Source organism: Euwallacea similis, chromosome 2, assembly GCF_039881205.1.
Source record: "Euwallacea similis isolate ESF13 chromosome 2, ESF131.1, whole genome shotgun sequence".
Classification (NCBI taxonomy): Eukaryota; Metazoa; Arthropoda; class Insecta; order Coleoptera; family Curculionidae; genus Euwallacea; species Euwallacea similis.
Window position 1 is genome coordinate 7,438,981 of NC_089610.1, and position 111,741 is coordinate 7,550,721.

General features: G+C 37.4%; 15 protein-coding genes and 1 long non-coding RNA gene across 26 annotated transcripts; 7 read left to right on the plus strand and 9 right to left on the minus strand.

Annotated features, from left to right (window-relative positions):
- The first annotated feature begins 918 nt into the window (after positions 1–918).
- LOC136417811 (uncharacterized) lies at positions 919–1,476 on the plus strand. Its single transcript, XR_010752857.1, has 3 exons — positions 919–961; positions 1,013–1,338; positions 1,396–1,476. It is a non-coding gene; the product is annotated as an uncharacterized lncRNA (long non-coding RNA).
- A 1,249-nt stretch (positions 1,477–2,725) lies between these two features.
- On the minus strand, positions 2,726–6,967 carry LOC136417777 (RE1-silencing transcription factor A-like). Of its 3 annotated transcripts, none has more exons than XM_066403586.1 (5): positions 6,610–6,967; positions 5,564–6,536; positions 5,354–5,515; positions 5,048–5,298; positions 2,726–3,653 (listed from the first exon to the last, which is right to left on the minus strand). In XM_066403586.1, exons 1-5 carry the CDS (start codon positions 6,775–6,777, stop codon positions 3,534–3,536), a joined length of 1,674 nt encoding a protein of 557 aa, XP_066259683.1. In that variant the 5' UTR covers positions 6,778–6,967; the 3' UTR covers positions 2,726–3,533. The 3 variants fall into 3 exon arrangements, with proteins under 3 accessions (XP_066259683.1, XP_066259690.1, XP_066259696.1); XM_066403593.1 differs by having other exon boundaries at positions 2,726–3,663; XM_066403599.1 differs by having other exon boundaries at positions 3,523–3,659.
- Positions 6,968–8,716: 1,749 nt separating this feature from the next.
- On the plus strand, positions 8,717–13,316 carry GlyS (glycogen [starch] synthase). Of its 2 annotated transcripts, XM_066401533.1 has the most exons (15): positions 8,717–8,939; positions 9,305–9,468; positions 9,526–9,707; positions 9,756–9,947; positions 10,000–10,200; positions 10,245–10,353; positions 10,408–10,561; positions 10,616–10,736; positions 10,788–10,954; positions 11,009–11,127; positions 11,635–11,708; positions 11,767–11,989; positions 12,043–12,206; positions 12,259–12,459; positions 12,509–13,316. In XM_066401533.1, the coding sequence occupies exons 2-15, from the start codon at positions 9,327–9,329 to the stop codon at positions 12,533–12,535; spliced, it is 2,076 nt and encodes a 691-aa protein (XP_066257630.1). In that variant the 5' UTR covers positions 8,717–8,939; positions 9,305–9,326; the 3' UTR covers positions 12,536–13,316. The 2 variants fall into 2 exon arrangements, with proteins under 2 accessions (XP_066257630.1, XP_066257638.1); XM_066401541.1 differs by lacking the exon at positions 8,717–8,939 and having other exon boundaries at positions 9,271–9,468.
- A 1,025-nt stretch (positions 13,317–14,341) lies between these two features.
- nwk (nervous wreck) lies at positions 14,342–22,140 on the minus strand. Of its 2 annotated transcripts, XM_066405334.1 has the most exons (21): positions 22,075–22,140; positions 20,509–20,652; positions 20,223–20,308; positions 20,022–20,166; positions 19,830–19,966; positions 19,614–19,772; positions 19,474–19,559; positions 19,278–19,426; positions 19,041–19,214; positions 18,781–18,987; positions 18,591–18,729; positions 18,225–18,406; positions 17,457–17,720; positions 17,022–17,214; positions 16,796–16,971; positions 16,560–16,740; positions 16,410–16,444; positions 16,088–16,328; positions 15,837–16,031; positions 15,558–15,737; positions 14,342–15,508 (listed from the first exon to the last, which is right to left on the minus strand). In XM_066405334.1, the coding sequence occupies exons 1-20, from the start codon at positions 22,138–22,140 to the stop codon at positions 15,571–15,573; spliced, it is 3,126 nt and encodes a 1,041-aa protein (XP_066261431.1). In that variant the 3' UTR covers positions 14,342–15,508; positions 15,558–15,570. The 2 variants fall into 2 exon arrangements, with proteins under 2 accessions (XP_066261431.1, XP_066261430.1); XM_066405333.1 differs by lacking the exons at positions 20,223–20,308; positions 20,509–20,652; positions 22,075–22,140 and having other exon boundaries at positions 18,582–18,729; positions 20,022–20,161.
- A 912-nt stretch (positions 22,141–23,052) lies between these two features.
- On the plus strand, positions 23,053–23,815 carry LOC136419519 (active regulator of SIRT1-like). Its single transcript, XM_066405920.1, has 4 exons — positions 23,053–23,213; positions 23,281–23,361; positions 23,433–23,602; positions 23,649–23,815. The coding sequence occupies exons 1-4, from the start codon at positions 23,150–23,152 to the stop codon at positions 23,775–23,777; spliced, it is 444 nt and encodes a 147-aa protein (XP_066262017.1). The 5' UTR covers positions 23,053–23,149; the 3' UTR covers positions 23,778–23,815.
- A 215-nt stretch (positions 23,816–24,030) lies between these two features.
- vir (VIR_N domain-containing protein) lies at positions 24,031–30,510 on the minus strand. Its single transcript, XM_066405918.1, has 17 exons — positions 30,360–30,510; positions 30,015–30,306; positions 29,764–29,955; positions 29,506–29,711; positions 29,304–29,443; positions 29,144–29,251; positions 28,876–29,092; positions 28,659–28,824; positions 28,395–28,606; positions 27,995–28,203; positions 25,114–27,940; positions 24,896–25,065; positions 24,756–24,840; positions 24,538–24,700; positions 24,320–24,475; positions 24,162–24,270; positions 24,031–24,110 (listed from the first exon to the last, which is right to left on the minus strand). Exons 1-17 carry the CDS (start codon positions 30,417–30,419, stop codon positions 24,068–24,070), a joined length of 5,355 nt encoding a protein of 1,784 aa, XP_066262015.1. The 5' UTR covers positions 30,420–30,510; the 3' UTR covers positions 24,031–24,067.
- A 179-nt stretch (positions 30,511–30,689) lies between these two features.
- On the plus strand, positions 30,690–31,718 carry CHOp24 (transmembrane p24 trafficking protein CHOp24). The gene is made up of 3 exons (XM_066405486.1): positions 30,690–30,903; positions 31,027–31,311; positions 31,363–31,718. Exons 1-3 carry the CDS (start codon positions 30,753–30,755, stop codon positions 31,551–31,553), a joined length of 627 nt encoding a protein of 208 aa, XP_066261583.1. The 5' UTR covers positions 30,690–30,752; the 3' UTR covers positions 31,554–31,718.
- A 644-nt stretch (positions 31,719–32,362) lies between these two features.
- Positions 32,363–34,167, plus strand: LOC136419240 (WSCD family member CG9164). 2 transcript variants are annotated; one of them, XM_066405448.1, is made up of 5 exons: positions 32,641–32,686; positions 32,830–33,027; positions 33,081–33,564; positions 33,614–33,827; positions 33,877–34,167. In XM_066405448.1, the coding sequence occupies exons 2-5, from the start codon at positions 32,896–32,898 to the stop codon at positions 33,998–34,000; spliced, it is 954 nt and encodes a 317-aa protein (XP_066261545.1). In that variant the 5' UTR covers positions 32,641–32,686; positions 32,830–32,895; the 3' UTR covers positions 34,001–34,167. The 2 variants fall into 2 exon arrangements, with proteins under 2 accessions (XP_066261544.1, XP_066261545.1); XM_066405447.1 differs by having other exon boundaries at positions 32,363–33,027.
- Positions 34,168–38,461: 4,294 nt separating this feature from the next.
- On the minus strand, positions 38,462–42,941 carry LOC136419199 (uncharacterized protein CG3556). 2 transcript variants are annotated; one of them, XM_066405402.1, is made up of 11 exons: positions 42,815–42,941; positions 41,656–41,790; positions 41,332–41,449; positions 41,111–41,272; positions 40,915–41,054; positions 40,629–40,736; positions 40,370–40,524; positions 40,068–40,269; positions 39,855–40,018; positions 39,438–39,621; positions 38,462–39,363 (listed from the first exon to the last, which is right to left on the minus strand). In XM_066405402.1, exons 2-11 carry the CDS (start codon positions 41,747–41,749, stop codon positions 39,302–39,304), a joined length of 1,389 nt encoding a protein of 462 aa, XP_066261499.1. In that variant the 5' UTR covers positions 41,750–41,790; positions 42,815–42,941; the 3' UTR covers positions 38,462–39,301. The 2 variants fall into 2 exon arrangements, with proteins under 2 accessions (XP_066261499.1, XP_066261498.1); XM_066405401.1 differs by having other exon boundaries at positions 40,370–40,530; positions 42,815–42,940.
- Positions 42,942–44,603: 1,662 nt separating this feature from the next.
- Positions 44,604–50,884, minus strand: LOC136419235 (facilitated trehalose transporter Tret1-like). The gene is made up of 7 exons (XM_066405439.1): positions 50,807–50,884; positions 50,685–50,745; positions 48,359–48,491; positions 46,099–46,284; positions 45,865–46,046; positions 45,567–45,717; positions 44,604–45,512 (listed from the first exon to the last, which is right to left on the minus strand). The coding sequence occupies exons 2-7, from the start codon at positions 50,739–50,741 to the stop codon at positions 44,740–44,742; spliced, it is 1,482 nt and encodes a 493-aa protein (XP_066261536.1). The 5' UTR covers positions 50,742–50,745; positions 50,807–50,884; the 3' UTR covers positions 44,604–44,739.
- Positions 50,885–52,588: 1,704 nt separating this feature from the next.
- Positions 52,589–56,211, minus strand: LOC136419401 (cytochrome P450 307a1-like). The gene is made up of 6 exons (XM_066405684.1): positions 56,082–56,211; positions 54,586–55,017; positions 54,162–54,523; positions 53,501–53,708; positions 53,210–53,446; positions 52,589–53,151 (listed from the first exon to the last, which is right to left on the minus strand). Exons 1-6 carry the CDS (start codon positions 56,209–56,211, stop codon positions 52,808–52,810), a joined length of 1,713 nt encoding a protein of 570 aa, XP_066261781.1. The 3' UTR covers positions 52,589–52,807.
- A 4,574-nt stretch (positions 56,212–60,785) lies between these two features.
- On the minus strand, positions 60,786–62,625 carry Phb2 (prohibitin 2). The gene is made up of 6 exons (XM_066405071.1): positions 62,375–62,625; positions 62,191–62,311; positions 61,676–62,135; positions 61,519–61,596; positions 61,339–61,435; positions 60,786–61,000 (listed from the first exon to the last, which is right to left on the minus strand). Exons 1-6 carry the CDS (start codon positions 62,505–62,507, stop codon positions 60,882–60,884), a joined length of 1,008 nt encoding a protein of 335 aa, XP_066261168.1. The 5' UTR covers positions 62,508–62,625; the 3' UTR covers positions 60,786–60,881.
- A 261-nt stretch (positions 62,626–62,886) lies between these two features.
- egg (eggless) lies at positions 62,887–69,214 on the plus strand. The gene is made up of 22 exons (XM_066405771.1): positions 62,887–63,154; positions 63,510–63,709; positions 63,782–63,914; positions 63,966–64,063; positions 64,117–64,350; positions 64,401–64,562; positions 64,619–64,816; positions 64,868–65,044; positions 65,100–65,238; positions 65,295–65,491; positions 65,583–65,770; positions 65,825–66,043; positions 66,094–66,321; positions 66,539–66,665; positions 66,732–66,886; positions 66,941–67,083; positions 67,130–67,307; positions 67,362–67,537; positions 67,588–67,674; positions 67,730–67,920; positions 67,971–68,128; positions 68,628–69,214. Exons 1-22 carry the CDS (start codon positions 63,081–63,083, stop codon positions 68,832–68,834), a joined length of 3,669 nt encoding a protein of 1,222 aa, XP_066261868.1. The 5' UTR covers positions 62,887–63,080; the 3' UTR covers positions 68,835–69,214.
- LOC136419453 (serine/threonine-protein kinase SIK3-like) lies at positions 68,927–79,048 on the minus strand. 4 transcript variants are annotated; one of them, XM_066405767.1, is made up of 18 exons: positions 78,773–79,048; positions 75,542–75,722; positions 75,332–75,486; positions 74,973–75,228; positions 74,755–74,921; positions 74,527–74,697; positions 74,117–74,304; positions 73,824–74,061; positions 73,621–73,770; positions 73,382–73,568; positions 72,901–73,057; positions 72,706–72,842; positions 72,410–72,535; positions 72,150–72,311; positions 71,856–72,100; positions 71,264–71,732; positions 70,328–70,726; positions 68,927–70,275 (listed from the first exon to the last, which is right to left on the minus strand). In XM_066405767.1, the coding sequence occupies exons 1-18, from the start codon at positions 78,896–78,898 to the stop codon at positions 69,902–69,904; spliced, it is 3,888 nt and encodes a 1,295-aa protein (XP_066261864.1). In that variant the 5' UTR covers positions 78,899–79,048; the 3' UTR covers positions 68,927–69,901. The 4 variants fall into 4 exon arrangements, with proteins under 4 accessions (XP_066261864.1, XP_066261863.1, XP_066261866.1 ...); XM_066405766.1 differs by having other exon boundaries at positions 68,927–70,284; XM_066405769.1 differs by lacking the exon at positions 72,410–72,535 and having other exon boundaries at positions 68,927–70,284.
- A 332-nt stretch (positions 79,049–79,380) lies between these two features.
- On the plus strand, positions 79,381–82,591 carry LOC136419558 (BRCA1-associated protein). Of its 2 annotated transcripts, none has more exons than XM_066406003.1 (11): positions 79,381–79,547; positions 79,596–79,881; positions 80,856–81,008; positions 81,065–81,240; positions 81,298–81,403; positions 81,459–81,569; positions 81,624–81,715; positions 81,768–81,951; positions 82,007–82,156; positions 82,204–82,399; positions 82,449–82,591. In XM_066406003.1, the coding sequence occupies exons 1-11, from the start codon at positions 79,484–79,486 to the stop codon at positions 82,554–82,556; spliced, it is 1,626 nt and encodes a 541-aa protein (XP_066262100.1). In that variant the 5' UTR covers positions 79,381–79,483; the 3' UTR covers positions 82,557–82,591. The 2 variants fall into 2 exon arrangements, with proteins under 2 accessions (XP_066262100.1, XP_066262099.1); XM_066406002.1 differs by having other exon boundaries at positions 79,382–79,547; positions 80,844–81,008.
- Positions 82,592–86,991: 4,400 nt separating this feature from the next.
- myo (myoglianin) lies at positions 86,992–99,510 on the minus strand. The gene is made up of 3 exons (XM_066406019.1): positions 98,593–99,510; positions 89,286–89,668; positions 86,992–88,784 (listed from the first exon to the last, which is right to left on the minus strand). Exons 1-3 carry the CDS (start codon positions 99,053–99,055, stop codon positions 88,407–88,409), a joined length of 1,224 nt encoding a protein of 407 aa, XP_066262116.1. The 5' UTR covers positions 99,056–99,510; the 3' UTR covers positions 86,992–88,406.
- Between the last annotated feature and the right edge of the window lie 12,231 nt (positions 99,511–111,741).

Genomic DNA, 111,741 nt, shown 5'->3' on the forward strand with positions numbered 1-111,741 from the left:
CGAGACGGCGTTCACGAGGTGAACAGGCACCTGAAAAATTTATATACAATTTAAATGATAAATATAAAAATGGTAATTTAACCAGAAAACAAATTGAGGAAATAATTAAAAATTGTTAGGGAGGTTTTATTTAATTAAACGCACGCACGTGTTCTGAACAACTTTATTGCGTCCTTTTCGGGAATCGAATGACCCACCGTACCAAAGATGCATCAGGGCCACCCCCGAGTGCATCTGTTTATCTTTAAAAAGAATTAACACGCCATTCCACCTTCTTCGCACGCTCGCAACCCTCAATCATTCTCTTCACACTTATGTTAGAACAAACTGATAGGTGAATCGTTTTCTGCATTTTATGTTCCGGCCAAGATGAAACAGATTCTCTATCTTTTACGACAAATGATTTATTCTAATTTAATACAGGGCTTAACAATAAGGGGTATATATGTACTTAATTATGGGAACTAGTTATAATAAAATTTAAAAACCAAACCACAAATGTGTTTGTACGTAACTAAAACATTAAATATGCACAATAAATGGGAGATAAAAAAATTTTTAATGTTTTCTACATTACACATAACATTAAAAGATCACATAATATAATTATGTAACTAATGTGTTTTTGGAAGAACGCTAATAAAACGATAATAACTAACACTCAAATATATTTTTAATGAATAATACATTATTTAAAAATAAATAAAATCACAGATAATTATGTGATAATATACAGATGGCGAAGACGATTAGTGTCGACATCTATATTTACATATAACATGTACTACATAGCAGTAACTTGTCGGTATTATAGTTTCCTTCCGACCACGCGCGCTACAATCGATATTGCGGTATATAAGTAAACTGTAATATAACCAATGAACTCGCCATAGAAAACCAACTCGCCTAACCTGTGGTATAGTGTTTATCTGGTCGTAGTGTATTACAATGTTGATGGATTGTACGTAAAAAACTTTAACTTAATCTAACGTATAAAATATTTTATTTTCAGTTGAAAACTTGCTGCAGACGTGGAAATTATATCAACGTTTTAACCTGAAAATGGCCAACAGTTATCCCTGCACCTTAAGTTTTTCCTTTTGCAGAAGTATAATACTAGGAAATCTTTCATTCACAGAAAAACAAGGCCAACGACGAATGGAAGTTTCTAATAATACTACTAATGTCACATGGAACGTATTATTAAGTGACATATTAGGTTTTACCCCGGAAGGGTCAGTCATTTGATTTACCTTGCCCGAAGAAAGATTTGTAACATTGGAACTTCCTAATTAAAGAACACGGGAAGTAGTAGAGTGAATTTGAAAATATCGAAAGGTAATAAGCAAGAAATTTGCAGTTTATTGTGTACTACTTATTTAAATTTTAATTCAGGAAGGAATACATTCCAACACCACTTACGAGTAGCGATAGTGATTAATTTTTTACTTGTATTTTTACTGAATAAATTTCTGCAACATCACTATAACTCAGCGTTTCGCTTTATCGTATAAATTAAAAGAGATTAATACCCTTCTTTATGCATTTTTCTAGACTTGAGACTAGCATTGGTTTTTTAAAAAATAGATAACTTGGAAATGTAAAGATCACTTATTAGATTCTTTCCGAATACAATTATTTAAATTTTGAATTATCTCAACTATCAATTTGCTACAATAGTAATAAGCGAGTACAGAGTGAGTAAGAATATGCGAATGTAAGAATGATAAATTTGTTTATTATAAGCAGCTTATATACTATTACAAAAATATTAATCGCAGAACGGATACTTCGCATCCTATTAGGACTAAAACTAGTGATGAGTTGCTTACATCAGAGTAATAACTTTTCCACGGATGCCAAAGGCATCCTATTAGGACTCTTCAAGTCCATATTAACAAATGGTGCACCTAAACGTCTTCCTCCAACTCGTCATGTGTTGTGCAAAGTAACTTTTTTGGGGAAATAAAAAAAAATTCGGAATAAATTTCTTTAATTTTCTTGTTGATTTGAGAAGATTTTTGGATGCCTTTGCTTAAAAGTTTTTCCAATGATTTGGGTGAGACAAAAAGATAGTGCGGTAGATTTTTTGGCGGTGTTTGGGGCTAGGTAGGTACCTGTGAGTAAACGGAATATGGGTTGGGAATAGGTGCTAAATGGGGCATTTTTGGGTGTGGAGTATAACAGCCCACCTAGTAGTGATAGGACTTAACCATATTTTTAATTGAAATTTACGAAATTTGAACTTGGTCATTCTCCTGCATACCAACGATATTAATTATTTTTCAGGCTGACTTTTCCATGATACTTCGAGTTGTTGCACTACTTCTATAGGGGTGAGCTCAGCCCCAAAATCAACCTCCTTGCCGTTAGGATATTTTCTTGTAATTTTCGGTTTAGGGACTTCGTTTAAGGCGTCGAGGACTACCCCATCGGCCTTTAGTTTCTGATAAAGTGAGTGCTATAGGTTTAGTGATTAAACCACTTTAAATGACTTACCCGAGACATGTCTGCTATTGAAGTCATTTGGCAGAGTAAAATATTTCATCGCACAAAGCTTTTAAAGTGCCCCTTATCAGAGCATATTTGTTTTTAACGTACTACAAGAATTCCTTATTTTGATCATGTTATAAAAATAAAATTGATACTAAATTATATCCCCACAATTTTCCTCGTATAGATATGGCTGAGATTTACAGGGCTGGAAAGTAATGATCTCAGCATGTACTTGTTGTATTTTTATTTGAAAAAAAAGGTGCTACAATAAAATATCACAGAATAAACTAAATATTTGGAACTCAAAAATGGCACTCAATCAAGGGTATAATCAAATGTGTCGGTTTGAATGCTTAAATCAAAGGTTTGCGTAGTAAAATGTAATGTACAATACATAACAGAAATTTGTTTTCAAATACAGAAATTAAGCATTCAGCAGTAGTTCAAGAACACAGATTTATGTTCATGTATAAACGACGCATGCAACTAATACAATTTAAAATTACATTTACACTCATTTAAGGTCTTGCACTCATTTATATTATACATTTAAAAAATGGGAAATTCAACTTAAAATTACTTCAACCCAGGTTGGTCTTATGAAGTTTCTGTTAATTAAACTTTGATTTAGTGAAAACTTAAACACAATAATGGATTGCACTCTTTGCTTATACTCCTACAAATAAAAACTAAAAACTGTTTTGGTCTATAATCACAAAATTAATGTGTAGCATTTTGGTAAATATATGGTAACTGGAATTGGCCTTTTCCGTGATTTGTTCTGGTAACAGGCACAGAGAGCATTTTTTCAATTTTGCCTGCTTCATCGCCCTAAAACTCCGAAAAAAATTACTATATAATACTACACTTTGCACACGTCCTGATATTTAAATTAAATGAGAGAGTCTATTTGGTTACAACCTAATGGAAACCTATTGCAATGACTAGAACTTCCTTAAACCTAATATAAATACAGTCACTTGCACTCTGGCACTCGGAAAATCACACTAAAGCTAAATCGTTATACTACAGGATTTCTAGGCATTAATTTCCTTATCCAGCTCCCGTTTTATATTGTCCAAGGTTACTTTGAAGGTGTCCATGGCCTCATCATTTTCCTTTTTGAAGTCCGGAAGCTTGTAGGGTTGGTTGCGTGACTAAAACTTTCTTCATTATTATTTTCGAATTAAGTTAGTTAAATCGAATTAAGCTTTCGAGTTAAGATGAAATGTGGGACTAGGTGGATACTTCGGATGGTCTTTTTCTAAGTTAATTGTGGCATTACTAGAGACGACTTAGTGATATCCTAACGTGAATTACCCAACTAAATTCTGTATTAAATATTCTACAACCATAGCTTCTGGCATTTCGACTCTCACTTGAGGTTTTTTCTAACAAACGCCCTTTACTTTGAAATTGCAACTTTTATCGTTAAAACCTTATTTACCACCAATATGCCAATTTGCGGGCAGTAGACACGTATGTTATATCTTTTCTCTTCATTTAAGAGTGTATAATTGTAAAAGGTATTTTTGCTTTGACTCATACATAGACGCGAACAGTGGTAGCAATAAGTTTCTGTAGACAAAATTCACATTTTTAGAGCTTGATACCAAATATTTTTTAATCATTTTTATTAAAGAGTTATATTTATGGTTTTTGATGATCTGTTAATTCAACGCTGCTGAATTTTGATTCAGCGGCAGCTCTAGGAGAAAAATTTCAGATCAATTTGCTTAAAAACAATGGCACCTACCCACAGTAACTTTCCCAACAACTGGAATTGAAATTAAAGTGTCACAATGTTAAAAACCTTACAGCTTTGAATCTGCTAATCTTACGCCACCGATTCTTCATTCGATCTTTAAGAATTATTACCAGCACTCTTTCTAGCAAAAATATTTCAGTTCAATATCCAAAGTCTCTCTATTTTTATTGCAAATTCCTGATATTTACTTTTATTATTATTATTATTATGTTGAGGTACTTCTTAGCATTCACATGGTATTCCAGCCTGGTATTTTTCTTTGAGTAGCCACGTCTAGCCACGCTTACTGGAAGTTTATTTTTTCTTTAAGGCATCCACTAGAAGCACCTGCAGATCTACAGAAGCGATTCTTACAGCACCTGTAGTTGTTAGTAAGAATGAATATAATTATTATAGAATTACCCAGAAGTCAATCTGTCCTATTGGGTGCTTTAATGTGAGTGAACGTCACAGGGACCTGCATTGTGAAGGGAAAAAAGTCAAATGTCCTTGGCACAATCCATTTTTTTTTTCATGGCTAAATACCTTCTATTCCCTTGATCCTCTTTCATATGAACCATTCTGTGGTGCGACTAATTAACAGAACAAAATCGTTGATACTAGCAATCAAATGGTGCTATTCGGTGGCACGACGAAGTAGCACGTTTGTGGGAGTCTTTCCATTTTCTTTATGTTTTTTTTTTCAATTGACATAAATATAGTAATTTTTATTGCAAATGAGCAATAAAGGCAACTTCCAAGTATCCACCTTTCAAATACCACCAAAACACAACTACTCCTTACCCTAGGATCGCATAATTTGGCATGTTTCTGCTTCTGATGCCGCCTCAATTGATAAGGTGAAACGCACTTGTACGAGCAATGATCGCATTTCAAGGGCTTTGTCCCATGCGTAAATAGATGCTTTCTCAAATTCGACTTGTCTTTAGTTGAATAAGGACATATATCGCAGGTGTACTCTAATCTCTTAAGGATTTTTGGCTGCACCCGATTAACCATGTTACCAAATGCAGCATTTAGTACTATTGGGGTTGCTAATAAAGAGACGATTAAATCAAAAAAGAAATCAAATTGATTAGAAGTGTATACCTCCATCAGGTATTCTGTGGGCAGATAAATGATGCGATCTTAATAGATCAATGGTTTTAACACTAAATGGACACAAAGTACAGGCGTAGTTTTCCGTAACTTTGAAGTTTGCAGTCTTTTTTTGTATCATGTTTTGTGGATGCACCATTGTCATGTGTTTCCCTGAAACACTGCATTAACAAAAACCCATAAAATGTAAAAGCAAATTACCTAAAAGCTCAACTTTCGAAGTACTAAATGGGCAATACTGACAAGTATAATCAAAATTATGGGTAGATCTATTGTGGTCATACATTTTAATTACATCATCAGTGACAAAATTGCATTTATTACATGTGTAACTATTATTAGTTTCAGCCTCTGTATCAGCAACACTCTCAACTGCCACAATTTGAGGTGAATTCTCTACACCCTCAGACGTACTCAGAATGTTACTTCCTGAGTTTTCATGCACAATACTTGCATTTGCAGTATCTGCTAAAGGCTGACTTAATGTGGGAACCACAGTTAATGGTTCCAAATTTTTCCTATCAATCTTTATAATAATTTTGCCATTTGTATTTAAAATTTGGCTGTTCAGTAGTAAGCTATGTTGGTTTATTTCTGGTGGTGAAGGTTCAAAGAGGTCTTTCCGCACTGCCACAATGCTGCCAGGTTTCTCGCCTTCCAAGCTTATTTCTCCCTCTAAATCATCACCATTAATAGAACTGTCATCTTCGGATGAGTCACAAGATTCAGTTTCCCTGAGACTTTCAAATTTTAAATCTATATCTGACTCATCCAATTGAATATCCATTTTGCTATCATTTTCCCATTGCTGAGTATCTTCAGTGACAATATCTACGGCAGGTTTGGTTAATAACAAATTATAGCCCAATACTTCTTTCTCAGGTTCAGGACTTTTAATTGGTTTAGAGTCAATTTTTTCACTATTTTCTGGGAGTTCTTTCAGCATCATATCTTTGATTCGATTCTCAATTTGAATTGATTGGCTTTTCATCTTTAGATCGTCCATAAGGACACAGTTAAGATTAACGTGGTTGTACTCTTGCAGATTATTCCTTGCTATGTAGCTTTTTATAGTGTTTTCCACATTCAGGCATTTAATTTTGAAATTGTACACTTGGACTAGGATTTTTAAACACTGATAGCAGATTACTGGTTGAGATGAGACATAGAGGTCCTAAGGATATTCGAAAGATGTAATATATAAGTGTTGTACCTGGGAACTCAAGTCAACACACACATTTACTTACCAATTCAGGTATACAAAACTGCAGCATTTCCCTTACATTACCTACATTGTTAACATAGCCGTTCTCGTCGTCTATAAATGCGAAACTAGCGGAGCCCCGCGTTTCCAGTACTTTCAAACAAGTCCTACAAACTATACTTTGCTCATTCAATGTGAGGGAGCTGCTCATTTTAACAAGGCTTGCATTCACTTATGGGTACGAAATTGCGGAAAAACATGCATTGCCCCTTAGCTGGTCAAACAAGCCCTGAAGTGAGCATTCATTTTATGCATGGAATTTGGGAAATTTTAGGGAAATAACTTAAATTTGTATCAATTTTGGTTCCCAGTGTACGATTTTTGTGGGTTTGTTTGTTTTGACTTTGACAAATGTCAGTAATATGTCCAATTTTAGCCAATCATATTCAATATGATTGTGACTTCACTCAGTATGCGATCAAAAGGGATAAAGAAACAATTTCTCACCGGTAATTAGCTGATGCCAATAGTGTTAGACAAAACTAGATTAAAGCACTGTATTAAAAACATAAATTTATTACTATATTAAATAATAGATTCGATTTTTTTTATGAATTTCTTCACATAATGGTGAATAAACGTTTTTAAAATTTAACATTACAGAAACATCGAAATTATGAATTTTTTTATTTTTTCTTCTTGTAAGTCTTCAGATAAGGCTCGCAGAACATTCGACCTTTTTGTCAACGTTATGCTTTAGTACATGTCTTTCCAAGTTAGATTTAACCCTAGTGGAATATGGACACGAGGTGCAACGAAACTCTGGTATTTTCACGACTATTTTGAATTTGTTATACACAAACATTTTTATTCAATACACAGATGTCATTAGAATCAACAGATTTCTCAAAATTCTATCCTCTGGCTCAATTTCTGCATTCAAGTTCTGCCCAATAACAACCTCCTTTATATCTGCATAAGTATATAAAACTTCATTGTCTAAAATAGTATAACTATCATCCAAAGTTTCAACTTTAACCTCAGAGAGAAGATCATTTTGCCTATTAAAGTTGGATATATTTGAGTCAATTTTTGGGATGCCTTTTAAAACACCAACCAGATGGTTGAAGTGTTACATATTATTCCTTGAAAGGTAATTTTTAATGCTGTTTTTAATGGTCAAGCATTGCTTTTTGAAATTATACATCTAAACTAAACTTTTCAGACAGTCCGTGCAAATTACCGAATTTGCTGAAACATATATGTCCTGAAATGAAAGAAACATTAAGATTTGGTTTTGTGGGTCAGTTAAATTGCAAATGTTTTAATCTTTACTTATGATTTCAAGCATTGAAGACTAAAGCACTAACCCTATATTGCCATATTCATATTCGGCTTCTATTGATACAAACTGCTGATTGTCTTGTATATTCAAGTAAGTCCTACTAGTGCAAACTATGCTATTTTTATTCAAAGTGGGTAAAATACTAATTTTCAAGTCAGATTAAGGACTCAACAGAATAATCGGATTAGGCGTAATTATACACCAATGAAATATTTTTGTTTTTTTATTTAATTATCGTTAAATAATTCTTATGCCTTAATAATTAACAATTACATATTTTAAAAAACTAAAAACCTGATTTTTGAATATTGTTTATTTTGTTTTAAAACGACACATATATTCTTTTTGGTGTGAAATTTATCCGACTAATATTCCTGTCCTTGTCTTAAGACTGAAGCATTGTATAATCTATCTCTTTTAATACATAGGAAACGTCAAAAACCGTACCGAAAAACTGTCTTATGCATTTACTTCTTAGTGACGTATAATGTATGGCATCATCAAGTATGCAATTTCTTCAAGTCTCTTATTAAGAAACGAATTTCGTTTTTATATAAAACAATTTCATAGCTATAAATTAATAAAATTATAGACATAATATAGGACTAAAATAAATGGTTAGATAAATACTTAAGGAATAAGGCCGTTTAAAGTTGAAGGTCACCTTCAATTTTGATCTCTTTCAGTACAGTATAGTTGCCTGTACAACGTCTATGCTCTTTCTCTATTTCATAAATGTTGAGGATGGCAACTTTTATGTTACATCTCTCTCAGCCTCTTGACGGGCTGAAAAATTCTTATTGTTGTTAAAGAAAATCGTCGGGCTCATTCATCTCGGTGAAAATTAAAAAAAAAAATTGAATTGAAAGTCTTTGTCATTCCTCCAGGTTGAAAATATCCAAGTTTTGTTCATTTTCTTTAAATTTTTGACTGAAAACTTTCTCCAAGTTCACTCTTGCAGACACAAATTGGTCCAGGACAGTAAAGTTTACGTGAGAAATAAACAATTTGCAGGCTGAAGTCAACAGGTAAAAATTTTCATTAACTTAAAAAAAATGTGTTCCTTTGAAAAAGCTCATTTTTGTCGTACTTGGCACAATGCCCATTGGGGTATTGAATAATTGAGTTCACCCATTTAGTCATTGAGTCACATTGAAGGTCCATAGAGTTATTCCTGGTCACAGGCAGATATGTTACAAATGTTTTGAAAAATGTGAAGCAATATGGATAATTTCAGTAATAATCGTAATCTGTATCGTAAAATTATCGTTTGTTTATAGAGCAAAATATGTGTCACAAATTTATCTGTATTGAGAAACATTATTCAAAGATTGTAGTCGCACAGACAAGTTTTTCAGATTTTGACTTTTATACTGCACCTTTCTCAAACTAGACAACACCCAACTTCCCCCACAATGTCGCGTGAGAGATCCAGCAGTAGGCGCTTCTACCGAGGAGAATCCTACTCCAACCTTTTAACGTGTATGGACAGAGGAATGACTGCTGAAGAGCAGAATAGGTGGACTTTTGAAGTAGCATGGGAGGCTGCAAACAAAGGTCTATATTTCCTTAAAAACTTATTCCTCTCTTTGACCCATTAACATGCGTATATAGTTGGAGGCATCTATACTGTAATCCGCTCTAAAGCCTATGTTTCCACTGAAGAAATGGGAGATCAATATTGTCTGATTGGCCCCTACAAGGAACAGTGTGCTAGAACTGAAGTAGAGGAAGGACCCCTTTCTTCAAACTCTTTAAACCAGGCAGTGGAAGCTTGTAGGAATAAGGGCTTTAAGGTAGTAAAAGATTAGATGGTTATGTGAAGGTTGAGTGGGGTTTTTTAGGTTGTAACAGGGAGGTGGTTAGTTGATGGCAACCCACAGATTATTCTCTTTGATGTGGGAAGTGGTGCTTGGAAACTGGATGAGTTTAAGCAAGAGTTATGGGATAAAACTAATATTGGAGTGCCCCACTTAGATATTGAGGCTAATGATGCCATTATACTTGGGTATATGGTGGCTGATTTTATTGGAGAGGTAAGTACTATCTGTATATGATTTAGTTTTATTTCAGTTTCTTAAAATTTAGTTTAGAAAAGTATCTGAGCAAGACAGCGATCATTCCCCTCCTAAAATAGTAGTTCATTTCCATGAGTGGCAAGCTGGAGTAGGTCTTATAGCCATTAAAACCAAACATATAAATGTAGCCACAGTATTCACAACCCATGCCACTCTTTTGGGGAGATATCTATGTGCTGGAAACACCGATTTTTATAACAATTTGAGCAAAGTAAGAATTTGTCTTTATCATAAAAAGGTTATTTGTGGGTGAAGTTTGTAGTGGATGAAGAGGCTGGAAAAAGACAGATTTATCATAGATATTGCATGGAAAGGGCTGCTTCTCATCTAGCAGATACTTTCACTACAGTTTCAGATATTACTGGTAATAATAGCTGTTCAGTATATTAATATTTAAGGAATATTTTGATATTTTTAGGATATGAGGCGGAGCATCTGCTGAAACGGAAACCAGATGTTATCACCCCCAATGGGCTTAATGTTAAAAAATTTTCTGCTTTACATGAATTCCAGAACTTACATGCGTTGTCTAAAGAGAAAATTCACGAATTTGTGCGCGGACACTTTTACGGGTATTACTGTTGTTAAACTCATTATTTTAATAATATTTCATCCCTTTTTTTCAGCCACTATGATTTCGATCTAGACAAAACTTTATATTTCTTTATTGCCGGTCGATACGAATTCGGCAATAAAGGGGCGGATATCTTCATAGAAGCCCTAGCCAGATTAAACCACTATTTAAAGGTAAATAAAGTTAAAAACACACGACTTTTCTTCAGTTCTCACACATTCCAGACGTCTCATCCGGACATAACCGTGGTCGCCTTTATGATTTTCCCAGCCAAAACTAATAATTTCAACGTTGAATCTCTGAGGGGCCATGCAGTCACCAAGAGTTTGAGGGACTCGATACATGACATACAAAATAAAATCGGAAAGAGAATGTATGAAATTTGCTTGAGGTGAGTGCGAACATTGTGGAAAAATCGTGGGATATAGTTTTTTGATGAGTGTAGTGGAAGGCTGCCTTCAGGAAATGAATTGATGATGAAGGAAGAGATGGTTAGGTTAAAAAGGTGTATATTTTCACTGCAGCGTGATGGGCTGCCGCCTGTAACAACCCATAATATTATCGGTAAGAAATATATTTTACATTAAAATGTACAAGGTTTAATATTGGTTAAAATACCGACAGATGTGAATCAGCAGAGGCAATATACAGGTATCACCAGTTCAAGTGAAAACATAAGGATTGTATAAACGGGAGAAGGATCATACAAGATTTAATATGCCTCCGACAAAGGCCAACGAAGTTCCGTGAAGGCAGTGAAATTGATACTAATCTAAGCTTAGATATGGAGATGCCGGCCGGACTGGCTCTACTCCCTTCGTTGGTCTTTCTGGGAGGCATATTAAATCCACATCCCACTTGCACAATTCCTATGTTTCAACTTGAACTGATAATACCGGTATATCTGACTTGTTAATCCTGGATAATAGTGATAATTTCTAGGAAAATTTCTAACAATTTTCCATCACAACTGTTCATCAAAATAATAATACAATTATCTGCATTTAAATCATAAATAGAGCAGTCATGTACTTCATTTAATCCTAAAATTTAATTTCTAATGTTTTTTAGACGATTGGAACGATCCTGTTTTATGTCACGTCCGTAGATGCAATTTATTCAACACCACCCACGATAGAGTGAAGGTAGTATCTCCTCTGAAAGTACCCAAAAACATTTCTCAAAATTTTCCCTATTATTTAGATGGTCTTCCATCCTGAGTTCCTTAGTTCGACCAACCCCCTCTTCGGCCTGGACTACGAGGAATTCGTGCGTGGTTGCCATTTGGGTGTCTTCCCCAGCTACTACGAACCCTGGGGTTACACTCCCGCCGAATGTACTGTAATGGGTATCCCCAGTATCACCACCAATTTAAGCGGTTTCGGATGCTTTATGCAGGAACATATTGCCGATCCGCAAAGCTACGGTAAGGAATTAAAACCTTGCAATCACAGCTATAAATTTCCTAAATATTTATAGGTATCTATATTGTCGATAGGCGGTATATAGGTTTGGAAGATTCAGTACGACAGCTGGCCAATTACATGTATGATTTCGCGAGATTGAGTCGAAGACAGAGGATTATCCAGAGGAATAGAACGGAGAGGCTGAGCGACATGTTAGATTGGCGAAGTTTGGGAGTGGTAAGAATTCACTAACTTTGGATTTTTCGTGTCTGAAATGAGGTGAGTTTAGTATTATCGCCAAGCCCGTTTGCAAGCCCTTCATAAACTGTTCCCTGATTATGTGGAAGAGATCGAAAACTCTATTGGAACTTTGAAGTATCCAAGACCTATTTCTGAGCCTCCCAGCCCCAGCTCGAGTCGAGTTACTACACCCGCGGCTTCAGTGCATGGGAGTGATGATGAGGGTGATTCTGTGGATAGCGAAGCAGAGGTAATAGTCCTTTTTTAAGTTGTTATTATATAGTAAATGATTGTTTTAGCTTGAGGAGCTCCGCAATCATCACTAATGAACATTGCAGTAGAACTAGAAAGAATCTTTATCATCAATTAAGTAGAAGGGTATAGGTGAACCCAAACTCTGCCATATATATATTTTTAGCAATCTGAAGGTTAGTTGTAACATTAAGTTAATAATTTAGCCCTTACTTATTTAGCCCTTACCTTACGTTTATAGCTTCCTTGTTTCTTTTGGTTAAAAATTGTAATTTTTAGCCAATAAAATTAGTTCACGTTTGGAATGTTTAATGTTGATTCAAAAGTAGATACAAGGAATATGAAATAAAAAATAACATTACAAAAATTTTAAACTTTGTTCTATATCCATCTAAAATAATCAATAGCAAATGATGGAACAACCACCAAGCAAATTTACTTGCAAATTTCCAGTGGGTAATTTTATTACTTCATATTTATTGTTCCTACTTTTGGGTGAATGCTAAGAATTACAAACTTAAACGATTTCTCGCAGAAAGTAAATCTATTAGAATTAGTTATCAGGTCAACTATCATTTTAAACCCAGTAGATTGTTTTATGTGTAATTTTCTCTTCTTCGTAAGGGCTTTTAAGTTGGTTGAGGTTTTCTTAAAAAGTTCCTGTAAATACTCAAGGCCAAAAAATTAGCAAAGGACAAAATTTTAATCAGATTTACGAAGTTTAGGAGAAATTCTAATTGAACAAGTTGACTTTAGAAGTATAGTTGAATGTTTTCGTGCAATATTGCCTTTACTTTCAGGCCTATAAGGAGTGAAATTGCAATAAACTGATATATTATATAAAAGAAAATATAATTGAGTGCTTTTAATGACGCTGTGACTGTGAGTCTTTGTCGTTGATGAAGGCTATAAAAAGTGTAATACACATGAGTATGGGTCTCAATTAAAGGTAACATCATTTTCGTTCACCTTTGTGTCAAGATAAAAAATATTGGAAAAGAATATAACACAAACTTTAGCTTATTTGATAGTTTTCGAATATTATTATTAACATTATAATTTATTATTAATTAGATAAAGTAACAAAAAAATCCCTTAAATGAATCAAATCTCCAGAGATGCAGGATCACAATTTCCCGAATTTTCTCACAAACACGGGCAACATTTCTCTAGTGTGCCATGGACGAACAAATGGTCAGCCGCGCAGCTCGCAAATTCAATTGTTTTTGTCAGCTATAATTGCTTTCGGTGACATTTCCAATTTTGGTTTCGCTAAACACTTAACTTTAGGCGAGAGTTCTTCACGTGAAATTCTATTTTCCAGAATGTCCAAAGTTGCTTAGATGCATAAAAGTATTGCATATGAAGAATTTCGAGTATTATCTACTGAAATCCCGGTATACGTGTGCAATTTTTTCTGGAATCGCGTATATTTTATTCACCGATTTAAGTGAAACTGTGTTTCAAAAACAGAATTTGCTTAGAGCGTGCATGAAATTTGGAATCTTAGTGAGATATATCTGGTGAATTCTGGTAAGTTTTCAGCGATATTTTCAATTATTTCAGCAAAATTCCGTGAATGTGTATGTGCATATGCAAGTGCAGATGTGTTTTCTGTCTACTATTTTAATATATCTGATATTTTACTATCTTAAATACTACTTAAATATAGAGAAAACTCGAAGAGAAGGGCAGTTTTGTCGTGGATTAGTAAAAAAGTGCGTCAAACAGTTATTTACTTGACTACCTGCGTCTTTACAAAATAACTCATTTCTTTTCGTTTGTCGCATGAGGAAGTAGGAGTTTTCGCACCGCATGGTTCCCGATGTTAAAACATAAAGTTAGAACTGTTGCTGACGAGAATAAGTAAAACACATTGGCTACATAAATGATTTATTATTATTTGATGTATTTATTGATGGTACTGGGAACAATACAAATAAGAAAACCTTTATTTCTAAGGCAATGTCTTTGACCGGGGGCATAAGATTGCTTAAATTGTCTACATTGGCGACTGACTATACTGACTAACGGTAACGTAGCTTTATAGCCCAAAATGAGGAGATTTAAGACGAATTTAGAACATTTATTCGATTCGTTTTGGTTTACTATTTCATAAATTCTTATCAGTTAGGTACAATTTTAAGGGATTAGTGAACACATTGAAATAGTGCCCTCAGTGGTGGGTAAGGAAATTTATGTTACAAAAGAAGGAAGTTTACACTTTATACATCGAATTAAACGAAGAGATCACCTTGATTGATTTCTCTTAGTTATTGCTGAATTCTGCTATGCAAACTACAGATGTAGTTAACTAAAATTGCGCATTAAGTGTAAGCCTATGCGCTTCAATTCATACAGGTTCTTCTCGCAACTTATACAATAATAAAATAGGAACAATAACGTGAGATTCATGAAAATCTGCTTACAGATGAGGTTAGATACTTGTAGAAGGCACCGCTGAAAGAAGACAGGGATTTACAATAATGACATTTTATGCGGATGCCATTAGCTTTATAGCGACACTGACCTCTTTGAATTGCAATATAATATTAATGCCTCAAATTAATTCTCCTAATTTACATATGCATCGTTATTAATAATAATAAAAATGCTCTTTTTCTTATTTTGTTTATTTATAAGGCTTGCCAATAAGCTTTGTCCAACGCGGAGCCCCATTACGCACATTCAAGCCGAAACCTTGTTATTTGCGAATCTACTAGATCAATAAGTATTAGTCTAATAAACGATTTTTGTGATTCTTCAAGGATGGAAGTAGGTAACAAATAAATAATCTACCAACATCGACCAAATAACACTTTTTAACTCACTTTTAAAACGCAATAACTTGAAAGTTTTCATAAAACTTCAGTGGCGCAATAACGGTGATAATAATCAAATCGAATATCCCTATTCGTACTTCAGTCAATTCTCTATCAAATTGCTATTGAATTTCTACATATTTGTCTTTTTCTATACGAGCATCCATTCTTAGCCCCTCCTGCAATTGCTTTAGATGGGAGGGAGAAGGGGGAAGACCGTGAAACCTAAAGATAAACTTACAGTTTAGGAGGCTTTTACGTCGATCCATATTACCTAATATAGGCATTTAGGCATTCGACTCCTTTAAATCTTGCAGTCTGGCCAATTGATGGGGCTCTAGTTCGTCCGGTATGCTGGCTCGACCTCCCACTACTTGTTTGGGGGTGTCGGGATCGACCGGCAAGGGCGCTTGGCTTACGGAGTTTTCTGCAGTGCTAGGTCCCGTTGTTTCTCCTTAAAATACAGATAGAAAGCGTGATTTACGGTAAAATTTAAACTGAAGCAAGTAGAAGTTTCCTTCTAGCTTCGTCAATGGATACATTGAGTACTTACCATCACTGCCAGTGCTACTGCTAATCACCAGCTGTCCCGAAGTCGAATCGGCAGGTGGATCTGTCTCCTCAACTTCCTCTACCTCTATATCACAATCCTTATGTACAACTGTTTCGTGTTCTTTACCCAAATCGTCCACTTCTTCGATTATGGGCTCAGAATCTGGATCTTTAGGAGTATTTTCAACGGGGTTTTCTATTGAAGCCTCTATTCTTTAAAAATAAATCTTCTTTCTAGACGTATTCTACTACCTTTACATTTCCTAGTATCTCTAGGTTCTTCTCCATTCTCCGCCTCAATGTCCTCCTCAGTTTCCTCCTCTATAACGTCATTTTGATGGTTCACCACCACAACCTCCTCTTCGTTTTCGGGAGGTGGGAACGGCTGTTCCGGTTCCTCCATCATAGGCGTTGCTGCTGTGATCACAATTTGGGCCACGCCTAGCGAATCGGCGCCGTTCTTGTCGTCAGACTCGACAATTTCGTTGCCATCCTGCACAAGAGAAAAACCTCGTAATTTGACAATGAATAAACAGTGATGTTGCAGAAAGAAAAAATTACAGAGTGGACATACCTCATCGCTTATTTCTAAACTTGGGACTCCAATGGCTAAAGCGAGCAATAAAGAAAAAGGGAAATTAGAAATTGCCAAAAATACGGTAGTATGACCAAGGGAATGCTATAATAAGAATAACCTAAGAATATATTTTAAAGATTTTTTTACCTGGAATCGTGGGCTTAGTTCCTTGGAACTGCGACCCATACTGGTTGTGCTGATTCTTAGTCAATTCCATCGAAAACTCTTTATTTGTACTAGCTGCAGTTTTGGGTGAGACCATTTGAGGCATCTCTTCATCTGTTTCATTAAGATTTAGGACTGGAGCCGGCTGCTGAGGGTGGTCAACCTGCGCAAAGTCCAAAATACTCAGTTTGTCTTGTGCATGCTTTCATTCCACTTACAGATTGAAGGTATTCGCAATTATCATCAGCCGGCTCCTTTAGAAAATCCGGAATTTCTGGAGGGGTGAACACTGGGGGTGCGGATGGAGGCGGCGTTTCGTCCCATTGATTCGTCAAGGGTTCTCCATATTCATCGCATTCTTCCACCACCAATGAAGGGAAGTTTCCTATCGCACCTAAAACTCTTGTGTCACATAAATGCATTTCCGTGATGAAGGCATTCTACCTTCAAGCTCTCCTTGCCACCAGCCATCGTCTATGCTATGCGCACATTTACTGAGTATTTTAATAATCTGTCCCTCCTCGAAAGTGAGCTCCTCTCCTCCTTCGCCATCATAATCATAAAGGGCGATGCAGTAAGATACAGGAGCGTCGCTGCCGCTTGTAGTTTTTTGAATGGGCATTGATATCACGGAAATCTACGTTTATTCAAGAATGTGATTATCAATGTATCATATGTTGATGAGAAATTTCGAGAAATTGGTGAAAATTCAGGATTCCATCCTCTCAACGAGACGATCACAAATAGAAAACTGAGCTATCACCATTCCATTTGAAAAATTTTCAAAAGGTGATCCTCCAGCTTAAGAGAATAAAGTTTGAGCTTCTTGGGAGGTTTCAGGGCGTATTCAATACATACCCAATGGGAACAATAATGTACCTGTTCTGGTGACTGCGTGGTCTCAGTTTGCGGCTGGTTCTCCTCTTCATTATCCACTGTGTAGTCTACCGAAGAAAAGGAAATTTGTGCCTGTAGACCTGGAGTGGTAGCTGTCTGTTCCCTCTCTATGTCTAGGTAATTGTGGGGTACATATCCCTCCTCTCCTCTGTAATTCCTCGCTCTGAGCCAGCCGTCACCGTCTCCCTCGCCCACCACCTCCAGTTGTTCATTTTCAACTATGGTCAGTTCATCTGGATTTTGTGCCTACAAAGGCGGTTTAGTGAAGTTTAATGCCTATAAAATCGCTCGAGATATTTGAAGAAAATTTCGTACTTGTTAGTAGCTACAAGGGGCACGTAATTTGACGTAAAAAATTATTCTCAGATTTATGAGTGGTGCGCGTATCAGCAGGTTGACTTTAACCCATTGAAAACACAATTGAACACCATGAAAAGCTTGCAACGAGTATAGTGGAAGAAAATTCCAAAAAAGCCCCGTCAGATAATTGCCTAAAAAAAGGTTCAATTCATATTATTTACTATTCAGCAGGACCATGAAGTTTCCTTTGTGAGAAACCAACGCTGGTCATAAAAAACCTGGAAATTTGATATTATTCTCTTAGTTATTTTGCAACTATTGTCCTAGAAATTTGCCATTTCCTCCCATAGTGCATATTTTGCCGACTTCAAGAATGAATGAGTCGCTTTTTGCTAGTCTACCATTAGCAACCAGTTGTATATCAATGTTGCAAAATTCTATTTGCCTTACCGTATATGTATACAATGCTGTGCACTTCAATAAAGGCCCACTGGAAGGTGCTGATCCCGTGTCATATCCATCTGTAATAACAACTGATGCCTCCTCGGCCTCGGCTCCCCAATCAACCTGAGTGGGGTCATCCCACCCTGCAGTTAGCTGCTCTATTCTCTGTCTTTCTTGCTCCAGGACAGCTGTGAAACTTTCAGAAATTAACATACACATTCTCTGGAACGCCTATGGATCTAAGCGCCATCGCCCAACTCACACAACAATCACTAATAAAGCTCAAAATCTACTCATATAATAAGTGCAACACTAGCGCTGATACAAGGGTGAGAGAGAGAGTTGGAGGAAATCGTGGCCTACCCCACTCACCGTCCACCTCTTGGCTCTCAAATTGGTCTTGTTGGGTTTCCTCTTGTTCCATTTCCACTTTGACCGACTCAATTGGGGCCGTCACTTGTTCTCCATCTGCGAAATCGCTGTCGTAGAAGGAGTCTGAGCTAGGATGATCCTAGAAGATGCTGTTATGTGAGTGGTTCAATAAGGCGGTTTACAAACGCACTGAGAGCGAGCTTGCAGATCTCTGAATGTCCTGCACGTTCAACGATTCTGCCTCCTGCAGCCATTCATCGACATTCACTCCTCCTTTTCTGAGACACTCAATCCTAGCCTCAGCTTTCGCTTTTGAAGTTTCTGCTCTTCTAATATTTTGCTTGGTTTCATCTATCTTGGTTTCCAGGTCTGGACCATTAGGGTCATTCGGATCAGTCTATGTGTCCAGGAATAATGTAATGTAAGACTTGTCAGAACTGAGTCAACTACCTTTTGTCCAGCTTCTCTCATGGCATTAAACAGTTGTAGCTTCCTCACGTTTTCTTTAATATTGTTGTTCTCCCTGGCGATTTTAGTAGCCCATCTGCGGGCTTCTTTGCTGAGAGTTGCAGCTGCAGTTTCCTGGTCTGTAGTTATTCGGTCCAAGGGATCGTCATCGCACGGCTAAAGGGAAAGTTCATTCAATACCTATATTTGGAATGCTACATTTGGAGTGAATTTTCTTGCCTCAAATTCGTATTGAATGTGCTGCTTTAAGACCGGGTAATAAAGGTAACAGCATTGCAAATTGTATTCTCTAGTCAGCTGCTTGGCCTGATCCCTTATGGTGCTGAAGGAGTTCTCCATCGCCTTGCAAGTGAGCAATTCAGTCCTACCTGAAATGCGGGTTAATGATTTGGATAATTAGGTTTGCTTCGCTTACCCATTAAAGTTAGATATTCAGCTACTTTATCGTACACTCCACTCTCCATCGTAGTCATGCCGAGTTGTAAATCAATTACGAAGTATCTGTAAGTGTCATGTAATTGATTAAACAGTTTCACTATATCAAGTGTGTAATACCTAGTTTGGTGCGCATTAGCAGCTGCAAGGCAGAGAAGATAATCGTTTCTGGCACCTGTGGATTTTTCTTCTAACTGATCCCTTTTAGTGGAGAACTTTTGGCTATTTTTCTGGAGAGATGTGATGGACTGGAAAAACGACCCTTTCTTCTTCTTTAATCTGCAAATAAATCTTCAATTAAATTGGTATAATTGTGATGGTGATTGATGAGCTTACTTTTCTTCTATATCCCTAGCCTTGTCTCTCACGTCATGAGCACTATGCTCCTCATCAAAATAGAGTTTCTTGGTCTTGTCCACGTCCACCACGCAGGTCTGCACCTCTTTTTGTACCAGAGCGATTTGATCTACTACCTAAAACAAACCAGTTTTTCGTCATTCTTTGCTGTAGAAAAATAATAAAAGAAACCTTTTTAGCCATTTGCATCTTATGGGCCTTTAAAATCTTCGCATCATCAGCAATTTGCTGCTGAAATACTTCGACCGCTGCTAACCGGGCTCGGGCCAACTTCTCATTTTCTTCCAACACTGTTCTCCACACACTCCACATGTTCCTGGGGAGAATTCATATAAAAAACAACACTTAATACCCATGAAAAAATAATCTTGCCATTTTTCGTCCCCTCCTTCTAACTTTATGTCTGGAATGTTTGGAATTTTCTTGTTTAGGTAAGCTGAGGAGATCTTCAGCAAGGCCTGAAATATATTTTTTTAATCAAGGAGTACTTAATATGATGTAAACCTAGTCAATTTTTCTGCGAGGTAAACACAGTTAAGGAAAATGACTCTTATACAGGCCTCCAGAGAGCGCGCTAGGATATAGAGTTTGTTCAATTGTCTATGTGAACCATGAGCACGTTTCCACAGCGTACTTGATTTATTTTAACTATTCTTACCTCAGAGTATGATTTCTCTATTGCGGATCTCTTAATGGTAAACGATCTGATGTCTTCCAAAAGGTCACATTCGTGTTGATTTTTCATTACCAGTTTGTTGAGTTGTTCCGAGTGGAGGTTTTTCAGGAACTTCACATAGTTTCCCTATAAAAATTTGATGTCTTGAGGTGTCCTGCGGATTACAGTCGTTTTCGTTGAAAATACGATGTATTGATAATATCCTAATGAGTCTTTAGCTACTTGAAATAATATCTCTAGCATCACTTAAATATTTCAATTTTTTGTGCGTAAATGCAGCTAGAACGTATATCCCTCACCGGTTTATCCTTCACTATCTAAAATTCTATAAATAGTTTATTCAAAGTTTTAAACTAAGTGTTACGATAATTAAGCAAAGGCCGACTTATGTGCGTTATCAACTGAAAAATGAGAGCAACATACTGATCAGTTGATTTAAATTTTTTTTATCTTACTACTAGCAGATCATAATTATCGTAAATGTCTATCAAGTTCTATGGATTGTTGTATAATTTAGAAGTACATTTGGGTAGTTATCTATTATCTTTTATTGACTCAGAATTGTGCCAAAAAGATTGTACTTACTATAAATCATTGATCGATATCTGAGTAATAATTAATCTGTATTGAAACAGTCAACACAAGAAACACATAGGCCCCAATATAAGAAAATAAAATTATCCAGAAACCCGATAAAAGCAATTTTAATTAATTTAATCGAATATCTTCACGTAGCCGAAACTTAATTGAACTTGAGGAATTCCTGCGGCCTTTACATTTTCAGCTGCAAATGTAAATACTTCTGCCTTCGTGATAATAAGTGAAGATAATCCTTTGGTTGAAAGGGAAACAGCGCTTCCGTGTAATCAAAAATAGCTCGTTTCATGCGAGGTTACGAAACCCTAAAATTTTATTCGGGATTCGTGCCCATTTATTTCTGATCTCATGCCTCAGGAACTTTATCAGGATAAGAAACTCAAAATCAATTTGATTGCCCCCTAAAATCACCTTTAATGAATTTTCAAAAAGAAACTGGGTTAAATATTGACTACTGGATTCAAAGCGCATTATGAAATTCCTATATCAATCATAAGAACATCGTATTTACACTCGTATTATACATAAGAAAAGGAACATCTACATAATTATTCTAAATGAGGGCGCAAAAATCTATCCCCCACCTTCCTCGGTGGTGGCTGCATGGTGTCCTAACGGTAAAAGGGGGCACCCTTTGGGGAATGGTTTCATACACACTGGATCGCGTCGCACTGCAGTAACACCGAAACTATACCAATCCCGACGTGTTACATCACCCCGAATACCGATCACAGAAGTTGATGGGACATGGTATCGATTTGGCGGTCGTTGATATGGAGGCGGCAGATTTGTGGCGGCCGCGGAGTCGGCGCGAGGGACTATTGATGTTTTTGCGCCCTAAAACGGGGGATGCGTGGACGCAGTATACGTGTTTATGCTCCAAAACAGGTGTCCAAGGAATTGCTTATGGCATGCTTATAGTGATAATAGTAATAAGAAGTTGAAAGGTACCTTTCGAGTGTATTTAGAACTGGAGAATCGTTGAGCCAGCCGCCTGGTTTTGTAATATTCGATCATTTGAGTGGGTAGATGAGGAGCAAGCATGATTTAATTTTAGGTGTTATTCAAAGATGTGAATAATTCAAACTTGAAATGAAATTGTCATAGTTTGACAGTGGAGATGCATTTTATTACTAGCTTATCAATATCTTCTCCAAAATGAATACATTTTTCAATTCACACCTTTATCCAAGAGATTTATTGCGGTGTTAACGTAGTCACATAATAGTTTATTTCAGTATTTTGTACCGCCAAGGAGCGCTATTGCAACGGTCTTTATATGGGCATGAATTTCTGGCGTCTACCCCAGAACAACTGAGTCAATTTACATCGTAGATATTTGAAAATAATTAAAATGGTTATTTATTAAATAGATAATTAGAAAAAAACTTTCAGAATATAAACTCCTACTACACTGCATACATAAACACTTCCAAAAATCTCTCAACTATTGAAAAAATAATATATACAGAGAGATCATTTAAATTTCATGTCTAGTCAGCTGTGAAGTTTGATGAAGAAAAGAACGTACGTCGATAAAAGTAAGTAAAGCAACCTCACTCGACTCCTTTATCAAAAATTAATTTTAACGTAATTTTGCGGCATATGATCAAGCTACGACCTACTTTTTATCTTCTTTTTCTCTTGTGTAAAATTCCATAGCTGACTAGATATGAAATTTAAATGATCTCTGTATATATCAGAAAAGCGCATAGTGATGATGTCATAGACTAACAACTCCAAATAATCATCTTGCGTGATCAGCCATGATTTTATAGGAGCATATAAAGTAAAAGTATGATTTCTCTTAATGATGATTGGTTAAAAAATACTCAATTATATTGGATAAAAATTTCCATTCTTTCTCTTCCATATTCTTATACGACCCCTGACATCTGTCATATTAGTCTTATTTAACCTCAATTTATCCTTATATTTCTTGGTCGTGTTAACATGGTTTTAAATTTGCTTTTAATGTAATAATACATTCTAAAATTATTATAAAAATCGATCAGTTTGCAGTAGAATGAGTGCCGCAATTGTGAGAAAAGCACTAGAGCTCGTAGATCCAGAATTCTGCGAACAAAAAGGTATCAAAATAGCCCTTTTTAATTCTTTTAATATCACACATTTCTACATTAAAATATATTTCTCCAGCCCGCAAAAGAAAAAACAAAACTATAAGTAGCTCCAGCCTATTCCCTGAAAAATACAAGATTGAAAAATTGGCAGCTGAAGGTAAGTAAGGTAGTTTTAAGTAAAACATGTGGTAACTTGTAACTTCTGTGTTTACATTCTTGTTATTCAAGCCAACAGTTTCAACTTACACCCTCATAATTCGAAGAAATACACAATTCAGGAGGCCAAAAGGGAACTCGTATATAAATCACGATCAGAGATATTGAAGCGAAACCTAAAGAAACTGGAAAAGATTCACAGACACAGTAAAGTAGTCCTTGATGAGACTACAACAAAAAATGTGGGTATTGTAAATTTTGTTTATGAGTATTAAGTATTTTTTTTAGATAGTTGAGCGTGCAGTAACAAGAAGACCAATTACAACAAAACCCAAGAAATCAAACCAGGTAAACTCCACATTTACAGAGAAGGACTTCAAGCAATTTGAAGAGGAATATATGAATTCTGAAGACTAGCAATGTTACTTTCAGATAAGGTTTGTGGAATTGTGAAATTGTCTTTATGTGTTTTAGTACTATTGTATTTATTTTTTCTTTTAATGATAGTCCCAGTTTTGCCGGTTAACATCTCCTTCATCACAATGTTAACCCCATCTTCGTATGTTTTATTATTTGGCGGCATTTTTGGACTGATTTTCATTAGTTCCTTATCCATATTTACCTTGATTGTTATGTATAAATCTTAGCATAATTAAAACTTTATTAACTTTATAAGTTATTTTATTATGTTTAAAACTAACATAAATTTAAAAATAAGGACTTCTCCCCATGGCAGCTCCCCACCACAATCTGTAACAAAATACATCTCCATGTTATGCATGGAGTTAAAAGAAAACTTACATCTGTCTGTTATACTGCATGCTCCTTTCAGAGGTAACAAAAGCCCTTCCTCGTGCTCCTCTCGCCATTCTCGTGGAAGCCAGAATCTCCCTGCTCAATTTATTGTAACCTGAAAATTAAATTCACTTTCTCTGTCGTAAACATGATGAATTTCAAACCAGTCGGTCCTGTAGGTTGAGCTCCACAGGTCTCCAAAGCTACAAAATCATCCACATGCAATGAGGGAGGCCTAGAGGTGTTAGGGGGTCTTGATCGAAACAAATCTGGCCTTTGAGGGGCTGATCTTGGGAATCCTCGGGGGCGCATTGGGGTAACTACACAAGGTTTTAAAATAAGAAAAGGATGTTGTGAATTAGATCAAGAGAAATCAACTCACTAAATGGTTTTCTCGATTTGCTGCGTTGTTCCTCGTCGTGTTTGATCGCTTTATCCAAATTGGAAGGATCAGTTCTGGAAATGCGACACAATTTCTCCACTTCCTTGATTAAATTGAATTCTGGTGGCAGCTGACGACAAATCTCGAAGAGATCGCACTGGACCTTTGGAAAGAAGATTTTATTGCTTTTCTAACATGAATTTTATTAAAATCTCTACCGTTTCCAATTCCACCTCTCCCTCCTCATTAGGAATTACCAGCCAATATCGATCTGTAAGCCTCTCATCACAGGCATCTGATGAGCTGCAATTCCAAAACCATAAATATGACATTCTCTTTATAGTTTCATTTTTTGAACCTAAAAACTATCCTGCAAGAATACTGTGTTAGCAGCACTTCCGGAACAGGTAAAACCACTTCTTGAGGAAGTTTTGGAGCGCCCACTCTATCAATGCCCTTCAGCTGCTTCAGAAACAACGTCAGACCTTCCAAAATCGACTCAAATCTGTTGTCCTCTTCAGTCTCGCTCTGGAATTGACATTTAACTTCAACAATATAAGCGCCTTCTCTCATTACCTTTAAGGTATCTTCAAGCAACTTGAAGGGGTGCTGATCCTGCTCCTCAGGCTTCCAGCCAACCAGACCTTTCACTTCCTCAACGCTCATAGTAATAGATCTGGGAGAGTACAAAAGATTTCCGTCGCTCTCTTCGGTTGTTAAACATACCCTCAAAAACTCTATTAAGGTGTTTAACGTGGATAACAACTCGGGACTGGTCTTGGCGAACTTTCTGGACAATTGATTGAGCATCGTCAAGAACAGTTTTTCCTTTTTCAGCAAACTTTCCCTTAGGTGATAAAAGCCATAATCATGCTCTGTGAGAAGCAGCAAAGTACGCACTATGGGCAAATATGTCACAAATGAGTTTTCAGAACCTAAATGGTCGAGGATCACGCCGATAAATGTCTGCAAGTGCTCTTTTAAAGGTAAAGCATTCGCTAGATAAGTTTCTGAAGACAATTTTGAAGTACCATCTAATGGGGCTTGAAGCAGGCTCAATTCCGCATCACAAAAACTTTGTATTATACTCAAGATACACTCCTGCGATTGAATGTGGCTGGTAAGAAGATCATTTAGCTTCAAAATTTGCGAGAATGCCGGTATTAAACTGGAATACTTTTCATCGGTTTTTCCAGTCACATTAGAATTGGACTGAATCATATGGAGAATTGCACATTTAACGGTGCTGTGCGTCACCAGACAGGCTAAGAAATTCAACAACCTGGCGATGTGGCTCGTACAGGGTTTTTGTTCGTTGGCCATTAATGCGTTATACACAGTGTCCAAAAAACCGCGAGCAATCATTAATGCAGAGTTGGCCGCCAAGTCGGAAATTTGCACACAAATTCTTCTCAGTAAATTTAACAACTGAGGCTGAGTAGAGATACACAGTTTGTTCACTGTGTCTTGAATAATACCGCTGTGCGGGTGTAAATGGGCAGACCACAGTTTCCTCAAGTTAATAGTCCATGAAATTTCCTCTTTAGAAAGATCATCTCTGGTATGCACCGGCAAGGGCAGAGGCAGTAATTCGGAGAGAATTAAAAGTCCCGACACAAAAGTGCATGGAGCTGTTGTGATGAACTTGATGACTTCCCCTACCATTTGAGACCATAAAGTCTTGTTCAGAGAGTCCTTCTCATGCATTTCATCCGCTACTGGTTGAGTGTAGACCATCAAAGTTTCAATAATAATTATCCGACACTTTTGGGCTAAAGCACTAGCGCTGGAACTCGAGGGGAAACTATTGAGCAAATTATACGTCCTCAGCAAGATTGGAACTGCAGTCAAGTCTTTAAATTGCGTGTTTCTGCACTGAATCACATAGCCCTGCATTTTCTTGAGTAGCAGCAGTAGGGGATGGATAAGGTTAACCAAAACGATTCCCTGATTAGAGACGAAAATCGAGCTGTGCACTCCAGGCTGCTCAAAGTGGTTGCAAAGCTTTTGCAGTAATTTTACGAAAACTGTGACTGTGTCTAGTGAATACAGCTGCAAGATTACGTGCTTGTATTTCAGTTCCGTGTAATTGTACAACGGATTTTCCGAATTTTTGTTGTCGTGATTTGAAATTCCCAAATGCTGAAGAATTCTTAGGCTTGTCACCGAGGGACCGGGGTTTGAAATTACCCCCTCAATGTGGTTTTCTATTGTGTTGAGTAGAGGGGAGATGTTGTCGTAATTGAGATTGTCAAGGTTTTCCAGTGGAGACAAGTAGGAGTTTATTTCGATTGCTTTGGCTTCACCCCAACTCACCACTTCCCGGATTTTTCCTAAATACTTCTCCAGGAATTTAATGTTGGAAACTGTGACTATGGGGATATAAAGGAGATCGATGATATAGCCAATTCCTGGTGACTGTTTCAACGATTTACGATCCTCAGAAAATTGCAGCAAACACATGATATTGTCCCCCATTCCCAACACTTCTCCAACCGCAAACTTTCCGACTGAATTAAACGTCAGACAAAACATATTGTGCAACTCGTCTATCACCTCACTAGAATCGCAATCAAAACCAGCCTTAGATCCCACGTCCAATAAACACTCCACGTGATACAAACATTGGATTTTATAGGCAATTTTCAGGCCTAAATTGTGCGAATGCAACTCAATGTTTTCATTGATGCTATACTGCATCTCCTCATCTGTTCTCAAGAGACACTTCAAGAGCACATTAAGAGCTTCAGCATTGTTTGAGAGATACTCCAAACCCTCAGGAGTTTCCAAGAGAACAGAGACAATTTCGAAAATTGGGGTTTTTATTGCGGGTAGATTTAAAGTGCTGGGACAAGTCAATAACAGAATAAAGCACTGCAAGAGGTGGAATATTTTAAAGTAATGTACTAGGAGGTTTTGAGTGTCTGCGCGCATTATTTCAAACTGGGAAGCTACGGGTAGAAATCTCTTGGGCTGAGACATGACAAAAGGATCGCTATTGCAGTAATTGAGAATTTGATTCAGAGATTTAGTTATTAGGTTAATTTCTTCAGCGAACACATCATGAGACACATTAGTGAGTTTGCTTAAAATGCTGTGCATTTTGGAGAGAATCTCATACAAATTGAGTTTCTTTAAAATCGAGGTTAACGAGAACTTCTCGCGTACCAAAGGATTTTTCTGAAGAGCCTCAATAATGATTTTATACCCGCAATCCATGAAAAATTGCTCTACTGAGAACTTATGAAGAAGGTATGTATCCAAGGCTTTGAGGATCATCAATTTGATGGAAAGGGCCATGAAATCTCGATGGTATAAATCGAGTAATTCACTGTGAATAATGATATTTTTGCTGTGAAGATATTCAATGAAGTCCTGGCTGTTACTCAGCAGTTCTGCAAGTCTAAGAAAGTCCAACAGTAGAATAATCTGAAAATTAAATAAAGACAACTTTTACCTGACTCCGCACTTAATGTGGCGTATTTTATATGCAGGTTGGTCCTGGCAGTTTGCCATGTCATAATTTAAAGCTATCCGAGCCCAATCGCAAATAGTTTCAATGATAAATGTGGTTTGATTGGACAGATCTGCATTTTCTTCCCGTGGAGATGATTGTAATGTGTCATAGACTTTAATTAAATTAAGAATTGTTGCTGCATCTCCGATCTAAAATAAAAATCATTTGGCTAATAATTAAGTATTGAATAAATATTGTATAGTTTTCAGAATGCTGCCAGCAAGTGACTGCTTTAAATTAATTCTGAAAAGATAAATAAAAAGTGAGCATCCACTAGGAGGAACTGGACATCTCCACTTGCTTGCTGCTTAGTTTGTTATGAGAGAAATTTAATACTTACTGTTCCAATAAACTTTTCACACAAATGCACAAATTCTTCTTTTATCTCTGTGTTAAGTTGACTAAAGCTATCTAACTGATATTTGGTTATGCTGGACCTGAAATAATCTTCAACAATGCCAATGGTGGTTTTAAGATTTTCTTCTATTTTGATACAACCATCTGTGACCAAAATGGTCTCTTTTGGAGCATATTTCTTTAACTGACTCACACCTAGAACCACAAAGCACTCTTCAGGCTTCAAACCAAAAAGTTTGAAACATACCTGGATTAAACTGCCGCACTATATCATCATTATTAGTATAGGCAGTATAGTCATACTCAGTTTCTTGGTAATGATCATTGTCATCCAATATGTCTTCATCACTTAAAATCGGCTCAAACTCCTCTACATCCATCAGAGATGTTTCTTCAACTGGAGGGGTTTCAACCTAAAAATAACAGTTTTGAAAAGAGAAAAAATCTCTAAAATAGCATTTCACATCTTTTGCTGGCTCATCTTCATCAACTTTCTTTACTGGCTTTTCTTCCTTAGATTCTCTCCGGGATTTTTCAGAAGTTTCCTCATTCGGTTCCACCTGAGTAGTGGCAGAACCATCTTTATTGGTTTCAGAAATTCCAGGAGAATGTGGTTGTTTAGGGCTTTGATGTGTTGGTGGTGATCTTGGGCGTTTTCGGTCCTCACGATCATCCCGATATCTTGTTATAAATCTCACTCAGTTAGCAATTTTAAAACAATCAAATACTAACCTTGCAGATCTCCTATAACCATCATCATGTCTTCTATCCCTCCCCCTTTCCCTGTCATGCTGCCTATCCCTGTCCCTGTCTTCCCAGTCACTCCTATCCCTCTCGCTCCTAAACAACACAAAGATTGAAGTGGAATTTTCTAACATTAACATTTACTAACCTGTAATCTCCTCTATCATGGTCTCTATCATAATTTTCTCTATCTCTGCTGCTCTCATGATAATCTTTAGAAGTTCTCTCTCTATCTCGACTATCTGATTGAGAATACCTCCTATCTCGCCTGTCATTATGTTCCCTTTCCTTTTTAATTGTACATGAAATATGAAATTCTTATATTTATTCTGACTAAACACAGAACTCACTTGATACACATCCCTGCTGCCTCTCTCTCTATCACTCTCCCTGCTTCTTGACTTATCCCATTCTGGTTCTGAGCTGTGATGATAGCTTCTAGGATCCTTAGGAGTATCAGCATAATACTCTGTATATTCCGGCTGGGACTGTGTGTAAGTTTCAGGATTGTGCCCATATGATTGGAAATTTGTGGTTGCCTGACTGGTAAAATCAGCTAAAATCACCAGAAAAATTATACCTAAAACAGTGTTATATTAAAAGAATACCTATTTGCTGCTGTGGTACACATTCCTGTGGCCATTCTGGCTCTACAGTGTTACCTAGAACAATTTGCTGTGAATCAGCAATTGTATTTGGCTGGCTAGGAATTGTGGGGTTTACTATAGGTTGAATTAATTGGTCAGACAGATTCTTAGTTAATGTCCCATAAACAGCTAAAGTGATTGTTGTATAGAGCCCTAAACAAATAATTCTTAATAGAGAAGTCTTAACCAAACTAAATTAGCCACAACTTTACCCTTTAATACCAAGCCATCAGTAGGAATCTTTCTATTGGATACTTCAGCAGTACACTCCAAATTAATTTTGCCATTCTGATCATACTCAAATGAACCCAAAGTTTCAAATGTACTAGCCCCAGGCTTTCCTAAGTCATTAACAAAGAATTCAATTTGAAACTGACTGGGGTTTGTGGCACCTAATCGCACTCCCCCTGGAAAATCTGCTTGCACTCTCGCCCCCAGAGGGATAATGCGGACCTCAGTTACGTACACCGGCTTAGGGAATTGGACCAAATCTAAGTTGATTTCCTGTAAAATTCATTTACTTAGCTGATGTTTGGGGCACGAAAGGGGGCACCTACTTCAGTGCTATCATGGGCAAATGTATCGAAGAAGAGGAGCTCTACTACAGTCTCAGACATGTCGTGTTTTTTTTATTTGTTGTTACGTTTTAATTCATTATAATTGGAAATTAAAACTAATGCATTTTACTAAAAAAATATTGACAATTAATGTAAGGTTAGGTATATTTTTATTTCGCATTAGCGCGTCCTCTATCATCGAGTGTGGCAACTAAAAAATTGTTATGTTAAGGTCATCATGTCTTTGTTTAATGTTAGGAGGTAGAAAAAGATAATTATTGACAAAATTGTTGTACGTGTATGTAGGAGTTGACTTTAACGTCTTTTCTTCATCAATTTTGAGGTTAAGAATTACGTGGCTGATGAACATTTCTAATTTTTTTAAGTTTAAAAATGTTTAAAAATTCCATAAATATGCCCTATTTACCTTTATTATCCGGCTTATTTATCTTATTTATATCACAAGTTCAAGCCTATATCGTTACAGTAGACGCTCATGCTGAAGAATGTTTCTTTGAAAAAGTGGAAGCTGGCACCAAACTTGGTATGTACACCATACTTTTGCTTTTAAACACTTAACAAATCCTAAATTTACCCACTTTAGTGCTACTTTAAGTCTAAAAATTCGTTTGCAGCAAGTATCTGAACCACTTTTAACTTATCTTAGGTCTAAGCTTTCAAATAGCCGAAGGGGGTTTCCTGGACATTGACGTCAGAATTCTTGGCCCTGATGCTAAGGTCATATACGAAGAAGAGCGCCAGACCTCTGGAAAATACTCATTCGCCGCCCACTTCCCCGGAATCTACACTTTCTGCTTCTCAAACAAAATGTCAACTATGACTCCAAAAGTGGTCATGTTTGATGTTTCTGTGGGTGAGCCCCCGAAACAAGTAGCTCAAGAAGAGGGCCAATCAGCCAATAAGCTTGAGGAGATGATTAAAGAGTTGTCATGTTAGTAATTTTTTTATTGATGTATTTTTAGCATTAACATTGTTTTTACAGCATCTCTAACTGGAGTAAAACAAGAACAAGAGTATATGCAAGTTAGAGATAGGATTCATAGAGCGATAAACGAGAGCACCAATTCCCGGGTAGTGGCCTGGTCTTTCTTTGAGGCAGTTATTTTGGTGTCAATGACGGTTGCACAAGTTTGGTACTTAAAAAGGTTCTTTGAAGTAAGGCGGGTTGTGTGATTAGGTTTCGTGTTTAACAAATGTGTTTTTGTGGTGATTCTGTAATGAGTGGAAGTGTTTAATGATGTATATATTCCTCTCGATTATTATCTTGACTGTTTTTAGGTTATTAAAGTATTGCTTGAGAGATTGTAGTTTTCTAATAAATAAACGCACAAAGTTTTATTTTGTTTTAATCGAAACATATGTCATAGTGCAGGGAAGCAATATGGAGGAGTGTGGTGGTGCACAAAGTGTTAATTTCGAAGGTTGAGCATTGGAGAAGGCCTCTCCAGTTAGAGGTATGTCTAGATAAGAAACTTGATTAGGAAAAATCAATAAACTTGCTGGAGATGTAGCAAGGTAACCAGGAGATGTGAAGTAACATACAATTTGCTGTTTACAGCTATTACGACTCTCTACAATTAGGAAAGTATTAGTTTAGGTCACAGCTTGAAGCCTATTGAATATAAACATTATAATATTCTTCTGGGATTTCGATTGACTTAATTGCGTTAATAAGAGTCCGAATTAAGCAAAGTGTTACAAAACCCAATTTATTTCCGCAATTTTATAAATAGAAAACTTCGATTATTTAAACCATTAAAACGTAAACAAACCGACAGATGGCAGTATCAAGAGGCGACATCTTTTGGAACACGCTGGTTATTAGTTTTTGCCAAGGATCTTGTTCAAATTTCCACATTTTACGTTTATAACCGGCAAATTGCGACGTTAACGATAAATTGCCCCAAAAAACGTTTATATTAAATTTACGGTCAATAAGCAGGTCTAACTGGAGATTATTCTTCTTCAAACAAACAAGTACTTTCGATTAAATTTAGCACTAGTTTGTTTATAAATTTACACTCTAAAACGAAGCGTGCGCCACTGCACAACGACGCCCGGCATCCAGAGAGTCGACGCCGTCCGATCACCGTTGGCGACGTCCCGGTCTAACCCAGATAGGATAGGACAAAGTTCATTCAAGTCTGGAACAGCAAATCGGTCTAAGTTTATCAGGCAAATTAGCATTTAATATCGAGAAATTTGCTCGGTTTTTTGAGTCTTTATTCGAATTTTTGTACATGGAAATGTGCGAGGCGAATGGAAGTTGAATGGTGAGGGTCTGGGGATTAAGTCATAAACAAACGGTGAGTTAAAGAATGTGAAGGCTTTTTGGGAGTAACAGACACAAACACGCGAAGCTACAAAGTAAATACAATCCAAAATTGCGTGAGCAAGCGTGGCAAAACTCTCCGAAATGAACGCGATCCGTTCAGTTGTAAAACTACAGGGTGTTTGATGCACTGAAAACACATCATCACAGTGGGACCATTTATACCAAAAAAAAAATGGCCAAATGCCAGTCCTTAGCAGATTCAAATTTTGCCTGTTTGCCCTCCTAATCGTAAGCTATATCGTGGGAGTGGTGGTGCTTTCTGCATTCTCCTTACATGGGCTCAAGAAGGCTAACATCCCCTTAGGTTCTAAGGTAAGCCGAGTTACCTATTGACGTGGAATCCTTAAAAATTCCTTTTGCAACAGAACAAAGCCGTGAGCTTCCAAAGGCCCCAAATACCGAGAAGACTGAAAACCAACTACGACTACAGCTCTGGGGCTCTGAGGCCCGTGTTGAAGAGATCCCGAATTCAGTGGTGTTCTGACTTGAAATTTGTGCCCTCAGAGGAAGATTTGGGGCCTCAAAAACCGGTGGCTCTGGTCAGCTTTCCGGGCAGCGGGAACACTTGGCTGAGGTACCTGCTTCAGCAAGCTACGGGGTATTACACAGGGTCAGTGTACAAGGACTATGGACTATTGAAAAACGGTTTTCCCGCTGAGAGTATTGTGAATTCTTCAGTGCTGGCTGTGAAAACTCATGAGTGGGGCAACAACGCTAGGAGCATGTTTTCAAAGGCGGTTTTGCTGGTGCGAGCCCCAGATAAGGCTATTCATGCCGAGTTCAATAGGCAAAGTGGTGGCCACATTGGATTCGCTTCTCCTGACAGATATAGAAGATCTAACGGGAAATGTACTCGAATTAATCTTGTGCTTAAAGTAAGCTAAATTCTTTTTTTTAGACTGGAAGCAGTTCGTGACGGATAACCTCCGAGGATGGCAACAGCTGAGCATGGACTGGTTGCACAATTTCACAGGCCCTTTACACGTAATCTTCTATGAGCAGTTGGTAGCCAACACTGAATATACTCTCAAATCTGTGATACATTTCCTAGGCGTTTACGTGCCTGCCAAGAAGTTCGATTGCGCCATTGAGCGCAAAGAGGGCATTTACAGGTGAGTTTGGGTGATCGATCTTCGCTATAAAAAGAGCTCTTGCTTGCAGAAGAAAGAAGAGATTGCTGCGTTTTGACCCTTTTAATAGTGAGATGAAAGAGAGGATCAAGGAGGTGCAGGAGAAGGTTTATAGTGCCATTTACAAAATTGCCTCCCCCGAGGGGAAGAGGTGATAAAACCCTTTGAATTTTACTGCATATATTTTGGCTTAATTTGGTGGTGTATCCAAGACCAATAAAATTTTATCTTGTAATAGGTTCAGCTAATTATTGTCGAGCTTGTCTTTCATTATAATTATCATTAGTTAGGTAATTAAATTTAACGATACTTTTCCAAGCAACTGATATGAATTGACTACTTTCTTCAGCTCAGAGGTTGTGGTACTTATGTAGTCCTTTTTAGACGTATATAAACAACGTAATGAATCATTATACAAGCTCAATTTCTAGTCATTTTTAGCTGTAACGTAATAATCATATTATACTATAGAGGTATGTAATACATATAGCTACCTTTAATGTGATATAACTTCACTGATACGAAGATATACGTAGATGCGTGTGGTGGTTCTTATTGCGAGATTCGTGATGTTTACTTCTCGGTTTTATATAATAATATTAATTATTATGTTAGGTAGTATTGTAATATAATGTAAGGAATACATTTTTATGTACGATGAACGGGTTTTAAATTGATTTTTGTTGGTAAAATCTGTTTACTTAAGTGTTTTGTTCGACAACAAAGCATTAATAACTAGATCTTCTAATAATCTTAAACTGACTGAACAACGCCCCATATTTACGATTCATCACCCACCTGTTCTCCTACAAGGTAAAATCTCTCAACACACCCGGTCTGGTCTTCTGGTGAGCGGGAATTTACCCCAGGCAGTCTCCTCCACAATATGTGGCCCTGGCCAGAAGCGTCGTAGGCAAGAGTCGCCTCAGACACCTACTCACCAAAACTCCTCAGGTGTTCCAGTTCTCTTATCCTCTCGTTTTCTCCCCATAATCCAACACGCCTATTATGACGTTAAAGTGCTTCTCCTTAGTCAATACTTCTTCTATGTTGTTCATTGCGATATGCCCTTTTACATATGATACTTACCTTGGATTTGGAGCCCAAACATCTTGCGGAGCACTGTCTCTCCCTTAGGGCAAAACCTGCGAGTTTTGGACTCCCTCTTGTCGAACCGATTCAGACAGACACTGGAATGTCTCATGATCCGCTGGAGGTTATGTCGCGACTTTGACGTTGGGAATAAACGATTTCGTTCATTCATTATACTGCCGTCATCTTTCTTCCGCAAGTTTCTCAATTGCCTCCGTCTTGCCAACAAATTTTCACCTTTTCCCGCACTGTAAGGTGTAGTGGTGGCAGTCCAGCGATCACCAGCACTCCGTCGACGCCCCTCTGTCAACAATATCACTAATACTGCTTGCTCACCATCTGAATTTTCTCAACACAGCTTCCATATTTCAGTGCACCTCACCACGTCAGTGTCGCACGCAACGCCGCCGACGTCACCGCTCTAATTCCAAGTAGGTTTTGCGAAAAAACAATTGCGCGTGGGTTGGCAAATGGTATGTACGCTTCTCCGCGTCGCTGATTCAAAATATAAAATTTCGGCAAAAACTTCGGGAAAAAACCACAAAATTGTATGCGAATTAATACTTAATTTCATAGAGATGTAGTGAGTGTTCGCGAAAGATTGTGCCGGTCTGAAAGTGGGTAAAAATCGAAGTGTTAAAAGTCGGTTTGTTATGGTTTGACGCTTTGACGTCGTGTATGCTCGGGACGCCCGAAGGGTCAGGAGGACTTATGATGTGAACGAAGCTGATCCTTAACGTGAGTAGCAATAGTTTGTATGACAGTTGGTATAATAATAACGAGTTAATTAAATGTTTGTTTAAAATTGCGAGGGACAATCAATACTCCATTTGCTCTCCCGTAGCCCTATAGATGAAGGGCCTTTGTGAGTTAGTGTGTCAAGTAAAATTTATTTTATTATTGCTTTAACATACATGTCATGTTGCGCATTCACAGTAATTATAGAGTGGATCAAAAAAGGATTTGCACAGTTATTATTTTAAATAGTACATAAATATATGAATACTAAGCAAACTTATCGTCATTTTAAGTATTTTAACATACAGGGTGTGTCAGAAATAAGTACATTAATTTAAACCAGTGAGAAATCTCGTTGAGAGCAATTTTTTTTCTCTGTACCATTTTTTTCTAAAACCACTTTTTTATTTTAACGTTTCGCTTCTTAAAATTCATGTTGTGCCAATTACTCTTGTTGCAGAATTAAAACTATTTTCCAAATTGGGAGTTAAAGATTAAACTGCTGCTACGCCTACCTCGTCAACAAATCAAATTTATTTTGTATCGCTTTATATCGTTCGATGTTTCGACAAGTGAATTAATTTAAATCTGTTAAAAATGGTTCATTTTTCAAATAGTGAATACATAGATATGGTTTTGGCATTTGGTGCAAAACACCATTGTAGTTTGCATGATCTACTTACAAAAGTTTCCGAGTCGTCAAACTCCTAACGAACGAACTTTTGTGCATGTGATTGAAAATCTTCGGAAAATTATATAAGTAAACCTTACATTACAATTTAAAAAATAAATTAACAATAATCATAACACATTTTAGACGTTAAGAATTCAGTATAAGTACAGAAACCTGCCAGCTTTTTTTGCAGCTGTTTTTGGTATGTATTTATCGCTTAGTTGAACAGCTCAGTACCGGGTAATGAATTTTGTTCAAAACTATTTTAAATTTTATCTTGATAATGAAGAATGATTGAAAAAAAAGTATTAAAGAAATTTATTATCCTTGAAAAGTTCTACCATCAGTTAAAATTAATGTACTTATTTCTGATGCACCTTGTATACATTTAGACGAAACAACATATTAATAACAAAAACTTTTTCCTAAATTAAGTCATAAATGCTATAAAAAATAAATATACACATTTTGATTCAAATAAGTATTTGCACAATATGAAACTGACTTAGTTAAACCACGATAAGTTAGCAAAAATAGTTTCTAATATTTCGCATGCATCCTATTCGCATCAATAATGGCCTTTAGTATTCCAGGGATGGAATGAATAACAGTTTGTATGAATTCTAAAGGGATATTTGACCACTCTTCAGGCAGCACTTTCTTTAAATCATCTTTGTTGGAAATGTGCCGTTTTCTAATTTGTATGTCCAGAGTATTATGTAAATTTTCTAAGTCATCCAAAGATTGTGATGGAGTCAAAAATCTATGGGGAAGGTTGTACAATAATCACTCCTTCGTCAACTTGACTCAATGTTAGGAGTCATTGTCTTGTTGAAAATAAAAACTATTTTCTTTATTTAATTTAACAGGACTTGTTATTAAATTATCGCTCAACATGTGCATTTAACTCCTGGCTGTCATTATTCTATTAATAAAGGCCAGATTTCATACTTCGTTGTATGCCATACATCTCCAAACTAAGACGCTTCCCCTCAAGGTGCTTCACCGTCACCGAAATTCTTCAGCTCTGTGTTTGGTTTCCTCCACACAAAACGTTTACCTTCAGAACCGAAAAAATTTAAACATTTATTTTTACCAGAAAAAACGATGTCTCGAACACTTCAAATGATTTTATCTATGCAAGTTTTGGCAAACTGTAAACATCTCTGACGATTCTTTTCAGAAATGAAAGGTTTTTTCCTTACTGTTCTCCAAGAGAAGCCGAATGGTGAACATTTCTGATGGTTTGGGGACGGACATTTCTTCCGCATGTGGTTACCATATTAGACGCTAAAGCTTGAGCTCTAACGTATGGATTTTTTGAGCTTCTTTAATTATAGATCGCTTTTCTCGTGCGTTCAGTTTGCTAGGTCTCTCGAAGTGAGGCTTAGTTTTTGTCTTTTGATGACAACAAACTGCCAAAAATATCACTTTAACACTGTTTACCGTTATTCAGTAACTTATCACTCTCATGAAGGCAGATTATCCTTGCACGTTTGGATAGTTCTATTTTTTTTCGGACTTATCTTTATACTGATAAATTTTAAATTGGCCGAATTTGTGCAGATATAGCACTAAGATTCTTATTTTGATAAAAAAAAACAATTGTGGTTCATGCAAAAAATATATAAACAAAATTTTTGCCAGTAAATGTCAAAGTGTGCAAATACTTACTTGGGATACATTTTTCGTTTATAATGTTTTTATACACGTGGTTACAAGATATTTTGATGAATTGTCTCTAATTTACGTAAATCTTATGTAACATGATATTAGAAATGACGATAGGTTTCCTCAGTTTTCATATATTTTAAAAAGTAGGGGTGTGCAAATACTTTTTTGATTCACTGTATGTGCTAAAATCCGAATGGCTGCGTATGTTCCTACTCTTGTCCTGAAAATCATAGCTAGTCTTAGCTACTGTTTTTATACAATATTTTCTAGCCACTTAGGAATATAGTCGAACCTATTTTCATATTTCAACTTTTTTTCCATCTCTAATAATAAACTACTAAGAAGCAGTCTAAATATAAGGAAACGCTGTTTCCGACGTTTCTATGGCTATTTTGGCTTCTTCTAGCCATTGAACTTTTAACTAAATGAGACTCTCCCCTTAGAGAACCGAATACTTTATTGTTATTAGCACTGCAATGATCACACATGTTGTATATTACACAAGAAGCTCTTATAGATTGATATAAACACATAGAAAAAATAATCGAACAAATTTTGCCTTTGATTAACAATTGCCACTTTAAGCTACATCTCTTCCTATATTATTCCAACGTAGAAATAATCGTTTGAAAAGGGTATTGTCAGCCAAACTCGCTTTTATTATACGTACACAATCTTACGCATAAAATGTACCAGCAAGATTTGTAAGAGAAATAGGGCCTTATTTTTAAATACATATATGAAAGTGAGTGAGGAATAATATACTTTTTTTACATGTACTTGGTATTAAGCTTTTACAGAGGGTCGAAAAATGTGGGATATCGTTATTGCCTCAAAAATTGGTTAACGTCATTTAATGATATTTGGGGGATTGTCACAAGTAAGTATATTGAACCTAATGAAAAATCGATGTTTATGCCCTTCCTTGCACAAAAATTCGAACTGTTGCTTTTTCACAAGGTCCTACGAGTTTTGATGAATCCAATCCACCTAATTTTAATGAATCGCGTTACAAAATTTTTGAGATATTCCTGCCTTTTTTGACCCACTGTAGAAGAGTAAAGCTATATAAGTATAAATATATCGACATAACTCTTAAATAATGACTAATAAAGACTGAAAAGTTGCATTTTACATGAATCTTAATACTACGAAGATAACTATTAACTCTTTGAAAGAAAATATAATTAAAGCAGGACAAGACACTAACAATTAAACATATTTCAAGACACTCAAATCGAACCTCTGATTGTTTTTTAATAGCGTTTCTGCTCCAAATTTACAATTTCTTATACCAGAACAGATAATGATCTCCCTCTTCTATTAGCAAATCATCCACCCCTAAAATAATCACATTAATCAATGATCACTACATAGAGGGATTAGGGGCAGGAGTTTTCCAACACGAAACTTACCCACAGGAGCTACCAACTGATTGGCAGGAGGTACTGATGGGTCTGGAATTTCGGGCAATCTATACAATAACCAATAATTGTACCCCATGGGTTCTTCCTTGTATCCAGCTAAAGAATGTACGTAATGACCGTTGGGCCATTCTGTAGCCTCAAATGTAAAATGAGAATCGATTTCCATAGCAATCTGAAAAATTTGCGTCAGAATGTGGCTGTCTGCTGGTTCTTATTTTTGTCTGACGTATTAGTGTTACGAATAAGGAAACATATATTCGAAATTTCGGCCACATTTGCTCTCTCCCTAAATATTTTTATGCCTTCATATTTTTATTTTAGATTGAAATTTCATTTCCTTACTTAATGCCTCTAACCACTTTTAACAATTTATAGTAAATTTACAAGAAATTCTTCACTTATTACCTGCATGACAGAATAAAATGAAGTATTCCTAGGCGCCGTAATGGAAATGGTGAAATTTTCGGTAACATTCGACCCAATCCAGAGCGTGTAGGTAATTGTAACATTCCTGATTTCGCTGTCGTTGCCGTGAGATGATAGAGATTTGGTCAGGCCCTCAATTTCCACTGCAAAACCTAGTGTTAACCAGCAAACCTTGAAGTCTCATTTTATCACCATTGTTTTCGTAGTCTGCATCATGTCTTCCACACTCCAAAAGCCGAATTTCCCCTAGCCCCTTGTCGATAAGGGCTAAGAGCACATCAGAGGTGAGCCCCGCGTCTGTATATGCCCCATCAGGGTCTTGCCGGGACTCCAAATAGGATCTGGCAGCCGTTTTGTTCCAATACGATTTTAGCTCTGTTAAGTCATCTAAAGCCTAAAGAAGAAAGGAACGTTGAAATTTGATTTCGTATTTAATAGATAAAGTTCGGTTGGCATCGAAATGAGCTGAAGCGGCAGTGAAACAAAGCCGATACCTGCATGACCAAGGCCGTATTATATAAATTCCCGAATCCTCCATCGGGTTGCTGTTGTCTGGCCAATCCAATGCTGGGCCTCCTGAGGGAGTGCTGCAGATTCCTGTGGCGATGGTCCATTACGATGCACCTTAAGGCCAAAATGGTCATGGCGACTGTATCTAAAAGCCGTGAAGAACAATACTTGTGGAGAAGTCGAGGGGAACTGGGGTGATTATGGGCGATGGGGGTGAATTTATGGCTTTGCGGACAATCTTACCGATGTTGTGGTCTTTGGCTGTGTTGGCAATGTCCAGCAATCTTCGGATTTGCTTTTTCCGGACGTGTGCCCTGGCAGTGCAGGCTGCTAACGTAGAGTAGGCGAAATCTAGTTGAGAAAGTAGAGGAAAAATTGCATCTTATTTGGCGTTAAAATGTGATCTCAATAGCGCGAATTTTGAACGCAGCTACCAAGATCAATTGACATCTCCTCTATACTACTGCTAATGTAAAAAATCTTACAACAACGTTCTAACTCAACTAAATGCATAAAATACTTTACAAACCAAGATCCATTGGAGCTTCATGGTGCTGCAAAGTCCCAATTAAATCATGCCCATGGAATTGTCTGGGGTCGTAGCAAAGGGCGCTCAATGAGAGGCAGTATTCAGCCAGTTGCACTGGAGAAATTGGGACTTCATGATGTCTTTAAAATACGTCTTAAATCAGTTTTATTCGGATTAAAGATTAAACTAACCAGACCTCCACAACATGATTACAATTTCAACTTCCATCTGCTTGCTTGATAGCTGTAATTCCAAGGCACTTGGCAACAACCCTTTCAAAAGGTCTCCGTATGATTGCATAAGTTTCAACGCTGTTAGGACCTTTGGGGTATCATTGCGCCAACCCCAATCACTCTCTCTATTTTACAAACATATTATAAATATTTTACTTTATGTTGAAGAATTAAGAATGAGTACCTTTGAGATATGAGAAAATTTAGAGCGTTTCTAAAGCTGTTAGCAATGAGCTTTTCGCTGGTCTTATCGGAAACTATCTCGGTTACAGGGGTGGCAATTCTGGGTGACTCTGTGGTATCTGTTTAAAAATAGATTAAATGTTATGGCAAAGAGCGGAAATAGTAAAATGTCAAAAGAGTGAACTTTAAAAGCAATATATCATAAAATCAGTGATCCGGTTAATTCCTCTTATGGATTGAACTTTGACCTACAAAGAGGTCAGAACCTAGATCCCGTCATTAAAAATAGGGGTTTATTAGATTTTTTGAGCTATATGAAACTTACCTCTATAATCAAGGTTAAGGGATGTTTGGAGTTCCAAGTTTTGTGTACAGCCAAAGGCCACCAGGGAGAGCCCCATAATCCATGAGTATACCATGGCGAATTTCTTTTTATTACATTAAAATTGCTGATCTTTGTCTAGAAAGGAAATTCAATAATCCACAATCGGCTATAACTGTGGTAAATTTAATTTATTGCAGCGAAGGGAGGAAAGAGCTTTCTCTGCTTACTTGTCCGCGACAATTTGATATTGATACTGATAGAGGTTCCTATAATGAAACCATTCGCATGTAAAAAGTCAAACGCGTTTTATTGAGATTATTAATGACTCACGCACCTTAATATAAGGGTTGAAACATTAGGGTAAATATACACCTGTACTCCTAGAAATTCCCCCCTCCCTGTGTGTGAATATGAGTCATTAAATTGGGGTGAAAGCATTTGTTTGAAAAAAAGTGCCATCTTGATATCAAATGTAATAATTCTATGGTAGCGAAATATATAATACAGGGTGTCAATTTTTATAGTTTCACTATAAGGAATGGTTTCACTGAAAACGTAAAGCAAGACAAAAGTTCCACAGTAAAAAATTCTTTCGAAGTCCAAAAAATGGCAACGCAGCCCCCATCTTTTGTTTTTAGAAAAAGCATGTTTCTTTACGGCAACTCGTGATTTTAGTATGCTATCAGAGAGACCACCAGTGATGCCAAGCTTATCAAGAATGTTAAACTGTTTAGAAAGTTTTTTAATTTTATCCAAAACTTCGAAATTTACTTTCAATATCGTACTTCAAACTACATTGTTTCCAAGACTTTCATAAGCCTGAATGGCATCTCCAGGATTATCCAATCCTCACTTATTTTTCCTAACACGAATAGACAAGTAATTCTGAAAAATGCTACGATTTTACCTTTATTAATAAAGATATTATAACAGACACAAAACAAAACTTGCAATATCTAAAAATAAATCACCTCACATTTAACCTCGAGCACAACCTTGAACAACAAAAAATAAAAACCTAGTATCGACAGCCCTTATTCACTTCCCAGTACAAGACAATACAAACATTTATTCTTTAAACTGCATATTTCTTTTGAAAAAAACACTTTCCAACTCCCAAAAATCGTTAAATCACCCATTTTGACCCATATAAACTTACCTCAGCCTCCACGGATGGATCTCCCGATCGCGAAACAAAAGAACGTCTCGATTTCCTGGAACGCAGGAATCGGGTCTCGGATGACTCGGGAGCCGGAAAACAAATGCGGATCGTCTGTGCCCGTGACGTCACCGAGTTCGTGGCCGGCGCAGAAAATCGATTCGCCCCTCATTCAGTCGCTTCTGATGGAGACTACATGGCTACATGGGGCTGGAGGGGAGATCGAGGGATCTGGTTTGTGATAATTGGTAATGATGATTATGATTCATTTTTATTAAGTTGAAAAACTAAGAGTATAATATGTTATTCGAAGTTATTACAGATTATTTTATTTCTACAGGAAGGCCCTAGTTTAATGAGCCAAGCTTCGTGCACATCCTATTGGAAAAATCAGTCCTCGACTCGAGCACGAAACCCCAATACATGTTCATTTTAGAGGTGGCATCAGTATGCGGAATGTTTCAACAGAATTGGGAATTAGCAAGAACCCCATTTTTCTGGCGAAGAAAAACGTCCTGTGCTATCAAATAGAAAAGAATAGCAAATGATTTCAGAGATCATCTACTTCATATAGCTATAAAAGTCAAAGAGAGAACTAGTTTTTCAGGTTCTACGAACAGGACAAGAACTAGACTTGGAAATTCAAATAGCAGAAATCGATGTGGTGCTAGCAATATATTTTTCCCTCCATTAGCTTTAAAAGACACCATTATTCTGTGTCGGACTGTAAAATACATTTTTTCATTTCTTTTCTAAAATATCTGAGTAACAGGTCAACAATCACACGCATATGACTCATTATTCACCTAGTTTGATGTCAAATGAAACGTCGCAGATGTAACGATTCAAGATTTTATCTTATGTGTTTTGGATCTAATTCATGCTTAATTTAGGTAAGTTTATCGTAATTTTATAAAATTTAGTTAATGTTACAAATAGAAAAAACTATATAATACACAGGGATTACTTAATTGCTTATGACTCTCACGTCTTAAATCTCTCAACTCAGTGCTTCGGGATTTAAATTTGACGTTCCAGTCATAATAATGTAGTTCACAACCTTGGTATATAATATTTTATTTTATGTATGAAAATAAATGAAGAAGGTGAGATATGCTCATGAATAAGTAAACCAGATTAATTTATGGAGTTTTATCATGTTTTCTGATGAGAAAATAATTTCAATCACGCAGTACTAGAATAATCTATGTATCCTGAGTCTTCCACAAGATATCAAGATTCGATGATACTATGCGTGATTCATGTATAAAATGTATCAACTTCTTTTTATATTTCTTTAATTTAAAAAACTTGATTTTAAGGATTGGATGTTTAAAGGGCTCAATGGTTTTTCGAGCGGTAGGAGGTGTGGCTGAACACCATTGTGATTTATTGAAAAAATAATTAACAAACTGTAAGTTATCTATTTCTCATGCAGCAAGTGTATGATTTTATGCTTAATATTCGGCCATATTTATTGGCAAAATGTCTTACGAAATAAAAAGATGATATGTTGGAATACTTTATTCAAAGTAATAATAACTCCGACATTGTGTCCAAAACATATTTCGATGGGTATCCTGAAAGGAGACAGCTTCATAAATCAATTTTTCGATATTGAAGGATAAATTTTGGCTGAACGGAAAATAATTTATCTAATCTTGAATATACCTGTTTACAGAAATAACGTGATCGATTCGTAAGAAAAGTTCAATTTCCATTTTCGAATTTCTCTTTAACCGTATAAAAACGTAGCAATCAACTGAATTACAAAATTGCTTTAAATTCTTAATAAACCAACGTCAGTACTACTATATACACAATCTTTATGAAAGATCTAACACTTATTATTAATCTAGCAGTCTCCATACAACAATTCAACACAATGTAACTCATTCATGCCCTGTAACAAACAACAGCCAGTATCACCGCACTACTACGGACATATTCTCCGAACTAACACTAAAACCTCTATTGCTAACTCCACTAATTTTTCTCCCACTATCCCTAGAGTCCCTAAAGTAGGCCTCGATTTCATCGAGGGTCTTCCCTTTCGTCTCTGGTAGTACATACTTAGAATACATCATTGCCAAAGCTGACGCTGCGAAGAAACTAAAGATAGTCCCACTAAATCCTAAGAAATCCACCATACTAGTGTACATTTTAACACAAACGAAGATGAAGGTCTGAGCGATGCATATCACCACACCCGCCATGATAGGTCGCACTCTAAGGGGGAACATTTCGCCTACTAGAACCCAAGGTATGGGCAGCATTCCCATCATGGAAAAAAACACGTTAAATATGATGCAAACAAGAGGGAGTAAAGTTAAGATTCTTGTTTTCGTGCTGTTAATTTCGTAGTATTTCACGTAAAGTCCGAGTACTAATACTGATATAGTCATTCCTAAGCTGGAAAAAGTGCAGAGGGTCTTGCGGCCTATTTTCTGGATGAGCAAAGCGCACACTATAGACATGACGAACCGAATTATTCCCACGAAAATACTCGATAAATAATCGTTGATTTTCAAGTGCGTTTCCTCGATGAATTGAACAGCGTAGTAGAGGATGGTGTAAATTCCACTTAACTCTTGCAGCAAGAACAACACCACTAGGATGAAGAAAGGCTTCACAGTTTCTGGGCTCAAATATAGTTCTCTAAGAGATTTTTGCTGGACCTTTTCAGAACTGTTTATTCCTAAAATCCAAATCGAACATAAAAAGTATTAAGGTAATAAGTACGTCTACCCACGTGTAGTGAGTTCCCTAATTTCTTGCTCAGCAGTGGCCACATTTCTGTTGAAGTAAACGTAGGATTTGTACGCTTTGCAGTTGCGTGTTATTGGGCCAGCATGGGATTTTATTAGATGGGCGGGGCTGTCAGGCAATAGCTGCATTGAAATCTGAAAAAATAATGATTAGAATTAAAATTGAAGTCTATTTAATTGGGGAAAGTGATTCTTGATAAGATGGTGAAGGAAAAGTGACGCCTTAATACTTACTAAAGAATTCTACAAATATTAGAATAAGCTTATAGACATTTCACTTACCAAAGTCAAAATGGCGAAAACAACGCTAATAAAGGCAATAGTCCTCCAGGAAGTCAAATACCCCAATACGTAGGTGAGTAATATACCCAAACTGGCGAAAATAGGACTCAAAGTCTGCAGAAACCCTCTGGTATCTGGCGTGGCAATTTCTCCTACGTACGTGAAACTTGCAGTAGACATTCCTGAATCAAACACCATATTTTCATTTAATTTTGATTGTGTTCGTGCGCCTACCCGCTGCAATTCCTGTGATCAGTCTGCCAACATAGAGCCAAGGAACGTCTCTACTCAGTCCTATAAGCATCCATCCAGCGATAAAGGGAACACTGCTGATTTGTATAGAATGTTTTCTGCCCCACACTTCGGCTAGCACTCCTGAAGCAATGCTGCCTATTGGGTTAGTCACTGCTCCTAAACTTGCTGCAAATATTCGTATTTGAGGTGTGAAAATGTTCATCATTTTTTTAAAGAATAAAAAATAGAATTAAATATTTCATAAGTAAAGGAAATAAATTATATATATATAATAGGAAATACTTATTGACTGTTGTAAATCATATTTAATTGCTGTATTGTAAAGGCGATTTTTTTCCTATAGAAATCCTCAGCGCGAAATAATATCGGCTAGACTTAGGGCAACGGACCTTGAATTTCACATACATATAAGCCTGATTTTTCATGTTATTGTGGTATTAAATGTAAACCTGATTTTTAACTTGTCTCCTTCCGATATGTGGAGGTTTTACTCAATGAAATTTTCGCAAATTAATTAGGTACTTACATCAGGATATATTCACTGCGTTGACAGAGTGTAAGTGGTTTAATGCAATTAACAAATTTGATGAATGATAAAGCAGTAATTTTAGAGACGTCAAATTTGCAAGGGAAAATTATTATAGTAGCTTATATAGCGTGAAATCATTATTTAAAACTTGCTTAATGAACTGTGCATAATAAAAATTGTAAATTTTCGTAAATCGGGCATTTTTGTCAATATTCCCTTATCAAAAAAATAGCATAATTTGTCATATCCTCCTGTTATTAGATGATAAAGCAATATTATTGCAGCGGTCCCTAGCAACAAATTTTCAATCCTGACGAGCTTATAAATTTTGATTTTTAATTGGTAATTACAGCGTCTATGTTTGTTGGCCATTAACCGCACGAAAAGTCAACATAACAATAACGTGTTAAACATGGATTTTTAGCAAATTTAATCCTGCAATTTTGAATGATCGGAGGTAGGCGGCCATGTAATTAGTACAAAATTTTAATTTCCTTTTTATTGCGTGTGCATTGTGCACTCGGAAACCTTCAACTTGAACTCTAATGCATTTAGCACGATTTGCAAATAGACCACCAGCAATTCACTTCCATGGCAGCTCTGACGTTTTAATCTTTCTTCGAACAAAAGAAGGTCAGGTGTTGTATTGTGCTTCTCCCGTTTTTTAATTAAATTTTTTTGTTAATTTTTAGTTATAAAGTAGTTGTTGAGGTGAAAGGTTGGTTCAGTTAAAAGGACTCCCAATTTATTGTTGAACCCACGATTATTCCGGATTAAGGGACTAGAAACACGTATGAAGCTTCTCGAAGGCTGGATAATCACGTTCGAATCATCCTGAATGCATAGTCTCAGTGGCATAATTTCGTGCAAAAGTAACAAACAACCTTTGTGACTATAGCTAAGGTTTATTGGTAAAAACTTATGATTTATGTGGTAAAGAAGTATCGACAAAAACTCTCAGAAATGTGGTACCACTAAGTGCCTAAAAAAGACTTGAATAACACGTAACAGTAGATACATATATTATACAAAAATTGTTTATATCGGAAGGCACGGTTGGTCGCATTAACTTGGGTTTAATAAGACACAGGTCTTAACAGCGACAATCTATTTAAATGATACAGAATGTCCCAAATTCGGTGCCTTACCTCTGCTATCTCTGCAACCATAAGAGGTAGAAAGTTGAAGGAAAAAATAATACGGTTTTTCCAAAATTTCAGTTTTTTTCAAATACCTCTGAATTTTCCAAAATTTTGAAACGACACATTCTTGAACTTCAAATTACGCGACTTTACTCCAGTTCAACTGACCTCATATCTTTTATGGTTATCGAGGTTCCCATAGTTGGGCTCAAAAAGCGGACACCTTGTATGAGAGGATCATACGCCATCGGCCGTCAGAGTTGGATTGAATATTAGGCAAGACCTAAGACAAGCAAAAGTACTTGTAAAAGTAGTTTAAAGCGCTGCTTAAGTAATTTACGTGTTATGTATCGTTGCATTTCGGTTGAAATAAATTTTGTCGAGCCCCGAGAAGTTTGAGATGTCTTTCGTATCGTCGAACCCGCGAGAAATGTAGCAATATTAATGTTATTTCTCCAACAAAGTTGTTACTTCGTAATGTATTTTACTCTCTCCTTTACTAACGCATACTTATTCTCTTCTTCATTAGGAATTGCAAGATTGTAAACCTGACTTCGAACCAACTTACCCAACCAGCTTCTCTGATCTGCAGTCAAATTAAACTCCTGCGAAGTATTGAGTTGGGGCAACCATATTGCACTATATCCCTGCGTAATACCTATGGAAATCCCTACGGAATGAGCGCAGAATGCTGCGATAACCTGTAAGAGGAAGAGAGACGAAAAAAGTAATTTGGTATGCAATATTGTGTTGCAAACGTGTATACATAGAGGAAGTAACTATGAACTGAAACAAATTAATTCGAGGATGTTAGACAATATCTGAAGTTGCAAAAGTTTACCTGTCAGGATGGCTATGAATAATGGATTGAAAAAATTCACAAGTGCCGGTTTTTGTATGGGCAACCAGGGATCTGCATAAAAACAGAAATAAGGAAGCTTTCTATTATTTTGTAGCGAAGTCGCAATCTTAGGATTTAGGTAATAGTGGTTTCTAATTACTGTTAGGTACTCTTCGCACTTGGCACATCAACCACGAGTCTCTTAGTCTACAGTTGATGGTGCTTATGAAGAATTTTTACGAATACTTGTTGCTAATGAGAATGTTATCTTCCTAGATGGTGCTGGTATGTAATTTGTACTCCTTGTACATTACTTTATAAACATAAGTTTTGAGGGAAAATGTACTTACTATACTAGTAATATGTACTTACGCATACAAATATCCTTGCGTATGGTACCACTTACTGACTTGTACTTGACATGTTTTGTAGTTGTACTGGTGCTGATTGAGTAGTTTATAGAATACTGATAAAAATCATCAGACAACAATTCATGTGCATTATTCTTATACATGATGACAATTTGTTTTTGATATTCTTGAAGATTTTAAATAGGGATATTAATCTCAACATTAAGTACATTTTTTTACCAAATATCTATTTATGGAGTGACACTTGTATTTCATTCAAGGTTTGATGAAAACTGAATTTACGTGCAAAATGTAACTAATTTTATTCTATTCAAAAAGTGCTCACTTAGTGCGACAAAATGGCCAACTTTTATCACCGTCTTTGTCAGTGTGTCGGACTGACTCAGGTGCTTTTAGGCGATAATTTGGCGCCACTTTGTGAGCCGCTTTTGATGTGTAAGTGAGGTACCTTACGCATCTGTGAATTTTACATAGATATTTTAAATATATTTTAACAACATATACTTAAAAACACATCATCTACCTACTTCCGCTGACTTAAAGTGTCAATTCTTCCTCAATTCCGACATGTCCCGCATTAATTAGGAAAACAACATTACATTAAACTACCTTCGGACAATAAATCCCATTTACATATGAGAGCGCGTATTATCTCGGAAACTGTAAGCGGAAACAGCACAGCTAGGCATGTCCACCTTCATTTTAAGTCAAGATCAAGGTTTCATTTTCGCTTTTTCCAAGGCTATCGAACATTTCAATTTACCAGAAATTACGAAATTGGATCAAATAGCTTGGGTGCAACCGTTCGGAAACACCTATATGTGCTGGGTGTAAAGTCTTGTGCCAAAATCGCGCCTCATCAGGCATTGGATCTATAAAGATGTGCTCTTGAACTAATGTTCCCAATTTTCGTATAAACTGCTTTAAACTATATCTAATCTGTATATCCTCTCGGTGTTGTTAAAATTCAATTAAGTTTCAAATATTTGACGGTTTGGGTCACTCAAACAGGCTGCAATAAGCAGATAATGGACTTCGGAAACTTTCTACTATTATATTAGACCAAACAGGAAAAGCATACTTTGATCAATGGTACCTAATTCGTTAAATAAACAGGCATTTTACTAAAATTCACACGTGCTTTCTAATTATCAAATATTATATATAGCGACGCGCATTTAACCATAACAATTTTTCAGATAATACCGCGTTAATTATTGCAATTTGCCAAATGACTCCGAGGAATTATTATGAACTCATTCGAGGCATTTAATTTATGTGTTGGGTAATAATAATTAGAGTCTTCGACAAATCAAAACATTTTGTTGCTGCAAGTCTTAATTTTAAGGTAATTCCCAGTTTTAGATATTTCTCGTTTTAACTGCTGTGAATTGTAAAAGTAAGGATGAATTTGCAGGTTCCCAGTTAACCATGCACGATCATATTTGTTCGGAAACAGTCGAAGAAGTAGTTGCCAATGGCAAGACGTTTTGGGTTAGAACGAATGGCAGGGACACTCGTAAACTGGTATAGGCTTTTAAAAGCCGGCTTACTGCAGTTATTCCACGAATGAAGAATTTAAAAAGTTGCTTTCACGAGCTAACATTTTGGCTTTGAAGTTTTTAATAGCATCTTTATGAATCGCATGTTGTTCAACATCAAATATACTCAAAGCAACTTACCATTCGTCCACCACCAAATTCCCAGAATTTTCCAATTTTGTTAAACAAGGGAACCATGATTCTAGAAAAAAAGATAAAACAATATATTTGGAACGCTAAAATAGTACTTTCACAAAACTTACCTTCTGCTCCTTCTTAATTTTAAAACATATCTCAAGAACCGAGGCGTGCGGGAACCGAAATCCAGGATTTTTTTAGCTCCAATTGATGATCATGCACTGATAGAACTTGAGTACTTTCCTAATGATGTGGTACCTACGTTTGCACCCACCTTGTGCTACGAGTACCGCCGCGGTGGTAATTTGCGGACTGTTATTGCAGGACCGCGGCGAGCGCGTTTTGTAATCCCGTCGAAACAAAAGCACTCACACTTCTGGAATTTCGTCACCATATCAGTCACCCACTTATAATTAATTATACGTCAATCAAGGTGATAAGATCCATAAAATGGGGCTTAAGGGCTGTGGCAACTCTCGGAAAGCCTTTCAGTTGCTTTCCTAACTGAAAAGCTTTGCAAGAGCTGAAAGACCAGTGGCGGCGATATAATTTGCCCTAGATCGACTGCCGACGGTAAGACACGATTTGAAAAACAACTACTTGAAACCAATAAATATTGAATTTTAAAAATTACAATTTTCTTCAGGTAAGAAGATTTCTTCAGCTCGCGATGATTTTGCTTAAGCGGCAGAGAAGCAAACGGCTTTGGAACCATCAGATAAGGCGTACTCCATAGTTAACTTTTACCTAGTAGCTGAGAAACGACATCAGACCACTTAGAGCTAAAATACGAATGTCTTGTTAACTTTGCCAGGGACATGATTTCGTACAGAAAAATTTAAATCATTGTTGCATATTAATGCAGGTTTCTTTTTTTTGGCCCTTCTCAGACGCTCAAATAAAATGCCAATCAGATAACCATCAATAATAAGCAAAGAAAAGAAATCATTTCGATTAAGTATACGATGCGTGGGTTTTAAGTGTATCAGTCACCTTTGTCAAAATACGGCCACGGTCGTATCTCATTCGTCGCTTTGTTGGCGAATTATCCATTACGATTCATGGTACTGTCCGCGGTACATGGTCAATGTTAAGGTTTGCAAGATCATTGGAATACCCCTCCAAATAATACTTAATTATCTATTACTTAGGGAATTTGCATTCACGTTCTGGTGCATAAAAACTTATTTAATTGTTTGTTTATGTACGGAGAAATTTAATATATTGCTTTAGTTCGCATTAAAAGGCCTTCAAAAAACGTCCAGGAACTTTGTGTTGCTCGTGTCCTCAATAATGGCCATAAACGACATATCGCTTTAAACAAAATTCGGTACCTGGTTCCCGCTTTTAAATGTTTAAGAATCGCGTCTTGAGAGAATCGCTTTTGGGTCTGTTTGTTATATTAACCTCAAATGATTTTTTCTACGTGTAAAACTGAGACCCTATTTCGCTTGATTCTAAAGCACATAGATGTCTTTAAGCATATGTTAAGGCTCAGGGAAAAAATTTCAATATCTTGAAGGAAATTTCTCAGCTAAGTGACCTTATCGTCACATAAATAATTGCCTGATCTATGATAACCCGCTAAAGTGTTATTACTCTAATTGAAAATGTTTTAGAAGGGTCCTTCAGTAAAAATCGCAACAGTTTCACAAATATTGACTCTAATGAAGGCGGCCACTGGATTTTTATTGTTAGATTTGAAAAATGATTGTCATTCACCATGTTATCTTCAATTATTTTATTGTACAAATTCCCTCCACCACTTAATCAAGAAGACATCCAGCATCTTTTAAATTAAGTTTGGTTTAAATTGAATTGATGTGCTCGAATATAGGGACCAATAAAAGAATGTTACTACAGTAAGTATTTAATATTTAAGCAGCTTAACACCTTATATTAAAAATCTTACATCAGTTCTTATCATTCATCACTTACAAAGAAATTTGTAAAAGCCTTGAAAACATTTATATCTCGCGAAATATAATACTGCAGTATTTTTGACAAACTTTGTGCATATACTAAAGTTGAAATATGCAAATTACCAGAAACATCCCTCTGCGTTATTTGCACACTTACACCTATTTTAATACTTTTCGCGGTACGAAACACGTGGATTAAGTACTTCATTGCTGCTCCGTTGATCGTTGTTCCAACTTAAAACTAAATGTTTTCTTCTTTATAGCCAGCGACCCCCCTGGAATGCGGTAGTTCTCGCATTCTAAAGGTTTTAAATTGAAGTTTTGCATAACAGCTGCTAAAATGCCGAAAGAGATCAACTGCACTAGTTTGTACCCCATGCAGCTCCTGCGCCCTCCTCCGAATGGCAAAAAATGCTCCGGTTTAAATAATTTCTCCTGCCGGATAAATCGCTCTGGGACAAACTTTTCTGGCGATTCCCAGAGTTGTTCGGACATGTTCAAATGGTAATTGTTCAGGAATAGCACTGTGCCCTTTTCAATTTTGTATCCTTGAAGAAATTTATAAAATGTAATAACATAAGTTACGTGTGTAAATGTGTAAAATACCTCCAATAGAACTAGTTTGGTTTGCCACCCTTGGGACAATGGGTGAAGAAATCAGTCTGATGGCCTCGTAAATAACAGCCTCAGTATACACTAGCTGATTCCGGTCTGAAATGCTTACAGCACGTTCTGAGCCTATGAAAGTATCTATTTCTTTTTGGATTTTCTGCTGCACCTGCGGCTCGTGCACCAAAAAGGCGAAGAGCCTTGTCAGAAAGTTGCCCACGGCGCAATGACCCCCTAAAACGTTAAAAAATATCTTCGAAAGTTACGGGATTAAGTAATAAAACGAACCAATAATATCCTCAAGAGCAAATAAAGCAGTCTCCCAATCCATAGAAGAGTGCTTTTGGTCATCATTGTTGTTCTGCATTTTAACGTATCGGATGAGGCTTTCTAGGTAATCAGATGGCTCCAAGTCGACGTCGTAAGTCTCAAATTTGTTCTTAATTACCTCAGTGTTGACAAAGTTCCTTATTTCGTGGGTTAGAGCGTTCATCCTCTGGACAAAAAGGTGGAGCAGATTAGATATTCAAATGCATATTTAGTGATACCTCAAATTGACTTTTTTAGGTGAATTTACAAGTCACTTTCATCATAATATCAAAATTGTTTATTGTAATCTCAATTTCATACTCTTTCATGATGTTTTAGTTATTATTTTCCTTCCTCATATAAAAGATCCTAGTCGAAATTGCTATAAGGTACATGTTCAGGACTCGTTTAAGAAATCCTACTACTCTGTTCCTAAGCGACAACTCTATTAACATACATATGCCAATCAAACTGGGTGACGCACAACCGCGCAGCACATGCTTAACCAGAATCCACCATCAAGTGCAAATGTATAATAAAAAAGAAAATCCCGACGCTACATTTCCTGTTTTCACTCGTTCCTCATTAATACTTCTCGTTGTTTTGAAAGTCAAATATAAGTACGGGAAGCGAATCTTACCTGCATTTTGCGTTGATGTAAGGGCAGCAAAAAGGGTAGAAAATCCGCGGCGTAGCCCTGATTGACTTCGTAAAAAACCTCGTCGAAGTCCTCCACCATTTTCCCGAAATTTGAATCAACCCATGTGAAGCTCTTGGAGCAGAAATGCGTCAGGAAAATATCGGCGCAAGCCCTCATGAGCAAGGGCTTCAACTCCACTGATAATCCATCATTTTGAATTTGGTAAACTAATCTCTGAGAGGTGCTGCTAATTAGATTGTCCAATGAAATGAATTTGTTAGTAAAAGCCCTGGGGAAAGTGTAGGCTTTCAGCATGTCTCTGCGAGTCTTCTGAGTCGTCGACCAATCGCAGAAAGCTAAAGCTGTATCACCAAATAAACCAACGCATGTAAAGTCTCCCTTAAAAACTCAAAATTGGACTTACAATTCTCTTTATTCCCAGAGAACAACCGCTGGTACCTCTCAAAATTGGGCCTGCAATCGAAGTGGTGTCCCCGTGTGACCAAAACCTCCCTAATTTTCTTCTGCTCGTTGACCACCACACATTTCACAGACCCCAACTGCAGCTTGACCACATCTCCGAACTTATTTCGCAGGTCCGTGAACGCCTGATAGGGCACTTCGTAGCCTCCCAAGAGGTGCAAATGCCCAATTAGGGGCAATTTAGCTGGGGATGGTGGCTCGCGGGGGAGGTCTGCCGAAATAACTTCTTGCTTCTTTTGGTTAAAAATCGCCGTGACAACTAATACCATCAGGATGCAGGCGATGAGGCCGAGAGTGAGGAAGGAAATCATGGTGGTAAGGATGCTTGGAGACAACCGGTTGGTGATGGTTGTTGTGTGAGGCACTGTGTTGTCTGGAGGTCTCGATCATTTGCATGGTTTATATAGATGGTCGAGATTAGCATTTGATGATGTTTACGCGCGTTAACATGGATTTATTCGGCTTATTTAAATGCTATATGGGCCCTAAGCGATTAATATTTAGGGAATCTTGCAGCGTTAAAAGAGATGAATTTTGGGAAAATATGGTATATCCATATATAGAAAAAGTTGGGTAAAGAACTGGACTGGGAGCAAGTGTTTACATGAAGGGAAAATCCTCGAATTTCTTGAGAGAGAACTCAGGCTACGGTATTCAGCATCACATCAATTTTGTTCTATATACATACATGCATATAAATCTGCTTTAAGAAGTTCGCTAATAAACATATTCGAGGCCGATAGAACTGTTCCAGAAGCTTGACTATGTATGCAAAGTCGGTGAATTTATTATCATATAATTGTTATCATTCCCAAATATTTTTTTAAATTATGCCATCATCGAATTCCTATTTTTATGGCCTAAATCCGCACGTAGAAAATCATCTGAACTAATCCATTTTTCCCTTTGGGAAGTGAAATCTTCCTAAGGCACCCAGTTTGGTTTTCTCTCGTTAGGGTAGTGTGGGACTTTCCCCGGGCCCTCTTCCTCCTTCGGCCGTATTGTGGCTAGTTGTGACGTATGCAACAGTCGCTCTATGTACCTACCCTATTAAGGGGTTTCCCCACTCAAGTTTCCCTTTTCTCTCACCGGGGGCCTCCCCTTGCATAACTTTAAAAGGGAGAGCGGCGCAAATCTTCCAGTCGCTTATCTTACTATAGTACTACACTGGTTCTTCTACGGTTTTCGTCGTTTATCTTTTTTTCTCATTATAGTGACCCTCGAACTCTGAGCGTTTCAACTTACTGTGTTCCACTGTATTGCTTTTTCACATTACCAACATTTGTCTGAATGAGACTTCCCTATCTTCAAATAGAATGCAAAACATCAGTGTTCCGTTATGATTTTGGTCATGTAAAACTATGGTACCCCACTCTGTGTTTCCTCAGCTTCTTACGGCGAAGCACTTCGTCCAGCCCTTGTACAGCACCCATCTACCTGGCCATTCATTCTCCATCATTTTTCTTTCATCCTGTTCATACACCTCTCCTCCACCATTCTCTGCATTCACTCTCTCTTTTACTTTTAAGTCTATGAGAGGTAGGCCAGCTATCACCTCCACGGCCATCGTCGATATATTTTTTATATTTTAGAACTCTATTCAAGCTCGATACAGGACAGATGACAGGATAGTGCATACAATAAGCCTCTTTTTCTGCCCATCGGCCTTCCCACTTTAAGGGTAATCGTACTTCGAGAATTTATCCCCCCCCCCCCCCCCCCGAACTAACCTGGATTAACCTAAACTAACGTGGGTCTCAGTGCCACTACGCTATCTAAAGTTCTGGTTATGGCGAACCAAAAACGGTGCTTTGTCGCCATTTTAGAGAGGGAGAATTTAAACGAAAAATATTCAACCAAGAATCGCTTAATAAAAAAACATCTGTATTGGTAGAGGGGCACTTCTGATGGTTCTTCATTACCTCTTCTTTGAATTCCTTATTATTTAGATATGAAATCGTCTGAACTCCTCTATTGACTCAAAGATCAGGTTTGGTCCAGTGCCGGCTGAAGAAAAACGTTACAAAGCTTTGCAAAAAAAAGATAAACGCGAATGGGACAGTTTTTTCCGGCGCCCCTGGATGCACCCACGAAAAAGCCCATTCGCATCGTTTCAGGCGATTTCGATTTGCAAGAATTTGAATCGGATTGAATCCGATGCCAAATCAGTGTCGCGTGTGCAGGGTCAAGGAACAAATAATCGGGCTCCTGATGGTTGTTTCGGGAATTGGAAATGCAATCCAGATTGATGATATATCATGGGTCCTGGGATAGTTCCAGCAATTGTTCAGTGTGGGCGCGAATTTGATATTTAAATGCGACGATGTTATGGGTTATTTATGAGTCTATTATAAGTAATTATGCTGAGGGATCTATATGTTTTTTGAGGATTGGGGTATATACAGAGTTAGAAAAAAGTTCTCGCATTTTCGTTCTGAAAAATTTTTAACGTTGATATTGTCAAGTCTGGTTAGTTTTGATGTTTTTATTGAGCGCTATGTATAATTTTAGACTATGATATACATATGCTAATTATGTAGCTTTAGCGTGAGAGTTCTAGCGTTAGCTCTAGTGTCAGAAATTCTAGTGTCACGCCTCGTGAAAATAAACGTATCACTGTAGTTAATTTACACAAGAAGGAAATGAGGACAGCCACCATTATTCGCACGACTGGTCTCAAAAAACAAGCAGTCTACGTCGTGGTGAAAAATCACGAAGAGACGGATGGAAGAGCAGATTGTTCTCGTAGCAGTCGTTCAACTACCACTCCGACTCCAGAAAACCACCTTTTAGGTTCGTTGAAATTCCGAACAATGAAGGTGCAAAATGGTGAAGGAGCTTGGTATCAGTCGAATGGCGTCCACCCCATTGTCAAGAAAATCCTGACATCGAAAAGTTACAAAATCGCTCGCGTCTATTTTGTCTACGATTCAACGAAGGCGAAGCGACTAACGTATTCTCGCCGAATCAGCGCAAGAGAAAGTACTCTTCACCTACCAGAAGATTTTCACGATTGAACAGCCAAAAACCTTTGCCAGCTCCTACAGAAAGGCCAAAAGAAGACCCTTGCAGAGATAATCGGTCGCAGCCATTTTCCAGCTTCGGTGGAATGGTCTGGGCCGGCACACACATCACTGGGAACAGATATTTTTTTATTTATATTTGCACTACTTTTTAGTGCTTAATACTACTGATCGTTAATTGTGTGAATTTATGCAGTATTTTGGTGCTGTTTATATACCGAGTGTCCGGAAATTAGAGGTAAACATTTCAAGGGGTGATTGTATGACAAAAATAGGCAAAAAACCTCATATAAACATAGGTCGGCAAATGGACCCTAAGGGAGTTAGATCCTTTTAAAAGGTGAACCCTGAAGGTGGTTTTTTTTATCGATATATTCGAAACGGTTAAAGATAAAGTCATGAAATTTTTTACTGTTAACTGAGACTTTTATGGTAAATTAGAAATTTTAAACGAAATTTAAAAATCTTGTTTAGACGTGTGTTAAACAGGGCCGTCTTAGGCTATCCTAGGCCCTAACTTTGTAACTTTTCTTATATTTTGACTACATGAATTGAAAAAGCATGGTTTTCTAAATTGAAATTAACTGAAATTAATTTTTAAAAAGTGCGGGAACTTTTCTGTCACCCTGTATATGCTCATACCTATTTGGAACTTCTTTATTTTTCTCCTTCTCAAGCTTGCGATTACTAAAGCAGTGTATCAAATGATGGAGGCAATCGATCGTTTTCTGCAGATACATAAAATGCCAAGGTAAAAGAACGAGGTGTGTCACCGTGAATCTTCGCTTAATGTCATGAATTCATCTCAGTTTTTATTAGCCACATACGTTTTTCCATATCGTATAGCTGCGGGTCAAATGCAATATTCAACAGAGACTTCCAATTCAGAGCCTCTAATTTTAATTTGACGAGCAAGATCACTCGACAGGCAAATTACTGCGCGCTTTCATTTTCTGCGGAAATGACTGACATTTTGCAATTTCAAGCAGGGCGCATAATGCATACGTTCAAATCCCCGAAATTATTCATGACGGGATCCATTTATACATTGTGCATCGTATTTTAAATCATTTTAGGTTCTGGGTCTCTTGTTAACTGCAAAACCTTTTCCACGGTCAAACTAGAAGCACATTTGAATAGATGGTAGGTCCAAAGGCGAAGCCGACCTTAGCAAGTCTAGTGCCCCGGACGAAATTTTCAATCACCGCCCACCTGCTCCCAAGAAAACCTACTAACCAGGAAAATCCACCGCCCTGGACCGTCCTCACCCCCCTTAAGGCCGGTACTGCTTACAGTATGGTATGTTGGAACCGAAAGTATCATGTTGCTGAAGGAAGGATTTTTAAAGGTCTGTAAATTGTGACCTGAAGTTTTGTAATTTCACACTTAAAACTGGGTGAAATAACAGTGAAGTTGTAATAGCGGTAAGGCGGAGGGAAGCCCTGTGGGTAGACCCACCTGGGTCCCCTCCTCTACCGCAAAATGGCCCATCCTTTGCTCATTGCCGCTCACTTCTTAGCAGCCACACAGAAAAAAAACGAATACTCAATATGATACATTAATATTAAATTCAAGCATTTAGTTTATACAGAGCGTGAGCCGTGGATCGGGGTCGAATAAGGCATTCTTGACTCGTCTACATCCCATTGACTGTATCCAGTTTGTCTTTCTTTTTTTTCCACGGCCATGTATTCGACGATTGTGAGACGTACGTTTTGCTTATCTTTCAGGTTTGTTGAAGCGCCCGATAGGGGACCCCGCTTGGCCAACTCACCTTTCGTTTTCCTCGACGCCCCTGAAGAAACTTGCTACTTTTTTTAAACGTTCTACTTCTCAGAGTACAGAGTCGGACCTCTGCTAGGGCATCTCGGGCTCTAAGGGCAACGAAACTGTTGTCGGTCCTTGCTTTATCGAATGCTTCTTAGAGAACGCTTTATCAGGCAGAAAGGTGGTGCCTTTCAGAGCCTCAACAAAAAGCCGCCTCTGTCGAGAGTATTAATGCATGTCACTTTTGCTGATGGGTTGTCGCCCCAGTGTTCCTCTGTTATGTACCTATCTACAAATGTTTTAACGTTTTCAATTAGAAATAATGTGTATATTGGAATGAAGGCTTTGGCAATGCTGTAGTTGCTTTTTCCCGCATACTCCAACGGCATGCTAGTCGTAAACACCTTCTTTAACTGAGATGCTCTGACACCTTCTGCAGATATTGACTTCATTCACCGCTCAATTGATGGCTTCGTTATTTATCACTTCTCTAGCCTGCCTCCAGTCTTGCTACCCTGGGTCACCCTCAGGAAGGACGACCTCGCCTATTTCTACAGGAAAATCAGGAGTTGGGAGAAACTGGAAGGTATCTAATATGAATAACTAATTTGTTTTTTCGGTTTAACAATTTGACACGCTACGGGGAGTCCAGAACAGATTCTATTTCCAACTGGCCCTTTAATTCTCTCTATTAATTTCTCCGCACTCACGTTCAGTATAGCCGTGCCACAATACCTAATAACAATGTAAGGAGGAATTAATTAAAATCACGTGTGACCACAGTCCAGGCATTTGCCTAATTAGAAACCAGATCATAGAAATGCCATGATATGTAGGCGTAGTTTTGAATTTAAGAAAGCATGTACTTCGTATTCGTATAATAAAAAAAATGCACATTACCCGTTAATGATCATCACAGAATGTCCCCGTTAACTAACGCCACATCTCAGTTATTTACATTTCGAAATAGTCCAAAATATACTATGGGTATATGCCTATTAAAAATTCGTCTGGACCCGGCTATTACCTCGAAAAAGGGTAATTTAAAATCCAAATTTCGGACCAAGGCCAAGGGCAGTCGAAGGTGATTTTTCGGCTTTCTATATTTGAATTTTTTAGTCATATTTTGATCTTAGATGTGCATGAATTACGCATTTTATGTCGTCTGAGGCGGAAGATTCCAATTGATAGTGACTGATGATAGGAACACAGTTGGTTTTATTTTTCACTCCGAACCGAATTTTAAGTGCCAGATAAGTGTGTCGATGGACGAAGTTCCGTTAGTTTAATGGTGACAACGATTTTCTGCTCTTTTCCATCATTGAAGGAATTTAAATTAATAGACGAGTACTTAGATTCAAAATTAATATATAAAAACAGTCAATATATGTATAAAATGCTATTAAACATAAAGAGGCATTAAAATGCAGTCAGATCTAGGTATATTTTATTTGAAATTTTTAGGCGATATACGGTCAGCAGCAAATTGGGACAAACTCAACATAGACATATTGGTCCCCTCAGAGTTATCCAGCAGTTTATCGAAATTTTTAGGTCCGTCACTACCTACAACATAATAACTGCGTTACCCAATTCCCCAAGACTAAAAAACGAAATGAGACAAAAAAATATATTGAGAATCCAGGGTCTTAATTAACAGCATTTATTGAATATTTACAACAGACAATAACAAATTGCAATATTCAGTATAACCCGCTTCCTAGCGGAGGTAAAAAAACTATTCCCACTTTACGGCCGTAATTAAAAAAACTAGAAATTAACGACATAATTATAAATCGCATTGTATCTGCATTAATTTCTCCGGGAGAATGCTCTACAGAGCGATTAGTTATATCCCCCTTATATAACCTCTATAAGCACAGCTTAAAGAGTTTAGCTCTTACTTTTTAGTTTATTACTTTGATCGTCGAATTCCTTATCAGAAATGTTCAACATCAGACTGTTGCCGCTGAGATAGACTCGGTTTTGTGAATTGGCAATCTGGAAAATCATAGAAAATATTACTCTAAAACCTATGGGATTTGAAGGAACTATAAAACAGTGGGTGTAGTGAGATCACTTACCGTTCTTGAAATATTCTGAGCTGCTCTAATTTTCCGCAGTTTCAGGTATCCAGGATTTCTAGATATAGCTTCTCCTAAGTAAGTATCAGTTAAGAAACATAAGTTCTACTCATAGACCTATTACTGGATATTATTCAGAGTCTGACAAAAAGGATATCATTTTGGCAGCCTCAGCTTCACCCTCAGCTTGCACAATCTTCTGTTGCCTCTCTTGCTTAGCCCTTTCAACCACAAAAGCAGCTCTTTGAGCTTCTTGTTGCGCCACCTGTTTAGCTTCCACAGCAGCTGTGTACTCCTTACCAAAAGACAACTCAGTAATGGAAACATCATCAAGAATTATATTGAAGTCTTGGGCTCGCTCTGTAAGCTCTCTGCGTACTAATAAAGAGACTTGTTGTCTCTGAGTGATGAGTTGGGCAGCATTGAATTTGGCAACTACTGATTTGAGGACTTCATTGCAGATTGATGGTAGGACTTTTTCATCATAGTCCAAGCCTAGTTGTCTGTATATTACAGGGAGAGAGATGGCATTTGGCCGGGATAAAACCCTAAGAGAAATGTTGACCATTTGGAGGTCTTTAGAACCAGTGGGTGATGAAATTTTCCTGGGTCGTGATCTATATTAAAATTTCAGGTTATTACTATTTTAATTCCAAGATAAGCTTTATTAACCTAATATCATAAATAATAGGATACTGAAACCATGGGATTCGGAAATGTAATCCTTCAGTGTAAATCTCTTTCTGCACACCTCCTATCCTGTTAAACATGATTGCCCTATGCCCACCTTCAACTGAAATTAAAGGCTTATAACATCTCTGCATAACTGTTAACAATTAATTCAAATTGTAGGTACCTGTGTACATCGACTGTGAAACTCCATAAGCAGCCACCCCTCCGAGGGCCAACAATTTCATACCTAAACCCAGTCCCGGAGGGCCCCCTTTGCCGAACTTCCCAGCCAGATCGTTTAGTTTGCCTTGAGCCATTTTACGGTTTCCTTAATTTTCCGGCGTAAACTGCATACAGTGTTCTAGAAATTGGGCTTTTTTTTCGTTTTTTTTAAGATTTTGGAGCTCAAAGTTATAGGAAGCAAATCAGAAAACGTGATAGTATCTTTTTTGATAACCGGAAAATACAGAATGGATGGAAGTGACAGTGACAGATTGTCGCTTGGTGGGTGAAAAAAAGGTGTTTTTGTTTGAATCGAATTAACTAAAACCACCAAGTAATAGATTTTTTATCTTTATTTATTAGTATATAAACAAGGAAAGAAACATTCAGAAGAACGCATATTCCTACTCTAAGTACCCCGAAATAGTTAGGACCATTTACCGCTGGCGGTTAGTGGCGTTACAGTGCTTATTTTTCCAAAATGGCTTGAACCGGCTCAATCGTTTGTTTACAAAAATAATTTCAGTTATGTGATGGTTAGTTTCATTTTATTTATTTATTTATAACTTATAACTAAAAACTTGAATAGGAATTTATTGTGTAGTGTATTAATGTAGATTTTAACACAATTTACTATAACTGGTTAAAAGTGAGTGAAATTTATAAAAATGGATTCAGAAAACGTCGACGATCCAATGGAAATTGATGAGCCCCTGCCTGTTACCCCAATAATAGAAAGAAGGTAGTTCTTTCTGCAATTTTAGCCTCTATTATTTGTTTACGTCAATGATCATTAAGATTATTAAGTCAATTCATCCATCATTTAAAAACCCTATTGAAATGCTTCACTCACATAATTTTCTTTAAACTTAGTTCATATTCATGTATTTACTCAATTTCAAAATTTGTATACTTCTCAACCTTACAGCAGCTTCATCTGCATTCATTTAAGATAGATTTGAGGCCATAGGGCTCTCTTCTCTTTTAAATATGTTATTTAAATCATTATAAGTATATTATCATTTCCTGTAGATATAATTGAATCTGCTTTTTAACTTTTTTTTAAATTTCATCTTTTTCTATGTTCTCTTTCTTAGAATGCCCCTAACTTCTCCATCACCAGCACCTTCTGAACAAAGTAGAATATCATTGAGCTCTGTTAATGCTGCTCCTAGTATTGTCATCCTTGATGATGATGATGACGACGAACAGCCAGCTTCAGTTGCTTCTGAGACCAATCCTATTGTAAATAATGTCCCTAAAGGTTCTCCTATAAAATCAACTGAATCAGTACCAGGTAAGTATCAGTTTACATATTGCTGTGATTCTTAAGATGAAGGTGGTTATCAAGGCAGATTTTTTAATGTAGTTTTAGAAGAACCTGTAAAGGAAATAATAAACCTTGTTGATAAGCCTACAAATAGCAGATGTATTAATACAGGTTGTGAAGGAAAATCCTCAGAGTATATATTCGCTCCAGATTTTTGTTTGTCTTCTTTCAGGTAAAGAGTACTTATATATATGTTAAAACTTTAAATCATCCTCTCTTCTAGAGTCAAGAAATCTTCAAGTAATAAAGAAGAAATTTGTATGAATTGCTACTATAAATCAGTTGAGGATAATGATAAATTAGCCACAACCTTAAAAGAAGGTATTAAGTGGTTGAAGCTCTTAAAGCAACTCTTTTAAATGGAAAATTTATAGGAAAATTGCTCTCTGAGGTCGATTTACCATTGGTAAATGAAACCTTGCAAATTGATGATTCAGATGAAGAAGAAAATGACACTGGTGATGTGGAGTATATTGTAGATGAGAATTTTAAATTTATTTCTGAGAACATTGAGGATATTTTAATGGAGACCATTGAACAGCTTGACTTAAAGAATCATGTGGAGCGTGAGTGGGACTGCTTGAAGAAAAAGGCAATGAGAATAGAGGGTTAGTTGCCCGACTAATTAAGGAAAAAAATTCAATTTATTTGTCTTTAGAAAGTTTGGAGGAGTTGATGGAAAAACCTAAAAATGTAAGAAGCGTTCTTGATAGAATACAAATTGATCTGTACAATCAATTCAGACCTGAACTCAGGCAGTTAAAAGGTATAATGATTTTGGATGATTATTCATTAAGCCCTACTCTACAAATTCGCCCAGGTGTGTCTTTCCTGACACAAGGCAAATAAATCACTTAACATGATTTATTTTAATAGAAAATATTCCTGCACATCTTGAAACATCAAACCGAAGAAATTTAAGAATCCCCGCAAAGACTAATACAGTGACTCAGACCCAACAAAGCCAAAGCACTCCTTTGACTTCAGCAGAAAGCAATCGAGTTTTTGCTGGATCTTTGATTCCCAAAGACTTACCAGTGACTTTGACATTAGATAAACCAGAGCCAAAATTAGGTAAGAACGAACTGTGTTGAGGAAGCAGAAGGTGTTAATTATGGTTTCTAGATGATATTTACTATATTGCAAAAGACAACAACCCTCAGGGCTGCTGGGTAAAGGCCCGATTGCAGCAAATAATCGCAGCAAACACTACATTTAGGGGAAAAACCTATGAAAGCACCCATTATAGGCTTGTGGAGCTCAAGAAGCAGACTGAAAGGATTGTTAATGGAACTATTATTGGTACTTGATATTATAGTAATATAAAGATTAGTGTTTAATTTAAATAAAATTTAAGCTTATTTCAACTCTTGTAAGTCTCGATTGTCTGTGGGGAGTAGGGTTTTGTCCCAGTTTAGGGATACTAATCTGCGGAAGCAATATCCCTATTACGCGGGGGTTGTGGGGGAAAATCCCGTGGAATCTAACAAATACAGGCAAGTTTCCTTGAAAGAAAATGATCTCAAGCTATAAACAGGTTTTCTCATCATAGGTATTTGATATTCTTTGACATCGGCTATGCTCAATACGTGGAACATTCCGGCATTAATTTGATATTCAAGGCGAGCAAAAACATCTGGGAGGACATGCCCGAGGATACGAGGCCATTTATAAGAAAATATTTGGAAAGCCAAGATCGGCCGATGGTCAAATTAACAGCAAATCAGACGGTCAGAGTCGAATACATGGGTAAGACTTTTTTGAGCTTTTAACCGGCATTGAGTGCTATTTTACTCATTGTACTTGGTTTGACATTGAAATGACACATTATATAAATTAGGAAAATGGTGGTTGTGCACTGTTAAGGCAGTGGATTGTTCATTGGTACAAGTGTATTTCGACCAAATAAACAGATGGGAAATGATCTATAGGGGATCGACAAGGTTGAGTCCAATGTTTAGAGAAGAGTTGGCGGCCACTACTAGACAAACCGGTTTAAGAACTCCTAGGAAATTAAGCGTGATCAGCGTAAGGATTTTTCGCTAAAAAACGTTTTTCAAGGTCGTAATAAATGTTTATTAGAATGAGTCTGTGGCTGTTGTGCAATATACCAGAAACGACGACTACGTTCAACCACCGCCAACTGAAGCCGCCACCCCTCCAGGGGTGGCAAGAGCCGTTGCCCGAAAAAGCACCACCAAACCCAATGCTACGACACCTCCAGCTCCAAAATGTGTGCCATTTTTACCCCCTGTTAATAATTCTGAGGGCAGTAGCACTGGGCCTACCAGCAAGATTATGGTATTGAAATTAATTTCCTAGTTGCTGAGCAATTATTTTTGTATTTTTAGTATTTCACTCCGCGAGATCAACAAGTGACTAAACGGGAGTATAAGCCACACGAATGCGGCCCCTCATGTAAGTCGTTCCTCACTCACAATTTCACCAAGCTGCGAGGGCATAATCCCTTATCCAAACCATTATTGTGCGGATGGGCGCGCATGTCTTTTAAAGATAGGGGACGTAAGGAAATAGTGTATAAAGCGCCGTGTGGTCGGATGATTAGGAACATCAGCGAGGTATGTTTTCTTAAGTTGGCTTTGAATAGTATAAAATTGTTGGCGTAACATCAACGTATATAGAATGTAACGTAATATACTGTATATTCAAATGCAACGTTGCCTCCCTAGATTTTTCTTTCATAAAAGATTTTTGAAACATCTTTTGATGGGACAAAAGCAAATTTGTGATTTTTACCTCTAGTTATGTACCTCTTAATTTTTGATCGTTTTACAGATTCATTACTATCTCCGAGTGACTGAAAGCGAAATGACCGTAGATCTGTTTGACTTCAATCACATGGTCAGATGTTTGGCTGAGTTTAGTGTTGAATGTCAGCCGGATCCTCGAGATTTATCTAAAGGTTCGTAATCAACAAATCTATCCGCAAAAGTAAGAAATAAAAAATCATTTACCACTTTTTTTTCAGGTTTGGAGCAGGTTCCCATACCCGTTATCAACGGTTTTAACAACGACATGCTGGATTTCTGCAATTATTCGAATAAACGAGTCCCAATGGAGGGAGTTCATTTGAATTTAGACGAGGAGTTTTTGTGCGGATGCGATTGCGAAGACGATTGTGTGGTGAGATTTAGGTAAACTTAGAGAAAGGATGAATTCAAATGATAATAATTACAGGATAAACTAAAATGTTCTTGTTGGAAACTTACCCTGGGAGGTCTCAAGTATTTGGGCAAAGATGTAGACCCGATTTCCGTGGGCTACATTTATAAGAGGCTGCAAGAGCAGGTTATTACCGGGATATACGAATGCAATTCAAGGTGATTTTGCCCTTCTATTAATTAAATTCAAACTGAAGTTTTATAGGTGCAAGTGTTCATCGACTTGTCTAAATCGCGTCGCTCAAAATCCCATGTCCTTGAAATTGCAAGTATTCAAGACCCATAATCGCGGATGGGGCATTCGCTGCTTGAACGACATTCCGCAAGGAACGTTCATTTGCATTTATGCGGGCACGCTGCATACGGAACAAACGGCCAATGAAGTGAGTTTTTGCTAGATAATCCTAAATGATAATGATACCTTACTTTCCCTTTAGGATGGTATGCAATATGGAGATGAATACTTCGCGGAGCTGGATTATATTGAAACGGTGGAGAAATTTAAAGAAGATTATGAGGAGGATGTCATGGAGGATGAAGAGTTTGAGAAGGAGAAAACACCTCCTCCTGTTGAGGAGCCTAAGCTTCAAAAAATACCTTCAACTAAGAAGAGGTAGAGTATTATTGTTTGTTTAACAGTTTTACGAGTTATGATTTTTCCAGAAACGCCTACATGGATGACAATGATTTCACACCAAATAGACCGGTATTTGCAAAACCTGCTAATCTAGAAGCGGATCAAGGAATTCGGTATTTATGATTTATCATTTTTTCCTATTAAATTTTCATTATAAAACTCCATTAGATCGCGACTAAGAAAAAGAAAAGAGGAAGATGATAAGAAACCTATCAAAGATGAAAAGAAAGAGGAAAACGGGGATTCTAAAAAAACAGAAATTGAGACTAAAGTCAAGCAGGAACCGCTGGAAACGCGAAGCGCAGTAGACGGAGTCAGAGAGAGTATGGATACGGTGACTATAAGTGACGATGAAGATGGTAAGATGAGGTGTGATATTTTCGTTGGTGAGTTATTGGGGGTTTCGCAGATGGTCGTGAAGTGCTCAGTTTCAATCCGAAAGCCAAAGACGTGGACGAGGCTACCTCGAAATATTTGTCTGTAAGGGAGTTGTTTGGGCCTGAAGAGAGTGACAATATTTATATTATGGACGCTAAAAATGCGGGAAACATTGGGAGATTTTTAAATGTAAGTGTTAGTCTTATTCTGTTAGCCGCTGTCACTGTGGCCCATTAAGATCATATCATTCATTTTTTAAAACGTAAATATAACTCAAAAATTGATTTTTAAAAATTTTTGTGCTATTGAATTATCGGGTTTATGACCAGATGTTATACATTTCCTTTTTCTTGATATCACATTTTTTTAAAAAACCACGTTGAAGAATTATTCTGGTCTCGGTACATCTATCAAATATATAAATTATGCCGAAAGTTGATGTATGTGAACAAGTTTAGTTAAAGAATGGCTCCTTCACCAATTGATTAATGTATGTGGTAACGTTGTGCAAAAATTGACGCAGACCATTTTCTTTACCATATTGTAAAGAAATATACTTGTTTTTAATCAATATTTTATGTTTTTTGTCTTTGTGGTCCACCCACCATTTTTAAATCAGTTTATAGTCTGTTCGTTTTGCACAAGTTGGTAATACATAATATGCACCAGCCCTAATGTTTTTTTTCAGCACTCTTGTTCTCCGAATGTGTTCGTGCAAAACGTCTTCGTAGACACGCATGATGTCAGGTTTCCTTGGGTGGCCTTTTTCTCCTCCCAATTCATAAGGGCGGGCACAGAACTTACCTGGAACTACAACTACGACATAGGCAGTGTTCCAGGGCGCGTTCTTTATTGCCACTGCGCGTCATTGGAGTGCAAAGGCAGACTTTTGTAAAGTATTTTTTTAATTCTATTTAAAATGATCAATTTTAACATTTTTAAAGTGTTTTTTTTACCATAAGGGAGCTGAGAAATAAAACAGCAAACTCAAGACTTCTCAATCAATTATCTACTCTTCTACGTTTACATCCTAGAATATGTACACAAGAAAATGAAGGTCTCAATTTAGCACAATTAAACTGATATCTTCACTGACTATCACAATATAAAATAGTTTATACAAGACCCGTTTCAACGGGCTGATCACGGCATTGCATATAATCCAGAGCATTGGGCACTGGAATTTGCCTAACTGTGAAGATTCGAATTGAAATGCGAAAAAGTTCAGGAAAGATGGGAAACAACGACTGTACGAGTTGTTTGTTACAAAATAAAGGTAAGTAAGTAATGTAAATATTGAATTTGTGTCATACCATGTAAACATAGTTCATCTTGTCTAATTAGACAACCACATATACACGCCCATATAGCTGAGGGTTACCTTCCTCCCTTCCTCCTTAGTCAATCCGATAATAGTGCTTCAGCGACTTTTTAAATCTCGTTAAAATATTGTTTATACAGGAATTTAGGAAAGAAACTCTGCCTTTCAGAGTCCCAGTCGTTATTCCCACTCGTAGAAAATCACGTATCAAAACAACTACTGAATATTTCTCCAATGCTCTCTTAGTTTCATGAAATTTAGCCTAAGTAAAATGTACATTAAACGAAGTGTTCGTTCAAAAACAAGGTGAAACGCTTTGCATAACATTATTGCTCAAATAAAACGTCAAATAATAATCGAGTACGCTCGAACGAAATTGGAATGTAAAACTTGTCACGTTTGGTAAAACGCAAATTCAGAAGTTTGTCTCTATAATTTTAATCCTCACATACCATTGCAAGAACAGAACATTTTTTGGGAATATCTCTAACATATCTGAGCGATAAAATCTGCATTAATCCGGCTCAAATGATGTCTGTGGAACACCACGTTTCCAAGGCTAACGTTGAATGATTTTCTCAATTCCATTCAACAATACCTTTATATACAACTGTACAAATCTAATAAGGTTCCTTTAAATGCTAGGAAACGGTCATGCAGGAGATCAGCTGCTGACACAACTGGTTGTAGACCAAATAGTCCCCGGAAATGCGCCTCATCTTTAAACCTTTAGATTCTCTCGGCCGGTCGATTATCTTCAGCTCGATCTGAATGCCGCCCTCGTATTCTAAACTCAAGCGGTCTGTAACTTCATTAGAGCTGACCAGTTGCTTCGGAGGAATCTGGTCGTTGATGGTCTTTTTGACGATTTCCAAAATGTCATTCGAGTGCAATTTCGAACACACTTCGCTCAGCTCGAACTCAAACGATCCGGAATTCTTGTGAAGTTGCGTGGGAGACTCCGACGCTGTTTTGGAATATTTTTGAAATATTTGGAAATTCTCCGCTTGGCCTCCTGCAACGGCTACTTGAATTATTTGAAGTTGTGAAATTAAAGAGATACTTACCGGCATTACTCAGTTCTCTATTTAATTGCATAGCGTCGATAGCTCTGCTCCTATAATCGCTCTCAAATGCGTGACTAGACTGTGTATTCGAACTACTGCTCGGACTCTGATTGCCTATACTGACGCTGTCATTGGATAAGGAGTCATCCGAGTAGCACGAGCTCCTATCCGAGTTGCGCCTCAGAACAATCTCATCGGAATGTTGCGGTTGCGATTCTTCAGCAGGTCGAATCTCGTTTTCTTGACTGGTTTTTCTCCCTATTCCCCTGGTAATGCTCGGTGTGTTTTCCGAGGGTTCGGAAATAATAAATGAGGGAATTTTTGAGATTTTTTGGTTGTCCAAGCTATCCATCGAATCCTCTGACGTGTCCGAACCGGCAACAAGAGTCACTTCGCTGCCTGCAAGTTAATAAGTCAAGGTATTATAGATTTAAATCTCACATTTACCATACAAAAAATAGATCATCCCTATAGGGGAATCATCAACGATTTAGAAGTGGATGTAGCATTGTTTTTTATAGTTTTGTCTCCTTTTTTGGTAAAGAAGGTTCATAGCTGCGAAACCGAAGGAAGTGACTTCACCAGGACATCTCATCTCTTATATGTGCGCCAATTACGCAGACGTATGACACATCTCGGTCCTCATAATGGCCAAGTAAGGACACTAATAAATGGTGACCTTCCATTCAAACAGTACCACCAATTTTGGTGAAATGTCGATAACTGTTTGCTCAATCCAGTCTTTCTAAATCGTTGGTTTTAATCAAACACAAAAATGTCTTTAATGCAACCTACATCTATTCTAGAGAGATTTTATTATATGTGAGAGATCGAAAATGTGAGGCAAACTGAACTTTTAATTAGTATATTGTTTAGAAGATTTAATCGTGTTTTCGAAAATCTGGGCAATTTTTAAGAATTAATTTTCCAACTTACCCAAAACATCAGTCACGGAGATTTGCGGATGTCCCTGGCCCTCCCCCTTGCTTTGAAACGGCGACACGTGTAGCGACGCTTCCTCTTGGATCATATCCAGTCCTGGACTCCCCGGATTACTTATGGGGGAATTCGTCAGGCTTCTATGACTATGCACATTTAACACGTGCATATGATGGGACATGAATGGTGGCCCCGCGCTTATATATGACGACATAGCGTGCGGGGTGGTGTCCATTTTGGAATCGTCCATTGAACTGCCCATTTGCAGACTGACAGAAGGGGTGCCTTGCGTGATGGAGCCGCTGCCAGTAGTGTTTAAGCCGCTCAAACCCTGAGTAATTGACGAGACGCTGTTGCCGCTACCTCCGGTGGGGGAAGTGTATCCTCCGAAGACGGGAGAGGCACTGGGAGTTAGGAGGGGATTTAGCATCGGAGCGGTGCCCATGAACATGTTTAAACCGGGAACCTGCAATTGACGTTAAATTACTTGGAATATCCTTACTTAGGATCTTTAAATATAGTATTAATTATTTAAAAAGAGTCGATCATTAGTGCAAAATTATCAATTTTAATATCGATTTTCTTATACCTGTCCAAAACTTTGTGAGTTCGCAGCTCCATAAGAAGATGCACCAGTACAATGATTCCTATCATATCCCCCCAAAGCACCTGACACCAAGTTTTCAGGGGGCAAACCGAGGGTTGGTTCGCGTATGGCTGTGGGAAACTGATCGTGCGCAGCTGTGGTGTAAAATTGATGAACAGGTGATGCATTTTCTGAGGGCAATTGGTGGCGCATCGAAGGGTCCGTCACTATTTGATGAATGGGAGAACCTATAGAGCAAAGATAAAGCTTTCACAGAGCTTAAGAGTGGCAGCAAACCTGGAATGGATCTCGGTGGACTGGATCTGTTTTGGAGACCTCGTTGCAAACGCTGACATTCTTGTTGTGGAGTGGAGGGGCTGAGAGTGCGAGAACCACCGGCGGAACCCTCGCTACCTCTTCGAACCGGCGAGAACCTTTCTGCCGATTTCTGTTCGCGCCCTGTATTGATCAATTTACATTATTGTATCTTGATAAAATATTTCTAAATATTGGTTCAATGTACAACTGAAGCAAAAGCATAAAACCATTGAACCCACCTAATTCCTGGACAGTCGGCAATTGTGGCCTAACGTGTCTGCTATGTTTACGCTGTGGTATAATTGAGGGCATGTAATTACGATTCATGCGCGCTTCGACCTCCATCACGACTTCCGGCGGGATTACTAATTAAAACAAAGTGCATGCAAAAAAAAAATAACTAACAAAAAAACTAACTAAATGAGGAAAAATAAGCTATTTTAGAGTAGAGTGCTGGAACACACAGATTTGTTAGGCGTGTTGTAAAGCGGCCATTCAACTCAACACTGAAAAAAATTGTCAAACTAAAGCCTACCGGGCGGTCTTTCCATGACAGTCAAAAGACCTGTTCTACGGGTGCGACTTCCCGACCCCGAACTCGACTGTATCGAGTGGACGTCTTCGGGATTTGCCATCGTGTGTCGTTTCGCATTTCCCCGTCCTTGCAAATACCTACCAATTCAGCATAAAAGATTGCAAAAAAGACAATAACGTTATAGGCATTTTTTACCTTGCTAAATCATCGAACTGTTGAGTGTGATCGCCAGGTTGAATCCCGGTGCCGCTGCTTAGACTGCTCGGATTGCCGCTCGAACTAGTAGACATCACAGAAAGTTGCTCGTGCGACCCCGGAGCCCCCCAAGTCATGTGTAAATTAGCTCCGCCGTCTATAAACATTAATTTTTAAAAAATCTAAAAATAAGTCATAAGTGGAGGTAGCCTTTCCAACGTCCTCAATCGGACAAATCAAAATAAAGTATTTCGCTCCGCCACTGCAGGTATTTTAAGTAACATTTTTCCAAATACCCCTTTACTGCCTATTAAACGATAGCTGGCATTGCCGTAGATAGACTTTTTCCATTTTTTCAATTATTTTTTCTGTTTCGTTTCACATAAAAAAAAACGCTCATACGCTCTATATTCTACTACAAATTCCATTGGAGTAGAGTAAATGGGAGATTTTTTAAAATGTTAAATATATCACAAGTTACCTGATGCTCGTCGCCCAAAGCCGCCCATGCTTAGTACCGTGGGCGGCTTCAATAAATGAGGATCCTTGCCGCCGAAATAGTGTGGATTGTGCTCATTCAACATGGGGAGATTCAGGTTAAAGCTGGGAAGCATTTTCGTGCCGTTGATCGAGTCTTGCATTTGCCCCATGTAGTGCTTCTCCAAGACCTAGAATTTGTTTCTAAATTCTCTGGAAAGGGAAAGTTGTATTGACACTGACCTGTTCGTGAGCGGAATCCCCAGGACCCACCGTATGCCGCCTCACAGTCAAATACTTATCCCCACTGGAACAACTGCCATAACCAGTAGAATATGATGGGATGGTTAAGGAACACGTGTCGTCGCTTTGATCCAAATCCATCTCTCCATACTAATATTTATTCATAGAAAATTAATATGCTACAAGTTTGCAAGAACACTGACCTTTTCCAGGGGTTGTCCCTCAGCGTCTCCGGCCAAATACACTGCTGGAATGGCGGGCATGGAGACAAAAGGCGATCCAGCATCTTCGCCTTCTTGAAGGGACATTCTGCGTTCTTGTTCTTGAAGTCCACCCCCCGTAGGTGTATTCCTGCCTCCCCCTCTCAGGTAGTCTTCGTTGAAACTCTCTCGTCGCCAATTGTATGGAACGGGGTCTGTGTTCGTGTATGATTCGTGGAAACTAAGAAACAATCTTACTGAAACCATCGAGCTGGAACAGAAGGGTAAAAGTTAACCTCTCTCTTCTCCAGTTGTTTCGAGCGTTTTCGTTCTCTGAAGAGAAGCCAAGACGATCTTCCGATGAAACTGGGGAAGCTGTGGAACTGGTGCTTAATTGGGTGGTCAACTGTTGCTCGTTGAAGGACTCGCTGCGTTCGGTGAATTTCGGGTTGCGGGCTTGAAGGAAACATTCTGAACTGGGTGACTGGAAACATTAGGAAATAACTTTACTATTTGTTTTGCGTTCAGTAGCAACCAATCTGAGAGTTTACAGCCTTCTCAGTCAAAAATTGTCACAAAAACCAACAAAATTGTAGAAATAGACCACCGCAAACTCGTTCCACCAATTTGTTAAGAAAACTTTTTGACGTTTTTTAACTTAAAGTAATTCAAACTATTAAAAATTTTGAGAGTGAATAAAACCCACATTCAGGTCCGTATTCTCCATAGTCCGCTGCCGCTGCCTGGCTACTTTGCTCTGAAAATTCATCGTCCTTCTCTTCAATTTATCCAGCAGCAGATGATAGATGGCGTAAATGTGATCGAAGGAGTCTTGTTCTAAAGATCTGGCTATAGCTGCCCTGTCCAACCCCGGCAGCTAAAAGTAAAATTACTCATAACACCGATGCACTATAACACTTGAATTAGATCGTACTTGAAGCATATGGTCGATAACAGTGTTATTCAGTTTCTGGTCTTCTTCTACATCAAGTGGCAAAGCGGGCTCGGCATCACTTAACCAACGGTGTTTCATGACCTGTTGCGTGGTATAGCGTTTGTCCGCGTCAACAACTAGCATGTGTCTTATTAGATGCTCGCAATCTATCAAATTAACAATTAAACGATTGTTCACCCTGTTTAAGATAGAAATACCTTGGGACATAAAAAAGGGTATTCTAAATTTGCCCTCAATGACCACATTCCTAAGGCCCTGCAAAGTGTTGCCGTCGAACGGTAAGTAGCCGCATACTAAAACGTACACAACTACTCCCAAACTCCATATGTCGGCCTTAGGCCCATCGTACTTTAAGCCTTGGAACAATTCGGGGGCTGCGTAAGGGGGAGAGCCACAAAATGTAGTTAGCAAATTGTCCTCTGTAAACTGATTGCTGAACCCGAAGTCTGCCAGCTGTGACGAACGATTAGAATTCGATCAAAACAATTAATTAAATAAACTAGTTTGACCGCCTACTTAAATTTATTGAAAATGTTAATTGCAGTTCCTGTCTCACCTTAATGTTCATATTGTGATCTAGCAACAAATTTTCAGCCTTCAAATCTCTGTGCACCACGCCGCTCGAATGGCAATAACCGACAGCCGACACGATCTGCCTGAATATCCGTTTCGCTTCCGGCTCAGACATTCGTCCTTTGGCCACCAAGTGGTCTTTGGAAATGCACCTCACTCAAAAACCTTCATAATCCCATTAGAGAGGCCTTACCAAATATTTCACCATTGCTGACGTACTCGGTGACCATATAAATCGTCTGTTTAGTCTCCATCAGCTGGTATAATCTAGTTATGTGTGGGTGTCTTAGTTTCTTTAGGATAGCAGTCTCACGGAATATCTTAGTTAGGTTCTCTTCGTCTAGGACAGTCTTATCTATTATTTTTATAGCCACCTGGAAATGATTTGAAAAATTACAGATTTCCTAGAGAAGTTTGGAATGATTCGAAAATCTGACCAGATCGGCAGGTTCGTAATATAAATCCAATAATATACAGGGTGTCCAATGAAGAAAAACGAGTTTCCAGAACCTGCCCAAAGCCAAAGGGAGTTATATCAAAAACTCGCTTAAAAATATCAAAATGCGTTCCTATTAATCCTGAGGGGCAAATCTCTAAGGAAGTTCGGTGTTCGAACATTGGGAAGTTCAAGGGAAGCGGGGGCAGATTGAGGCAACTACGAGAAGTTTCAGGTAATTAGGGGAACGATAAAACGAAGTACGGAAAGTATAAAGGAAGATGGGAACTTCAGGAGAAATTCAGATAAGTACTGGAAGCTTGGTATAAACCTCATCCATCGCATTTAGCTGCTTTGATGTCAAAACCGCTATGCGTAGGGCATTCCAATAGATCAAACTGGGTAATCGTTAACAGTTTCTTATTCGTTTTGAAAAGAACCAAACGAAAAGGTTCCTTCAGTTCAAGATATATCAACAATTTGCGTTTTTTAAACGGTACACTCAGTTACGTATAAAGGCATTTGATGACATTTCTCATTAAAGCCCCAATTTGATTGTCGCAGCATGCGCTGTTACGTAGTAATTTGTTAATGCATGGCAACGCTTGATGTAGTGCGACAACCCCACAACTGAAAAATACTGCGCAATAAAACGCAACTCGTCTATCCAGTGCGTTGCACAACACTGGGACCCTTAAGACACCCGACAAAGTATACTTGCATGCATATCGACTAATCTATCTGCAGATTAGAGGCTCAAGGGCCGAATTTTAGAGGCCATTTATTTGTTATAAAGGCAATAATATTCGGTATAACGTAACAAATTGGAGAGAAGGAATTTTTCCTCCTTCACACACTCCACAAAAATTCATAACCACAGGAATATTGAGCCTTTAATGTGCTCTAACATGGTTCTCGCTTCTGAGAAAGAACGGTGCCCCTCTACGAAACTGGGTCGCTTTATTTATTTATGAAAAATATTCTATATTATTTAGTTTTTTACGCTGCATATTGAAAAATATTGATCCTCTCGAAAACCCCGTATTTTATAATAATGAAAATCAGTCCAGTAGATCTGGTCATAAATGGCGGGTCCAAAGTTCACCGATCACATGAATCGAAGCTGAACAGACATAAACAATCGAAATGTCTGTTAATACGGCACGCATTGAAATGAGAGCGAAGTTTGAAAGTACGTCGCAGAAAAACCGAACGACCAGGCAAGCAGGAGCCCTTGGACTACATCAACTTTTGTATTTTAAGGCGAATATAAATGAGAATTTGCGGCTCTTTTTATCCGAAAGTGCCTTAATAACATTTTTCGAATCTGATCTCATGTATTAGAAGCACATACCTGCTGAAAAATAAGCAATAAACATAGGAAATGTGGAAGTAATGTGGGAAGTACTAAAAGAAGTGCTTTGCAAATTCTGGAGGTTTAAGGGTGATATAGAAAATTTTCTTAGCTTAAATTAGAGAGATCCCTACAAGGATTCTCGGAGGGAATATGAAAATTAACTCCAGCGAATTTTAAAAAATCGTATAATGTATAGGGGGTCCTGAAATGTGGAGTTTTAGCACTTAAAAAATGGTGAAAACCATCTTTTACATGATAACCTTCTGAACTAACCTGTAAACTCAAATTACTGCAAAACAGGTTAGTTAATAATAACAGAAGGAACCGGGGAACAATATCGGCTCAAACTGAAGCCATGTGAGTCTTACAAACGGCCAAGACACGTGACCCTAATAAAGTTTAAAGAAGACTGCAGGGGATTCAACGTGGATAAACGACGTGTTAGACCCGTTAATACTGCTTTATCTAACGTTGGAGACAATGCTATTAATCCTTGAGATGTTAGGGTCTTTTGCCTGAACCCATAACTATGAATTTTCAATCTTTTAAATGCAGAATTCAGGATTTCCAAAGATTATTAATGATCTCCTGATCATTTTTCACACAAACTGTGTTAGTTTACTTATTTGGTCAACTATTGTTGATTTTTGTGAACTTGAGGCATCAAGCAAATATTTGCAATGATGGTTAACATTTCTCTGTCGATTATCTTCTCTTCGATAAGCATATGAGATATAAAGACATACTAATAAGGAGCAAAAAGTAGATTCTGGAGAAGTCTACTAAGTAAAACAATATTGCCTTAACTCATAGAACTGCTATCAGATAAGGCTGACAGTAGACAAGTGTTTTCCAATTATTTTCATTTAATTCAAATTCAAGGTGAATGATAATGGGAGCAAGGAAAAATGTATCTTGAGGATGTTGTTGTTATCAAAGTCTTAAAATTATCCTTGCACTTGATAATGGTAATCGAAGAATCACTGCTGGTTGCTTCAACAGGACAAGGGGACTTTCTGATGATTACTTGAAATACACATTCATATTGCAGAACATGAGTGACTCATAACCAAGACTTTCTTAGTGCTCTGCAGCACTATTATAAACTAACAATCACCAGCTTCTTAAATTTAATCAGTTATGGCACTGATATAATACCCCCTGAGGACTACAAATTTGATTGCCATTTAAGACACTGGTGATGTTACTGAGGTGTCAGTGACAATTGGAGTGATTAATGAAATCAGATGATAGGACTCTGGAACAATTGAAGATAAGCCTATTATCTAATTCACTGATACCACTATTACACAGTATTATCAGGATTCTAACATGGAGAAGTTTTTGGTGTAAACAAACTGAGGCTTTTCAAGATAAAAAACAGAGTGTAGGTCCTGGCAAGCTTAACCTGCTCCATGTTAATAACATGCACGATTCTGAGGAATGTTTCTGATTGGTTTCAAGAGGACGTAGACCCCTCAAGGCTAATTGTGTTAATGTTTTCTTTAAGGAACATTGAAAACTGAAGGACCCTAGGCCTTGGGAATCTCTGGGCTATGATGATTTATGGGCTTGGAGATTGATACTGCAGGCAAGAGGTGAACCATAGATTTTTGTTGCTAGAATATTACCTTTGTACGGGTGACGATGTGGGTTGCTAATTTTACTACAGCAAAATTTCCTTTTCCTATGGTTTTGTCCAGTTCGTAGTAGCCCACCCTCACCAGTTTTTCCACTGGGAACACTTTGCCGGACATGTTTACCGATTCGGACCGTTAAAAGCATGAAAGGATACACTATTTTACTAATACTAAACTACAAAATTAAGGTAGCCCGTCTCAGTATCATCTTGTATCGATAAGTATACAGTTTTTCACAAATCACAAGTAGATTTCTCGACCTCGGCTGTCAATTTGCGTCAATTGACGTCAGACGGGCCATTCGCTAAATTTTTTAAATAAAAAATTCTTAGAATTTCCCATTAATTTCCGATATTTTAACGGTAAACAATGTACACATTCAATACAACATTCATTATAACCAAAATGGACATTATATTGAATTATTAAATTCAAAATGTAATAATTATAATCATTTACAAGTATTTCTTTCCTTTTCTTGCTCCAGAACAAACGAAATAAATAGTTCGTTAGAGCTCTAATTACTCCTAAAACAATCAGCAGTTCATAACAGGCTAATGACAGATGTTTCTGTCAGCTGTTGCTGTTTTCATTGTTTCGCTCTATGTTATTTACAATGATTAATTGAGTAATAAATAAAACTGTTTCACCCCAAACTTTAAATTCGTCTATCCCTTTTCTCCCCAAAAAAATCCTTAAACAATGTCAGATTTAGTTTCTAAGTGCGTTTTGCGGGTGGAAGTCAACGACCCGCATCAGCCCCCAGGTAAGCACCTAAACAATTCTTTTCCGTCGCAAAAAAAAAATCCTCTAGAATCCACCCCTTCTGAGTCTCAAGGAGCCGAAGCAAAGGCGCCAGACTCAAAACCCAAAGGCAAAAGCGAAAAACTGCTTCATAGCATCACTGTGGAGACTTTTCCAAGTAACCTGGAAAACCACAGGGATGATTGGGGACTGCTGCCAGTCTCCTCTCGGGAACAAACTCCTATGACTGAGAAAGACCCTGTGGAGTTAGCGGAAGATAAAGGGGAGATAGGGTTCTTTAGTGGAAATCCTTTTGTTGAGGTCACAAAAGGAATCTTACATTTATATAAAGAAGAGTAAGTTTCCCAGTGAAGCCCCTGGCAGACAATGCAATTGATTCTAGCATTCACTTTATGGTCATTTTTTAACTGTGATTGCATTTAACTGTAAATTTGATCCGATAATTTAATTCTGGGAGAGGAATGGGTTTCTGAGCACCAATATAATGAAAATACCCCTTTAAACAAAGGTAATAATATTTACCATATTTGGAGGAAAAAAATGTGATAAAAATCTCACCTTATGTTCACACATGTTTTGGGGAGGAGCAGATCGTTCGGACAATGTATTTCTATCTAACAAATGTGTGATATATTAGATAGCCTAGCACTGTATAACTTTAATGTAGGCAATATGAGGCTTATTAACTCTTATCTGCTAGACTAAATGAACACTAAATGAATTGTTTAGCAGCACTCAGTATAGTGTGTTTTCCTAGCTTGTCTTGAACCAGCTAAGTGCTAATGAGTCCAAGACCCAATTTGCAAATTTCACCCTGAGACCAATTTATAAGGAGGTACTTGTCACAATGTTTTATGGTTTCTTCCATTCCTATATATCCTATGTTGTCTTATTTTGGGATCATTCTGTGTCTTGTGACCAGATTTGTTGCTCAAGTGATGTGTGTGCTCATCCTTGGATACTAGAGGTTTAGAAAGTGCTGTTTGTTCAACTTAGAATACCGATTTTTCCATGTGTCTATATTCTGAGCTGCTTGAACCATACAAGGACTAAAGTGACTGAATACCCATGTAACAATGACCTTGATATGCATGATACAGGATAAAAAAAATATAAGACTTTGTGTTGAAATTACATGATTTAATGAATAAATGATTGAAAGTTACTGGATTTCCAGGAAACAATCCCCCAACTTTTGTATCAGGGAACACCAAAAATACCTGTCATTTCTCACCACAATTAAATTGCATCTTCTGTCAGGGGCTTTAGGGAACAAAGCTGCTTAAACAAATTTTAGTGTTTTAACTAGCAGGGAAGATGCAGTAACCCTCTGCATATTGGGAGTCCCCTGTTCAATGACTTGTCATGATATTCTGGCCTTCACAGCTCCTTGTCATGGAGATATTAGCCATATAAGAGTTTTAAGAGACTCTGTGCCAAATCAATTTATGTGTCTGCTAACGTAAGCAATATTGTATGCTTTAAGTGTTTTTTTTTAATGGATTTATATAATTAAAGGTTTCGCGATCATGAAGCAGCAATGGAATTCTATTTCTCCTATAATGGGACCCCATTCAGCAGCCTTGAACCTGACCTTTTATGCCGCATTGTCTGGGTGTCTCGAGTGGAATGGGCTCACGATGGGGTGCCCCCTCCGGGTCACACGGAGCTACCCACATGCCCTGTTTGTTTAGGTGAATAAATAAATAAATAATAAAACTGTTTTTGCTATTATTTGTGGACTTTTACAGAGCGAATGGACGAGTCTGTAGATGGAGTATTAACTATATTGTGTAATCATGCTTTTCATGCTAGTTGCCTGGAGCAGTGGGGAGACACAACTTGCCCAGTATGTCGGTAATTTTAGCTATTTTTCTGTTGTTTTTTTTTTTTTTTAATAAAAGAATTTTAGATGCGTTCAAAGTCCGGAACAATCCGAAACATCGGAATGCGAAAAGTGCGGAAAAGTCTCCCCCGATGCTTTATGGATTTGCCTGATTTGTGGCCACGTTGGCTGTGGAAGGTAAGACTTCCCTAATCCCAAATAACATCTCGGTTTTATTGAGATTTATCATAGATATTTAGGCGGACATGCCGCCTCTCATTACCGAGAATCCGGACATTGCTACGCCCTCCAGTTAGGTTCCCATAGAGTGTGGGATTATAAAGGTTTTCAACCCCCTTTTAGTACATTTATGAAGCATTAATGATCATCTTTTAGGTGACAACTTTGTCCATAGATTGCTACAAAACAAAGCCGATGGCAAGTTGATCCCGGCGGAAGGGCCTGCCTCTGAAGCGGAATGTACTCAAGAAAAAATCGACTCGGTACAACTTGAATTTACCTATCTTTTAACATCTCAGCTGGAAGAACAGCGTATGTACTTTGAGGACAAAATGGCGCTGTATGCCTGTAATTTCCTCAGCGATTTTTCTGATTAAACATACAGCCTGTTTTAGCTTGGAAAGTCGATTGGCGACTGAAACCCAAGGCCTACAGAAAGACATGAACGAGGTAGCGGAAGAAAATAAGGAATTACGGTTGAAGCTGCGCGTAACCCTCAAAGAGAAACAAACATTAGAGAAGAAGTTCCAACAGCAAAACGCAAAGTAAGTTTTCGTTTTCAATTGAAAAGTTTTGTGAACAAAATTTGCAGATTGTCTTCAACTCTACATGAGCTGAATGAGGAGAAACAGCTGGGAAAAGCATTGAGGAACAATCAGCAGCAGTGGAATGCGCGATTGGAAACGTTAGAACGGAATTTGATAGAGCTGCAAGCTAAAAAAGACCAAGAAGTGGGAGAATTGAAGGAGCAAGTTAGAGATCTGATGTTTTTCATAAACGCCCAAGAGGTGATCCTTACACAGGGGCTTTTCAGCATGTTTTATACACTCTTTGCAGGTGATAGAGAAGTCTGAAGATAAAGAAGATATTGCGCAAGGCACTGTGACGGTTGGGGCGGCATCTCAATCCTCCTCAAGAAGCAAGAAAGGCAAGAAGCGCAAATAAATTGTAGACTATAAAGTAACTTTTCGTTTTAATATCATGAGTTTGTTTATTGTTTCTACTCGTAGTTTTTAAGTTGTTTATTTAAATATATATACAGGGTGAATCTTAAATAGTAGTTTTCCTTTTAATACTACATAGACCCCAAAAAACTAAGCAAAATCTTTATGTAACATTTTTTTCGAATCTCAAAAACGACCGAAGTATGCGCTTATGAAAGTTCTAACAAATAAAAAAATCTTTAATTATCCAGTTCAGAACTGGCTACAAAAAGTGTTCGAAATTGTCGTCACTGATTTCATTTACACAAATTGTTGCCTGCCTTATCTACGACTCTGTACATACTGTTAGAAGAGATTTTTTTCGTCGAATTATTTCTGCGGTATTTTCAATCCGATCACGCAACTCGCCAATGTGTTAATTTCATTCGTAAATACAAAACTTTTTACATTAACCCCACAGATAAAATCACATTCATTTAGGTGTGGTAGTCTGGCGGGCCATTGCGATCTATCCACCTGTTAGGAAATTATGGTAACACTCCCTGTATACCAACAGCATATCAACCAATGCATTATTAGAGTAATTATGGGCCATTGTCAATTTAACAGTATTAACGTTTGTCAAAATAACACTTCGAACAAAACTTCACGACTGGTTTTTAAACGCTATGGTAAACTATATAAAAATAGCAAACGTTAAATGTTTGCGTTTTTACAAGAACTGATAATTTTTTGTGCGACAGGATTGGGTTTAGGTTTTATACAGAAATGTATTAAAACTTTCACACGCGCATATTTCGATTGTTTCTAAAATTTCAAAAAAATTGTTATATAAAGATTTTGCTTAGTTTTTTGAGGTTTATGCCGTGTTACAAGGAAAACCCCTACCTAAGATTCACTCTATATATTAATTTAATTTAGATTGTGGGTTGATGAAGGTAGGGAGAGTCAATATTCTTTAATATTCAGGATTACTTTATTTACCTAGTGTAGGAGATAAAGTTTAGACCTCGGGAATTATAAGCGGGAACTTGTAAGCAGTTCCCGCTTACAATTCCCTACACAAGGTTTTTATATGTTGCCATGCTCGATTCGGTTCCGGAGGCGACACACAATTTCTGGGGGTACACAATAAACATTGTATGGAATGAAGAAAAACGTGTAGGACGACTTCCCACCCTGAGTTATTTTAAGAATTTTACATATGATATTTTTCGCTTCACTGGCCATTTCTTTGTAGGGGGTGAAAGGATTAGGGGTGAGGAGGGCGATCATCCTGTTAACGACAGCCTGAGCTACCCAGGAAAGCCACTGAAGAAGCCTGAATATGTACAAGAAGCGAGTACTGAATCATAGCTGCTATAAGAGACCTTTAAGACGATTTTTACAACGCAAAATAGGTAACTTTTTCAAAATAATTCTTAAGTCAACAATCAAGAAAATACTATATGAAAGGATCAGTAGCGGATTTATGAGGGCGGGAGACTTTCCTGGACGGTGGCTTCTGTTGGGTGAAGGGTAATTGAAAATTTCGTCCTCGGTGCCACACTAACTAAGGCCAGCTTTGGCTGTACGCGTTCCTCCTTGATGATGCGGGGTATTAGGAGGAATTACTCCAAGTAAATGAAAAAATTATCAATGTGCGATATGGACTACATCCCCGAGGGTTATTACATTGATAAACCACACTTAGTAACTAACGCAATCTTACCTTAAATCGGCTTTAAAATTCAAAGGTCGAAAACCTTCGCAGAGCAAGCATTGTTGTGTTTTTAGGGCTTGTGACTCATGACCACGATAAAGTTGCAATAACGTAAATAGATAAATAGAAAAAAGAAACAGGCGTTACTTTTACCGTGCCGATAGCCGTGAGCGATAGTGGTCAAAATAAAATGATACCCACTGATAAGCTCATCGTTTCCGCCATAGAAACTGAGATATGAACGACTCCTTCATCATGTGAAATAAACAAAAAGTTAAATAAGCATTAACATTTTTTTAAATTAAATTATTCCAAAATTGCCCTTTTGGCCCTTTTTTGATGCTTACCTCTGTCTAGAAATACCTCGAAAAGAGCTAAAGCTGTCTATTTGAAAGTCCCAAATCGGTCCATGGTGGGAGAGGGTAGAGGCAGTACTGGCCTTATGTGCGGCCGACGTTGGACGACGGCCGAGGGCGACAGACAGGGAAGGGCGACGGTGTTTCTCGGAAGTAGAGGGTCGGTGATTAAAAATTTCCCTTAGAGCGCCAAATTTGTTAAAGCCGGCCCTGGCAAGGATGCTTGATGACCATTTGGTTCGTTTTTGCATACCTGTTAGAAGAGAATTTAACCAGTAGCTGTAACCCTTGAATCGATTACAAGCCTGGAATTTGCATGTCGGCAATTAATCCAAAGTACTCCAGATTGAATCGACAGACTAACAAATTTTATTTTTTAAATGGTGATAGGTCAGTACCACTGCATTCGCACTTTGACACGGCCTCGAGGCAATTAAACATTGAGTCTAGACAATTAATGGACAAACGTCCAGTTTTAGCATCCTGACTGGTCATTATCGATGAGTTTCTCCCCTATAAGATTTGACGGGAATGGTATGTGCATGCGGATGAAGAATTTGCCAAGTGGTTATCCCAGTTTCTTATTTCTGATTATAAACATTGGGAAGACTCGGGATGTTGGGTACTAGATCAATAAAGAGCAAAATTCAATCACTACCGGCTTTATGGGGGGAGCAGGTTGGCCAACGGCTCTGTGCGACGGACTTCCTAGTCGGCCGTTTTTCTTGGAGGTAAGAGGGCGGTGATTAAACATTTTGCCCAGGACGCCAGACTTGCTAAGGCCGGCCCTGAATTCAACAACCGGTTCGTTGCAATGTTCCAACCACCATAAAACCGTTCTTCAAGCTGCATTTTTCCACCATGGCTTCACACCCCATTGTGGCTACATCCATATCGACATGAAAAGACACGATCGCCTATTCATGAAGATCTCTCCTTGACTAATTCGCGCCTCATTTATCCATTTTTAGACCCTTTCAGGTTTCCAGGATTGGCCATTATCATCCTCGTCCGTCAATTTTCTTCCCAGAAATTGCCGGGTGTCGCCGTCTAGACTGGGCTAAAATAATAGCGAATCCCAAAAATGTTGCCGGTGTTGTCTAGTCGTATCCAGACGGAAAGAACCGCGGCGTTTCTAGGTCGAAAGGGGGCTGAATCTAATAATTTTTACCCGCAAAAAGAGCGGAATAAGGAGAACTTCCTCGATGCAACATAGTAATACAGTAACCTAAAACCCTCGGGGGTAAAGGGCACGCAAGCATCGCATTACGATCCTACTTACCCACCACTTGCTGATAAATGCAGCGACAGTTGCGTAACTTTATATTTTTTTGCGTTAATTACTAGATTAAGGGAGTTTTCGCCACAGTCTTGTGAATCGAAAGTGTCCACTATTATTTGCGTGTAGGTACCTTTGGGACGCAACGTGTGCAAAAAGCCCCTAAAGAGAAATGCATGATTCACCACTCTTTGAAAGCAGGGGGATGTAGGTAACACAAACTTTTGCACGAACATGCACTTTGGGGGCATCTTCCTGTATCACGCAAATTTCGTATAATTAAGTCAGATGTGAGTTTCACACAGGAAGTACGTAGGTATATTTTACAGAAAAGAGACATTTGGGCTCTTAAGTGATAAAGCCCAAAACTGCAACAATGTAGAGAGAGTTGCATCTGCAAAGTTTTTTGGGTTGCCTAGCTTACGAGTAAAAGGGGAAATTAAGTGGAGGACCATTTTTACGTCATTCTGACATTAGGGATATTTTTAACTTTAGTTGTGTTTAGGGTCTTTAGGGGTATCGACGATGGGCTCTGCAACGAGACCTACATACCCCTAATCAGATCATTTTCACTTTCTTTACGTTTTTCGAGATAAACCTGCCAGAATATCTAAAAATCCTCAAATGACCACTTTAAAATATCTGTCGCTTGAACATGGGTTTTTGCTTAGAAAGTGGGCTAAATATTTTTATATTTTCTCATAACTTAAATTCAATATACTCAGAGACTTTCTCCCATGAAAACAGTCCTCGCTTATGTTTGTTTACAGCGTGGAGCAGGGCAGAATCTCTTGAAGCTCAACGATTTCTTGCACTAAACATTAGAGCCAAGTCTGTTTTGTGGCGAATAATAATTTTAAAAAAATTAATAATGAGATTAATTATTGACATATTGAGAGACTGATTATATCCCCTTTTGGAGGAGGGTTCGGAAAGAACAATATGTTAAACATATCCTTAAAAAAATATTTTTGAAGTTTCGAACATATGATATTGATATGACGTCAAAATGATTTATCGATACGATAAAAGCACAAGGACTCGTTTTGTGGTAATGTCAAATTTAAGGACTGCGTTCCTGGTTTAAGAAAACACAAAATAATTTTTTGTAAATTTATTTGAAAAAATCTCATTATACACTGGAATAAAATGTACAATAGTTGCTAAGCGAAAAAATGACTCACTACTACAACAGGCAAAAATCAAAATTCACATGATATAAGTATAGGGTATGAAATAGCTAATAAGAACTAAATATTAGTTACTAAAATTTCGAAATTTGCCCCTCTTTTTACCACATAAACGATCAATTTACAAAATGGTAAACGTTATCCTAGCATTAGAGATCTATTTAATTTGTATTGATATACGTCATGGTTTCAATTTAGTGTATCTATTCCTGCACAAAACTAGTTCTCGCTTCCTCAAAAACGCGTCTTAGCAGCTAAAATTTACAAGAACTATGTTACAAAATTGATAGTGCCGTTTTCAATACGTCAAATCCTTATTAACAAATTTTGATTCTTTATCACATTTCCCGATCCCATAGTCCCACACTAAAATAATAATATCTAAGGCATGATATCACAAAATTTTGTTAATCATCAGCGTATAATATTCGATCAATTGTACTACAAGTTTGTTTAGTTTTTGTACGTTTTCTACAAAATTTCCTATATTAATTAAATGCAGAATTTCGCTTATTACCATATTAATAGATATAGAATATTCGATGTCCAAAATATATGCATTATTCTCGTCAAAAGATTATACAAAAATAGATGCTAGAAGTTCAATATAACACCACATCAAAGATAATTTTTATTGGCCATAATGGTGGGTTATAGTTTGAGAAAAATGTCCTATCAAAAGTTTTCAGCCACACATGCGACAATAACAAATAAGAGATCTGACTCTTACGGCACATTAGTCCCCCAAATACCATTCTTTGAATAATTTTTAGGTGCAAATTATTAATGTGCTGTCCACTTAGCTTTGTACAACTAACTACAAGCTAATATCCATAGAAACGAGCTTGGTATTTAAGTTAACAGCACGTTAGTAGTTCGGCCCTTAGGGAGACATTAAGAACGTAAGTGTCAGTGATCTTTGAAGCTCCGTTAATACTATCAGTAGTAATTACTGCCGGTTAAAATTACCATGGCAACAATGGGAATATTTCAATAAATGCCTCAAAATTTCGACAATAAAGAGTACTTAATAAAAGCGCCTAAAATTAGCCCTTATCTCCTAATATATCACATTTTTACAGACAACTAAAAAAATCAATCATAAATTAAGTAAATTATGATATATTTATAGGTTTCAATACTATTTTTCGATGGGTTCAGAGCGGCGAACCCTATTTCCAGCTATTTGAGTCTAAATGGAGATTCTATTAACCACCAGAGATTCCTTTAATTTTCTTTCACCAAACTATCTTCAGAGACTCTCGACACAATGGTGAACGCGAACTAATTGATTATTTCACCTAAAAGACTCGAAGGGTGTTTATTATGAACACCCGCATCTGTCCACCACCATTCCGGGTAAACTACTCAGCACTACATTCGTTTTTTCATCGAAGTACAGCATGGACATGGGTGACATCTTCCGTGGGGCGCAGCAAGGCGCCGCTGTATTCGGTTGAGACATCTTCACCAAATGGGTGTGAGGGTACTTTTGCAACGTCATAATCTGGCACTCCCCGGAGCACATGTGGGCATCATATCGCTTGGGGGCAACGATGAAATCCAGCCCAATTTCCACAAAGTCTACCACGAAGCTGTAGCGGCAGCACAGGGGCTCGTTGGATTTTTCATCGCAGTTTAGACCGGAATTTCGGCGCTTGCGACGTTTGGGTTCGGTTACTGAGGTTTCCACGTAAGGGGCCTGGAAGAAAAGACGTTCGTGAGGAAATGGTGAGTGAGATTTTACTGAAAGTTTAGCTAAAACATGCACATTCTCGGAGTTCCAACATTGCCACTATTTCGAGCAAAAAGGGTGGCTGTAAAGGTCACTAATCATGGTTGCATAATACGGATATTTATAGCCTAATCATTGATAGGCATATTTTAACAGGTGTGGGTCATCGGCAGTTCAACTGACCCAATTAGCGCTAACATAATTGCACAAACAAATCTAGTTATAGAGCGCTATTTGTACAATGAAGATTTTCTTCTCGACGTTGAGGAATCCATGTCAATATCAGTTAATTAATAAAAAGCATTTTTTGTGTTTACTGAATGTAATGAGACGCGATAGCGACTTATCGGTGTCCTTTATGAATTTAAATAGCATCGTAAGTATGCGTATCATGGTGGTAGTACAATACAATGTATGTGGGATATTATTGCACATTTGCATCCGCAGATAGCTGCAACCGGAACTTACCTTCGATTTCTCAGTATTAACATCGGTAACTGCAACCTTTTTCCCATTAACTGTGGCATTGATCACAAATCCGAAATTCTCCCTCTCGTTTTTGAACCATTCCCCCACAGTTTGAGTCAAATCGGCCTGCAACCATTTGCCCCTACCCATAGGCTGAGGCTCTTTCCAATTGGCCACTTTAATGAGAGAAGGGGGATCTGAGCGATCTCCCGGTTTCAGCACCTTGTAGATCTCGATAACCATATCCTGCTGCGATGACCGTCTATCTGAGCCTCGCACATAGAAGTTCAGGGTGGAGTTGGCAACGTGGAATTTGGTTATGCTGTCCGAGAAGGGGAAGTGGAGAATGTCGTTGGCTTTCCAGCTGTGTCGCAGACGTGGATCTGAAACAAAAAGAAACGTCCTTAAATTACCTCAATCCGGAAACTTTCTACTTCCGTATATAGTGAAATTTACAACGACTTTCACTTCTTTGCAAGTCAATGATGGCGTGCCATTTATGCAGTTTTACCCTCGCGAGGGGTTGCACGGTTGCCAGTGGACGCGGTCATTCTTTAATTGCCATGAGATTTGAATTAAGTTAGTCAGCTACCTAACTTCCTATTACCTGCAAGGCATTCCCCATTGCTAATATCTGAGAGTTTGAGGGAAATTTTCATTGCGAGGATTGCTCGGGACTAGCTCCAAGTGCGTGCGAGACTGCAATGGCAACAAGGCATTCATTTTAATTAAACATGCAAATAAATAGTCTTAAAAACGTCCATTGTTCAAGTACAGTGCGTAAAGGTTTTCTCGGAAATACTAAACATTTCAATTGTGTGTAATTGTGGCGTTAAATAACAGTTGTCTTGTAGTGGCTTGGAGCACGCGAAGTCCAGGAAAACCCTTATTCTTTTTTCCCTATATTCAAATGTTTGGAATGAGCACCTCAATTTCGAAGACCCAATAAGTCCTTTGTGAAATCGAAATACACAGGGGAATAATAAAAGTGTAAACAGAACTGTGTAGTTTTTCTCTTAGTGTTCGAATTTACATCCAAAATTTGAAAACACCATTACTGAGGCTGGAAACGTCATGGGCCACATCCTGGTCACCGGAGTAACCGATTGTTTTAAAAAATGGCCAGTCGACGTAATTCTCGTTAAAATTTGTGTTCGTTTTTGCTCAAAATATCCGTTAAAAGACTCGATTCAAGTGAAATTTGTACTGTGCTTGCTTGCTGTAGTCCTCATGGTGGAAATCCTGATGTTTTTTTGCAAGGTTAGTAAAAAGCCCGAACTTTCGAGCATGTAGTTTTTAAGAACGTTAATCTGATGTTTAAAACCTGCAAAGTAATTGTACGTTGTAGTAAAAAAAAACAGATTTCGTTGAGAAAAGGCATAGTTTTCAAACCGTAATCCTCTTTAACGCAAAACGGTGTAGCATCACCTCAAGTGTTACTGAATGTAAGCTACCCCTAACGGAAACAACCTAAAAGAAGGTTGTAATTAAAGAAACATCGTATTTAGCAAATGCCGCCATTTTGAGATGACATCGCGAGTGATGACCCAGCTCACAAATATACAAGACGTCAGACGTAGCTAATTTGGCCGTCATAGATTAGCCCCTAATTTGCCACAAAGGGACAAAACTTTAATTAACAATATTCCATACTTTATAGCATAGATTGTGAACTTATAAAATATGTGAATCACTGAAAATTTCTTGCCTCAATTACTGATGAATGACACTTAAAAAAAGTCTCAACGATTGAGATAGGTGTGAGGCCTTACTCTCAAACAGAATAAAAGAAGATGGAAGTAACAATGTTACATTAATTTCATCTAGATCGTTGCTCCCGCCATTATTTTAATATTTGACTAGGGTCTGCCGTCTCCATGCCCAAGAGGAAACCTATTCAAAATTCTTAAAACTGCGCATGTAAAACCAGAAACTCGCAAGAAAACTTGTTAATGCCGAGTTGTTGAATCATAGCTTAAGCTCGGCTCAGCTTAACCCGACCGTCACATACATGCGAAATTTGTTTATATCAGGTTGCTGATATTTTCACAGCAATGCATTTCGAGGACGTCGAAATTTACGAGGGTCTGGTTTAGGTGAATCGAATTTAAATCATGATTCAACAGCTCTACCACAATTTTCAACTTAATTTCAATTTGTCTGTGTGAAATCTTAAAACTGATAATTATGAATTTCATAGCAGTCAATTTAATTTGAAACTTTAATTTCGAAAAGTTTTCTACAAAATTTCAACATCTTTGCGTAGTCAATGTACACAAAATAAGGGAAAAAAAATTAATGACTAATCGGTAAAATGTGTTATGTTATTCAAGCACCAGCAGGCTGTTTCAATATGAGAAGAGTAATTGACTATCGTCCGTTCATTCCTTGCAACTACTTAAGAAGGCAATAAATTTGAGTTATTTGCGTTCTTTAAAGGTCAACACCAGAGTGCAAATGACCTATAAATTGCACTATTTTCAAATGCAACACTGTGGGACCGCAGTGGTGCCTAAATTCGAGCACATCCGGCACCCGGGTTCAAATCCTTTATTTGTAATTATATAAGTAACGACTTTGTTTTCTTTTATTTTGTTATTTTGGCATCAACGGCCTGTGGGTCAATTGAACACTTCCTCGCTAAGTTCCCATAAAACAACCGAAGAAAGCCCTCAATGAATTCATGTAAAAGCCAAATGAACAGTTTCTTGTCAAAATGGTGCAGCAAAATGGTGTTTATTGATGCGTGCACTTCTGAGTTTTCACGAAGAGAAAATTGGGAGAAAATCCGTCCCTGTTCATTCATCTTAATATAAATTAGTCGCAAGTGTTTGGACATTCGTACACCGCTTATTGCCGTACTTTACAAGATAAGACTTAGGATTTAGTGTCGTTTTTGCCCATGTCAATAACGCGTATATAAATATGTATGCCGAACGGGTGTGTGTGTGTGGCAGTTCGGCGGTAAAGTCATCTTAAAGTTTAATAGTTTCGTTCTCTGTACAGCGCGAATTAAATATACACTTTGGGAGGTCCCGAGCGAGAGTAGATGCGGCTTTCGCAATAAGGCTTCGAGGTGCATTAACAATGAATTTCTTTTCGTTCCTCGGAACGCGGCCGATTTTTACTGATTGCAGCCCAAAAAATTGCCAAATGTAGGACTAACTTGGGGGCCATTTTGAAATCAATGTCAAAACCGAAAATTTCAGTTTCAACTGCTGTCAGTAAATGCTCGAGTTGAGATCGCCTCAGCGTTCAAAATGGCCGAACTTATACTTCAATTTGATTGAATAATTGTATCAGCGCAATTAAATTAGCTTTTAATGGACCAGCACTACGTGAGTGTTACTTATAGTCTTCGATATTACCTAGGCGACATTTTTATCCGATAATTCACATTGCTGAAATGTTGAATTGGGTTACTCGCCAAGCATTGGGTACGACATACCTCACGTAAAACGCGGATTATTAACCTATCCTTCTAAATTACTTTGTACGTGAAAGACTGATGGTTCAGTCTCATAGACATAATTTCCCGACTGAAGACAAACAGGGAGCCTGTTTCACAAACGTCACACATTCAATATTAGCATGAATCATTAAAGGACATAAATAAGGCTTTGTACAAACGCGTATACAAACGCGAGGGTAATAAAACTGAAGAGCATCAATGCCGGCCCGAGTGTCAGAGGAGGCAATAAGTGTACCATGAGCGTAATGTGTCAGTGTTAAATGCTTGAAATTACGGTTACTCACATCATACCAGGCCATAATCTTTGCCATTGGATGCATTTGTTCCGCTGCCCTAAAGCCCACATGAAAAATGCTTATTTGAGGTTGGTCCATGACGAAAGTTCAAAGGTCCACGTGCAAAACTTAATCCCATGTTATATAATTGTAAGTTGAGTATTATCAACGAACAAAAATGTAAATTAAAATTTATCTTAACGCATTTTGTTGGGTAATAGCCGGTCGTAGATATTACATATTTTATAATATAAGTAATCATTTTCTGTTATAATTTGAAGTAAAAAAATTGTGCTTGTGGCTATTTGAATTTAGAGTCGAAATGTTCCTGTTTTGACACTACTAATTCCTAATTTCAATTAAAAGAGCACAAAATAAGATATCGCAATTCGAGGTTCGGATTCATAATGGCAATTTAATTGGAAAACAGTGGCAGCGAAATCGAAATCACGGATATCGTTGATGAGCTTTAGGAATAAAGGTGCTACGAAACATACTGAGGAAATCCTGTAACAGATCCTAACTTCCAAATATTAAATTTAATGCCAAAATTACTTCGCATTTCTCCCACTAGTAGTCGCATTTTTTAGTCAGATTTCCCATTAATGCTATATCGCACGTAACGTTTCCCTAATAGATGTATACCCCTCTGGACCTGGTGATTAGATCAGAGGCAACAAATACAGCAATAGAGTGTGTACTCTTGGGCGGTTACGCAAATTTATATCCAGTTCTCTTGACGGAGAGTGAATTTTTGCCAACCTCTCTTAAACCCTCAAACTTTCTGAGCGACGAAAAATATCCGACAGTGGGGCATCCTCAAACATCGTGGATCGTGATGGATTCAGGTGATACACCGATGGCTCCTGGTTGGAGAAACTGTTTAGAGCTGATGTCTGTACTAAGACTGGCTAAACCGAAAGGCATCACTAAATAACTAACACAATGTCCCTAATACTCTTAAAAATTCGAAAAATTGTTCTTCACTTGTAATATTGTACTTGACCAAATAGACCTTCTAAAGCACTAAATTTTACTTTGAACAATCACCTAACTATTGAGTGTAGTGGCATAGCAAAATAGTATTTACAGGTGATTAACGAACTTTTGCTCTGGATAGTCATGCTACCGTGTTTCATGCTGGAGTACTTTGTCATTCTCGCATATTCAAAGGATAGTCTGAAGTGCCAAAAGATGGCAAAATCAACATGTGCCTCAATAATAGGGCTATCAAATTGGCCGTTGAGGCGTGATCCAAACTGGCCCTCGAGTATACAGGCATCCTGTGAAGTTTTCGGGAAAAGCAACAAAGCAGATGTTCCTATACAGCTGGACAAGTGCCCACCGCATGTGGTGGGCTATAGGGAAGATATTGCCAGACCAAATATCAAGCGAGCAAGGCATCTCCTTGGACTCGAAAGGATGATCATGAGGATGGTGGCCAGCCCGCTGACTGACCACCGTCATGTCTGTGGATGCTTTGAAGACGACGAGACATCTGGACAAGTGTTGGGTGTTGGCGGACTGTTTCAATAGACTCGGCTTCATCAAACGACAGGACTACTGTAACTACATAGACCAGGCATGACTGCTTCATGTGGCAAAGAGATAATTTAATTTATTAAGAGAAACTTGAGCTTGGCAAATTGCATTTTCATTGCCCCGATGTATGAAAAACACTAGGACAACCATCTGGATTTGCGTAGCACACCATATAACACCCATGTCATACACGCCCTCTCTCAACTCCATGTTGAATCTGAAAGATATTTAGACAATCAGTCATACATTTTTAGACATTACCATATACCAGGACAATTCGTAAAAGTTGTGATTATTAATTATTTAAACGTTCTACTGTGGTTATGGTAATTATGTGAAACTGCGTTTAATGAAGTTTCTTTGGATAAAAAAAAGTTAAGTGAATAATTGGCAGGTCATTGAATAAATATTGTGAATAAATTTGTGTCAGCTGCGCCTCCATTTTCAGCCAAAACAACGCATTGTGATTTCTCATGAAATAAAAATTTGACGCTGTCCCCATAGACAAATTCTTTACATAAAATTGGAAATATCCAACACAGCTCCCCGCTTGCAAAACCTACGAAATGCTTGACCAATTTCATACCTGACGGTGTAAACGTACCCAATTTCAACTCGTCCATGAACCTGGTTGTTCAATAAAATCAAATTATTATCGCAAAATAAACGTCCCTTTTATTGTTTGTTGTCTTCTGAAATGCATAGCGCTGAATAGGGGTCACTTGCATCGCGATTTAAGCGCATTTTCCAGCCTCCGGTTAAAACGTAACTTTCTGAGGTTGCCATAGGGCTGAGATTGATTACATTGCATAAGGTTAAACAAGTAAAAGTTGTCACTCTCTCTCTGTGTTTAGCCTTCGCGGATAAGAGGATAAGAGTACAACGAAGGGCACATGCCCGCTTTTTATTGCTTCGAGTAACGTTTCTCTTGGATTTTTTCTCATTTAGTCAACGCATATACGTTCGGATCATTAAGCCTCGGCTTGGCAACAAAGCAACGTTTTTCATAATTTCCTTCAAGTACACATTGCTGAATGAAAACTGAGTCAAGGACAAGTCAATTTGAATATTGCACGCATAAAGGGGCACATAATGTTTACGTGTATATCAAAAGTGCTGCGAATAAGCCATCAGTTTCCATATCGAAGAGTTATTTGATTGCAAAAGAAGGAGAAAATTTGCATTGGCACAGGTCAAAAAATAAATACCTATCAATTTGTTCCCGTTTGTTATACATCATAGGCGTAGATTAAATAAGCTGCACTTAGGTGTGAGCCGGAAAAATGCCATAAAACAATCTTAAAAGGATTTTAGTTGGGCAAAATACTTAATCAAATTTTGTGGCTGAAATGGGAAAACCCACATTTAGCTTCAAAAATAACGACCCATTGGACACGGCCATGATTAAATCCTAAAATAAAACGTTACAATCATCAGACAAAATGCTAGACACCTATCATTGATGAATTGATTTGGCCTAGACTTTCGAGCCGGCTTACTAACGGGCTTAGGCCACTACTAGACATTTGCTTATTGTCACCGATAATACTACTTTTCCTTTCTCTCAGGCTATGCAACATGATTTTCGATAAAATTAATAACGATCAATCATAACACCAGCAAAGCCGAGATTTTTTTAATTAGGAAATTAACTCTAGGGCAATCGGCAACATTGTGTGAAATAATAAATGGGAATGTAAGGTGGGTTGCCTGCAATTTCATGTGTACATCTAAGGGCAATATTGCCGATGTTCGCCTTAGATATACTTTAGGAGGTTGATTTAATGGGTGACGATAGTCCTTAAAAGAAGCCCTAATTAAGTGGTGATTTGCTTGTCTTTCTCGTTATTTAAAAAATTGAAAAAGCATTGAAAATGTGATTTGTCGCCAAAAACTGACCGATTGTCGACTTTCTTAATGTAGAACTATTTAGCCGACGCTGGTGACTCGCTTGTGCAAAACAATACATTTATCTTTTATTGAGATTAAAGTAAGAACTATCGGGCAAAATTATGACAGATCTATTTTTAACAGGTACGATGAAGTTCAATAATTTGATTTGATCGACGGTTATTTGTGATATGCATCGTGGTAAACGGTGCAACACGCCAAACAAAAATATCGCACCGATCTTGAACTTTATTCGTATTTTTATTCGGAGATAAGAGTGGGCGATCTTCGTCAAATGACGTGAACATCCAAAGCGTAATCTAAGATGTTGTATACTTAAAACATTTATTTATGGAATTGTTCAATCGTTTAACATGTGAAGATATGTGGGAAAGTTAGATATACGTGATGGGGATTGAACTAAATAGAATTTTGATCCTTTTAAAAAAAATTGATGGTTTCTCCCAAAGTTAATTTTCACTTTTTTAACTGCTCCATACAATTTTTGCACCTATCCCCACATTAATTTTTATCAATTTTTTGAGGTTTATTTATTTTGCTTTTATATTTCGGTTGGAGAGGTTTAAAATCAAGGATAACAATTACTATTGTTAGTTCAAGATCCTTATTAATCAATGGTCGTTTTAAAAAACCTTCTATAATTCTCCAAAAGTCAAAAACAATTTAAAAAATGTCAGCCTAACAATTTCCATGCATTTAATCAAGGAGCGAAAATTTTAGATGAAGCATGGTCGGAATGTATCATTGATAATCCAGTAATATTGCTAGATTTGCCGCCAATGAAAACTAAAGAAAATGACATTTTTATGGTTAGCTGAAAATATGACAGATCTGTCAAAACCAAAGGTCTTGGTTTTTGTTTGTAAATTGCATCGTCCAAGCCACATCTTATGTTATTCACATTAAAGTAATTCCATTAACAGATACATTATCGATAACAATGGTTACAATAGTCAGACCGTTAATAACGATCACAGGAAAATTCTTCATTAAATGGTAACAGTGAGCTGTGCTTTTGTATCAAGGATTAGAGTTTGACGTTACTTATCAGGAACTAGCACATTCTGCCAATAAAAAATGATAACTGATCAAGTACATAGGTAGTCAGAATGTACCAGGTGTCCAGTTTAAGAATTTTGGTGTTAATTTAGTCGCATATAGTTAATCTAGTAGATAATCACATATTTACAAGACAAGAAAGCTTCTTGATTAAATAGCAACAGGCGTGCAACTCTTTTGTTTTAAAACAATTGCGGCTGGCTACAGTTTGACGTAATCAGTCAAAGAGGAGCAAATATTCCCAAATATACATAATCTGGGACACTTCATGCCAGATTTTCCCCATTCTTAAAAATATTTTTAAGTACAGGGCGGCTCAAAAACGTATAGTGTACCAAAATTATATTTTCTAAATGATACGCATAATTCTCTCAGTGTTATGATCTCTATGCATTCTATTCATAATTTTACATGTCCTATATTTTAAACATATTCGAATTTATTTAAAAGTAAATTTTCTAAAAATTTTGTTGTTGACATGGTTGACAGGGAATCAAGATCTTGTACGTCATTGTTCTTTGAATTCGGGTATTAATGATGTCACAACCAAACCACCTTGGACATACAAGTTACCTGTCCAAATCAGGTAACTTTGGACACTAACACATACCAGTGGCGGGCAATGATTCTCTTCATCAGAGATCAGATTTCTTTTAGCTTCTAGTTCATAAATATTTTTAACGTTGAATGAGATTCACAAATCGATTCGCTTCGTATATTTTGTGTCAATTTTTGAATCATGAAGAATGTGAAGAAATGTGTCAACTTGCCTGAAATTTAACTCAATTTAGTGATATCAATTAATTAGCGGAGTTCCATGAAAATTCCCCAATTTGCTAAAAACCTGAACTCAAATTCATTAATCCGCAAAAAAATCGATAAATTAAAATCGCCAACTTTGAAACGCAACTAGTCAGCAATATTATCACCGTTTCCTGCATTTAGCAATAAACCGAATATTTCGTTGTTCATCTAATTCGAAGCGATTAATGAACTTTAACGTAAACATTAGAAAAGCGCAGAATTTTAAGAAATTTTTTGTACTTACAGCTTTCCGCCCATGTCAGCACCTTCTGGGTCCTGACATGAAAATCGTCATCCTCCTCGGTATAGGTCACTCCGATTTTGTAAGGCTGGTCACCCTGCATCCCGTGCTCCTCTTCAATTTGAGCCAAGTAATGGGCCGGCACCTGGGGGAGGACTTTGCCGGTGATGTTAGGAGGTTGGCTGAAGCCCATCCGTTTCAGGATCTCTTCCTTGATGATGGCCAAGTTCCTGTCTTTCAATTCCTCCCTGTTTTTGCAGCGCGAGCAACCCCCGGTGGGCGCAGGTGAGGCGGGCACCGAAGGGTAGTCCTCGTCCAACATTCGACTATAGTCTTTTTTTTGGATTTGGTTGTGGTTCGAGGGCTTCGCCCCTTGTATCGTGAAGGGCAACACCGATACGATTAAAAAGAACTTGACGAATTCGATTGTTCTTATTTGGGGTGGTTTCGAGAGCGAGGCAAACATAGTTTTAGTATCACAAATTTTTGACTTTTAAAACGCCCAAATAAGGGAGAGTTCTAGTTGCTTACGAAAGTTACACTAAAGCAGTCGGTTTCGACATCGTCGGTCAAACATCTTCACTACACCAAGAAAAAAAAACGTGTTTTTTTTTCGTTGAGAATCACATTTACGCAAAAAAAATCAGCCTTAAGTCGGTATGCCTCACTCGGTTGTGGTCGGAATTTGAGAGATCGGGGAAGGCAGATTTCGAAAGAACTTTCGAAAGTGGCGCGCCAACCAACAACTCGCCTGTGTGTGTGAGTGTTCACGATTTGAGTGTGTATTAGCGAGCATACTGAAAAATGTACGCTAAGTGACCCTATATATGTGTGTTGTGTAAAGCGCGCTCGCTCACTATTGGTCTAGATGTATCGCGGCGACGAAGACGCGCGAGAAGGCGCTTTTTCGCTTTTTTCGCGCCTCTCGAAGGAGCTTTAAGCTTTTCGGGGGTGGAGAAGATCCCCAAAATCCCCGAAAAAGGCGAATGATATCGTTCAGGAATAGTCATGTGACCTCCTCAGAAAGCTCCAAATTTTAAACCGACTAAGGATATGACTATATAGTAGACACACTAGATTAATCAATATGAATTGGATCAACCTTTGAGCAAAACCGAACTTCTCCGTTAATTGGCAACAGGGCGCCGTTCCGTTGTTTTATGGGAAACATGACGTATTATAGCTTGGCATCAGCTGTCAGAGACCGGAGAATATCTAGCTTTCATATTTCCTCCCTGACCTGCCATAATTTATGAGAATATATCAGCCTTTCTGCATTCGTCTTCGAATAATTAACATTTTTCAAAAAAACTTCCATATAAAACCTCAAAGAAAATCAAAACTTTTAATGACATAGCGGTTGGCCACGGTTTATGTGTTATCGTTACAGTTAAACGTTACGTAAGGGAAAAAACTGCCCTGTGATTTCCTAAATCGTCGAGTCAGGTGCGATTCCATAATCAGAAAAACAACTTCAGTTTAAGAGAATCGTTGTTGGTTTTTGTTTGTTTTGTTTGTTTGATTGTTGGTTGTTATTAATTTGGTGTAAGAAAACGTAAAAAGTTTTTACGTGAGGGTGTTGATTCTTGAGGTCACAAATGATGGATGAAGTGAGGTAGTCAGTAACCTCACTATGATCATCCAGCTCTGCTCGGTTCTTGTGGGAATTTAACCATGCTAACTCAATACGTTGAGAGCCGCATGTCCTAATAGCCCTGCTTAGTAACTTGAGTAATATCTCATTCAGATGAATGAGATAAAAACTTGTCTTGCGGGTACCTAACCATTACGCAAATTCATCCAAGAGATATGCCAGATTAATCCCCAAAATGTCTTAACATATCCATTGTTCATTAAGTGGCCTCAAATTTGAGACGTAGAAGGAAACTAATTATGTTTATTGTACGGGCACCAGCCCACGGTTTAGCTGGAAAAGCGAAAATGAATTTTCCATCGCCTTTGACGATCCTGTATGGACTGCGGGACGACAATAAACAGCATGTAATCGAAATTAAATTCTAGAAGCTAGAAGGATTCTTTCGCGGAAATTTTATGGCAAATGTTTATTTAACCCTTTTAGGTCGGGAAATTGCAATTCCTGGATGCATGAGAAAACAAGAAGAAATTGTTGGAAAATATGGTAGTGGGCAGATTTGAATGATGTAATTTAAGTCTGGCTAAGTGGTTCGCACATTGACAGATCACATCACGTCTCATTAGGTTAATCCGAAATTACCGTTGCCACTTAGTGCAGTTTTGATTTTCTTTAGGATGTTTTGATTTTGTCAATAACAGTTATTTTAAGAGTTTAATAAATGAGCATTTTTATTACACAATTTTGAAAACTTCCCTGCAAACTTATAAAGAAAATTCTAAATTTTAGATAACCGCGTAAAGTATTACCACTGAAAAAGATTTAAATTGAAAGCCTGACAACTCAGCATACTCACTGACAGCTTGCGTCAAGCCTTATTAGACTATATTCGCTTCAAATGACAAAAAAAACGTCGCTCATGGTTGCCATTTTGACATAGAGTCTTGATTTTCCTGCATGATTTTCTAATCTGATCAAAAAGAGGTCTTTGTCAGGCCTTGCGTTTTGTTTATTTGCAATTGAGTCTCGCTTTCGCCCTCAGCATTGTGGTGCCGAGACCGAAACTCACATAATCTCGATCTTGGTCTCGTAGAAGTTATTAGACTCTCGGACTTGGTATCGACCTCAATCAGGAGTGCGAGATCAAGGTTAATTTCGTGTAGCATTGCAAACTGCCGAGACTTCCGGGAGCCTCAATTTATGGTCACGGTATGCCCCAAGGAAGGAAAGAGGAAGATTCGGTCTCAAACAAAAGGTCTTCGTCTTATACGAGATCGACACTAAACTCACGAAGCTCTAAAAATTACTTTTTTTTCTTAATTTGCATTTAGAGTTTTTAGCCAGCGGATTGATAATTTATAGTTTTCGTAAAGGAAAACACATATTTATGTAGTATATTAAGCAGCTTCCTTATAAATCAATAAGAAGCATGGCAACTCAGCATAAGTACTTCCTGACAGCTCACGTCAAGTCCTGGTCAAATTTGCTGTAAAACAAACGAACCACGCCCTGTTGTCATTTCACGCATGGTTAATAAATCCCATGGAAGCAAGGAATTTGCTGTTTCTTTTTTCCTTTTTCCAATCTTTTTTTCAGTGTCTAAGAATTTTTTGGTATTTTTGCTTAGCGTTTTAAAGTCTATTTGTTTCATTATAGGCGTGAACTGCAACCAAACTCCTGTTGCATCTGTTGCCTGATGGTTTCTGCTGGCCGATTGACCATCGTCCGGTCGGTTTTTCGCCGTTTAATAATCAGGTATGACATGAATCTTAAACGATCACATTGCAAACTGTGCGGCCTATTGCACCAGTGCCGTAAGGCCAAACTTCGCCAGAACACATACAACCATCAATATACATGATTTTTCCACCAATTTCTGTAGCAACAAAAACGCTACTTTGATACAATTCTACATACATGATAATTCAAGCAAATGTTTTTAACGACTTTGTTTTGGAAGTTGCACAAATTTGCAATGGCTACGTCAATGGAAAAATCGGACATCGCCTTATACCTTTTGAAGGGGCCCGCACCATATTATCACGTTAAACAGCTTTCTATCTCGTTTAAATTTGGTCCGAGATCGTGGGTGTTCGAACTTGTCAGTTTTTTATAAATTTTTTTGCTTTATTCGCGCTTGCAAGATACTTGCAAGGCTCCCACGAGCATTCCTTGTAAAACGGTGAAAAGAGTTTCAATCTAATACATTTGAAGTGAACCTCCGATCTAATTATTATGGCTGCTCGTAAGCGCATTTGGAAGAAATAAATATTTAAAAAGTGAGTCCTTTTTAAAGCGTTTTTCACCTTATTACCGTTTTCTCATTGTATAACGGAAAGTGATATCCTGTGTACGTTACAGGAGAAAAACGGGCTTATCTAACGCGATCGCGATAAAAAGGCCGATTTGAATCGATTTGAATTTTAAATGCATTCGAAATCTTGCAATAGATCATGGCTAGTATAAATTTATACTTAAAATATTGTTATTCGGAAAGCGTTGCGGAAACGGTAATTTGTATACTTAGGCCATTTTTCAAATTTGTACGCACATGAAAATTGATTTTTTTAATGCCAAAATCAATACGTAATTCATACTAACGATCTGTCGGAGGATTAATGTGAGATCAAGCACAGGGACACGTGCGGTCGTGGGCCTTGAATATCAAAAAGTAGCGAAAAAATCGTCTGGACATTTTTAATTAGTATTAGAAATCGTCGTGGGGCATGGCCGAATTGTGCATAATCATTATCGAGCCATTTTCGATTACCGATGAGAGCAACACCTGCGAAAATGATTGATGTAGAGCACGAATGAAAAAATACATTCATTATTCAAATGTTGAACGTTTCAATGCACAAAAAGACGCTTAATGTAACGATAGAATGATGATACTAGTGGCACTGGGTTGGTTTAAAGTTTGCTGAGTGAAATTTGAGCTTTTTAAATGGAGCCAACTCTAACTTTTCTACTTTTTCAACACACCTTCGTTGATTTGTTTAAAAAATTAAAATGGCTGTAGGTTGAGTGACGTTAACTGTCAAAACGATGTCAATCTCAAAATCAAGCACATTTCTCTCTTTGGCAGCTGACATAATTTTCAAAACTGGAACGTTACAATTTTTGTCACGTTGCTATTTGTTTTTTTTTTGTAACAATGTGAAAATCATTCTCAACATGTTTCTAATCAGGTTAAAATAGCTGATTATAGATAGGTACTGTAAACATATAGGCAACCATTTTGGTTTAAACGGCAACGCCTCCATGTCATAATACGCCCTCTCCATGCTGATTGTGAAAGATTTTTAGGCAATCAGTCATACATGTTTGTTTTTGCCGTATGCGAGGTAAATTCCTCAGTATGTTGTGTTTGTAATTTATATAAAATTTCGCAACTTTATCTGCTGGTATCTTATGGAGTTTTTTTCTAACCGAAAACATCGTTCTCCTATCTAAAGAGAAAGTATCTCATAATGGTAACTTTCATCCCTAGGGATTAAAGTTTTATAGCGACGCTTGGACGCAATCCACCATTCATTGGAGTATTGTGGGAAGTTGATTATTGACGGTTTTTTTCATTTTGTGTATACTTGGCTGTCTATGAGAGAGCCCAGCTCTATCGAAGCACAGCGTGTGCGAATGCGATTAGCGATATTAATAATAATTAAATTGTTTAGTAGTGTAATTACCGTTTGTATCATTCGTGGTAGCAGAAAAAATGTACTTATTTACTCATCGAAAATCATTTTTAATAATTTTAAAAAATTACCAAACTCGGCTTTGCCTCGTTCGGTCAACTGTTTCTCAGTGACGAAAAATATTATTTTCGTTACTTAAAAGTCACAGATAATTTATCGGTCAAATATTCAACCAAATAATAGTAGTCCACGTGTAGAGGGGTGACAGAAGATTATGTCCGCGACTAAATTTGAGGCTCCATGCGAAGCAGAGGACCTTTGTTCGGTCAAGGGCGTAATCTTCTTTTGATACGTGATACGTATAGCGTTTGACGCACAAATGATATTCATTAAATCTTCTACATGTAAGTAGAATGATATTCTACCTAGTTATTCGATTAAAAGCGGTTAAAAAATTAATTGGCGTTATTTTTACTCTACAGCCCGTTGCCGTGAGCGACGGCCCGCAAATATATAACAACGCCCGCTGGTCATAAACTCATTCTTGCTGTCATGGAAACCAAGATGTAAACAAACAGTTTCGATCCATTTGTACCTAAAATAAATTTTCTTGTTGGCTATTTTACAACCCCACTTTGAAGATATAATTATCGAAGCCACTACCTTTATTTTCGAAAAGCATTGGCGAAGAATCGACGAGAAAAGATTGGTGCAAAAGTGAACTCCTCCTTTGCATGTGGATCATGTCCATGTACAGAGTGTCTACTCGAACATACACACCCCCCTTAATTTTTTTAGTTAAAGACTAAGAGAAATGTGTCAAATATCAACATTGTGTAGAATTTTCTTCAGAATTTTATGATGTTAAAGAAAAAATAACTGCACTTCGTCTTTTCGAGATATAATTGAAACTTGAATTGCTTTGATTGGGATACCTTGTATATTATTGTTTCATTATATGTTTGAGCTTCTTCGTTTTAAGTCCAAAAATATATGATTTAATAATAGTTTCTATAATAGCAATCACGCAAATCAGGACTTTCTGTTCCATCAGAATAACGTGATAGAAAAAGAACACCGTGGAATCTATGCGAATATTATGGAACAATACTTCTTCGTTGGCGTGAAAATTAATAATGAAGGAAGCCAATTAAGAACTTTTGTTCCATAATATTTGCATAGATTCCACGGTATTCTTTGTCTAGCACGTTATTCTTATGGAACAGAAAGTCCTGACTTGCGTGAAAACTATTGGAGATAATAGTGTTAAGCCGTATATGTATATTGTGAAATCGGAATGACGAGCAGAAACGTAAGTTTTAGTCATATCTCAAAAAGGTGATGGCCAATTGTGTTTCTTTAAGACCATAAAATTCTTAAGACAATTCTATATAACTTTTAAACGTGACACATTTTCTTAGGTTTTCAAATAAAGTAATTAAGAGAGGTGTACAAGACATCTCAAACTTCATGGTTTTACGGGGTATCTCTTACGGGGTTTTCTCTTTCTTTGAAAACTGACGATTCAAAATATATAATGAGATTATAGTGCAATGTAACCTTATAATCTCCTATATACATCACTATTTTTTAGTAATATACCTGGCTAAATTTTAGAATCAATTATCCTCAAAAAAAGACTGCTCTGTATAGTAAAATTTTCACCCCATTTCTTTGTAAAAACTAGTGTTCTAGTACATCTACGTTTTATTAAGTAGACGGTGAGGTGGGTACACTGGAAGGACCGGACGATGATGAAGCAGAGCTTGCTTCAGACGATGATGTTGTTGAAACAAGGGAAACTGATAGTGAGTGTGAGCAAGATACCGACGAGAATATTGAACAAAATGAGCCACCTGAAAAGAAGCTGAGAGTTCCATTTTTTTTTTTTTTTTTGGTAAGGATGGTACACGGTGGCGAAAACGTTATTCAACAAAAACAACAAGAACCAGGCAAGGAAATATTATTGTTCTGCTTTCTGGTGTAAAAAAATTATGCTAAAAACGCCAAATCAGCACTTGATTGCGGATCACTTTTTTTCACTAATGACATGCTACAGAATATTGTTGATAACACAAATTTATGTATTGCTAGTCTAGCAAATAACTATGCTAGAGATAGAGCGACAAATCCAACTGATGTTGTGAAATAGAAATCAAAGCTCTATTTGATTTGTTATATATTGCTGATTCTCTTAAAAGCAGCAGACTGAATACAAAGGAGATTTGGGATATGGCAGGTACAGGTGTTGAGCGATTCTGGGTAACCATGTCAGAACAACGGTTTAGATTTCTCTTGAGTTGTCTAAGATTTGACAATCTGGCTACCAGAAATGAAAGAAAACAAGCTGATAAATTGGCACCAATAAGAGAAACTGTTGATGCTTTTTTTCAAAATTGAAAAATGCATACTGCATAGGAGCCAATGCCATCATAGATGAGAAGCTCGAGGCTTTTCACGGACGCTGTGGCTTTAAACAGTATTTACCCAGTAAGCCTAATAAATATGGCGTTAAAATATTCGCTCTGGTCGATACATCAACATCATACTGTGCCAATTTAGAACTTTATGTAGGACAACAACTCAATGGTCCTTATAAAGTAAAAAATGATCCAGCTAGTGTTGTTTTACGCCTGGTTGAACTTATTTCTGGATTAAACAGAAATCTTACTTACGATAACTAGTTTTCAAGTATCTATTTGATTAATAGTCTACTTCAAAAACATAAAATTACATTTGTCGGAACAATGAAAAAAAGGGAACTTCCAACAGAGTTTGTTAATATTCGAAATCGACAAGTACACTCCTCTGATTTTGAGTTTCAGAAAAATATAACAATAACGTCATACGTTCCTAAAAGATATAAAAATGTAATTTTAATATCATTTATACATCATGATGATGCTATTGACGGGACAACTAGTGAGCTCTTAAACTCTGAAATAATAACCTACTACTATCACACTAAAGGCGAAGCTGATAATTTAGATAAGCTATCTGCAACGTATCACGTAACAAGGAACACCAGGACATGGCCTATGGCAGTTTTGTATGGTTTACTAAATATGGCCGGTGTAAATTAGTAAATAATTTACGTTGTAAATAATAACGAATTTTCCCTAATAAGATGATTATCTCTGAAGAATCTTGCAATAAAGCTAGCAAAGCAGCATTTGGAGAACGCCGTTCTTTGGAGCGAAATGTGCCACAAGCATTAAGAAAACGGAGGTGGCATTATGCAGGTACTTTTGCTGATGTAAATCCACCGCAAGAACCTATTTCAGGATCTCAAAGAGGTGTTTTTTTTGTTTAAAAGACTCCAAAACTAGGTTCAGTTACGAAATATGTAAGAAATTGGTACGTCTTTCTCACCTTAAACCTTGATGTGCCCCTTGTTTGGAATCAGCCGAAAAATCATAAAATGTAAAATAAGGATATTATTCTTCGTATTTAGTATAATGGTGTTGAACTTACTATCCATTTTTGATTTTGTTTTAGTGAATATAGGCGTGAGCATCTTCTTTGATTTTTAAAAATATTGTTATTAACGTTATTAATATTATAATTGTTTTCTATAATACAAATATGTCACTATTTTTTCCAAAAACGCCTCCCTAAACATATTTTTGATTTTGGCCTATAAGACTTAGCGCCACTTTCTGTGTCACATAAGATTGCGCCACTTCTATTTAGTTAAATCCGTATAACTGGAACTCCCCAATAGATCAATTTCATTATTCATCTAAGTGTTACACTTTAAAGATACCGATGATAAATCAGCCAATAATTGCCTTTCAGCCGTAGTACGCCTATGGATATTGGCCCTCCGTTTTAGTACTTAAGAACTTTGCAAAACTTGCAAACTCTCGCTTGGCCGAATCGTCGCGTTGACATGTCCTTCGTTAATCGAGTTCTTCATTTTTGTAAACCTGATTGATGTGCATTATTTACCAGTGAAGTAAATTACTTCATCACTTTTTCTTAAGTTTGCTATTCCAAGATTCACTACAATAGGTCAATATACAGGGTTTCTTTGAAATTTTTCTCAAAAATTATTGAGGAAATATGTCAAAAACTATTTCTCGTAGGACTTGAACGCCAATATCTGGAAAACCCATAAAGCAATGTGAGGTGAAAGAAAAGACAGTTTTTCAGTCAGATGAAAGGCTGTGTTTTTTTAACTAATATTACACGATTCAAGGGCAATCACTCTCTCACCCCCCACCTCAAAAAGGGCCACCATATTTCGGCCGAAACAAAAACCACTTGATAATCTAACCCGACGCACGCATGTAAATAAATCAAAAACACTAAATTAAGTAAACCATAAAGGAATAATACGATTTTAAAACACACACTGCAAATCTGCGTCTATAAATAGACTGAAATAAATCCTGATATATGATCTAGGTCTATTTTTATCCGACTTATTTATGTGTGTAATTTAAGCTTACAAGATGATTATAGCAGAAGTAATTATGGTTGTGATATTCCTTTGCAGCGATAGCTATTGCGATAGCCCGAGATGCCGAACCGACCGCAACCGCACACAATAATAAAGCGATTTCATAAATTTGCTTCAATGTGCGGATGTTTATTTTTGCCCATTAATATATCGGGTACTGGTGGTACTTCATGGGATACGTGTTCACAAAAATAACGCAGAAGAACTTCTGTCAGCAGCGGAACTGTCAGTTTAATTGAAAGTGAGTCGTTCTATTAGTTTAAAAAGCATCACAACTGTGAGACGGATACTTTCCATGAATGAAATTGCGTTAGGTCTATGTTCACTTATACGGTCTAGGGTCAGGTTAGTTCAGATTGACCCGGGTTAGTGCAGGATTGACACGTCATCCAGATTGTTAATTTTATCAAGAACATTTTCTGAACTAAAATTTCTTTTTTTTTATCAACCTAACGAACTTTCCTAAATTGATGCCTAAATGTTGTGTTGTTAAAGCAAAAAATCCTCGCACATGTTGCAATACAGGACGTCAACAACCTTCCGCGATAAAAAAAAGTCACCCCCCAAGTTTTTTTTCCCCCGAGGTGACAACCGACAAAGCTTAACATATTGCAAACGGTACCTTACGATTATTTCATATCTCCTTTTATCCATTATCCCATTATCCTAATTCTTTTATCTCAAGAAGGACGCTTCTCCATCTACCTGGCCTCTTGGGCCAGGTAAAAAAATCTATTGAAAAAACGCCGAAAAATTCGATTTAAATTAGTGATATGTGAATAATTTAAATTTTAAACGGCTCAACCCTTTTTCGGTTCGCACGAGGGTCAAAAGTTGCTTAATGATATGAAAAAATCAATCTCCGATGAGAGATGCATTCGATTGTGCATCGCGTTTGGATCTTTATTGACCAGCCCGGCAAGTTCTCGAGCTATTATATCGCCTCGTTTTTTTATAATTTTAAAATCGTTATTTTAAACTCTTTTTATTTCACCGTCCTAATTAACTTTGATACGGTCCTGGCGGCCCTTTAGCGCCACGAAGACTGGATACTATTTAAATCTATTTATCGCCATATAAGGAGGGAAAACATCTTCCTATTTTCGGCACCCCTTGAGTGGGGGCACAAAAAGCCGTGTGTGAAGTATTTTTAGTTTTTTTTGTTGGGTGCGCCATTTCCGGGTGCGAGCGCCCTTCTTCCTACCGATGGGTTCATGCCGGGTAGCACGTGTGGTTCGCCAGGAAAAAATACATGTAAAAAATTTTTAAAGGGTCGAGCAACCGTCAAAACACGTGGGAATTTCAACAATAGGTTAACAGCAATTAAGAGAATCCTCGTTAGTATCCAGAACTATGATATCGAAAACAAATTTTAATCGGATAAATTCTCTAATTGCTTTGGCAACGTTGTTGCAGTCAAATGCAAGCGCGTGTTTTACAGGTTGCCTGACATGCGGACAGTAAGCAATAATGCCTTGTTGCCGATTATCCTTTTAACTGCTGTAAATTTCTTAAAATACCGCCTTTTTAGGATCCAAAAATGACTACGTTATTGTTGTTGTTATTCTGATCATGCGCAGACCTACCCGTCAGCGCGTTTGTGCTTATTGAGCATAACGAAATACGCAATTTCCTGACGGATAGCGGAAAACTTGGTTATCCTTGCGGTTATTTGACGCAAGCGCAGTATGTTGTGATTGGTTTGAGTGTTGCAATTAAGTGATAATATCTTTGCTTCCCGTGCAAATAGAGCCAATAAAAACTACATTTTTAGGTTGTTAAGGCATCGTTCGTATAAAGCATTGAGAATGCAAAGACATGTCAAACCGAACAATCTGAGCGTTCAATAACTGTCTACTTATCGTCTACCTGTAATCCTTATCGTTATTATGCATAAAGAAAACCGTTCTTGATTGTAAACCAAAAAATCTCTATTATTATGATTAATCATATGATTTGTTTTATCAAAATAACGTGAGATTACTAAACTTGTGCGTGCCGGTGCTGTTTTGACAAACAATTTCTATCACATTCATCGGGGAACGTTGTACTTCCCAGAGTAATGAATCAGGCCTCTGACCAACCCTCAAGACAGGTGGGAATTTCAACAAAAAGATTGACGTTAATAATAATTAAGGAAACTCATTATTAACGTATCTCAGGCTATAAAATTAAAACAACATTGAAAAATCTTTATCTGAAAATTTCGCTACCAGATCTGCCAACATTGTTGCGTAAAAATGTAAGTGTTTGTTTTACTGGTTGCCTGACCCGTAAGCATTAAACAATAGAGCCTTGTTGCCGACTTTTATGTCGCTTCCTCAAACTTCTTGCACTATTATAACTAATCAAATGATTTGTTTAATCCCGATGTGACGCGGCTTAACTATCTCATTATTTGCATAAACGGTTCACGTACTAATTTGGGTTTTCTAAAATTCCTTTTTACGTATGTACAGACGTACAATACACAGAACCTCTTAGTCATCATTACGCAATTTGTATCAAGTGTCAGTTACAGAATTTGTTCATCACATAGGAAGTCAATAAAAAATAAAATATGAATACAGGATGTCCTGAAATAATAGACCTGTCGTGAATTGACCTGTATATGATGTTCCACGTTTGATCTTTAACATGGAAATGCATCACGTATAGCAAAATTTTAGTTTTAAAAACCGGCTCGGCTTATTTTCCAGGGTTTCTTGATATACCCAGCTTTTTCACCAATATTTCGAATTTCGCAACCATTTTTCTATTGGCTTTAACAGTATTTCGAGAGGTTTTGTTTATACCATTTCAAGGCTTTCTTTGTGAATCGGTTACCTGGCATACGTTCGATTCAGAATATAAAAATTCATCGTATAAACAAATGTGTCCTAAATACTAAATCAGTCATTTTACATAAACTTGCAAATTTTTTTAGAAAATGCTGTCCAATCTGTTTAGAATTCCTCAATAACGTGAATGTTGAAAAATTATCGGCTTGGCATGCAAGACGCGTGTTGCGATTATAAATAATTTATAATTGGATGAAAATGATTATTTGCGAAGGAAATTGTGATCCAGAGGTAATGGAGAAACATGCAAATTTCGTCAAAAATAAAATATTTGTGAAAAATGTTCTGCTCAAAATTGAGACCTCCAGTGACTTACTAAGGGCCAGGAAACCTGAAGATTAACATAACATCCCAAAGATCCATTAATTTAATGTGTTAACGCCCATTTTAGAGACGCCTCTGACTTAAATTATTATGAAAAAAATACATTGAAATTCCGAAATTTAAAAGAATCTTCGAAATTTCCAACTCAAATTGAGAATTCCGGTAGCGTATCGGGAATTTCCTAAGAAGAAACAAAGCTTAAGTCGGCTCTTTAAACTTATCAGTACCTTTTAATATAGAAACACTCCTGATTGAAAATATTTTACCGATATTGAATTTAAGACATTTTTA

Excerpts from the sequence above, each read along its gene's own strand:
- nwk (XM_066405334.1), bottom strand. The coding sequence starts at position 22,140 with ATGATCGAATATTACAAAACCAGGCGGCTGGCTCAACGATTCTCCAGT. Across the intron at positions 19,773-19,829 it reads GCTAGGGATATAGAAGAAAA|ATTAAAGAAGAAGAAAGGGT; the intron begins GTAAGCTCATCA and ends ATTTATTTGCAG. Across the intron at positions 18,407-18,590 it reads TGAGAGCCAAGAGGTGGACG|CTGTCCTGGAGCAAGAAAGA; the intron begins GTGAGTGGGGTA and ends AAAGTTTCACAG.
- LOC136419199 (XM_066405401.1), bottom strand. The coding sequence starts at position 41,749 with ATGGTATACTCATGGATTATGGGGCTCTCCCTGGTGGCCTTTGGCTGT. Across the intron at positions 41,055-41,110 it reads ATTGTAATCATGTTGTGGAG|ACATCATGAAGTCCCAATTT; the intron begins GTCTGGTTAGTT and ends CGTATTTTAAAG. Across the intron at positions 39,622-39,854 it reads CATTTTATTCTGTCATGCAG|ATTGCTATGGAAATCGATTC; the intron begins GTAATAAGTGAA and ends CAAATTTTTCAG.
- LOC136419235 (XM_066405439.1), bottom strand. The coding sequence starts at position 50,741 with ATGGTTCCCTTGTTTAACAAAATTGGAAAATTCTGGGAATTTGGTGGT. Across the intron at positions 46,285-48,358 it reads AGATCAGAGAAGCTGGTTGG|CAAGTTTAGGAGCAGTGACT; the intron begins GTAAGTTGGTTC and ends GAATATTTGCAG. Across the intron at positions 45,718-45,864 it reads TTTTCGCCATTTTGACTTTG|ATTTCAATGCAGCTATTGCC; the intron begins GTAAGTGAAATG and ends TTATTTTTTCAG.
- Phb2 (XM_066405071.1), bottom strand. The coding sequence starts at position 62,507 with ATGGCTCAAGGCAAACTAAACGATCTGGCTGGGAAGTTCGGCAAAGGG. Across the intron at positions 62,136-62,190 it reads CCTATTATTTATGATATTAG|ATCACGACCCAGGAAAATTT; the intron begins GTTAATAAAGCT and ends ATTTTAATATAG. Across the intron at positions 61,597-61,675 it reads AAGCTGAGGCTGCCAAAATG|TTAGGAGAAGCTATATCTAG; the intron begins ATATCCTTTTTG and ends ACTGATACTTAC.
- vir (XM_066405918.1), bottom strand. The coding sequence starts at position 30,419 with ATGTCTGAGACTGTAGTAGAGCTCCTCTTCTTCGATACATTTGCCCAT. Across the intron at positions 28,825-28,875 it reads AAGATGAGCCAGCAAAAGAT|GTTGAAACCCCTCCAGTTGA; the intron begins GTGAAATGCTAT and ends TGTTATTTTTAG. Across the intron at positions 28,607-28,658 it reads AGTGCGGCAGTTTAATCCAG|GTGTGAGTCAGTTAAAGAAA; the intron begins GTATGTTTCAAA and ends TTGTGGTTCTAG.
- LOC136419453 (XM_066405766.1), bottom strand. The coding sequence starts at position 78,898 with ATGTCCGGCAAAGTGTTCCCAGTGGAAAAACTGGTGAGGGTGGGCTAC. Across the intron at positions 75,229-75,331 it reads ATCACAATATGAACATTAAG|CTGGCAGACTTCGGGTTCAG; the intron begins GTGAGACAGGAA and ends CGTTCGTCACAG. Across the intron at positions 74,062-74,116 it reads AACAACTGGAGAAGAGAGAG|TTTCCACGAATCATACACGA; the intron begins GTTAACTTTTAC and ends ATTGTTTCTTAG.
- CHOp24 (XM_066405486.1), top strand. The coding sequence starts at position 30,753 with ATGTTTAAAAATTCCATAAATATGCCCTATTTACCTTTATTATCCGGC. Across the intron at positions 30,904-31,026 it reads GGAAGCTGGCACCAAACTTG|GTCTAAGCTTTCAAATAGCC; the intron begins GTATGTACACCA and ends AACTTATCTTAG. Across the intron at positions 31,312-31,362 it reads GATGATTAAAGAGTTGTCAT|CATCTCTAACTGGAGTAAAA; the intron begins GTTAGTAATTTT and ends TTGTTTTTACAG.
- GlyS (XM_066401533.1), top strand. The coding sequence starts at position 9,327 with ATGTCGCGTGAGAGATCCAGCAGTAGGCGCTTCTACCGAGGAGAATCC. Across the intron at positions 10,737-10,787 it reads GATTAAACCACTATTTAAAG|ACGTCTCATCCGGACATAAC; the intron begins GTAAATAAAGTT and ends CACACATTCCAG. Across the intron at positions 10,955-11,008 it reads ATGTATGAAATTTGCTTGAG|TGGAAGGCTGCCTTCAGGAA; the intron begins GTGAGTGCGAAC and ends TGATGAGTGTAG.
- LOC136417777 (XM_066403586.1), bottom strand. The coding sequence starts at position 6,777 with ATGAGCAGCTCCCTCACATTGAATGAGCAAAGTATAGTTTGTAGGACT. Across the intron at positions 6,537-6,609 it reads AGTTTTGTATACCTGAATTG|GACCTCTATGTCTCATCTCA; the intron begins GTAAGTAAATGT and ends GAATATCCTTAG. Across the intron at positions 5,299-5,353 it reads CCACAGAATACCTGATGGAG|CAACCCCAATAGTACTAAAT; the intron begins GTATACACTTCT and ends TCTCTTTATTAG.
- LOC136419240 (XM_066405447.1), top strand. The coding sequence starts at position 32,896 with ATGCCAGTCCTTAGCAGATTCAAATTTTGCCTGTTTGCCCTCCTAATC. Across the intron at positions 33,028-33,080 it reads ACATCCCCTTAGGTTCTAAG|AACAAAGCCGTGAGCTTCCA; the intron begins GTAAGCCGAGTT and ends CTTTTGCAACAG. Across the intron at positions 33,828-33,876 it reads CGCAAAGAGGGCATTTACAG|AAGAAAGAAGAGATTGCTGC; the intron begins GTGAGTTTGGGT and ends TCTTGCTTGCAG.
- LOC136419519 (XM_066405920.1), top strand. The coding sequence starts at position 23,150 with ATGAGTGCCGCAATTGTGAGAAAAGCACTAGAGCTCGTAGATCCAGAA. Across the intron at positions 23,214-23,280 it reads AGAATTCTGCGAACAAAAAG|CCCGCAAAAGAAAAAACAAA; the intron begins GTATCAAAATAG and ends ATATTTCTCCAG. Across the intron at positions 23,362-23,432 it reads TGAAAAATTGGCAGCTGAAG|CCAACAGTTTCAACTTACAC; the intron begins GTAAGTAAGGTA and ends TTGTTATTCAAG.
- LOC136419401 (XM_066405684.1), bottom strand. The coding sequence starts at position 56,211 with ATGGCCGTGGAGGTGATAGCTGGCCTACCTCTCATAGACTTAAAAGTA. Across the intron at positions 55,018-56,081 it reads GATGGAGAATGAATGGCCAG|ACAACACAGTGCCTCACACA; the intron begins GTAGATGGGTGC and ends CGAGACCTCCAG. Across the intron at positions 54,524-54,585 it reads CTCTGGGAATAAAGAGAATT|CTTTAGCTTTCTGCGATTGG; the intron begins GTAAGTCCAATT and ends TTGGTGATACAG.
- myo (XM_066406019.1), bottom strand. The coding sequence starts at position 99,055 with ATGTTTGCCTCGCTCTCGAAACCACCCCAAATAAGAACAATCGAATTC. Across the intron at positions 89,669-98,592 it reads GCTGACATGGGCGGAAAGCT|ATCCACGTCTGCGACACAGC; the intron begins GTAAGTACAAAA and ends TTTTTGTTTCAG. Across the intron at positions 88,785-89,285 it reads TTAATACTGAGAAATCGAAG|GCCCCTTACGTGGAAACCTC; the intron begins GTAAGTTCCGGT and ends CTTTTCTTCCAG.
- LOC136419558 (XM_066406002.1), top strand. The coding sequence starts at position 79,484 with ATGTCAGATTTAGTTTCTAAGTGCGTTTTGCGGGTGGAAGTCAACGAC. Across the intron at positions 79,882-80,843 it reads TTACATTTATATAAAGAAGA|TGTTTTAACTAGCAGGGAAG; the intron begins GTAAGTTTCCCA and ends AACAAATTTTAG. Across the intron at positions 81,241-81,297 it reads CACATGCCCTGTTTGTTTAG|AGCGAATGGACGAGTCTGTA; the intron begins GTGAATAAATAA and ends GGACTTTTACAG.
- egg (XM_066405771.1), top strand. The coding sequence starts at position 63,081 with ATGGATTCAGAAAACGTCGACGATCCAATGGAAATTGATGAGCCCCTG. Across the intron at positions 65,492-65,582 it reads GGTCAGAGTCGAATACATGG|GAAAATGGTGGTTGTGCACT; the intron begins GTAAGACTTTTT and ends TATATAAATTAG. Across the intron at positions 67,921-67,970 it reads TATAAGTGACGATGAAGATG|ATGGTCGTGAAGTGCTCAGT; the intron begins GTAAGATGAGGT and ends GGGGTTTCGCAG.